The sequence below is a fragment of the Phascolarctos cinereus genome, unplaced genomic scaffold (assembly GCF_003287225.1).
Source record: "Phascolarctos cinereus isolate Bilbo 61053 unplaced genomic scaffold, phaCin_HiC Scaffold_4;HRSCAF=312, whole genome shotgun sequence".
NCBI classification, from domain to species: Eukaryota; Metazoa; Chordata; class Mammalia; order Diprotodontia; family Phascolarctidae; genus Phascolarctos; species Phascolarctos cinereus.
Window position 1 is genome coordinate 102309016 of NW_027555847.1, and position 144179 is coordinate 102453194.

Here is a 144179-nt window from a genome sequence, read left to right on the forward strand (position 1 = left end):
TATTGCTATCCTAATTAATACATTGATTATTAATTATTCAGAAACTCTGTCTCTCCAGTTTTTCATTCACCTCACTCCCCTATTAGATTGTGAACTCTCTGAGTTCTTTTGCCTTATTTGTTTTTTTGTGCTTAATAAATGTTTATTGACTGCCTGACAACCCTCTGAGGTAGGTGCTATCATTATCCCCATTTGACAGATGAGGAAATTGAGGATGAGAGGTATTAAGTGACTTGCCCAGGGTCACACAGCTAGTACCTAGATAGGGTTTAAATTGAGGTCTAACTCTAAAGTCCAGCACTGTGCTATACCATTCACCTGCAGTAACAACTGACATCCATACAGAGCTTCAAGGTTTGTGAAGTGTTTTTACATATATGACTTCACTTGATTCCCACATTTCCAAGAGAAATAGCACAGTAGATGTCATTTTCATTTTACAGATGATGCAACTGTGAGACAGTGATTAAACAAGTAGCTTAAGATCTTACAACCAGTCTCTAAGGCAGGATTCAAAACTCAGGTCTTTCTGAGGTGCTGTGATACAGTCAGCAGAAACGAACATTGGGTTTGGGGACAATGAAAGTGCTGATGCTGCCCCTTATGACTTATGTGACCATAGTCCTTTAATCTACCTGACCTCAGCTCCTTAATTTGTAAAATGAGAAAACGGAATCAGTTGACTTCTGAAGTTGTTTTTTAGCTCTAACTCCATGAATTATGACTTCAAATCCAACACAACCACACTTCTAAAACCTGAAGATGACTACCATATTCTACCCTCACAAGTCTCTATCAGACTAAACATTCCCAGTTCTTTCAACCGGTAATCAAGTGGCCTCATCTCAAGGTCCTTTAACATCCTGATTGCCTTCCTTCTAACGTGTGGATTATTATTTGTCATTTGTCAATATCATTTGAACCTAGCTTTATGTGGCTAAAAAAATTGTCTAGCCTAAAAAGCTTACGGCAGGCGTCAGACTGATCTGAGACACTCCAGAGCTGGATGTTTTAAGGAATGCTTAGATCCCAAGCATTACTTGTTTTAGTTCTACCCAAAGCTTGTTTTGGGTTCCCCAAATTAGATTGACTTACCTGCTGATATAAATCTCAAAGACTACTTCTGCCTTGTTGTTCAGTTGTTTCAGTCATATTTGACTCTTCATGACCCCTTTGAAGTTTTCTTGGCAAAGATACTGGAGTGGTTTGCCATTTCCTTCTCCAGCTGACTTTACAGATGAGGAAACTGAGGCAAACAAGGTAAAATGGCTTGCCCAGAGTCACAAAGCTAGTGTGTCAGGCAGATTTGAACCTTCTTCCTCAATGCAGGCCTGGTGCTCCACCCACTGTGCCACCTATTTGCTCCCACCTACTGCCTATATGAGGTCAAACAGGCAAATGTTACATCCTTGTTTGAACTCTAAATAATGTAACCTCACAAAGACTCATGGAGGGAGCACACCTTTCCAGTTCTCTCCCTACCAAATGACCTAATAAATTCCTTTCTAAAACTATTTCAAATTTTGGGATTCATTCTCATGACTAGAAGATGCTTTCCAACTTTTCAATGCTTTTCCTAAATGCATATAGAACTGAACAAAATATAAATGCCCAACCAAGAGAGGGTGATCATTGATCTCTCTTAGCAGGCTCTGCAATGTTTTGAGCCTTAATGCAATCAACACAATGGCATGTATAAACAGGAGCATCTGAAACACCACAATCCACTGGGAATACTTTCCCAACCTGGACTCTGCATCGGCTCTCCATCACAGCTGAATGCTTTTTGTTCAGCATCAATCTCCCTGTTTTATGCCCCAGTTGATGTTTAATATCAAAGGGTTGTTGAATAGGGTTTTTATTGTTATATTTGCCAAGAAATCTTGAATAGCCTTGATACAAGGATAGAAGACACCTTGTTTATATAATCACATAAACAAAGAGGAACTCCAAAGAACAGGAATAAATGGTATCATCAGAGAATTAGATAACAGAAATTGACTCATCCCATGGCATGATCAACAACATGACAAATGGACAGCCAGCGGACAGTTGAAGTGCTCCATCGGGAGGTTGAAAAAAAAAACAAAGAAACCTCCAGTATGCTGGTTGGATTCCCATATTGAATTTAACGGGGAGACCACAGACAAAAGTTGCACAGGATGGGTAGGAAATATTTGGGCCAGGGATGGGGAACTTTCCGCCTTGAGGCCACATGTGGCCCTCTAGGTCTTCAAGTGCAGCTCTTTGACTGAATCCAAACCTCGAAGAACAAATCCCCTTAACAAAAGGATTTGTTCTGTAAAACCTGGACTCAGTCAAAAGGCCATACCCAAGGACCTAGAAGGACAGGTGTCCTCAAGGCTGCAGGTTCACCACCCCGACTGTGGTTTGATCTAAATTGTTAGAGAAAATCAATAAGTTCTATTTAAGAGTAGGAATAAATTACCTGTCCTATAGTTGATTCGAATTATACAATGAGGACCTCTTTACTTCCTCACTTTAAGGGAAATAGACTTTGACTATACCTAAGTTACAAGTATGTTTATTCCTGGGCCCCAGGATGGGAGTTTGATAAGCCTGCGTGTGAGAACAAGGAGCCCACAGCTCCTCTCCCCCCTCCCCCTTTCTTTAGAGGCCAGGATCCCCCAGACTAAATCTATCTAGAGCACATGCTGGGTACAGAATAGGGATCCAACTTGGCACCCTATGCCCTGTGTGCCCAGCAGTGGTTCTCAATGTTAGAATAATATTACATGATGACTGCATTAGAGAACAACTTTATCTGGTATGAATAGTTAAGGAACCAACACACTGAAGTCCAAGCTTAAGGCAGCCTGATATTGGTCTACGCCATGGTGGAGGGGGAAGAATTGATTAGACCATTTAGGGCAGAATCAACCAAAACCTCTTTTCATCTCTTACCAGCCCATGTCACAGCTGAATAATCAAGAGAATAGAAAACTGACTCCTTTCAAGTTGCATGGATGCCAGCCATATGTTAGAAAATAAGTGAATAGAATACTCTTTGGAAGATGTACATAGCAATGCAAATGTCAGGCTGCCTTTGAGAATTAATTTAAATAACCACATATGTATACCCCATTAATTCTATTTTTTTTAAGGCAGCAGTAGCCACGTTTTTAGCCTAAATTCCAAACTCGAGTCAGAGGCTCCTTAATACTTACTGCAAATAATAGAAATTTTTGAAATCTACTGCAATGATTTGAAATGGCATTCAAATTATTCCATGGGAGCTGGCTTGGAGAGGCATGTGTAGATGATTACTTCACCCTTCTCCAAAATGACATCATATTTTTGACATGAAGCAAGTTGCACTGAATGTGTGATTAATCTTCACAAAAGACTTCTGACAACTCCATCCACTAAAACACTAAAAGTGATATGGATTTAGAATCAGAAAATCTAGACTCAAATCCCAGAAACTAGATTTTCTGATTCTAAATTAAGTTGGTGGCACTCAGATGTCACTACCTCCTCCTTCACCTGTTTCACATGAAGAGGTAGTCCTTCTTGCCAAGGCAAACCCTTCTACATGGCACACGTGATCCCCTTCCATCCTGTCACTCCTAGTAGCGTGTTCCTCTTATCATCTTGCCTCTCTTCACTATTCAATTGCTCACTTGCATACTGGCTACTTCCCAACTGCCTACAAACATGTATCTGTCAGTTTCTTGAAAAAATCCTCAATTGATCTGTCTATCCCCACTAGCTATTATCTTGTCTTGCCTCTTTTGTGGTTAAACTCCTTGAGAAGGCTGTCTACACTAGGTGCCTCCATATCCTAAGTACCTCCACATCCTTCCCTCAGTTTTCTTACCTTTTTGCAATGTCAGTTCGACCTCATCATTTAGCCAAAACTGCTCTCTTCAAAGTTAATAATGATCTCTTACTCAATCCTCATCATTCTTGAACTCTCTGTAGCCTCTGGCACCATCAATCACCCTCTTCTCAATACTCTGGTTCATTTCTCAAGGTCACACTTAGTTTTCCTTCAACCTGTCTGAGTGTTCTCAATTTCCTTTGCTTGACTTTCATCCAGATCATCCCTGCTGTGAGGTCTCCCAAAGCTCTATCGTGGAGGAGGGTCCTCTTCTCTTCTCCACTCACATGGTAATCTAATCACATGGTTTCAATGGACATCATTAGGCAGATAACTCTAAGATCTACTTGTTCAGCCCTAACCTCTCTCCTGACCAGTAACATATCTCCAGCTGCCAATCGGCCATCTCAAATTGTCTGTCCCATGGACATCTTATTCTCAACATGTCAGAAACTTATCTTTTCCTCTAAACCCTCCCTCTTCCTAACTTCCCTATCTACTGTCTAGGTACTATCACCTTCCCAGTCACCCAGGCCTGAAATCATGGCTTGAATCATTTTCACCTCCCATATGCAATCATTTTTATTTTAAACAAGTCCCATAATTTCTCCTAAATATACCTTCTTTCCTCTGACCACTACCTTGGTGCAGGCTCTCACCACTTCACACCTAGACTATTCAGTTGTTAAAGCCATCTTCCTAATGCGAAGGTTTGACCTTGCTAGCCTCCCATCCTCCCATTTAATAAACTTTAGTAGCTCCCTACTGACTTCAGGATCAAATATAAAATCCTCTGGCTTTTAAAACTTTATAATTTGGCCTCTTTCATTTTAAATGGCTTTCTTTCTTTTGCCCTTCTTTGCATTTCCAGAGCTTAGCATAGTCCCTGTCATATCATAGGTGCTTAATAAAGGCTTTGCAAACTTATATAACACTATATGAATGCTAGCTATTATTGTTATCCTGGTAGATCCCACAAAGCACAATCAGAAACCAAAGGTAAAAAAGTTGCTGAGACAAATTTGAGGCTTAATAAAAGGAAAGTTTCTTGTGATTAGAACCAACCCAAAGATGGAAGACCTTGTGAGGTTAACATATCTTCACTGGAGGTCTTCAAGTGAAGGCTAGATGCCTAGTCCCAAGTGACATTGTTTGATTCTTCAGATGCTTGTAGTCCTTCATCCTCTGGGAGATCATCTTTCAACATCAGAGTAAGGGATTCTAAGTTGTGGGCTGACGAGGCATTAGCTCCCTTCCCTGACCACCAATCCCGATCCCCTCACACCCACCCATGTCAGTCCCTACATTTCATTGTCTTTCTGAATTCCTATTCTTTTGTTATCCAAATTGCCCTTCATATTAGACATGTGCCCTCCCCCTGGAAATTACTTTGTATATATTTTATTTTCCATGAATGCTACTTTCAGTGAAGAAATGTTCCTTCTTGCCAAAGTCAACTTTTCTGTATGCACTATGACCTTGATCCCAAACCCTCCCAGTTTCCAGACTTTTGTCCCATTTCTTATCTTCATTCTCTCATCATCTACAAATATGTCCTCGATTAATGATGTTCTTTAAAAAAAAAAACCCACTTGATTCTACCAGACCCAGCTATAGTCTCATATCTCCTCTCCTTGGCTAAACTTGAAAAAGTTATCTGTCTACATTAGGTGCTGTTTCTTCGCCTTCTCTCTTAATAAATCTGTAACCTAGCTTTAAACCTCCATCATTCAACTGAAACTACCCTCCAAAATTACCAGTGATAAGCTAGGTGGCAGTGGATAAGAATGCTGGGCCTAGAGTCAGGAGGACCCGAGTTCAAATCCACCCTCAGACACAACAGTTTTCTCATCTGTAAAATGGGCTGAAGAAGGAAGCACTCCAGTATCTTTGCCAAGAAAACCCCTAAATGGGGTCATGTAAAGTTAGACACAACTGAAATTGCTTAAAAATCTAAATTGCTAAATTTGTCTAATCTCAATACTCAGTCTGACTTCTCTGAAGCATTTAACAGCTCTGATAACCTTATGGATACACCTTATGGATACACCCCTCTCCAAGTTTTTATGACACTACTCTTTTCTGTTTCTCTTGTTTCATACCTCCTCAGCCTCCTTCGCTGGACCTTCATCCAAATCATGTCTACCGTGGGTTTTCCCCAATACCCAGGCAAACTGGTCCTCCTTCTAAGCTTACAGTTTTAGACTACCACTTTTGATTATCTAGAAATAGATATCCCACAGGCATCTCAAACTCAGTTTATGCCCAAAACAGAATCATCTTCCTAAACCCTCCCCTCTTCAGAACTGAGTACTGCCTAGTACCATGCTAATAGTTATCCAACTTCACAATCTTGACTCTTCTCTCACCCTACATATTCAATGTTACCAAATTTTATTATCATACCTTCACATCTTACTTTTCCCACTAAAAAAAAAACCAAAAAACTTTACCCTTTTTCACATGGTACAATCCAGCAACATAGGACTACTTATTGTTCCTTGCCTATGCAAATGACATTTCATCTCCTGAGTGCATTTACGTTGGGTGTTCCCAAACCTACAATGTTCTCATTCTCCACCTTCATCTCATTTCTCTGGCTTTCTATAATTCCCATGTAAAAAACTCACTTTTAGCAAGATGCCTTCCCTTCTGAGGTTACCTCATTTACTCTGTATACATTTAATACCTATTTATGTCTGTCCCATTAGAATGTGAACTCTTTGAAGGCAGAGACAGCTTCTACTTTCCTTTGTATCACCAGCACTTAACAAACTGACTGATACACAGCAAGCTTTAAAATGCTTTTCCATTCCCTCCAACAGAATGCAAGCTTCTAGAGGACAAAGACTGCCCTCTATTTTTGTATTCCTATCCCCAGCACTTAGTTCACCATCTCAACCACATGAATGAAAAAGCAATTCACAAGCTTATTATGTGTCAAAGGCTGAATATCCAGAGATGAAACAGTTAAAATCTCCAAAGGCTGGTCCCAGGTCTGAAAGGCAATGAGGCTAGTGAGAAGATGGCTGAGGACCCGGTAGGGACATTTAAAAAATGCTGATTGGATCAGACTAATTCTGCCAAAAGGTAGTCATCACAGATACCAAAGACCAGAAAAGAAAGTTTCCCCTACTAAAGTTCTTGGCAATGTCCAATGGTTCAACAATAAAAACAGAATTAAAGAAGATGCATGTTGAATTTGACTTGTAGTTGAAACATTCTAAGTGGGTTGTGTCCTCCATTATAAAATGAATTTATTTCACGGACTGTAGCATCTACATTGACCCACTTTCCATACCCACACAAGTTCTATCTTCTGTCTCAGCGCCTTTGTACAAGCTGTCCCACATAACCAAAATGTATTTGCATCTTCATTTCACCATCACAGAATCCCTGCCTTTACTTCAATGCTCAAGTTAAGTAAGTTTTGGAAATATTTGGAAATATAAGTAAGCTTTAGAAATATTTCTATAAGGGTGTACATGTCTTTGCAGTCTTCTTTGATCCACTACCATAAAACAGAAAAAAGCATACATTTAGGTTAATAATGAAGCCAAAATGCATTAAGTATTTTGTGCTGTAGTTTTGATCTGATTGAGACCGTGTGCAGTTTTTGCAGGCTGATAATTAAACCTTCTTTGTCAAATATTTCAACCTTTTGGAACAAGAGGAAAAGGATTTTTGAGAGCTGACAAAAGTAGTCTGGTTTGTTCCACCAGGAATTATAAACTTGCTTAATTCTTCATTTTATTTTTTTGAGAAACCATGCATAAGCCATTACGGAAATTTGAACAGAGGGAAGGCTAAAGGAATAGTAGGGTTTTCTTGGTTTGTTTTTAAATCACAGAATCTCAAAATTACTAAAGGACATAAGAGGTGACTTAGGCCAGCCTACACTAAATAATACTTGCTACAACATACCCAATATGTAGTCTCAAAAGTCTTCGCTTGAAAACTTTCCAGCACGAGAGAATTTGCTACTATAGGAAGCAGTGTATTATTTCACTTGGGGATAGTTCAGGTTCAAATGCACTTCACTGGAGACTTCTCTCAAAGTTGGCATTGATTCATTAATGAATACTCTTTGGATCCAATCATTCAACCAGTTCTTAATCCATCTAACTGTACTATTATAACCTATCTCACCTCTCTCCACATTTCCCACAAGAATATCATGAAATATTTCATCAGTAAGTCATTGCAAGTGTATAGTTGCCAAAGCTCCTTTACCATTAACAATTAATTTGCTTGGAAAGAACTGCTTGTTAATCATGACTATATCAGCTGGAGCTCTGAAACATGTATCAGTAGTTATTATTAAGTTAAATCTTATCTTAATTCTTATGTGTTCTTAATTCAAATTATTCTAAAACATTTAAAAGACTCAATGAATTTTTCCATTTCCTCTTTGAGATGCCTTAAGTTTCCTTTTCATAGCTCAAATTCATTTTCTATTGGCATAATATCCTGTAACATTTTCTGTTACCTTTTTGACATAAATTCTTTGTCGTTGATCATTATGATGAAATCAACAATAAGTAGAACAATGAAGATCTGTTCCTATTCTACCTTTCAGCATCAGGTATCCTATTTCAAACAATGATTTTATTCACTTGTGGCATGCAACAAAACACACAAATTCTTAATGATAATGGACCTGAATTTCAGGTTTCTTCATTCTTTTAAACATATTAAGATGAGTATGGCTTGGATGTGATTAGACCAAGCATGGTTAACATACTTGCCAGTCTGCTATACTAAGAAACTGTCAAGATAAAAATATTTATATTTTCAGATAGACATTTAAAAATTAAACTACGTAATAGCATTGTGGGAAAAAATCAAAGTTTCGTTTATTTTCATAGGAGACAGAAGGTAACGAGTGCATGACATAGAAGCTCAAAAAAGCATCATCATCAAGCTGTGCTAAGGATATTGCAAGAGATTACTTCAGGGAAAAATCTGTGCAAACTTCATCTTCCTACTCAGCATCACAGAGTCAAAATAAATTCAAAATCAGTTTTTTAAATAGTTAAAGTTGATGTTAGGCCAAAATATCTTTGAGAAACAAGAGTGTAGATGCCTGCCCTCTCTTAGGATCAATTACCAAGATTTACAAAGGGAAATAAAAAGGGTAAAACAAAACAAAAGAAAGCCAACACTGCTATTAAGATTTTCCTTTTAATATGCCATGAATTACCTTGATTGTTTGTCTATTTTCCAAAGTTTCATATCTCACCAGCTTCCATTTCCCAACCCTCCCAATAGGTTTTTTGCCCTTTTCGTTCTAATGGAAGAAAAGTTGCTGGAGACAGTTCAATGCACTTTTTTTTTTTAAAAAGAAAGCAATACAATGCCAGTGGCTTGAGTTGGCCATATACTCCTGTATGAGAAAGGGGAAAAGTGTACAAGCATCAGAAAACTAGTTTTGAAATATTTCCTTCAATTTTATACTGGATCAGCTTTTTAATCAGTAAAAAAAGGTAGCAGTTGGAACTCAAAACATTTCTGCTGGGAGAGGGGAGAGAGATGGGAGAGTGAATGCTACATTTCTCCATTGGCCCCAAAAGTGCTCAGTTCACAATGGGATACATCAAAAGCAAACATGCAATGGTTATTTTAAAACTTTTACTGCAATATAACATTGAAGTAAACAGTAATTAGATTTCTACCATTTTTTCACCAAAAGAAAAAAAATCATCAACAGGAAAATAACTTTGCCTGTATGTGTACAGCTTCTTAAATCATGTTAGAAGGGGTCTCACATTCAATGATCAAGGAATTTTAAAATAGCAGTAATGATTTTCGTCAGAAAGGATTTCTCCCTGCCCCCCAGCAATTAACATGAAAGAATGGGCTTTCTTACATTAATTTCATACATATTTGAAGCAGCAAAAATAACCACCTATAATTTGGCATTTATGTTTACAGTTGCTCCAAAAATCTTTTGAATTTCACAAAGCCATTATCCAGTGTTGCCATGAAATAGAGATTGTAGATTCTAGGTAGCAAAGGCTCTCTCCAAAACCAATGTTAAGTCAAAAGAAACAAGAAGCAGGGCATTACACTAAATTTCTGGATCTAGTACACTAAAAAGAGTGAAAACCTAGGAAAAGTTACCTAAAGTTTTTAGAGAAGGAACTAAATACCTGCAAAAGCTGATTTTTGGTTGTATAGTATTTTACACTGTGTGGATTTTCTGCATCTGCTAATTTAAAGCAGACATGCACTGTATTTATTCCTGCCCTATTTCCTATATCCCCTCCCACCCCACCCCCAACCACCTACTACCTTATACCAAGTATTATGGATATGAGCCCAAATCATCCCAGACAATCCAGTGAACAAAGTTAGTGTAATGCACTGGTGTGAAGTATGAGATTAAAAAAAAAAAGTCCCTTTCAATCTTCATCAAAGTTCTGCTGTAGAAGAAAATTGGCAGCCAAATTTTCATTCTTCTCACAAGCAAAATAAGCCTGTATCACAAGTCCTTCAGGGAATCCTAATGCCTTTAACTGGAAAGAGAAAAAATATATTTAGAAATGAAATCCAACACATTTGTAGTAGCACATGAGTGGAGTATAAATTGCTACTGCACAAATTCAACTGTAACGGATCTTATCATTACCAAATCATTATTCAACAATAATGTGCTGAGGATAACCAAACACCCAAAACATTTTAAGCCTTATCAAAACTCAGTACATGGATTCATCACCTAAACCAGAGGCTAGCTACCCAGAGCACCACTCTCATCACTCCTCTACTTTTATTTATCCCATAACCAAAAGAACATATATTATGGCTCAGGACAGGGGGTGAACTAGAATCTCCCACATTCCCACAACATGAGCCAGGTCTATAGTGAGAAAAATTAGAGGTATAGAGCCAGAAAGGTTAGTTTAACTTTGATTCCCCTTGGATTGGCTCTTTAGGCAAGAAGAGTATAACAATATGAAGTTCATAAGTCCTGAAGGACCTCTTTGATGATTGCTTTATACCTTCTTGCCAGTAGCCTTTGTTTGTGTTTTATCCCTAGACTGGCTTCTTTTAAACTGTTTAGAGAACTGCTTCTGCCTCAGAGTACTAGAATATTATTTTAATAAAATCATTGTTTATTTGAACCTTAGTGCTCTAAGCTATCCATCGTATGAGACACAAATAGCCAAAATAGCAAGATTGCCTGGTTTTGTAACAAATGAGGGCAGAAGAAGGGCTATTAACCAGAAGAAAAAAATACTTGGGACTATTTCATGCAATTATTGTTGTTTTAAGAAATCATATCCTACTTTTTAAAAGTCTACTGTAATCTAATTTTAAAAAGTCTAAATAAAACATTGCTCTATGTATTAGATTTTACTATTAAAACTTATTCCAACCTAGCATTTTATACCAAAAAATGTCTAATATTTTATTACTAAGGAAAATTCTATTTAGCAGGGTAACTTAGAAATGATCTTCTAAGATTACTGTTAATAAGAAAATATTCTGTGATGTAAAGACACGGATAATGGCTCTTATTCTGCCTAATTTAGCAGATTTTGGATTAACAGTGCATGTTAATTTTTCTTAATAGTTATTAACATCAAAATGCCTAGCAAAAATGATCACTGATAACTTTTATGAATCTTCAAAAACTGAAATTCAGAAAGATAACTAGTTCATTTTCAGGTTATTATTGCAGCTTTTCACATAAATGCATTTATTATGGACCAATCCTACCATTTAACAAAACTGTCTACATGTCTACCCACAGCCAGATGTTATCCTTAACAGGAACGGGAAAAAGAGATGGATCAATGCTACTATCAGTATTTCTGTGATAGTTATGCCAACTGAAGAGAACTGCCAAAGTTGAACAGAATCAAAAGCTTACATCTGGGAAATCTCTTACACAAGAGCAGTGAAAGAATCAGACTGCAGAAAACCAAATTAGGACATTTTTGTTGAATTGCTATCATGAGAACAATTTTGAACAAAGAATATTTTCCTCAACAGAATAAGCTTGCAGCATAAATTAATCATTTCCAATGAAAACAAATTCCTTCGTTTCCCTACTAATGATATAAGTTTACAAAAGTCACTGAAAAATGATACCTTTAATACCAAAAATAGCTACAAAGTAGAGAAATGGTACTCTCACTATTAAAAGACATGACAATGACAATACAGAACTACAAACAAGGGCTAACTACCATGGTATGGAGGAATGAACATTGATTTGGAATCAGAAGATATGGGTTCAAATCATTGTTTTACTACTATGACTAGTCCTGCTAACTTACTATATGTACGGTGTTGGAAACAATCAATTAGTCAGTTGATAAGCATCTATTAAGTGTTCATGATGTGCCAGGCACTATGCTAAGCCCTGAAGACACAAAGAAAGGAAGCATAGTTCCTGCTCTCAAAGGCTCAAATTCTAATGAGGGAGACCATATACAAAGAACTGTGTACATTTAGGACATATACATTCATGGAAGGGAAGAACTGAGAAAAAGTATCTTCTTTATTTGCAGAGGTGGGGGACCATGGATGTAGAACATCCAATGTGCTGTCACACTAGGATGTAGTTATGTAAGACCACAGCTCCAGAGATGGAAGAGAGCTCAGAGGGTATGTAGTCCAACCTCTCATTTTATAGATGAAGAAGCAAATTGTTTTGTTGTTGTTACAGCTTGTTAAGTAGGGGGCAGGGTGGAGGGATGTATATACTAGGGAATGAAGGTGATGTAAACATAAAATATATTAGTTAAAACAAATAAATATGTTAAACATTCCACTTTGAATGTTTATGCTATTGATGTTTAGTAAATCCCCCTTTAAAATTATGCCAAGTTCTGCCACATCCAAATACAATTTTCAAGTTAGTGGAATATATTTTCATATTAGGCAGCTAGGTGGCACAGTGGATAGAATGTCAGGCCTGGAGTCAGGAAGACTTCATCTTCCTGAGTTCAAATCTGGCCTCAGATACTAACTGTGTGGCCCTGGGCAAGTCACCCAACCCAGTTCACCTCAATTTCCTCATCTGTAAAATGAGCTGGAGAAGGAAACAGCAAACTACTCTAGTATCTTTGTCACAAAAACTCCAAATGGGGTCACAAAGAGTCAGACACGACTGAAACAACTGAACAACATTTTCATGTTACTTTCAACAATGAGGATAAAGCTGCTTCCAATGTGACTAAACTCTATGAAGCGTCCTTAAAGTTGATTAACCTTCAGTAAGATGCACAAATTTACTTTCATAGCATTTTTTATGTTTCATGCACATATTGTTCTACTCTGTAATAAAAAATATTATTGACCAAACTATGATAATCTAGAGTATTGTCATACTTGATAGTTGTTTTGGTGCTGGGTTTTATTAATTATTGAGATTTTCAGCTTTTCAAGTACTGATAATTATATACTCTCATTCACTTGCCTATTGTATTCCTGACACACTATTATCAACCTTTTGGCGTCATAGCAGAGAGAAGTTGCCTTTATTACAGTCATCTCCTCCCCTCTACTGGACATCTCTCACCAATTAACTACCTAACCTCCTTCATCTAATTCTAAGAAACTGTTTTCCCTATACATACGAACACAAATTTTAAAGAAGACCAAAATATTTATGTGGTTGTTTGATACACTGTACATAACTCTTTTAGCATGGGATGGCGCATGTGATGCTAGTTTGGTACTAAGGAGATCTGAATTTAGTTCTGGCTCTACAGCCATGGGTAGGCAAGTCATACCAGTCCTCTGGCCCTAAATTTTCTCATCCATAAAATGTAGAAGTCAGGCTAAATGATCTCTTAATTCTCTACCAGTCCTTACATGATTCATAAGTAGTTACAATAAATTCATCAAGTCCTAGACCTATGCTACTATAGAACTTCTTTTACCAAAAGATAATTCAATTATATCGTATTGCATTGCATTATTTAGACAAAGCAAAAACTCCAGATAGCTGCTAATTTCATTTATATGAAGAATTTAAAATAGTAGACAGATTGTTGGAAAAAAACAACAACCTAAAGACAACTTACCCTTTCTATAGCTTCTTTTTCCTGAGGTGTTACTTGAATGTAGTTCATGTGACCGCTTCCAGCTTCAGCTATTCCTCCACTGCCACCCCCACCTCCTCCTTGACCACCAGATTCTTGAACTGGTTCATTTAGCATTTGAATAAAATGCTCTTGATGTTGGCTGATTTGCTGCGGTGCATTGGAGGACAGAAGGAAACAATACACTGAAATAAAGCATTGTTGGTCTTTCTGATTGGTTGTTAAGAACTATAAACAGTAATAGGAATAAATGGTATGAGTCATATAGAATTTTACTGGACCTACTTTATATGCATTAGCAAATCTATAAGTAGTTACAGTTTCTTAAAAAACAGTGCTTAACCTTATGTTTACATGTATATACTATACTAAAAGCTCATTAAAGACAGAGAGACCCTGTCTTCTATTACTCAATAATGAACGCTCTTTAACTCATTAATAACTGGGCAAGAGTTGTAGCTTACTGGGGGGTGGGTTGGGTGACCACGGAAAGGAGTCTTTTGCAGAGCAGAACAAATACCCTAAAGTTAATGATGACTGAAAGTACTGCTTAAAAAGTCACCTGCAGTAACTGCGGATTTTCTCGTCCTATTTGCTGTAACAAGGCTGGCAGAAGGGAAGGATTCTGTTGAATAATTTGTCTCATCTGCTGGAACTGAGGCTGGTTCCGTAAAAATTCAAGTGGATGTCCTGAAATTCACATAAAATTTTCCCATAAAAGAGAGTTGTAAATCAGAAAGGTAACATAAGGCATATAGATATCTAACAATGAAAACAGAGACAAATTCTGCAATAAGCTTAAAAGGAATAAATGAATTAAGTATCTTTTAAGTCTAAAAGTATAAGAAATAGTCTAAAAAGTAAAAGGCTACAAATTTATCATCAAATGGTTGTTATCCAAATAACACATATCCCATTTAATTAAAATAGATATAAAGGACTTCCACTGGTCCAAGATTCATGAGAACAAGTTATTTAACCCACCAATTACTAAATGGCACACAAAGCTAAATGCAATATAAATAACCTGTATCCTCCCCCTAGAGTAGTAAATAATGTAGATTTCAAAAACAGTTAAGACATTAAGTCTAAAGAAACTTTAATTAATGAAAGCAGGAAAGGGATGTTTAAAATACAGTGAACAGAGAAATGTCACAAAGATTTTTTTCCCTTAGCTGCGCTGGTTTTGTTTGTAAATCAAAAAAACTATGTAATCAAAATCACCCATTTTAATTTCCATAAGCCTTCTCTATCTTTTGTTTGGTTATGAACTATTCTTCTCTCCACAGATCTGATCGACAATTTCTTCTACATTCTACTAATTTGCTTATGATGTCATCTTTTATGTCTAATTCATGTACACATCTGAAGCAAATCTTGTTATACAGAGTAAGATGCTGATCTATACCTAGTTTCTTACAGACTATTTCCCAGTTTTCCCAATATTTGCTGTTGTTGAATAGTGAGTTCTTGCCCTAAAAGCTGGGATTTTGGATTTATCAAACACTAGGCTACTGTGCTCGGTCTGCTTCTGCATATTGTGAATCTAATCTGCTCCATTAATGAACCTCTATTTCTTGCCAAATGCCAAATTGTTATGATAATAACAACTTACAGTACAGTTCGAGATATGGTACTGCTAGGCCTTCTTCCTTTCCATTAACAAAAAAAAAAAAGATTTTCTTGATAATTCTTAACCCTTGTGTTCTACCACATGAATTTTTTTTAAGCTCTAAAAAAGGCAATTCTTTGGTAACTTGATTGGTATAGTACTGAATAAGTGAATTAATTTAGGTAATACAGCATTTTTATTATTTTGACTTGGCCTACCTATGAGCAATTAATATTTCTTTAATTATTTAAGTATATTCTTGTATGAAGAGTGTTTTGTAATTGTGTTCATATGGTTCCTCTGTGTGGCTTGGTAGATAGATTCCCAAGTAATTTATTCTGTTACAGTTATTTATTGTTATTTTAAATGTAATTTCTCTATCTCTTCCTTTTGGAGTTCATTGGTAATATACAGAAATGCTAATGATTTGTGTGGGTATGGTTTAAATACTGGAACTTTGTTAAAGTTAATTGTCTTTATTTTTTTTAGTTGTTTCTTTAGAGTTCTCTAAACCAGGGCCTTCTTAAACTTTTTCCACTCATGACCCCTGTAGCACTTCTTAAACTGCAACCCCCAGTTTAAGAAGCGCTGGGAGTCTAAGCCATCATATCACCTGGGAAAAAGATTGTTAATTTTGTTTTCTCTTGACTTATTCTTGTTCGTTCAACTTCTTTTTCTATTCTTATTGCTATAGCTAGCATTTCTAGTACAATATTTAATAGTAATGGTAATAATGGATATTCTCGCTTTGAAAAAACTTTTAGCTTATCCCCATTATAGGAATGCTTGCTCTTGATTCCATAGATAGATACTATGTATTTTAAAGAAACCTCAATTTATTCTTGTGCTTTCTAGTGTTTTAACAGGAATGGATGTTGTATTCTGCCTAAAGCTTTTTCTATATCTACTGAAATAATACAATTTTGTGGTTCTGTTATTAATAGTCAGTTATGTTTACAGTGTTCCTTATATTGAATCTTTGCAGTTACACTGATAAAGATCTCATTTCTAAGAAATATAAGAACTGAGTAAAATATATGAGAATAAGAGCCATTTCCCAAATGACAAATGGTCAAAGGATATGAGTGTTGTTGCTCATCCTTCATTTTCCAAGACCAATGGACATCATGAATGAGCAATGTCTTGGTCTGCCCATGAATTGGATTTAAGTGAGGCAGAGCAAAGATATGAATAGGCAGTTTTTAGAGGAAGAAATCTAAGCTATCAATGTCAATTGAAGAAAGGCTCTAAGTCACTAACAATTAGATAAATGAAAATTAAAAGAATTCTGAAGTACCTTCTCACACTCAGATCAACTAAGAGGGGCTGTGGGAAAATAGGCATGTTAATGCAAGGACAGTAGAAATACAAATTAGCTCAACCCTTCTGCAAACTTACTTGTAATTATGCCTCCAAAGGTATTAAACTGTGCAATCCCTTTGAGTCAGCAATATTGCTATTAGATCTATACCCCCAAAACAATCAAAGAAAGGACCCATATGTATAAAAATATTTACAGCAGCTCTTTTTGTGGTGGCAAAGACTTGGCCACTGGAAGAATACCCATTAAGTGCGGAATGGCTAAACAAATTATAGTATATGAATGAGATGGAATACTCTTGTATTTTAAGGAATGACGAAAGGGATGGTTTCAGAAAACCTTAGGAAGACTTGAATGAACTGATTCAAACTAAAGTGAGCAGAACCAGAGGAATTTAAAAAATAACAACAATACTGCAATAAACAATACTTTGCCTTAGTAACTCTGAACAACACAATGATGAACCACAATTACAAAGGACCCCTGATGAAACATGTTATCTGTCTCTACACAGAAATGTGAAAAATTCAAAAGTGCAGATTGATACATATGGTGTTTTTTCTTTTCCTCCCTCCTTCTCTTTTCTTTTTTTGGTCATGGTTGAAGCAGGAATTTCTTTTGTATAACTATATGTATCTAAAATTTGTTTTCTTTCTCTTACCTTCTCAATGGGTGGGGAAGGAAGAGAGGAGAAAGTGAATTCAGAACAGAAAATAAAATAAAAGTGAATTCTAAAATATATCCTGAAACCTAGCTAGGCATGAGCTCCACACACAAGTACAAACAATTTTACAAAGAACTAGGTGATTAAAAATAAATTAGAATTATAAGGCAGGTTTTTAATCATTGTAGCAAAATCTCTTTGTGTATGTGTGTTTGCATGTATAACTAAAAATTGAAAAAGAAATGAACTCTAAAGAAATCTTATACTAAAAACAGCCACTGAGATTAAAGTTAGCCCAACAGTACAAAGCTGACAAATTAACAATACAATTTCAAAAGTTGGGAAGATGGGAAGTTATAATTGATTAACTTAATTAAGAAATTTTAAAATCTGTACAAGAAAAGATTTACGTAAATTTGACGACACAGTATGACAAAGTTAGATTAATGTAGGTAGACTATCTTCAGCCCAACCAAAAATCTTCAAAGGATGCTAATGACCATTAATATTCATATTTCTTCCTAATATTCCTCAAAGAAAAAATAAGCTACTATAACTGTAAATTATAGTTAATGGTTTAATTCTTCAAACAAGACAAATACAATGATAAAATCTTATAACTGAAAATAAAAGTCAGTAATGTTTTGGGGTTGAAGTTTTACTCAATAAGTGCAATTACTAATACTTTCTTATAAGAGGAGACAGAAAAGAGAAGCAGGAAAGTATTGGCATGCAGATCAAGTTATTCCAACACTTCACAACAGATTTCATTTCTTTCTTAGGAGAGTGAAATTTACCAAGTTTCCTATTTCTATGAATAAGCATAGAAATAATCACTCATCTATAATAAACACTATTATAACAATGAAATATTATATAGACATTATTTACACCCATAGGACTTACACAGATTTCTTCAACATTTTTTTAAGTAAAAATGTATTAGGACTGTAAGTGCTTCTGGAATGACTCATTACTCCAAAGTGTTTTCATTTAAGTAAGAAGTGTATTCCCTCCTGAAACCCAAACACTTTCACTTTACCTCCAGAAGTAGTAGTAGTAGTAGTTGTTGCTGTTGTTGTGGCTGCCGCTGCTGCCACTGCTGAAGACTGAGCAGCCCCTGTGCTGGCAGCCTGGGGGGGATCCACCACAGCCTGACTCTCTCTATCTCCTGGGATACCCTAAAACACACATAATTTCTAAATTTCAATATGCCTTAACATTAAATTAGGAAAATACATAACTTAGGTAAACAGAACAAAAAATGTTAGAGATTTCTATAACACTCACCAAATTGTTATCCCTATTCATCAGTAAAGTAAGTCAAGGTTCTGTCTGTATGTTAGTTGTTACCCTGACAGTTCCACCTAACATCATTCCAATTAACTAGGAGATCAAAAAGTGGGATGTATATGACTGGGAGACAGTACTGGGAAATTAGACTTATAGATAATGCAAAAAAACCCTTCTACTTAACATCCAAAATGCTATTGTTGTTTAAGGTAAAGGCATATGCTCATTTCTTATTAAAAAATATTAGACTCATTTAAATTCTAAACTTAGAATATGATATAAAAATGAGGCACATTGCAATTTATCTATTAAATGTAATGCTGAAGTCAACAGAGATAATTTAAACAGCTCAAAGTATATAAAACTATTTGTGGGTTTGTTTTTTTTGGGGGGGAGTGTTATAGCTCACAAGTCTTTAACAAAACTTAAAAGTCAAATGAAGGTTATTTTTAGAGGGCTGGGGGAGGGAGAAGGTACAGATCTTTATCTAGTTGGAAGACTCATGGTGTGGAAATTCCCTCTATTTTTGAAGCCATTGGTAATTCATTTATAAATCATACTTTTGGTGGGGGAGAAGGGGGAGGAGAAGCTGTATGCATGACACACCTTTAAGGTTAATCTGAATTAACATTTTCCAACACTTTCTTACATCTAGATAATTAATAAAACAATAAATCAAGTCCTGATCTATGTTGACGTTTCTGACTGGCTTGCAACCATTAACTCCAACATATCCCTGAAGGAAAGCCATCCCATATAACAACGAAAATTTTCTTAAAGAAAAAAAAAAGAGGTGAGAAGAAACAACTGTCAAAATATTGGAAATCTGAAAATATTTGCAATGTTCTATCCTACCACCACCACAGCATCCTCCTACCTCTGCAAAGGAGTAGGGGGATGGGGACAGTCTCATATCTTTTCTTTAAGGCCATGCTTCTTCTTTGCAATTCTGTAACATTCACTTTTGATTACTTTACGATTGTTGTACTTTCCATTTACGTTATTATAATCCTTGTTTGTAATTTACTCTGCACTGGTCCATGTAAATCTTCCCATTTTCTCTGTAGTCACATGTTTCTTAGTAGTCATATTCTATTACACTCACGACTACAATCGGTTTAGTCATTCTGCGACTAATGGACACTCACTTTTTCCCTCCCATTTGGGGCTACCACAAAAATCAATACTATAAATATTTTGATACTTTTTTAAAAACAATGACGCCTTGGGGTATATGCCTATTAATGTACTCTGGGTTAAAAGGCATAGACATCTTAGGCACTTTATTTGCATAACTCAAAACTGCTTTTGAAAATAGTACCAATTCATGGCTCCACCAACAATGCACTAATAAGTGTCCATTTATTTGACTCTCCAACACAGACTATTCCCATCTTTTGACATCAATGCCAATTTGAACAACATTTTTTTCAACAAGAATGTGGACCCGTTCCTTAAGGAAAAAAAAAGTACAACAGACATTTATACAGGAAAGAAGGAAAGGAGGGAAAGAATAAAGTCTAATCTGAGCCTTTCAACAAAATGGAGGCTCCAAGAGGAACTCACTGATTGGAGAAGGTGATAGGCCATACAGAGAGATGTTCCACTGTGCCTAAAGGGTGTGGATACCCTTTGATCCAGCAATACCACTTGTAGGGCTGTATCCCACAAGAGATCATACAAATGGGAAAAGGACCCACAAGCACAAAAATATGTACAGCAGCTCTTTCTGTGGTGACACAGAATTGGGAATTGAGGGGATACCCATCAATTGGGGAATGGCTGAACATGTGGTATATGAATGTAATGGAATACTATTATGCTATAAGAAATGATGAGCAAGCACACTTCAGGAAAACCTGGAAAGATTTGTGTAGACTGATGCTGAGTGAAGGGAGCAGAACCAGGAGAACGTCGTACACAGTAATAGCCATGTTCTGTGATGACTTTAATAAACTTAGCTCTTCTCAGCAATGCAAGGATCTAAGACATCTCCAAAAGTCTCATGATGGAAAATGCTATCCACATCCAAAGAAAGAATTATGTAGTTTGAATACAGATAGAAGCACACTATTTGTTTTGTTTCTTCTTTCTTGTGTTTTTTCTATTGGTTTTAATACTTCTTTACAACATGACTAATATAAAAATGTTTAATAGGAATGTATATGTAGAGCCTATATCACATTGTATGCTGTCTTGGGGAGGGGGCAAAAATTTACAACTCAAAAGCTTATGGAAAGGATTGTTGAAAACCAAAAATAAATTAATTAGAGAGACAGAGAGAGAGATATGTTCCATGCTGAGAAAGGCTAGCAGGGTTCACTGGATGTTCCAGAGCAAGGAAGCCCTAAGCATTAAGGGGAGTTCTAGGATGACTATATACTACTTTAACTGTGGTGCTCCCTTCTGAGTCTATCCCTGAACCATTTCTTTACAATTTATGTTATATATATTAAAGGCCTACTCCAAAGCACTTATTTTCCAAATTATTTGTAACATTCATTGTATTTTAAAAGCTTTGAATTAGTGGTTAAAGCCATTTAATAATGGGAAAACCAACAATTTTTAAACCCCACTAAAAAAAACAAACAAGGCCTAAGTAAGTGTCACATAAGACTCGCCTACCTCTAAATTGATCTAGAATAAGAATAAACAAAAAGACAGATAATTTGTAATTGGTCCCAATCAGCAAGAGTATCTGAACTATTACAGGTTACAACATGACAAATCCATATCATCTGCCATTAAGGATGTCTGAATTTCACATATAGATAAATTAGTGAATTATCAGTTTTACACAAATCACAGCTGTTTATTATTTACTTACATAGCAAATAGGGGAAGATGGAGAGGTAGCTAGTATAGTGAAAAAGGCACTAGACTAAGATTTAGAAGTTCAGTTCAAAAAGCACTTAATAAGTGCATAATCTCTCTCTCTGTGTATGTGTGCATATATATGTGTATATGATGCTAGGAATACAAAGACAAAATGAAAAACCATCCCTACCCTCAAAAGTAACTTCATGGTTCTAATTTCAGTCTTTTAAAAAAAAAACTTTTTTGGAATTAGTATTTTATTTTTTCCAATTACACGTAAAGATAGTTTAACATTCATTTTTTATGAGATTTTGAGTTTCAAACTTTTTCTTCCTCCCTTCCATCCCCCCTCCCGAAGACAGCAAGCAATATAATATAGGTTACACATGTACAATCATGTAAACACATTTTCACATTAGTCATGTTGTGAAAGAAAAACAGAACAAAAAGGGAAAAGCCACAAAAAATAAAAGTGAAAATAGTATGCTTTGATCTGCATTCATAATCCATAGTTGTTTCTCTGGATGTGGATAGCACTGGAATTCTTGGGTCATTGTATTGCTGAGAAGAGATAAGTTAATTATAGATGATCACTGCACAATGTTGCTGTTACCGTGCACAACGTTCCCCTGGTTCTGCTCACTTCACGTAAGTCTTTCCAGGTTGTTCTGAAATCTGCTGGCTCATCATTTCTTATACCACAATAGTATTTCATTACATTCATACACCCCAAGTTGTTCAGCCATTCTCCAACTGATCGGCATTCCTTCAATTTCTAATTCTTTGTCACCACAAAAAAGTCTGCTATATTTTTGTACATGTGGTTCCTTATCCTTTTTTTTTTAATGACCTCTTTGGGATACGCACCTAGAAGTGGCATTGCTGCATCAAAAGGTATGCACAGTTTGAATCCCCTATAGGCATAGTTCCAAATTACTCTCCTGATCAGTTAGATCAGTTCACAACTCCACCAAAAAGGCATTAATGTTCCAATTTTCCCAAATTTCCAATATTTACCAATTTCCTTTTCTGTCATGTTAGCCAATCTGATAGATGTGAGGTAGTATATTTCAGAGTTGTTTTAATTTGCAGTTCTCTAATCAACAATGATTTAAAGCATTTTCTTATATGACTATACCTTTAATTTCTTCCTCTGAAAGCTGCCTGTTCATATCCTTTGACCACTTATCAATTGAAGAATGACTTATGTTCTTGTAAATTTGACTCAGTTCCCTATATATCTGAGAAATGAGACCTTTATCAGAAACACTGGCTGTAAAAATTGTTTCTAAGCTTTCTGCTTTCCTTCTAATTTTGGTTGCATTGGCTTTGTCTGTGCAAAACTCTTTAATTTAATGTAATCAAAATTATCCATTTTGTATTTCATACTGTTCTTTATCTCTTGTTTGGTTATAAATTCTTCCCTTCTCCATAGATCTGACAGGTAAACTATTCCTTGCTCTTTTAAATTGCTTATGGTATCACCCATTTTGACTTTATTTTGATATAGGTGTGAGATGCCGGTCTATGCCTAGTTTCTGCCATATTATTTTCGTCTTCCCAGCAGTTTTTGTCAAATAGTGAATTCTTATCTCAGAAGCTGAAGTTTTTCTATTTATCACACTGTAGATAAGTATAGTCATTTGCTACTATGTCTTATGTACCTAACCTATTCCACTGATCCACTCTATTTCTTAGCCAATATCAAATAGTTTTGACAACTGCTGCTTTATAATACAGTTTTAGATCTGGTAGAGCAAGGCCACCTTCCTTTGCATTTTTTTTTTCATTAATTCGCTTGATATTCTTTACCTTTTGTTCTTCCACATTGTTTTTTTCCCCCCCCAGCTCTATAAAATAATTTTTTGATAGTTTAATTGGTATGGCACTGAATAAGTAAATTCATTTAGGTAGAATTGTCATTTTTATTATATTAGCTCAGCCTACTCACGAACAATTGATATTTTGCCAACTGTTTAGATCTGACTTTGTGTGAAAAGTGTTTTGTAATTGTGTTCATATAGTTCTTGGGTTTGTCTTAACAGGTAGACTCCCAAATATTTCATATTGTCTATAGTTACTTTAAATGGAATTTCTCTTTCTATCTCTTGCTGCTGGGCTTTGTTAGTAATATATAGAAATGACAGTGATTATTTGGGTTTACTTTATATCCTGAAACTTTGCTGAAGTTTGTTAATTATTTCAAATAGTTTTTTAGCTGATTCTCTAAGACTCTCTAAGTATACCATCATATCATCTGCAAAGAGTTTTGCTTTCTCATTGCCTATTCTAATTCCTTCTATTTCTTTTTCTTATTACTAAAGATAACATTTCTAGTACAATATTGAATAACAGGGGTCATAATGGGCATCCATGTTTCAACCCTGATCTTACTGGAAAAGCCTCTAGCTCATCTCCATCACATATAATGTTTGCTGATGGTTTTAGATAGATACTACTTAACATTTTAAGGAAAACCCCACTGATTCCTATGTGTTTTTTAAATAGGAACGGGTGCTGTATTTTGTCAAAACCTTTTTCTGCATCTATTGAGATAATCATATGATTTGTTAGTTTTGTTATTGACGTGGTCAATTATGCTGATAGTTTTTTAAATACTAAACCAGCCCTGTATTCCTGGTATAAATCCCACTTGGCCATAGTGTATTATCCTGGTGATAAATTGCTATAATCTCTTTGCTAATATTTTATTCAAAATTTTTGCATCACTATTCATTAGGGAAATTGGTCTATAATTTTTCTGTTTTGGCTCTTCCTGGTTTAGGTATCAGCACCACATTTGTGTCATAAAAAATTTAGTAAGACTCCTTCACCTGTTTTTCCAAATAGTTTACATAGTATTGGAATTAATTATTCTTTAAATATTTGGTAGAAGTCACTTGTAAATCCATCTGGCCCTAGAGATCTTTGCTCAGGGAGTTCAGTGACCTGTTTAGTTTCTTTTTCTAAAATGGGGTGTTTTATTTCCTCTTCTGTTAATCCGGGCAACTTATATTTTTTAACTATTCATCCATTTCACTTATAATGTCAGATTTATTGGCATACAGTCGGGCAAAATAGCTCCTAATTATTGCTTTAATTTACTCTTCATGGTGCATTCACCCTTTTCATTTTTGATACTAGTTATTTGGTTTTCTTTTTAAATCAAATGAACCAATGGTTTATCAATTTTATTCCCCCCCAAATAAAACCAGCTCTTAGTTTTATTTACTAGTTCAATAGTTTCCTACTTTCAATTTTACTAATATCTCCTTTGATTCACACAATTTCTAATTCATTATATATGTGGGGATATTGAATTTGTTCTTTTTCTAGCTTGCACAATTCATTGATCTGTTCTTTCTCTATTTTATTCATGTAAGTGTTAAGTTCCCTTAAGTATTGCTCTGGCTGCATCCCATAAATTTTGCATGTTGTCTCATTATTGTCATTCTCCTTGATGAAATTATTGACAGCTTCTATGATTTGTTGTTTGACCCACTCATTCTCTAGTATCAGATTATTTAGTTTCCAATTAATTTTTAATCTATCTTTCCATGGTCTTTTATCACATGCAATTTTTATTGCATCATGATCTGAAAAGGATGCATTTAATATTCCTGCCTTTCTGCATTTGATTGAGAGGTTTTTATGCCCTAATACATGTGTCAATTTTTGTCTAGGTGCCATGTACTAATGAGAAAAAAGGTATATTCCTTTTTATCTCCATTCAATGTTCTCCAGATGTCTATCACAGCTAACTTTTCTAAAATTCTATTCACCTCCTTAACGTCTTTCTTACTTACTTTGTGGTTAATGTATCTAGTTCTGAAAGTGCGGAGATTGAAGTTCCCCACTAGTATAGTTTTGCTGCCTATTTCTTCATGTAACTCCCTGAACTTCTCCTCTAAGAACTTGGATGCCATACCACTTGGTGAATTAATGTTTAGTATTGATATTATTTCTCATCTATGGTACCTTTTAGCAAGGTATAGTTTCCTTCCTTATCTCTTTTAATTAGATCTATTTTTGCTTTTGCTTTATCTGAGATCAAGATTGCTATCCCTGCTTTTTTTACTTCAGCTAAAGCATAATACATTCTGATCCAGCCTTTTACCTTTACTCTACGTGTATCTCTCTGCTTCAAAAGTGTTTCTTGTAAACAACATATTGTAGGATTCTATTTTTTAATCCCCTCTGCTATCCGCTTCTGTTTTATGGGAGAGTTCATCCCATTCACAGTCAGCTATGATTACTAACTGTGTATTTCTCTCCATCCTATTTTCCCCCATTTATACTATTCTCTCTCCTTTCACCCTGTCCCTCCTCACCAGTGTTTTGTTTCTGCCCATTACCTCCCTCAATCTGCCCTCTTTTTCTATCAGCTTCCCTTTTTTGTCCCCTTATACTTCTGCCTTTCCTTCTACCTACCCCCTCCCTTTGCTTTCTCCTTCCCACTCCTTTTTTTTTGAAAAGTCAACAATTTTTATTTTTCCATTTCAGTTTTTAGCTGAGACAATACAAATCTATAGAAGGGTTTTAGATATGACTGATTGATATGGATAGAAACCATCCTATATGTTGTTTACAATGCACCCCACTTATAGTATATAGTTCCGCTGATTCTAAACTTTCAGAATATTTTAACAGCTATTTTCAGAAGCACACATCTTTTTTAAATTAATTTATTTTGATTTATCAACAATCACTTTCATAAGCTTGAGTTTTAAGTTTTTCTGGTGTCAACATTAGTTCTCATACCAATATCAATGAGGGAAGGACAGAAACACATTTAGGTTCACATATTAAAAAAAATTTTTTGGCACTTTTTCCATGCTCCAAGTCTTTCACAGATCACCAGCAGCAGCTTATCAAGCATATTAGTTAAGTTCTTTCAGCATGCTAGTTTGTCAAAATCTGGTGACTTGAACTCATCAAGGGCAGCCAGATTCTCTTTTATTAAATCCCTACTTACCCTGGATTTTAATTACCTATTACCATTTTTATTTGGTTCTTTCCAATACAAAATTATCCCAACAACAGCTTGTGATTTACCAAACCCAAGCATTTCATTTTTCTATGCTTGGCTTAAAAATATTTTTTTTTTGTTTATTCAGACAAAGTACTCTATAGTATATTCTCTTACAATGTCATTTCTTTTTCTCTGAAGATTTTCTCCTTACAGTTTCCCACTACACATCTTACTACACAATACTACTCACTACTTCATGTACCCCTCTTCCCCACCTCCTTTAATAGGATATATCATCCCACAGCCATATTCCCATTTAGGGGTCCCAAATTATTTCTCTATTTTGAACTATGTTTTTAGGAATCCAAGACTTAATTTTTAGATATCATCTTTTAAACCAGGACAAATAAGGAGCTATATCTACTATAATTTGTCTCTATTTTTTGATCCTCACTACCAGCTAAACTTTCTCCTAATGGCACTTATGGATTTCCATAGTCACTTCTTGAAACTCAAATAACTGTTTCCCCCACCAAAGTCAGCTACCTTTCCCAAAGGAAGAGCCTCATATAGCACCAAGTTTTCAGTTATCCTTTTTCCTTCCCCTTCTCTTTCATCTCATGGCATATTTTTTCCCCGTACACCTCCAATCTTCTGTCCAGAATCCCTACAACTACTCTTCTCTTTTCTTTGTTTCCACATTGAAGGTCTTCTTCTTTCTTTTTGTAAAGTATACTTTATTAATGAATAAATAGGAAAATAGAAAGGCATTCCTTGAAGCCCTTTATCTTCCCTTCTATGATACAGATCAATACAGACAGCAATTACCTGACTACTATTGCATACACTACTGTAGCTTATTGCAAAATTCTTCCTCTTCTCTAGACATGCACAAACTAGATGTTTAATCTGACCTCTATATTTTATAAATGAACAAACTGATCCTAGAGAATTTAAATGACTTAATCAAGATTACACAGACTGATGTGGTAGGGTACCAGTGGAATTAAATATGTTTGTGTGGGGTTGGGAGTGGGGTATAACAGTGAGAGGAGAACCCAGCTATTTCTAAACAAATAGAATCTTAGAAGGTATCTTAGACAACATCTATTCCAACTTTTTCCCAGATGTTGGAATTTCTTATACAACATTCCCACTGATCATTCAGTAAACAGGGAGCTCTCTATATTCAATGAAGCACTCACTCTATTCTATTTCCAGACAACTTCCATGGTTGGGAGGGCTTACTCATTTGCCTCTCAACAATATTCCATCTAGACTCTGCTGTTTAGCTGCCAAGGAGTCTAAGACAATGCTCATTTTCGTTGACTTAATGGAAATCCAGATAGATGAGATTCTGTTCAAATTTTGGAGGGAAAAGGGGAAATCTTTTCCACTAAAAACATAACTGGAAAGGTGTCTAGTCCCAACATACTGCAAAAGGCATTACAAGATTACAAGTCGGGTCAGCTAGGTGGCACAGTGGATAGAGCTCCAGCCTTCGAGTCAGAAGGAGCTGAGCTCAAATCTGATCTCAGACACATAACACTTACTAGCTGTGTGATTCTGGGCAAATCACTTACCCCAACTGCCTCATCAAAAAGAAAAAAAAAAGGCATTCAAGTCAACTCTACTACCCCCTTCTGCCTAAGGATTTGGCTAGTTCATTCAGGTAGAAACATTTAATACCACACTGGAAGAGTAAATTAGTATTAGTTATTCCAAAGAACAAATATGTAAGCTATAGCGTTGTAAAAGTTCTGTTTCCTAAACAGACAATAGAGAGATTTTCTGCCTTTTTGTGAACCTAGGTTCTACAGCTATTTAAGTGGGGAATACATTGAATAAGTCCTCATCATCTGCACTAATGAGGAGGGTGGTAGTACAGGTAAACTAAATAACAATTTTTATTTAGTTTTGAAATGATCTGTTTTCAGCTAGCAGCTATGATTTCCCAAAATATTCAAGACTACTATGAGTCTGCATTCCCTGAGTACCTGACTGATAAAACCTGTTAGACAGTAAGGGAAAGCTGGTCTGGGCTCAATATTTACCACAGATAATTAACAGAGGTTAACTGATGCTGAATCATAAAATTATCAGAACTATACAGCCTATTCCTTCAAAGGGGTGACCTGAGAACGATCAAGGTAGATTTTTAGATAATGACTTCCAAAACACTTAAGCAAAGGCTTGATAACTAACCACTTACCAGGGATGTTTTACTGCGCATTCCTAAACTCAGGCTGGACTAAATAAAGAAACTTGGGCTCAGAGGACACAAGTGACTTTCTCAAAGCCACCTGGGTAGTAAGTGACTAGCAGAGCTAGGCTGGAACTAAATCCAGAGCTTTTCCACTATATAGCAGGTTTCTTCCACATCTGATAGTGGAATGATCCTATACTATCAAGTGCCTCTGAGCTCCTCTAGGGAAATGGTGAAGCAGGAAACCTAAGTTCAATTCCCGTTCACCTTACAAAAAGCACCTGATACTTAGAACACTCATCACATCTCTTTCACATTAACTTCAGGTTACAAAGCACCTTTATATCATACAGACCAGGGTCTATTCCTGATAGTGTGAGGGATGGACAAAGAGCTTTGCCTGTCCATAAATGGGTTCCTTCTAATTCTCACTGGTTCTGAGGAGACATATTTATCTGTAAAAGACGACGCTGAGTCACAGTGAGAAATTTGGGGAACTACTCAAGGGAGACATAGATGCTAAAGGTAATTTGACACTAGACCACTTCCTTGATTCTGGCCTCTACATACTTAAAAAACCTTAGGAATGATAATGCTATTCATTATTTACACATCTGGATTATTTTTAGAAAGAAAGATAATGATTCTTGCAGAAAGAGGGGAAAGTGAGGAGGCAAGGACAGGAAAAAAAGAAGGGATTAAAAAAAAGGAAAAAGGGGCAGCTAGGTGGTACAGTGGATAGAGCACTGGTCCTGGAGTCAGAAGGACCTGAGTTCAAATTTGGCCTCAGACACCTGATACGTACTAGCTATGTGACCCTGGTCAAGTCACTTAATCCCATTGCCTAGCCAAAAAAAAAAAATTTGAAGTAGTAAGATGAAACAAACCACTCACCATTAAAAGATATTCCACTGCTCTATCAGGGTTGTTGAAACTGGCTCTCAGTGCTGCAATTACTTGCTCTCGCTCATAGCCCATTGACATGATCTCAGTTACCATATTTTCATAGGATTGGCCAGTCACTGAAAATGGGAAAAAAGGAGGATGCATGAAGATCACAATTAAAACATTAGTAAGTCTTGATGCATTCTATGACTTGATAAGACCTCCACTGAAACGACAGATTTGGCAATTTTTATTAAGAATTCTTACCTTTTATACTAAATTCATAGTAACAGAACAAATATGCTACGCTTGCCCAGATAAGGGGCTTATGCTGTATTCTAGATCAAATATTACATTTATTATGTACATGCTCTATGAAACTAACATTCTGTTTCATGCATGCCAACCAATAAGTTCATTTCAGCTAGTTTTCTAAAGGACTGAAATTTAATCCAAGGGTTACAAAATAAGTATAGCTAAAGACCTACTAACAAAATTCTATTAGTACTACCTTTTGGGGGGAAAAACATCAAACCACTGGGTCAGAGTAAAAGATCTGGCTTGGAAGCTCAGAAGTAAACATTTAAGGTAACCCTAACATTTTGATGAGAAGAGAAAAGAAAGTACCCTTGCTTTTCCTTACTAATATCCGGATTAAAAAAACACAAAAGAAAACTGACAAATGAAAGCCTGTGTTTATCTCTCTATAAATCTGGTAAGTGGGAGAGTGATACAGTCCATAATGATTTTATATATGTAAGGCAGAAGAATGGCAACAGGAACTAGTCATTTCACATAAATGTGAAAAAAGTGAATGTTTTTGAAGAGAATGAATGTTATTCAAGTATATATTCTATTTACTCTTTAAACTATTCAGAGGAAAGACTGTAACATAAGACAAAGTTGCTAATATTTCATTAGATGAAAGGTGATTCTGCCCAGGTCTCTTAGTTACGGTACAATGGAATAGGTGTATGTTTGGTATTATCAGCACATCCTTCAGCTGCAAGAGAAGGATCCCAGGAGCATGAACTCAGGGTCTAAATTTGGATCCTCTCTTATTTCAAGCCTCTTTGCTGCTCAAGGAAGTATTGGGGGGAGGGATATGGAGGTAACAGAAGATAATTAAGACAGTAACAGAAAAGTACAGTAAAATGTAGTTAGCTGAATCATGCTCTGATACAGCCTGATAAATATGTTCACAAATAAAGTCTGGCTTCATTAGAAAAAGTCAAACCAATAAGGATTTAGGTGCTTGCTATTGCCAGGTCCTATGCCAGGCCCGAACAACATACAGCCCGTGGGCAGCTTAAAACCTGCCAAAGTGGCCCATGGGTGGTATGTTGTGCAAGTCTGTTTTACATTCTCTACATTTTTCAAAGGCGGCCTAAAATCCCAGGCCACAAGTGGTGAGCGGCCCGAGGGACAAATGTGCAGTCCTGCTCTATGCTAAGTGCTGGGGCTTCAAAAAGCCTGCCTTTTCAAGTAGTTTCTAATCTAATGATTAAATAAAGGCCACACATCTCAGTAACAAAAAATCCCCAAACTATTTGTTTCTTCAAGACAAACAGAACATAATCTCTCTAGTCTCCTTCTCTTTTGGTGAGGGAATTGGGGTTAAGTGAGGGTCATACAACTAGTAAATGTCAAATGTCTGAGGCCAGACTCAGGTCCTCCGCCCTCCAGGGCCAGTGCTCTATCCATTGTGCCACCTAGATGCCCTAAGAATATAATCTCTCAAGGGTAAAGAATTATTTCATTTTTGGTATTTGTATTCCCAGGGGAGAGCACCAATGCTTTGCTATATAGTAGGTGTTTAGGAGGTAAGGAAATGCAGATTTATAAATGAGGAAGGAGCTAATTGGAACAATTTTAGTAAACAAAGAAAGTAAATAAATATCAATTAAAATTTTAAGGAAACCCCCAGTGAGAAACTCCTACCATTTCAGATTCTTTTGTTGTTATTAATGATAATGACTAGTATTTTACAAAAAGCTTTTAAGGTTTACAAAGCACTTTACAGATAAGTTATCTCATTTGCTGTAAGTTAGGTGCTATTATTATCCCTATTTGACAGACGAGGCTGATAAGTCAGGTGACTTGCTCAGGGTCACACACACACACACACACACACACACACACACACACACACACACACACACAGAGCTCATAAGCATTTGAGTGAGGCAGGATTCAAATTCAGGTCTTCCTGACTCCAAGTCCAATGAGCTATCCACTAAGCCAAATGGCCTCACTTAATCTAAACTAATTTGCAATTTTTGTCTGAGAACTGCTTGGGGCAAGAAATTAAGTGACTCGTCCAGGATCACAGAACATTTATCAGAGGTGGAACTGATCTATAAGGTCTTCCTGACTCACAGGGCTAGCTCTCTTCCCCTAAGCCAAGTCGCCTCTCAAGCACAATATTTAATAGTATATATTTTACTCTGGGAAGGTTGAGAAGCAAGATGAATCGGGGAGTTACAGAGTCAGGTAATGTTCCTTATCCCCTTCTTCCAGGATCAAATATAAAAGTCTCTGGCATTAAAAGCCCTTCATAACCTGCCTCCCAGTTGTCTTACACCTTATATAGTTCTGAACCCTACTGTTCCTCACATATTCTTTCATCCAGTTACACTGACCTTCTTGTTGTTCCTCAAACAAGACACTATCTCCTGATTCCAGGCATTTTCCTTGGCTTCCTTTCATGCATGGAATGCTCTCTTTATCTCTGCCTCTTGGCTTTCTTCAAATCCCAGCTAAAATCCTACCTTCTACAGGACCAGCCTTTCCAGATTTCCTCTTCTTTTTTGTTTTGTTGTTGTTTTTTTCTTTTTGGTGAGGCAATCTGGGTTAAGTGACCTGCCCAGGGTCACACAGCTAGTACGTGTCAAGTGTCTGAGGTACTGCAATGACTCCAAGGCCAGAACTCTATAATCCCTCTTGATTCTAAAGTCTTCCCTCTGTTGAGTATTTCCTATTTATTCTGTTTTCCTTCTACATTGTGAGCTCCTTAAAGGCAGGAACTATCTGTTGCCTTTCTTTGTATTCCTAGAACTTATCACAGTACCTGGCATATAGTAGGCATGTTTAATGAGTGATTGTTCCACTTGTTTCCTAAACAGTTCTAATGAAATAAACTCTAGAGACTTCACTGAAAGTACAGATGGAAAGTATAATGTATATTACTTTCTGCTCAAGAAAGAGACAAATTAGGATATAATTTTATTAGCTTGTCGTGCAGCATAAAACAAAATCATGGCACAGAGAAAATGCAACCATCTCCATTCTTATCTACCCTAGAAAAACTGAAAATAGATCTGCTAAGGAAAAAATAAGGATAAAAAACCCCAGAAGTTTATAAATATTCTTTACTTTGTACAGCAGGAAAATGAAGGTAGTATACTGTGGCAACAACAGGATTTTGATGCTAAGGAGGTGACAGTAAGAGTGTTTATTTATGCTCCATGGGTAAAATATCAATAGGGGTGAGTGGTAGAGATATAAGTACTGACTTCAATTTCTAACTATTGTTTTCTGGCTAGGAGATAACCAATCCTGGTATTTCATGCAGTTCCAAATGGTACAAAGTTCCTGAATGTTTTTCCTATGCTGTTTGAAGAAAACAATATATCAATCTCTTAGATTACTAACTTGTAGCAGCTTATTGTAGTACATTAAACACTGAATATGGAACCAGAGGACCTGGGGGCTGAGTCCTGGCTCCCAGAAATCTGAATGAATCTCAGCTTTCTCATCAGTGAAACAGGGACAAATATTATTTGGACTACTTCTTTCAAAAAGTTATACGGAATCTGTTCCATAAACTTTAAAAGCACTATGTAAACTGAAATATTACCATCACTAGCAACAGCAATATTTAAATACAAGGTCCTCTGGTAGACGCACTAATAAATTTAAACAAAGATAGTGTTTATCATGTAGGAAATTACAATTTAATCATAACCGTAATGATAAAATGGATATTTATATAGTGCTTGCAGGTTTACACAACTTTTTTCATTTGCACTGGGAGGCAAGTAGTGCAAGTACCACTATGCCCATTTTACATATTGCAGAAATAGGCTCAAAGGCAGTTTGCCAAGGTACCTGCATTGGGAAGAGGTAGTCTCAGGGACTCCAAAGCCAGTCTGATCATGCCAGATCTTTAACACAGATAATAAATCAGGGCAATAGTAGCTACCACTCATATGTCTTAAGGTTTGCAAAGTGCTTTACATGTTACCTTATTTAGTACCCACAAAAATTCTGTAGGATTAATGATATCATTACCACACCCCGCCCTCAACTCTGACCATTTTACAGATGAGGAAACTGAAGCTTAGAGGTTAAGTAAGAGTAAAGGTAAAGATCTGAGACCAAATATGAACCTAGGTCTTCCTCATTCTAAGTCCTCTTCTACTGCAATACCTAGCAGCTAATATTAATATAAAGATCAAACTGTGTTAAGCATAAGAGATACAAAAAAGAGCAAAAACATAGTTCCTGCTCACATTCTATGGAGTAGACAACATGCAAACAACTAGGTAACAACAACAGCAGCAGCTAACACATATATAGTGCTTACTATGTGCCAAGTACCATGCTTACAGCTTTGCAATTATCATCTCATTTGCTCCTAACAACAATCCTTGGAAGGTAGTGCTATTATTATCCCTATCATACAGTTGAGGAAACTTAAGTAAAAACAGATTAAGTAATTTGCTAGGGTCACATTGCTAGAAGAGCTCAGGTCTTCCTGACTCCTGACTAGCACTTTATTCATTATGTCACACCACTGCCCATATAATATGTGTGTGTGTGTGTGTATGTATATGTGTACACACACAGCGTAAATGGTAGGTAGTCACAGAAGTAACTACAGAAGATAGGATTTGGAAAGCCAGGGAAGCCTTGAGGAAAAAGCATTTGAAGACTAGGGAACAGTTACTGAAAAGACACAGAATTAGGAGATGGGAGTTTCATGTTTGAGGAACAGCAAACAGGTTCGTATAGCTAGACTGTAAAATATATAGGAGGAATGAAGCCAAAGAAGATGGAAAAGGTAAGAAAGGGTTAGGTTGTGAGAAGTTTTAAAAGCCAAAATAAAGAATTTTATATTTGATTCTGCAGATAATAGGGAGCCACTAAAGTTTAATGAGCATGAGATGATATGATCTGACATGTGCTTTAGGAAAATCACTTTGGTAGCAGAATAGAGAAGGGATTGAAGAAGTAAAGAGACCCGAGGTGAGGAAACCAGTCAAGTTCTTTCAATAGTCTAGGTGTGAGTTGATTAGAGTCAGAGGTGGGCAGCTGCCTGAGAAAAGGCAATGTATTTGGGAGATAATGACAAAGAATTTTCAGGTACTGGAGAGGGTCTCTACTTTATTATGAAGCCCACCTTAGTTAATTCTTCAGTATTAAAATTTAGTATTATTTATGGCATGTTAGAGGACTTCTTTTTCTGTGTAAATTTTACCTTTTATAAAATATACAGTCCTAAGCTCAAAAGTTCCAATAAGTTACCAATATACCCTGACACACAGGCTGGTTTGGGGTTAAAGGAAAAGCAGTTATTTTTGAACAATCTGTGTACCTGAAAAGAAGTACTTAAATTTAAAACTTTTTCCAGGCATTAGATTTTACTAAACTTTTGACATCCCATTTTTATTGATATCTATTATTTTTATGTCAGGCATCAGATTTTAGAAAGCAATCTAAACCACTCTATAAGTAAACAACTCTTCCTATCACGAAAATGTGATACCTTCATAAAATTTTATAAAGTGCTCATTTACAAAACACACAATTAGACAAAAGATATTTGTTTTAAAGTATTCATTCACAGGTTTCCTTTAAATGGAAGTCCTTTATAGTAAGTCAACATGATTTAATTTCAAAACTTATTTATTAAGTAAATAGGAGCAATACCTTCATTAACCAATACTATCATATGGAAGGCCCCTAAGAAGTCATCTATTTTCCCATAGTTAACAAAAAGAAAGGAAAGTAAGCAAAAACTCACCAAGTGCACTTGTTGCATCTTCAAAAAGGTTTGACCGAGAAGAATCACCCAGAGTACTATAACAAGAAAAATTACACTTAAAAATGTATAAAACTTACAAAAGCTCTGTTTAACACATGAAAGAGAAAAAAATTCCATTTCAATCACATAACAAATATTGTTTACAAATAATTAATAAATTCTCCTACAAAGTTAAAAAAATCTCATCCTCATTTTTGAGAGAGTTCTTTGAAATCCTTCTAAGAAAGGTAATCTAAGAAGCTATCACTCTTTCAGATGATCTAAGAAATTAACAAATACTTTCCATGTACATAGCAGATATTTATTAAATGTTTGTTGAACTACTATGTTAGATAAGGGCAAAAGGATAAGACAATCAAGTTTCCATGAGGGACTTAAAATACAGTTGGAAAAATAAGATGAGCCTGTAACAATTTATCCAAATACAACAAAACAAAGGTCCCTATTTTCAGGGAGTTTACATGATGAATTTTCCTCCCTCAACAGAATACAAACACAAACACACATACAAACAAACACACACACATACATACACACACACACACACACACACACACACACACACACACGCACGCACACACACGAGCGAGCCAAACTCAAGAATTTGCATTTTGTCCTAGAGGCAACAGAAGGCCACTGAAAGTCCTTCAGCAAGGAAGGGATGGGATGAGACTTCTGGCTAAGGTAGATTATTTTGTCACTATGTAGAGAATGGGTTACAGACACTTCAGGCTAGAAAGTGGAAGCCCAAATTAGAAGGCTGCTCCAAAAGACCAGGCAGGTCGTAATAGGTTGGTGGATGTGAAAATGGAGAGAAGGGGATGAACAAGAGACGTGTTGTGGAAGCAGAATTGAAAAGACATGGCAACTGACTGGATATGAGGACGACTCCACAATCATGGCTGTGAAGCCAGACATATGAAGGGATGGATAGAGTTACCCTTAACAGAAGCAGGGGATTAAAAAGGAAGAGGTTTAGGGAAAAAATTCAATGAATTGTTTTGGATATGGGTTTGGGTTTGAGATTCCTACAAAACCTGTAGCTTGAAATATACCAAAATATAGTTGGTGATAGAGGACTAGAACTTAGGAAAGATGAGGGCTAGATATAATCTGAATTTTGCTGTGTTTTAGGGTTTTCCCTTTATATTACTGTGTATATTATATTGCTCTTCTGATTCTATCACTTTGCTCAAATATTTAAACAAGTCTTTCCAAGCTACAAATTTCTTATGTTTGTTATTTCTTGCAACACAATAGTATTCTATTATAATCATACCATAACTTGTTCAGCCACCCCAACCCTCTATCAATGTTACAGTGGTTCTCTGTATAACTATTATTTTTACTTTTTAAACAATCTCTACTGGCCCAGGCTGCCTATAATATATAACTAAGGTAGCCCCTTAAAGTCAAAGCTTTTATTCACATCATCTCAAATTAATAGATGAAATCTTTCTCCTTTTCACTGAAATCCATCTCTTTCTTTGTGTAAATTGTTTATCAAGGGTCATCTCCAAAAATACCTCCTTCAGTACAGCTGTCCACTATATCTAGTATTCTATTTGACCTATTTCCTTACAGCAGTCATTATGAAAGTTTGTTTATCTGTACATATTTATGTCAATATAACTATACATACCTATTTATGTTGAGGCAGTGTGATGTGTGGATAGAATGCTTGCCTTGGAGTCAGGAAGACCTATGTTCAAGTGCTTCCACCATTAACTAGCTAGGCGAACATAAACAATTACTGAACTATTCAGTGCCCTAAGCAATTCTAGAAGACTAAAAGTTACAGATGAAGTGACAATCTGCATAGAAAGAGTTTCCACAGTGGGAATTCTCTGCACACAATGAAATCACAGGTCTAGAACAAATAAAATAAAAAATTCTACTTCATTAGAATAAATTATAAATCCCTTAGGGCATAAATAAGGGCAAAGGGCTTCTTCTTGTCATTGATTTGCCCCTTTTTGACCTCATATACTGAGGAGCCAAAGAGAACTGGATAGGAATGGAATGCTATTACTAACCAGTTATATGTTTTTATACCATCCCGCCCCCCCATTCAAATTCTCTGCTGACAGGTATGTTGAAGAATATCACTCTTAAGGAGACCGACTTTTTTCCTGCTATTTTCACCATGATGCTTTTTAAGTAACTTCAGTACATCAGACCCCAAGCTCCTTTAGAATCTCTAATCAAGCCACTGAATGTAAAATCAAAGTACTCATATCCCAAATCACTTCAAAATATTAATTAGGTTCACTAATACTGATATAGGCATATCAACCCAATCTACTTAAGGTGTTCATTATGAACACCTTGAATATGAAAACACTGAGATTCTTTATAGTAACCAAAACTAAAAAAGGACCATATCAAAATCCCCATCTTCAATAAGAACTAGATAAAGTATATTTAAGTACTTGGCAAATTCTTACACTTGATAAATAATAAAACACTTATTCTGGATATAATGCCCCTATTACTGAAGTCTAACTTTTTTGTCAAATTAGTCACACTAAATTTACAATCTGCTATATACTCCAGATCTCTTACACAAGAACAACAGTCTAACCAAGTCTTCTCTGTAATAGTGCCTATGACTATACAAAATACACCTGTCAAGACTCCTGAATCCTGAAGATGTCCATCAATGTGGATGCTCACCCCACCAAATGTGTTACATGTAAGCATAACATCTATGTTTTCATCTAGGACACAGACAAAAATGTCAAACTATAGAAGGCTTACAATCTAATGCAGGGACAACATGCAACCAAATATACACAAAGTAAGTTATATACAGGATAAACAGGAAATAATTAACAAACAACAACGACACTAGAATTAAGAAGGGCTGTGACTTCCTGCAGAAGATAGTTTAGTGGGGATATAATAGTAAAAGGGAGTTACATTATGAAGGGCTTTGAATTTCAAACAGAAGATTTTGTCTTTGATAGTAGGGGCAATAAGGAGCCACTGGAGTTTCCTGAGAAACTGAGGGGTGATATGATCAGACCTGTGCTTTGGGAAATCATTTTAGTGGCTGAATTGAACATGGACTACAGTAGAGAGAGACTTGAGGCAGGAAGGCAAATCCACCAGCAGGTTTTTACAACAGTCCAGGTGTGAAGTAATCAGGGCTTGCACAAGAGTGGTGGCAGTGTCAGAGAAGGGGACACAGGAGAGATGTTGCAAAGGTGAAATCAACAAGCCTTGACAACAGACTGGATATAGGGCTGGGGGTGGGGGTGAGACAGCGAGCAATCAAGGATGACTCTGAGGGACTGGCAGGATGGTGTCGTACTCAACAGTAAAAGGAAAGATAGGAGGTGGGGATGGTTTAGGGAGAAAGATAATGAGTTCTGTTTTTGACACATTAACTTTAAGAGGTCTACTGGACATCCAGTTGAGATGTCTGAAAGATAGCTGGAAATGTGATACTGGAGGTCAGCAAAGAGTTTAGTGCAGGAAAGTTAGACTTGGGAATTATTAGCATACAGATAGCAATTAAATCCATGGGAGCTGACGAAATCACCAAATGAAATAATATAGAGAAGGCCCAAGAAGAACACCTGTGGTAGGAGGGCATGATATGGTGGAGGATCTAGCAAAAGAGAAAGAGAAGGAGCAGCCAGATAGGTAGAAGTACCAGGAGAGCATGGAGCCTGAAAATCTAGAGAAAAGAATATCAAAGGAGGAAAGTGATCAATAGCATAAAAGCCCATAGAGGTCAAGGAGAATGAAAACTGAAAAAGGCCATTGGATTTGGCAACTAAGAGATCATTAAGAGTAGTTTCAGTGGAATAATGTCAGCAGGCACATTGTAAGGGGTTAAGAAAAGAGGAGAGTAAGGAAAGAAAGTGAAGGCACACCTATTATAGAGGCCCGAAGAGATTTAGGATGATTGGGGGGTGGGGTGGGGGTATGGAAAGATAAAATGGGGGGTTTGGCAGAAGAAAATTAGCCAATATAACAGGGAGAGACTGACAATGAATGCAACAGTAGGGATGACAGAGCACATGTTGGAGGAGACGGGTCAAAATGGGACTGAACAAATAGAGGGGTTGGTTTTTGTAAGGAGTAAGATGGGTGAGGGGGGAGACAGTAGCAGGAGGTATCTGACTGACAGAAGATGAGGAAGAGGGAGCTCAAAATGAAGGAGACAAGGTTCTTACCCAAGTGGGCCAAGGGAGACATGGGAAGTGTAAAGAAGGACATATTACCCCAAGAGTTAGGCATCAAATAAATGCAACTTGTGTCCCTATTTCCTGATTGATGGGGGTGTGTGTGGGGGCGGGTGTCCCTCAATCGTAGCTCTTGCTACAAGCAAGTAATAAAAGCTTTAATAGGACACAACAAAGTCTCCTAATCAAACTAGAATGAATACATTGTTGCAAATGGTTCTTGATTCCTTAGTTTTGGAAGCAAATTTGTAGTTGAATACTATCTTCCAGCCTGGAATATTTTCCACCTAAATATAATTTGAGACAGGAAAAATATGTTTTCCTCACCTAATGTTCTGTTACTTCCCTCCTAGATACATACTTTGAACCAGCAGCAGCTGTTGATACTAAAGATTTTTTGGTAAGAAATAAGAGCTATTGATTAGGATGAGGGAACTTAACCATATCTGAATCTGGAAAGATCCTCCCTACACCTGCTTGCTTACTCCCAGCTGCCTCTGCCTTCTTTACTGTATCTAGAGCGGAGAGATTTTCATCCAAAAACAGGATTCAAACCATGTGGGTAAGATTTAGAATACTCAGTATTAGCCAAAGTTTTCTATAGCTGCCTAACGCTAACCTCTGTTTAAGGATACTTAAGACCAAAATCAGAAAAAGTGCCCCACAATTTACCATTCAACAAATAGCATTGTACCTAAACTTAAGACGTAAATTAAGATAAAACTGAAAAACCAGAAAAGTAAAGCATTTAGACAATAACCACAATACAAAGACTCTTGTTTAAGAAGTTAACACCAAAATTACTATTCTCATGTAAAACTTGTTAAAATGGAAAGACACTGCTCCAGTGAATAGTCATAAAAGATTTCTCATAAAAAGTTGAGCCAGAAAGCCTCTTTTTCTGTTGAGGCTCATAAAATGTTGTATTTTTTTTTAAAATAAATAAAAAGAAATATGAAATGTTTAACTTAAAAAAGGGTGGGCAACACAATGTTATTCAATAAATAACACTCAAATTTATATTATCATCAATTAGAATTATAGGTATGGAAAAGGAAAGGTAGAAAAAAGTTGAGGAGAATCAAGAAGAAAAGCAGGTTCTGAACCCCTGACAAATCAAGTAATAGGCACGAAGCATTAGTTAATAGGAAATTACAGAGAAAACTGTAGAAAGATAAAGTTTGCTCTTCAAAGCAAAAGTTACTAGGATGGCAAATACTATTTTGCACATATACTATAACTGTATATAAATGCAGTAAGAGGTTAAATAACGTATTCCCAATCCGGCTGTGACAACCATATAATAATGAAGTTGCGAAGTCTGCTCAGAGTAGAGATAAAATCTAAGATTGTTTTTGATTTACAATATATCAGTTGCCTTTTTTTTCACTTCTTTCTTTTTTAGGCAATTGGGGTTAAGTGACTTGCCCAGGGGCACACAGCTAGTAAGTGTCAAGGGTTTGGGTCTGAGGCCACATTTGAACTCAGGTCCTCCTGATTTCAGGGGCGATGCTCTATCCACTGTGCCCACCTAGCTGCCCCAGGTAGTAGCTTTCTAAATGACCACATGTAAACTAAGTTAAACTTGAGATAAATGTGCTCTAATAATGTTCTAGGCAGAAAATCTTGAGAAAATTCTCAAAGTAATTAATTTACTCTGTTTCCACCCCAGGATAAAGGACTTCCTATCACTTTGCAGGCTGGTTGGCAATAGACAGGAAACACTTTCAATAAAACAATCAATGTTCCCAAACTATACCAATTCATAAAATCATAAACTATCAACACATTTTGAAAGAAATAAATTTTATTGGTATTCAATTTAACAGCTATTCAAAAACAAATGCTGAAATACCTCATCAAAAGGACTATCCTTGTTAAATGGACAAATGCAGTAAAAGATTTAAAATTTTTTAAAAATTAGGCTATGCACTTTACTTAGTCTCACAGAAATGAAGTTTTTCACGTGTTAATTTTCTGGATAATTGAAGCTCACCATGTAAAGCATCAATTTAAAAAATTAAACCATTTTAGAAAGAAGTCTTTTTATAACTGTATTCTGTATTTCCTCAACCTCTTAAACAGAGTATACTTAACCCTTTCTTTGACTTAGGGCAATAATGATGCACAATCAATTATTATTACTGGGACTAGAAGAAGAAATCAGCACAATCACTGAGGTTTGCAGGATTATTATCTTTAATTAAATGGTAATGCTTCTACCTCCCTCCCCCCAGTTATTCTGCCTGCTTTTTATATTATCTATGTTATACTTTGTTGTCACTTCTTGCCGCTGTCAGTGTTCCTATCAAAAGGAGCCCCTTTATAACCAGGGTGATTAAAACTGTGTCCCGAGTGAGAGTATGAGGAGTTTTCTAATGAGTAAAAGCCATGAGCCTTATGGTCCTTATGTCATCTATTTTGGCTGCTCAAAGGCCTCTTTTCTTTTTTGCTTACTGCCAGGTTCTTGGTGGTGTTCCGGATAGTTGAGGTTGCCGCATAGGCGGCCTCCGAATAAGTGAATTATTACTGTATCCACATCAGCAAAGCAATGTTAGTATGGACTGTTGGCCAGGATGTGGAAATATCCTCATTACAACATAATGGTATTCATTAAACTGAGATTCTGTGTGCCCATAAAGTCTGAAAGATAGTAAAGACAAATAAATAAATAAATAAAAACCATTCAGAGAAAACAGAAGAGGTGACCTATAATGAAAGCTCTCCCAAATGAAAATAATTCTATCATAATAGAAGATGCCAATTCTGAAAACATTTTTAAAGCAGCTATATTTTAAATAAAAAGAAAAATCAAAGAATGGACTTAAAGTTAGAAATCTGAGACTAATTCCAGTATTGCCTCACAAGAAATGCAGCTATTTCAAACTGGAAAGGTAAGTAAATAAAATGTCATCATAGAAAAGCAATTCATTTAATTAGGTTTAATTTAACTGAACAAATCTATTATATTAAGAGCCAACTACCTACACAGCACTGTTTGGAAATGAAGATACAATTTTGGATAAGACAAGGTCCCTGCCCTTTTGCAGTGTATTATTTAAGTAAGGGAATAATACCCATACAAAAGTAACTACAATATAAAATAACAAGAGGAAAAGTACAAAACAAAGTGTTACTGGTTGGTGGAGCATGGGATAATCATTAACTGGGGAAACAGAGAAGAATGAAGAAGGATTCGTGAAGATGTCATCTGAATTGGACTTTAAAAAATAGGGAATCAAAAGGCTGAGGGGACCAGGATAGAAAGGCAAACTAAGAATGTGAATAAAGGCATGAAGACAGGAAAATTATGAGTATGAAGAGAAGATTATGAATATTAAGTAATTTTGCCAGAATACACCATACATGGTGGGGAGCAAGATGAGGTAAGTCTGGAAAGAAGGCATATCACCAGACTGGGGGTTGGAGGAAGGGAATAAGCATTTATATAGTGCTACTATGTGCCATGCTTTGTGCTAATAAACATCTATAAATATGATCTTATTTGATCACCCAACAACTCTGATGTGTGCTCAAATTATGAATGACCTTCAATGTCAAACTAAGGAAAACAAACCTTAAAGACACTGACAGGCTTTAACATAAATGAATGACATAAGGAAGAACAGTCTATTTTTTTTTAAGGCAGTTGGGGTTAAGTGACTTGCCCAGGGTCACACAGCTAGTAAGTGTCAAGTGTTTGGTCTAAGGCCAGATTTGAACTCAGGTACTCCTGACCTCAGGGCCGGTGCTCTATCCACTTCGCCACCTAGCTGCCCCTAAGGGAGAATAGTTTAACAGTGTTATAAAGGATGGATTGGAGTGGGTATTTGTGGAGGCACAAAAACCATTAAGAAGCTAATACAAAACTCCAGTTATATAATATTTAGGTTCTGTACTAGGGTGGCCAAAGTGGGAATAAAACAAAGAGATACGAGAGATATTGTGGAAAATGAATTGACTGATCTTTGAAAATACTATAATGAGGTGTGGGAAAAAGTCAAATACCAAAGTTTCTAATGTGGGAGAACTAGGTGAAGATTGGTAACACTGACAGAAATAATGGGAGTAATAAGGGAAAAAAAGAAAAAAACAAATTTTAGAGAAAAGATCAGAGAGCAAGAAATAGTGGAAAAGACAGTGGGTATTTAAATCAAGTGGCCCTGGCTTCAAATATTGACTATTACTTTCTACCAGTGTGAGTGGACAATTCATTGAACTTTTCTGGCACTTAGTTTCATCTTTAAAATGAGAGGGTTAGCCTAGATAAACTTTGAGGTCCTTTCCAGCTCAACTGATCCCATACTAACCTAAATTTTAGATATGCAGAACTTGAGATGATTGTAAATTACCTAGGTAGAGATGTTCTATAAGCAGCTGGCTAATTGGGTCAGGAGCTAAGAAGATCAAGGCAGTAGATATAACAGATTTCAGAATAATCTGAATAGAAATGATAACAAACTATGGGAATTTGTACTTGAACTCAAAAAAGATAAATTTCTTGATGGTGTAAGAGTTTTGGTCTCTCCAAAAGACAAAAGCATAACTCTCATAAAGATGCTTAGACTACTGATCTGATACTGTTAATTATAGCCATACTTCACTAAAGTTGAGAATGAACATCATTTTACCTATCACACAATTATTACATTTTCCCTATGTGACTGCCAAGTAACCTTTTTCAATTAATGTGTTTACCTGGGGTGGGGTGGGGGGACAGGGGAGACAATACCTTTAAAAAGAAAAAAAAAAGCTCTACATAACTGCACTGTGGATTCAAACACTGGAACATAAGATTAGTTTCATGACAGCCATACCTACATACCATCTGGTAAAGCTGTGAAGTGGTCCCACCATTCTTTTAAAAAATTGGAAATGTATGAGAAAAGTTACAGAACTGTTCTCATGCCCTGGCCTAGAAAACTACAAAATATATCCCCTACAAGGAGATCAAAGATAGAAAAGTCTTGTATATACCAAAATACATGAAATAGCATTTTTTGTTGTAGCAAAAAAATTAGACCATAAAGTCGGCACACAAAAGTTAGTAAATGGATAAAAAACCAAACTGTGATATAGGAATATGGCAGACTATTACTGCAAGCTAAGAAACGGCAAATGAGAAATTCAAAGAAACAGTTAAGAATTGAAAGGATGCAGGGATGAGAAATTAATTAGAAGCAGAACAATATACACACGGACTACAATTTTGTAAATGCAAATAGAACCAAGACAGAGCTATACTCAGGTTCCCTTCCCTCCCTAGAGGGGTGTGTAAGAATACAGAACTTTGCATCAGGATATCAGACAGGGCTCTCTTTTGGTGAGCTACTTTTCTTTGTTACAAGGAAAAGTGGTGACATACATGGAAATTACTATGATGTGAAATAGAAAATATATTTTTATGGCTGTTAAACCGGAAAAGCAATAAAGATGTCTCCTCATTGAGCTTAGTTCTCCACTGTATACTTCAATGAAGGTCTCTAAGACTATTAAACATCAGAAGATCATAGGTTTAGAGCTGAAGAGACCCTAGAGATCATTAACTCTAACGCCTTCATTTTACAGATAAGGTCATCTGAAGTAGGCAGAGAGATGAAGTAATAAATGACAGAGGTAAGATCTGACTCCAAGTCCTGACCCAGAGCCAGTGCTCTTTCCAGGGCACCAAGCTATCAGAAGCATATAGTATGGCAGAAGAAAGCATTAACTAAGGAGAGAAAGAAAACCTTAATAAGCTTAACCCCGACGATAAATTTCACAAAACTTACTCTTCCTTACAATTATGAATTCTCCTCTTTTTTATGCTAATTAAATTTAAGGTACAAGAAACTGGATCCTATTCAAGTGATGTGAAAGTCTGGTGGTATTAAAACAATTTAAAGATAATAACACAACAGCTCTCAAAACATACAACCTGGCTGCATAATGATGATCACAAAAATACACAAGAAATTTAAAACAGTACAAGATAAGCCACAAACACTCTCATTCTAATACATATCAGAAAGTTAACATTAGGGGGAAAATTTAATAATTAGAATATTAAGTGTAAAAAAACCCAGATTACTGCAATTTAAAAACCAAGCATTATTTTTAAGGGGGAGAAAAAAAAAGAATTGCAATCCTCACTAATGCTCAATCTTTCTACTATGTCACTATCTCACTCTATAAAGATTGTTGATTTCTGCTTTTCAGGCCCCCAAACTCAAGTCTTACCTCCTTCTAATTACAACAAAATACTACTTAACATCCTCCTTCACTGAAGGAAATTTTTTAACTCCTTCCTTCAAACATCTAACCATGACCGCCACTCACTCCCCTTTTCGGTCATAGAACAAATATCCCTATTCTTCATTAAGACTAAGCTCTCTCTTGAATTCGGAGAAACTTGAAAAGATTATCATTGTATTACAGAATTTCAGAGTTGGAAGGATCTCAGAAGCCATCTAATCCAACCCATGCATGAAAAAAATCCTACTGTAATATACCCAACAAATGGTCCTCTAAAACAAAGCTCCACTAGCACTGTGGAAACTCATTTTTGTGAAGTTCATGAAATATGGAATCTGATTTACATGTAAAACAAAACAAAGCAAAACATTAAATACACTATGCTGTTCTAAGCCTAACTTGTGATCTTTACTTCCCCTAATCATAGCTCTGTAGAACAACTCACGAGGACTTAAGCATACATCAAGCCTCCTTCCATAATTAAAATTAATTAGTACTATTTATTTATATGGATTCAAATTTTATTAAAATTTTTTTTCATAAGTGAGCACGTTTTCAAGCTGTTTAAGTGCCATTCTTCTGTTTTCTGGCCCAAAAGAAGACAATGTGGAATAATCTTCTGAAGACTTTTTTACCCATATCAGTGTAGGATGGCTTACAGAATACAATATTTTCTAAAAAGATTACCTTTAGTATTAAAAAACTAAGTATAAAAAATTTTATGCTAAAATTATGTTAATATCTCTTAATTTTAATTAAAAATATAATTCCATCAACCAATCATTTGAGATAAAGGTATTTTGAAAATTTTTAAATCATCAATTAACAGAAATTATAGACTGATATCTAAAAACAAATATTGACAGGATTAACAAAAACACATTACTGTTTATAAACCTATAAACTAAAAATAAGAATTAGAAAGAAAAACGTTTAGAAGCAATCCTGAATTATAAAGGTCTCTCATATACAAAGAACCAGAGGTTTACTTTACTCTCCAAAAGAAGATTCTGTCCCTTTTTGGCCTTGCCTCTCCTGTACATACTTTTTAAGAAGTTGGAAGTTATATGCTGACTACTTTAGCATTACTGAATGTAGCTGTGTTAAGAGGGGGGAGGAAATGATGATGTATAGAAGACTAAATGAAAAATGGTGAAAATTTCCTCCACTCTAATGCAAATAAATGCTCACCTCCAACACTCACTGAACAAATGCAACTTTAGAAAACATTAATATTTAAACCTCAGGATACACAAACCAAGGGGTAAAATATACAGAAATTTTGTTTATATAATTAGGCTATTTCAAAGAGGAAATTCTAAAAAGTAAAACTTTTAAGTTTTCAAAGAGAAAGAATCTTTTGTACACTAAAGTCTGGGAAAAAAATGCTCAAGCAAATATAGGTTCTTTTGCTAATTAAACATCTAGGACAGTAACTGAAGAACCCCACAATCTCAGAGTTGGAAGGGCTTGCCAGCCTTTATGTGCACAAGACTATCCTTTCAAACTAGATAAGTGGCTGGTCAACTAGTCATTATCTTGAAAACCTCCAATAAAGGCAGAGTAAATCATAGTAAAACTTCAGTGGAGGAAGACTACAATAAAATAATGTGAAATAAATATTCCGTAGTTTTTGGTAAAAGACCATCTGATGGCTGGGTAATGATTTATGTTGTTCTTCCCCTTCTCATTTATAACTTAACCCAAGCCTCCTACGCTTCTGCAGGGTTTACCAATTCTGTACTTTGTATTTTCCCTATGTCAATACTTCCAGATTAATCTTTTCATCTGAACTCCAGATATATATACATATCTTCAGCTGCCTACTGGTTAGATCCATTTGCAGTTCATATCATTTCAAATTTAAGATTCACCATATCAAACATATCTCTTCCTAAATGGCACCACCACCCAAATTACCTAGACCTTATGCTCTCCTTATCTGAATCCATCCTTTATACTGTTGCCAGACTAAAACTAAATTTCCATAAGACTAATCACTTTACTCCTCAATTCAAAGTTTCAATATCTCTGTATTTTCTAAAATGAGAAGTCCGAATTCCTTCTAAGATGTTCCATTTCTAGTCAGAACAGGTCAATCTTCTAATAGTTTCATAATGTTGAATGAGAATTCTTTTAGCCTTAGTTTTCTCATGTAGAATGTAAATAATAACACTTCAACTCAAAACACATTTATTTAAAAAAAGAATGTGGAAGACACTGTGCTACACACCACAAAGTAAGGCTGTTGGGATCAAAGGAGCTAATGGATATAAAAATATACTTTATAAGTAAGGTTGCTACCTAAAACAAAAGCTATTAATATTTCATTACAATATATGAAAGTTTTTTCTAGTAAGTTCCAAATGTGTTGCATATTTTGAAATCTTAGTCAAAATATAGTAACACTATTATCTCATAAATTTCTATTTTTAAATCCTAAGTGAAATTAGTAATAACATGAAATGGATAGTAAACAAAAGTCTTCTGAATAGTCTTTCACTTACTATTCTCTATTTTAAGTGGAAATACATCAAATAATAGATTTAACCATTGAGTGATAGAATGTATGACCAAAGGGTACTAGGAAACTACAACCGATTCAGGCGCAATGATAGCTGTAGATCATTTTAAATGTGATGTTCCCATAATCTTATTTTTAGAAATCATTTTAGAGGAGTGAAGACCAGCTAACAATATATGAACCATATCATATGTTTTGATTAATTATAATAAAAACAAAACAAAATCCATAATCCTCCATCTCTTGGTGTTAGCAGTGGGGATTTGAGCCCAAACCTTTCTTCCAAAGACATCCTTGCAACAATTTTCCCAAGTCTTCACATCCCTCTACCTTGATGATGCCAAGCCCAATTAAGTGTATGGGTGATCATGAAAAAAAGAAATACAGATGACCAAATTTATAATGGACAGACTTCAGGTCAGAGGATGAGTGTGATAATAGGTTTCTAAGCAGACAGTTCATTGCAGTTTACAAAATTCTTCAACACATACATTTTGCTTGATCTGTCGAAAAATATTGTGAGAAGCTGTATTCGAATGTGAGGAATCCAGAATATATCTATTAGATAAGGCTTTCAGGCACTTCTTACAGGACAGTTTTCTCATCATGCTTCAGTTTTTTGAGGTTAAATGACTTATCCAGGATAACACAGCTAGTAAGCCTTGGAGCTGAGATTTTAACACAGATCTTTCTGATGCCAATTCTAGCACTGAACTATGCCATGCTACCTAAAAAGTTCAGTTTACTATTATTACTATTTCTATTTTATAATTTAGAAAGCAGGCTCAGAGTCTTATCTAAGGTCACACAGCACAAAACTTAATGATGGTAGTTAAAATAACTTCATTTTCTACATTATATACAAAGACATTTGGGGCCTCATATGAAAATGCAAATATGCAATGATACAGCTAGCTCTAAAATCCAAAAATTTTCTATCTTGGAGCTGTTTTCTTCCCTATCTTTAAAAGATTTCCTGAGATGCTGGTGTAAGATTGAATGTTCTCAATAGTTCTGGTGAAGATTTAATAAAACAGGATATACATCCTCTCTTGCTACTGCGGTTATGTTTAATCCCATCTAGTGAATTATCAGAAGCTCTAGTAAACTATTTAACGTTTACTTCCAACATATCAACAAATCAAAATTGAAATTAGATGTCAAAATAAACTTTCTCACATGGAAGAGTTTTGATCCACAATTTCCTAGAGGGTGATCATACCTGTCGGATGATGTTGGGCTAATACCAAGAGGAGCTTCTACTGGCTTCTCTGCTGGTTTCTCTTCCTTAGGAGCACTAGTAGGTACAGGTTCACAAGCTGCTGCAGCTGGTGTTGGAGTGACAGATGTAGGTGTAGGGGTGGGAGCCAAGGCAGGAGAAGGAGTTGGGGCTTGAGCCACAGATGCTGCTGTAGATGAACTAACTGTAGTAGTGGTAGCAGGATTTGACTGTTGAGTTGTAGAAGGTGATGGTGTTGAAGTAGCTGCTGCTTTCGGCTAAATGAATAAAAACAAAATCAAATCTTAAGACAAAGATACACCATTTTCTCCATTACACTATACTACTACAAGAACCACCACTTTAGGGGCAGCTAGGTGGCGCAGTGGATACAGCACCGGCCCTGGAGTCAGGAGGACCGAGTTCAAATCTGACCTCAGACACTTTAACACTTACTAGCTGTGTGACCTTGGGTAAGTCACTTAACCCCATTGCCTACCCACAAAACAACAACCAAAAAACCCAAAACCCACCACTTTACTTAGAAAACATCACACACTAAATAACTTCCTGCATACTTTAAACTTTTTTGGTGAGGCAATTGGGGTCACACAGCGAGTAAGTATCAACTGTCTGAGACCGGATTTGAACTCAGGTCCTCCTGACTCCAAGGCCAGAGCTCTATCCACTGAGCCATCTATATGCCCCTTAAAATTTAATTCTTAACTTTAACATTAGTTTTAGTTCTCCAAGGAATGCTATTGTGAAATAAGCTTACCTATAATTGGATAAAAACACAATTTAACCTCTACCCTTCTGGGATCCCACAGAAAGACCACTCTAATTTTGGACAATGAAAACACAATTTCATCTAGATAAGGTGTCAAACATTCTACTCATGTCACTCAAGGTTGATTAACATACAAGGAGAGTATATGAATATATATATATATATATACGAACAGTATACACATTTACTCAAACTGATTTGCATTAATTCTCCATGTCTATAGCATTCTGCTTCAGTGAGCCTTCATTTAAAAAAAAAATTTAGTTTTGATGTTACTAAATTAATTTAAAACAACAACAAAAAAAACAAGTTAAATCACTGCTTTATATTGTAAAATATATACTTCTAAAAAAATGAAGCCTATATTACTTAATTTGAAGACACTAAGGTTATAGCAAACAAAAGTTTCTGTAGGAAAATAATCTGACTTGGCTTTTATTTAAGCCAAATGCACCCAACTTATGGACAAGGATTTAGCCTCCATACCTGGCATTTCATTAGTAGTAGGGACTAACTGTTGTGGAAAATTCATCTCCCAGCCCACCCCTCAAACCCCACACAGAATATAATCCCTTTAACTTCCACTGTTACAGAGTTGCATGGGGGTACTGAGGGGTTAAGTGCCTTGCTCATATCACATAACTAGGTATTAGAAGGAAGCCTTAAAATCAGATCTTCCAGAATGTCATGCTGTCCTTTTAAAATATAAATATAAAAAAAATGATGTTTAATATCCTCACTAATTATCCTACATTACCACTCTTTTAAGGAGGAAAAAATACTAATATTTACTGCAAACTAACAGGTTTTACATATCCTTTTTGATATGTGATATAGAATATGTTTAATTCCATACTTTGAGACCCCATGATTACATTGGTATCAGTGTTCCCTCTCCCTGTCCTTGCCATCCCAAACTCTGGAATAACTTAGTGATCTTCACTGGTAGTCTAGTCCTAACCTGACAAGACTTGCCATAGCTGCACACCACTGCCCTAACTTTCAAAAATGAAGGGTGACTCAGCATCATGATGAGGAACAGGGTGGTGATAGGTTTAAACCTACCAAATGTGCCATTAAAAACAAATTTATAGTTGGCTTATCAAAATAAAGGTTTCAAACAATCATGCTCATAAGGTAAAGCACAGTTGATCTTCAACTAACTAGCATTTTTCTGAAGTGGAAACCAGAAGATATCATGGAGACTGGGGAAAGGAATAAAATAATCACACAAAGTTCTACCCTTCAGTAAGTACCAGGGACATGCATATCTCAAGATCCTTAAACGCCAAAGGTAATTAAATATTTTGAGGTAGAAGCAATACTTTAAAGTCATTAGCCTAAGGGGAGAGAAAGAATCATAAAATTTTTGTTTCTGTAAGCTATCTATGGAGGGGAAAACAGAACTGCTTTGACTCTTCTTTAATTCAGTTGGTAGACACAGAGTTGACTATATTTGTACTATCTCTCAGGTTCAACTATGTTGTAAATGTAGGGGAAAATAACATTTACATGATCTTCCCTTTCCTACCTCTGTACCTTTGCAGAGATTGTCTCCTACTCTTGGAATGGTTTCTCTCTTCAACGTCCTCTCATCAAATCATTATTGGCTTTCTCCAAAACATACCTCCCCCAGAAAGTCTTTACCAATATATCCTGTCTGCCTCCCCAAACCCCTGCTTTCCTCAAATTACTTTGTATTTACTTGGCATATGTCTTGTATAGATTTAATAATATACATATTACGGCCCACTTCCCATCAAAATGTAAATACCTTTAGAGTAGACACTGTTTTCTTTATCTTTATATAATCTAGCACAGACTAGTATCAGATGCTCAAATGCTTAATGAATTGACCTCCTTAAAGAAAGTTCTAGATAACTGCCCAAGTATCCAACACAATAATTTTACACATAGGAAAAACTTAATACACTAAAATCCTGAGTACATCTAGAGTCCTTCTGGATAGTTAATTATTCTAGAAAGCTGGGAGCGTTTTCTTTGAAGCAGCATAATTTAAACTTTAACCATGCTGGATAGAAATCTTCTTAAATTCATTTCATACATCAATGTATTCTTAAACAGTATAATGAATATAAATTAACCATTTCTTGACAACTTGAATTAGTATTGTGTACATTAATTATACTGTGTAATACCAAACAGTTTGCTTTTGCATTAAATTATCATCTAGATTTTTTGATCAGTTCTTTCATGTGTAGTAGAGAAAAGATCACAGGGTATCACAGACTTATAGCTGGAAGGTATCTTAGGATCACATGTAGATCTAAAACTGGAAGTGACCTCAAAGGCATCCAGTCTAATCTCTTCATTTTACAGATGTGGAACTTACAAGACTCATGTGCCACTCAAAGTCACGCAGTGGGATATGAACCTACAGCCTCCCTCCAAATTCTGTGTTCTTTCTTCTGTACCTTGCTCACTCCAGCCCTGGAGTGAAGTTGTTCAAGTGCTGCCTCATATATATGCTAGCTTTGTGACCGAGTGCAAGTTACTTAACTTTTTAATGTTTTAAGCCGATGAGTTACAGCGGGGTTGGCAACTTGCACAATAGAGGTAGAGTTTCCCTTTAAATCACAGATCCAGATGTCCCTCTCACTTCTCCCCAACCCCTCCAAATCTCTTTCCTTGGGATGTAGCTTCAGCTCTAAATTCCTCTGCTACTGGCAACTCCTTTCCTTTCCAATTGGTTGTTTTGCAAAACATATAACTAACTTTTATAGTGTATGTAAATTAAGAATTAAAAGTATATTCTCTCTTATGAACAAACCAAGCTTTTAGTAAGCAGCTTTTGTTTTTATTTTGCCATGTATCTGGATATTAAGAGAGATTTTTCATTTATTTCACAGTTCAAGGTGTCACACAGACGAGTGGAGTTGTAAATACCTGAATCCCAGACAGATGAGGAATTGTAATACAATACAAAACGGGAGGGAAAACCCAATATGCTACTAAATTAAAATGTTATGATGGCAGAAACTGTCTTATTTAAACTTTCTGTCTCTCAAAGCAGCCTACCACAGCACTCTGCACATAGTTGGCCTTTAAAAAAATCTTTGTGGAAATGAATACAGTAATTTAGGACATGCCTATAAAAAATGTTACTCCCACCTAAGAAGTCTGCCCCACAATATATTCTCTTTTCTTAAAACTTAATAGTATTTAATGGATATGTACATGAACACAACAAAATCAATTTGTTAATATGGTTCTGAACTAGATCCATAATTATGAACTACATTACATGGAAATGTTACACTGCACTCAAAACTGATGTTACAAGTATTCAATGACAAAATTTTCAGCTTAAACTCTGCTATATACCCTGCAAAACAATTTTAAATTTTAACCCATTTCCTCTCCCTTAAACAATTACATTTCTTTTACCCCAAAGACCTCCATCAATCTTTTTTTTTCCCCTCTGATTAGAGCGTTTGCCAGTGCTTTGGAGACCTATTTTCTCCAAATAAAGAGTATGAACACTATCTCCACATAAATTCCAATTTTTTGTTCATCCCTGAGAAAAGAGAAGTGTTGGGGGCCCTCTGTTTTATGGAAAATTTTTCTTTAAATGAATCTAGTTTTTCCTTGATGTTAAATCCATTAAATCATAATTTTCTCATCTAAGACTTAAATATCCTGTTTGCTAATTTCTTTTGTCTACTAGCTCTTAGTTCCCATTTTGGATGCAATTTGCTTTGTTGTTATTCTCACTGACTAGAGAACATGAAGCTTTTTGTCTTTAAGAATTAATGAGACAATTAAATATGATTTAAGCTGATTCTTTAATGTGACCTGCTAATTTCAAAATAAAGCACACGTGTCCCAATTTTTATAAGCTTACCCTTTTCATGGCTATACAGCAAATTCCTCTATTTTAGCAAAATCCATGACCTCAGAAGATTTGCCAAGGCAGTAACACTAACTGTAAATATGTAAAATCATTAACTGTATTATCACTCTGGTGTAAATTGTTATAATCTGTGACATATCTACGGCTTTATTATGCTCATTTATAATGAATAAAGGTGTAAGTAAGGTGAATTTTAGGATGTGTAAGTGGGATTGTTTATTCCTTTTTATATAATAGTTCCAGGATCTTAGATAATATTTCCCATGAATTATGGTTGAAAACTTCTCCACCACTCTTGCACAGTGAGACATAGGGATGATATGTGATATTTACTATGCTTGTGCTGAATGACAATATTGCTAAAGTTAACCTGGAAACTTAAGGTTGGCAAGATGCCTTCTTTGTCTGTTGCCTTACAAACAAAGTTGGCACTGGTCAGCGAGTGGAGAACCCATTTTGGGATTTGGGTAATGCACAGAGGAATGTACGTACCTGCCTTGATTGGCCCCCATCAAGGCTTGCGGGGAATCTCTGTTTGCCTCAACCAGCCCCCACTGAGGCTTAGGGGACTGGTAGTCGTAGCTCCAATCATTCGGGCCCTGCCACCCCCCCCCCCAAAGAGTGGTTAGGGAATGGTGTAGGAGTTGGAGCTCCTATTATCAGCAACTCCTTTTGAGAAGGCTAGATTAGAATAAAGTAAGCTTATTTAACCCCTCTGAAGCTGTCTTCCTGTCTGACCAGATCAAAAAGTGAACCTATGTTAGAGTGAACCTGTTAGTGTTAGAAGCCTTCCTGTGTTCTCCTGCCCAACAAATGGTGTCACCTGTATGTTTACCTGTGGAATAATACTGAAGGATTTAGATTAATTTTATACACATACGTAGCATACTCACACACAAAATAATAGGTCAAAACTTACTTTTGTCACCATAACCACCACAAAGTTCTTCTCATCAATTTTGTACTCTTTGAGAGCAGTATCATCATTGAGGATTTTGCCTAGTGAATTAAAAGAAATTCAATGAAGTAAATGAATAGTTTACCTTACTTATGTTAAAGCTGACTAAGCAGGTTAGTCCAAATGATTAAAAAGGCATATACAATACAAGCACAATTTATTGAAAAGTCTTTAAATATTGACTGACATGAATGATACCCAACAACCTCAAACATTTAAATTTTGGGCTCGGGTAGGGAATTCAAAGAGCATCTAACACTTGCTGCCCTAAACTATCCCTTAATCAAAATTTCATATACTTTTCTCTACATTACGGTTCTTAACTTCTTCTATCCCAGACTAACAAAAATAGAGGCACAGAAGAAACTATTCAATAATTTCTAACTTCCTAAGTGAACTATAGCATACAAAGGAGGGGGGGAAACTTCTACAAACTCTCCTTTTTAAGATGGACAAAACCACAAATATGGCATTAATGAATACTGTCAGATCCACAACTTCAATATAATTTATGTAAATTATTTATGTGCAAGTTTGCCATATAGACAAGAGATATAAATGTTGATTAATGATTAAGCTAATGATAGTTTCATTTTTGCTCCTGCACTGCCATTAAGCTACAACAGGGACAAGACCCCAAACTCAAATATCTCACCAAATGGTGCCAAGCAAAATGGTTTGGGCTAAAACTAATCTATGGGCTTTTTACCCTATTATATTTAAGATTACTGGGAACAGAGTGGCCAGCCTTATTATACCCAACCTTCCTCACTCCCTACAAAACACATTCCTATTTTAATATTAAAATAAATTAGATTCTTTGTGTTTTACTGATAATCTAATCCAATTTCTCTCTCCAATGCAAAGATATAATTACTATGTTAGTACAAATTAGTTTGGCTTTCTTCATGTAGCTGTATCCCTAACACTTGTCACCCACATCCTAAATGGAGGCTGTTAATACCAGTTCAAAAACTATGAAGGATCAATGCTCCTAAGGTAGCCAGAACTGAATTGACCTAAATGTTCTGTCTTTTATACAGAACTCTGTTATATTTCCTCTCATCAAATCATTATTGGCTTTCTCCAAAACATATCTTAGGTATTAGCTCCCCCAGAAAGTTTTTACCAATGTATCCTGTCTGCCTCCCCAAACCCCTGCTTTCCTCAAATTACTTTGGATTTACTGGCAAAAACAAAAAGATATTTTCAAGCAAAGTTTAAAATCTTAAAAAAAAAAAACACTTCATGGAAGGCATTAGGGTACAGAATGTGGAATTTGGAGCTGGAGAACCTGAGTCTGAATCCTAGCCCTGCTATTTACTACCTGTGGGATCTTAGGCAAGCCAGATAACTTCTCTTGACTCAGAGTTTCCTTCTCTATAAAGTTGGACTAGATGAGCACTAGGTCCTTCCCTCTTCCAAATCTATGGCAAATCTATGGCTATATGACCACAAAAAATATATACCTTAGAGGTGCAAAGCACTGTGTCAAAAATTTCATTTTAAATTAGCCTAACATGAACAGGTCAAATCAGAAACCATTTACACACTTCTAATTCAAGTAATCAGTTAGCAATGTAGTAGCTATAAAACCTCTGTAGAGGATCCGACCAACGTATTGGTGGCATCCTCTATAATTCTGTTTTTTATTTTTAATTTTTAAGATTTGATTGGTATCAGAACAGCACCCAGTAAGACAGTACAGTGTATAGAGTACTGGACTGGAATCAGTCAGAAGTCTTGGATTCAAAACTTGGCTATACCAGTTACTATCTTATAAACTTGAGCTACTCGGCTTCTCTGAGTCTTAGTTTCTTTACCTACAAAATAATGAAGTTCAACAAGATTTTGTTAACTTTATAGAATTTCAGAGATGGAAGAGGACCTATAAGCAAATTAGTCAAAATTCATACTTAATGTTATCATCCTTTCGATAATATGCATATGGTTTATGTCCAACACGATCTAATTATCTTTAAGGACCCTTCCAGACCTAATATTCTGTAATTCCATAAACTAATTTTTATATTATTTCCTACAATGCAATGTCCATTTTGGAGGATACAAGTTGAAACAATGCAACCAAATTAAAAACTCCCATGATAGTTTAGAGGCAAACTAACAGAAATGTTGATTTTAGGAAAGAATATCATGGCATAAAAGCAGTGTCTAATTTAAAAGCAGTACTATCTAGTTTGATTTTCTGAATGTATGCTTTTAAAAAAGAGAATCAAAGTCTTTTCTTTTGATATTTTATTATACTTGCTTATTTTGGCTTAATTAGTATAAAATTTGTTTTTTAAAAAGATACAAAATCACATTTACCATAAAAATAATGCATTTTTCAGTAATTTCACCCAAGGGAACTTGTTATTCTTCTGGTGAACTCTAATCAATGAGTAATACCAATTTAGAGCTTTTCACTTAGGTCTTAGCACTTTACAAATTTTGTTTTGTTTTTTTAAAGCAATACATAACCTACGACTTGCCAAAGCTTGGAAAATAAATTCCTTATTTGCTTAAAGACATGTAATTCTTTCTTTTTTTACTTTAACCATTACAAAACATGAATAAATTTAATTTTTACAAAGAATTAGGACAGAAGGAGAATTCTTTACACATAAAATTAAAGAGTTGGCCGAGAAGAACTTTAAGGTCCTTTCTAGGAGAATCTATAATCTAGAAAACGATGGGCTGGACATTATGAGCTTCTAAGGAAGGTCCTTTCTGGCTTTTAACATTCTGTGTCCTTTTTCCTTAATTATTTAATAATAGAAAATGCCTCAGTAAAAAATACATAGAAATCTTAAGGATTATTTAAATATTTTCTTCACAACTTTGACTTAGCGTTTCTGTTAAAAAAAAAAAAACAAACGGTAGGGGCATCTAGGTGGCTCGGTGGATAGAGCTCTGGCCTTGGAGTCAGGAGGACCTGAGTTTGAATCTGACCTCAGACACTTGACACTTACTAGCTGTGTGAACCTGGGCAAGTCACTTAACCCTGATTGCCTCACCAAAAAGCAAAAAGTAGATAAAAATAGGATCTTATTGTATTGTTATTAATAGCATATGAGAAAAGAAATGAAATACAATTCATTGACTTTATTGCTTCCTGATAGTGTGGTTAAGATGGTCTTAAGAATAAAAAGTCGAAACAGAAAGCTACAATAACACTTTATAAATATCTTCAAATTTCAGGCATATTGTTCCAGGCACATACCACCAAAAACAATTGAAAGTTGGCCATTAAACTATTCCAAATAATAGGGTAACTGACAATGTCTTAAATATTAATTTACTCCTGTTCTTTCATTTACTCAACAACGTGAATAAAAATATTCTGTGATATATCAGAACTTCAGGCAAGAGTGAAATGGACTAAAGAGTAAATAAACTTTTGCTAAAAAAAAAAAAACAAACCTTTAAGTTGTCCAACATATGTCCCCAAACACATAAAGAATCTGCCCAGTGCAATAGCCAAAGGTAGTATCAATAAAGGTTCTCTTTCTTCCCACTTAATTAGAAGCTAATGTTTCTCCTAAAATGAAAAGTTAAGCCAAAAGCAAAATCTATCACTTCCTAAGAAAAAGCGGTAGATGAATCTTTTCAAGTGGAGGAAGATTCTCTCCAAGCCTTTAATAGCAGAAAGTAAAAGAAGAATTAAGTTGAACTACTTTTCCTATTCTATTATTACCCTCATTATTGACTATTTCTCTAGTCTACTGATATAGCCCTATACTTCCAAGGTTCAACAACGAGATTAGGACGAAGCTCCTTTTTGCATATAATCACAGAAACTAAGAAAAGGGCTTCAGAAGCCATCGAGGGCAATCTACACTTAAAACAAGAATCCCCTCTTAACTGTGAGAAAGTGGAAAGAATAGATATTTTGTCTGAAGAAGAAAACACTAAAAGGTGGGGAAAAGGATAAAAGAGTTGTCCTTTGAAGGGCTCTCATACAGAATGGAATTAAATTTATTCTGCTTGAGATCAGTAAAGACCTAGGAACAAAGGACAAAAGCCACAAAAGGACAGATTTAGGTTTAATTTAAAGGGAAAACAAAAACCAAAAACCACTTCCCTGTTAGTGTATTCTTCAAGTGGAATGAGCTGCCCCATTGGAGGTTTTCAAAATAAAGTCTGGAAATTCAAATTTTTGGTGCTCTTTTTGTTTAGAAGTTTGAAACAAGTGGCCTTTTGGGGTTCCTAACAACCTTTGAAAGTAATTTAACACACACACACACACACACACACAAAGTTTAAAAAAAGGGGGAAAAATATGCAATTTAAGCTACATATTTATAAGAGATCTATAAATGAAGTATCCTTTGAACTACAATTTTTGTACAGATGGAGTGAAAAAGTTGATGTGTTTCAGAAAGCCAAAAGTTCAAAACACAGGAGTGACATCTATAAAAAACCCTTCAAAAGCACTGATGGACTGAATGATTTGTGCCGAAAATCTTGGGAAAACACCCAAGAGATCACCTAAAACCTCAGAGTACCTACAGAATAATTTCTTTTAAATGACTTTATACCATAGACCTTATTACTTTGAAAAGATACAAACTAGCACTATCAACAGATTCACAGATAAGATTATAGAAGCTTATTAGGAAAAAATAGGCATGTCTGGGGCATACTCAACTTCTTAGGGGCTACATTTAGAGGGAAAATATGCTTAAAAAAAAAAAAGACTTAACATGTACATAATTCCTTTAAGGTATATACCCAAATGCCAATTTATTTTTAGTAGCCATTAAAGTTCATAACACTTGAAAAAAATTTTTTTTATTTTTAAAATATTCTTCAGATCTTCACTTGCTTCCGTGTTTTATTTTTAAAATGAACAAGAAACTTTTTTGGACTTTCTGAAAGTTTTGCCTTCAATATTAGAAAGGTACAGATAATATTACGTTGATGCCAGTGAATCCATTATTCAACTCAAAATCCATTACCTATTTCTTTCAACTATATTCCAAAACAATCAACAAATGTTAGTGTTCCACTGAAAAAGATGTAATCATCGGTTTTAGACAGACATACTCAAATCTGCAATAGCAGAAGATCCAACAAACTAAAAATTCAAACTCCTGGAACTAAATAAGATCTAAACAGTAAAAACCAGCTCACATAAGAGAAGGAGACCTTCAGGATGAAAGACTAGATCTGAATTTATCACTGCAGTTTTGAAGAATAAGCTGTCATATTTCAAGTATAAGATCTTTAATTACAATGACCTTAGAGCTCCGCAAAAGTGAACAAAAGCACATGGAGACTGCTATAAGCAGAGTGCTTAAGGTCATTTAAAATGGATAAAACCAGTAATGATAAAACATACAGCACTCTTACCTCTAAGTTAAATGGTATTTAATATACTCACTATGTACAGTACAGATAATTTTACGTATACTACTTAATAGGTTTAAAGACAAGAAAAAGCAGAACCAGAAGTACAATAAAAATAATGTATACAGTGAAGTTTATACATTGATTTCTTCATAATGACTTTGTGAAGTTGATAATTTTATTTTTTTCATTTTATAGCTCGTACAAGTAAGATATCTTGTTCACACTCACACAATTAAGTTTCTAAGGTGAGAATCAGGGTTTCCTAACTACAAGTCCAAAATTCTATCTATTATGCCATGCTGCTACCTCTCAGAACTGGATGCTAATTCCAAATCTGCCGCTAGCTAGGCATGTAAGATGCGCAAGTTACTTAACTTTCTATGCCTCCGTTTCTCTACATGTATATCTTTCTACTTGTTACACATAGTTGTTTTTAGGGATAAAATAAAATAATATATATTTTTAAAATGATTTTGTGTAAACAAAGAGAAACACACAATGCTTGATACTACTGAATGTGAGCAGGAGACTGGTACAGTAGGGAGAACTAGCCTCACAGTCAGGAAGAACTAAGTTCAATTACCACCTCTGACATGCTGTGTAGCAAGGGGGTATCAAGTGCCCTGGGTAATTCTCTAAGACAAAGCTGCAGAGCAGTTACCAAATATTGACTGGCAGAGGGAATTTTCTACTGACAGAAATTTCTTACCCTAATGAAAGCATGGGTTTAGATTTTCTAAAAAATCTACTGAATATAGGTTGCTCCTAAATATAGGCCACATCTCTACAGTGAAAGTTCTTTGAAAGAAAAAAAGCATATAGGATAAGGGAAACTATAAGTATAACTTATTGAAAGGAATATTAAATATAAACAAAATAATTCTACTATGAAAGTTGGTCAGTTGAACTGGACAGGGTCTGCAGGTGCTGAAGAGACCTGTCTTGACAAAGGCAAGCAGGAAGGGAACTAGGAATAACATCTCACTTATTACTGAAGGCTAGAGGCAGGGTATACAAAACACATTAAAGCACAATCATACAAGAGCCTTCTCTTAATGTTTCCAAGTAGAATTGAGTGCATCAGAAGATAAGAGGTTCAACCAAATGAGTTAAGGTAATGTGAATTTAGCTGTGACATACAAAAAAAGATAAACAGGCTGCTGGCTTTTTTTTTTAATGATCTGACCTCTCTCATGTTTATAAATAAGCTTTAAAAAAGTTTTTCATCCTAAAAATTAGTCAACATGCTGATTTTTTTCCCAAAGGCCACATTTGGGTGTATTAAATATTTAGGCAATTCATAAGTGTTTTTTTATAACTAGTCTGCAAATTTTTTTTCTGGCTACAGTATTGCTGTTATGTTCAGGCCCATTTTAAAGTTAACAGTTTTAGTATTTTGTACCAAAGAATTCATTATATGATTTTGTTTCTTTTGTTGGTTCTTAGTCTTCATTGTCTCAGAAAGAAAAGAAAACTCCAGACAGAGATTCTCATGGCAAGGAACCATACAGCTAAAAAGAACAAAAGGAATAGAAAAAGGAGAATACAATTCGTGGTCTTGTACTTCTCTTAATGCAATCCTCCCTTGTTATCATCATCATTTGTCCACCAAGGTTCATGTTATATATTCTTACCAGATTCTGAGAAAAAGTCTTTGTTTCCCTCCTGGAGAACAGCAAAGGGAAAACCAAAAGCGGAGCTTACCTTGGGGGAGTCAAGAAATTTGGAAAAGGTAGCCTACAGGCCATCTGAGGGCTATTTAATCCTTTCAATGAAACCAAGTCCCAAAATTCTATAGAGTAGGCCACCATAATGATTAAGTGATATAAAGGGTGTCCCAAAAAACTCTTGAGAGCTTAAAGCCACACTAAGACTTTGGAGACATGCTATATTCTTTGCCATCCTTAAAATATTAAATCAGTATTTTCCAAAGTATCAACCAGGTAAAAGGATGGAAGACAAAAGTGGGAGAAAAAGGAAGTAGGCAAAGAAACTTCTGAGACAAAAAGTAAAATCAAATTAAAATTAAAGCTTCAATGTCAGTAGCAAATAACAGGAAAAGGCCTTCTAAAAGGAGGTAAATCCTAAAACGCCTGCAATCCAAAACTGTGTAATAGCAGGGATTAGAATGGTGTTTCAAAGTTTCTGAGTTGCACACTGAACCCTAATAAAGTATATCCATTTGTAAAAGCATTGCTTTTTGGTGTTAAAACTATTATTTCTATGTGCCAATTCTTATAAAGAAGATTATTTTAAGGATAACCATTCTTAATATAGACAACTTGTAGACTGTTTCTGTTGTAATCAATAATTCATAGGATGTAATTAATTACCTGCATAAATTAATTTTTGGCCTGCTACTGGAAAGGCATCCTTTCCCTTTTCAGATTCAATCTTCTCTTTCAGTGCCTTAACCTGTAGGAAAAACAAACGGTTAATTTCCTTGCATCTACCCAAACTGAGTACAGAATTGTGGCATTAGTTATAAGATACAAAAATTTACTTCACTTCATTTTTAATAATGTAACAGAAGACTGAATTTTTAAAGTGGTTTTATGGAAAAGTCATATTATTTTTAGTTACACAGCATACTTTACAAAAGTAGAATGTTTCTTTGACAACCGATTCCTACAACTTCCTAAAATTAGGTCTAAAAGCAATGCATTTGAGGTTTGATATGCAAGATTTTGACCAAAGACTAAACCCAAGTTATTAACCTTATACTTTTCCCTGAATATATCCAGTCTTTCTGTAGTGAAAGAACAAACAGAATTATGTGCTCCAGAATAAGAGGGGACAGAAAAGGACCTTGTATTTTCCAAACCTCATTCACAAGAACAATTTATGCATTAACAACAGTATCACAGAGACAATCAATTTTGATCAATACAACAATCAACCACGGTTCCAGAGTACTTATATGCCAATGTGGATTTTTCTGGTTTGACTACACATTTTATAAACAAGGGAAAACACTACTGTAGCCATATTGGAGATAAAGGAAAGGCTGGAGAGTGAGAAGGTAGATCTTCATAAAAAAAAAAAAGAAAATCAAAACTTCATTCACTTCTAACAACCACCTTTTGAGATATGATCACTGTCATTTTGGAGGAAAAGAAGCTGACTAGAGTTACACTACACATTTTTAGTAAAGTCTAGTATTAGGTTCAGTAATCTGAGGCCATCACTCTAAGCCAGTGGTGTCAAGCTCAAATGGAAACGGTATCCCACGAGCCAATATGGCAGAGTAAGAAGTAAGTCGTTCTTACCCTCCCTTATCAACCTCTGAAAGCCCAGAAAATATAGCCCTAGGAAAACCCTAGAACAGGTGAAGCAGAAGAAAGATGGGGTACAGCAGTCCAGTAGCCCAGGTAGCTTGAGGGATTAATGGAAAAGGCCCCCCTTACCCTGGAGGAAGGGGAGCAGTACTGAATGGGAGGCATCCCAGCAATCTAGTGGAAATCCCTATCTCAGCATGCCAGGAGGAGATCCTGAAACCCAGGTGGCAGAGCAGGCAAAAACCAACACCTGGACCCCTGAGTGCCTCAGTGAGGGAGGGGGAACTGGTGGAAACCAACTGAGAAAACCACCAGATGCCTCAGCATTCTACAGCAGTCTCCCAGTGCCTCAGCAAAACTCTATGAAGTGCTTCAAGGAGCCCTAAACATCCTGTAACATCCATCTGAAAGGAGCTGAAGAAAGTGAAAGGACAGGAAAAGCAGGCAATGTCCAGGACCCAGACAACCCAATCCAACCCCTGGAGTTCCAGTGTTGCTGATTCCAGCCAAACACCAGGTAAGCTGCCAGAACCCTACAGCCTCCAACTGCCAACATCTGAGGCCCCAGCACACAAAGCCAGTGACCAGGCCCTAGGCTCCCAACACAAGAAGCTTCAGTCAGTGCCCTCTGCTTCCCAGCAGGAGAGCTCAATCTCTTCAAAGGCCAGGAAATAAGCAAACACCATCAGCAAAAAGAAACACACCATAGATTCATATTATGAGAACAGTGAAGATCAAGGCAGAAATTCTAAAGAGCACAACATTATCAACAAACCCACATCTGGATCCTCAAATGGGAATATGAACTGGTCGGAAGCCCAAAAAGCCTTCTTAGAAGAACTCAAGAAGGACTTTAAAAGTCAAATGAGAGAGGTAGAAGAAAAATTGAATGCAAGAGAGTCAATAGTTTGGAAAAAGGACAAAAATTAACTGTAGAAAACAAGACCTTAAAAAATACAATTGACCAATGGGAAAAAAAAGTACACTGAAGAAAACAAGTCCCTAAAAAACACAATTGGCCAAATGGGGAAGGAGATACAAAATCTAATAGAAGAAAACAATGTGTTAAAAATTAGAATTGGGCAAATGGAAGCTAATGACTCTGAGATCAAGAATCTAACAAACAAAAGAATGAAAAAGTAGATGAAACCGTAAAATACCTCATTGGTAAAATAACTGACCTGGAAAATCGATCCAGGAGAGACAATTTTAAAATTACTGGTCTACCTGAAATATCACCATGAAAAAAAGAGTCTGGAAAGTATCTTTCAGGAACTCATAAAGGAAAACTGCCCTGAGGTCTTAGAACCAGAAGGTAAAATAGCCATAGAAAGAACCCACCCATCATCTCCTGAAAGAGATCCCAAATTGAAAATGCCAAGGGATATAGCAGCCAAATTCCAAAATTACCAGGTCAAAGAGAAAATACTGCAAGCAGGCAGAAAGAAACAATTTAAATATCATGGAACCACAGTCAGGATTACACAGGACCTTGCAGCTTCTATGTTAAAAGACCATAGGGCGTGGAACATGATATTCTGTAAGGCAAAGGAGCTTGAATTACAACCAAGGATCAGCTACCCAGCAAAAATGAGCATTATCTTTCAGGGGAGGAGATGGATATTCAATGAAATAGGGGACTTCCAAACCTTCCTGATAAAAAGAACAGAGCTCAACAGAAAATTTGATCTTCAAATACAAGACCCAAGAAAGACATAAAAAGGTACATGGGACAGAAAGATATAACATGTTGTTAATAAGGGCAACATTCCTACAAGGGACGATGACACTTGTAACTCTTGAAAACTATATTTAATAACAGCTACATTAAAGGGGTATACATAAAGGGGGTGAATACAAGTTGACTTTGATGTAATGATAAAAAAAAAATCTAATCAAGTGGGTTAAATGGATCCAAGTAAATGGATTAATCTGATCTAAGAAAATGTACTAAGAGAAAAGGAAAGGAGGAGGCAGACAAGGGTAAATTATATTACAGGAAAAGACATAAAAAAACCTATTATAGCAGAAGGAAGAAGGGAGGGAGATGAGCATTGTTTGAACCTTACTCTCATCAGATTTGGCTCAAGAAGGGAATAACATAATTAGTTAGGTATAGAAATCTAACTTGCCCTATAGGCAGTAAGAGGGAAAAGGGGAAAGAAAAGGGAGGGAAAAAGTAGTAAGGATAAAGGGGAAGAAAAGGGAAGGGGCTAACAGAAGGGAGGTGGGACTGAGGGAGGTGGTGGTCAAAAGCAAAACACTAGTGAGAAGGGAAAAGGAGAAAGGAGAAAGAAAAGCATAAACAGGGGGGAAAAAGGATAGGAAGAAATACACAGATTGTAATCATAACTGTGAATGTGAATGGGATGAACTCATTCCATAAAACGGAAGGGAATAGCAGAATGGATTAAAAACCATAATCCCACAATATGCTGTTTACAGGAAACACATCTGAAAAAGAGCAACACACAGGTTAAAAGGCTGGAGCAGAATGTATTATGATTCAGCTACAGAAAAAAAAAGTAGGGGTAGCAATCCCTATCTCAGAAAAAGTAAAAGCAAAAATAGATCTTATCAAAAGAGATAAGGAAGGAAACTACATCCTGTTAAAAGGCACCACAGACAATGAAGTAATATCATTACTAAACACATATGCACCAAATGGTATAGCATCCAAATTCTTAGAAGAGTTCAGGGAGTTACAGGAAGAAATAGACAGCAAAACTACACACTAGTGGGGGACCTCAACCTCTCCCTCTCTGAACCAGAGAAATCTAACCACAAAATAAGAAGTTAAGGAGGTGAACAGAATACTAGAAAAATTAGCTATGACAGACCTCTGGAGAAAACTGAATAGAGATACAAAGGAATATACTTTATTCTCAGTAGTACATGGCACGTAACACAAAAAATGACCATGTATTAGGGCATAAAAACCTCTCAATCAAATGCAGAAAGGCAGAAATATTAAAGCATCCTTTTTCAGACCACGATGCACTAAAAATACATGTAATAAAGGGCCATGGAAAGACAGACTAAAAAATAACTGGAAACTAAATAATCTAATCCTAAAAAATGATTGGATCAAACAACAAATCATAGAAACAATCAACAACTTCAATTCAAGAGAATGACAATAATGAGACAACATACCAAAACTTATGGGATGCAGTGAAAGCAGTTCTTAGGGGAAGTTTTATATCTCTAAATGCTTACATGAATAAAATAGAAAAAGAGGAGATCAATGAATGGGGCATGCAACTAAAAAACATAGAAAAAGACCAAATTAAAAATCCCCAATTAAACACCAAATTAGAAATATTGAAAACCAAAGGAGAAATTAAGAAAACTGAAATTAAGAAAACTATTGAACTAATGAAAAGGGTGAATCCACCATCAAGGAAGAGGAAATTAAAACAATTAGGAACTGTTTTGCCCAACTGTATGTCAATAAATATGACAATCGTAGTGAAATGGATACATATTTACAAAAATATAAATTGCCCAGATTAACAGAAGAGGAAGTAAAATACTTAAATAACACCATCTCAGAAAATGAAATTGAACAAGTCATTGATGAACTCCCTAGGAAAAAATCTCCAGGACCAGATGGATTGACAAGCAAATTCTATCAAACATTTAAAGAACAATTAATTCCAATGCCATATAAACCATTTGGGAAAATAGGTGAAGAAGGAATCTTACCAAATTCTTTTTATGATACAAATATAGTGCTGATACCTAAACTGGGAAGAGTCAAAACAGAGAAAGAAAATTATAGACCAATTTCCCTAATGAATATAGATGGAAAAATTTTAAATAAAATAGTAAAAGATTACAGCAACTTATCACAAGAATAATATATACTACGTGAGAAACAAGTAAAAGAAGTAGAGGAAAAACTGGGAAGAGAAATGAGAGTGATGCAAGAAAATCATGAAAAACAAGTCAACAGCTTGCTACAGTAGACTTCAAAAAAATACTGAAGAAAATAACACCTTAAAAAACAGCCTAACCCAAATGGCAAAAGAAGTCCAAAAAGCCAATGAGAAGAATGCCCTAAAAAGCAAAACTGGCTAAATGAAAAAGGAAGTTCAAAAGCTTACTGGAGAAAATACTTCCTTAAAAATTAGAATGGGGCAATTGTAAGCTAGTGACTTTATGAGAAATCAAGATACTGCAAAACAAATCCAAAGAATGAAAAATTAGAAAACGATGTGAACTATCGCATTGGAAAAACAACTGACCTGGAAAATAGATCCATGACAGATAATTTAAAAATTATTGGACTATCTGAAAGCCATGATCAAAAAAAGAGCCTAGACATCATCTTTCAAGAAATTATCAAGGAAAACTGCCCTGATGTTCTAGAACCAGAGGGCAAATAGAAATGGAAAAAAATCCACCAATCACCTCCTGAAAGAGATCCATAAAGGAAAACTATGAATATTGTAGCCAAAATCCACAGTTCTCAGGTCAAGGAGAAAATATTGCAAGTAGCCAGAAAGAAACAATTCAAGTATTGTGGAAAAACAATCATGATAACATAGAATTTAGCAGCTTCTACATTAAGGGACCACAGGGCTTGGAATATGATATTCTAGAAGGCAAAAGAGATAGGATTACAGCCAAGAATCACCTACCCAGCAAAACTGAGTATAATCCTTCAGGGTAAAAAAATGAACATTCAATGAAATAGAAGACTTTCCAGCATTCTTGATGAAAAGACCAGAGCTGAATAGAAAATCTGACTTTCTAATACAAGACTCAAGAAGAACATGGAGAGGTAAACAGAGAAGAAAAATCATAAGAGACTTATTAAGGCTGAACTGTTCACATTCCTGCATGGAAAGATGATGTTCATAACTCATGAGACCTTTGTCAGTATTAGGGTAGTTGGAGGGAAAAAAACCATATGTAGATAGATAGATAGACAGACAGACAGACAGACAGATAGATAGACAGACAGACAGATAAAGAGCACAGGGTGAGCTGAAAATGAAGGAGTGATATCTGCAGAATAAAATTAAGGAGTGAGAGAGGATTACACTGGGAGAAGGAGAAAGGGAGAGGTAGAATAGGGTAAATTATCTCACATAAAACAGACCAGAAAAGACTTTTACAGTAGATGGGAAATAGGGGAAGTGAGAGGGAATGAGTGAATCTTATTCTCATCAGATCTGACTTAAGGAGGAAATAGCATACACACTATTTTATGGAAATCTATCTTACCCTACAGGAAAATACGGGAGGAAGAAGGCAAAAGAGCAGGGGAATGATAGAGGGGAGGGCAGATTGGGGGAGGGGGTAATCAGAAGTAAACATTTCTGAGGAGCGACAGAGTTAAAAGAGAGAATAGAATAAATGGGGGATGGGACAGGATTGAGGGAAATATAATTTTTCACAACATGGCTACGATGGAAGTGTTTCACATAACTACACATGTATAATCTGTATCGAGTTGCTTGCCTTTTCAATGAGGGTAGGTGGGGAAGGAGGAAGGGAGAAAATCTGGAACCCAAAGTTTTAAAAACACATGTTTAAAAAAACTGTTTTCACATTAATTGGTAAATAAAAAATACAGGAAATGAGGTATAGAAATCTATCCTGCCCTACAGGAAAATAGAAGGGGATAAGAGAAGTGGGGGGGAGACACAGAAGGGAGGGCAGATTAGGGGAAGGGGTATTTAGAATGCATGCCATCCTGGGGTGGGGGGAGGGATGAGATGGGGAGAAAATTTCGAACTCAAAATCCTGTGGAAGTGAATGCTGAAAACTAAAAATAAATTAATAATAATAATAATAATAATAATAATAATAATAATAATAACAACAACACACTATGACCAAGTAGGATTTATACCAGGAATGCAGGGCTGGTTCAATATTAGGGAAAGTATCAGCATAATTGATCATATCAACAACAAAACAGAAACCACACGATCATCTCAATAGATGCAGAAAAGGCTTTTGACAAAATACAATACCCATTCCTATTAAAAACACTAGAGAGCGTAGGAGTAAATGGAGTCTTCCGTAAAATAATAAATAGTATCTACCTAAAACCTTCAGCAAGTATCATATGTAATTGGGACAAGCTAGAAGCATTTCCAGTAAGATCTGGGGTGAAACAAGGATGTCCATTATCATTACTGTTGTTCAATTTTGTATTAGAAACGTTACCTTTAGCAATAAGAGTAAAAGAAACTGAAGGTATTAGAATAAGCAAAGAAGAAACAAAGCTATCACTCTCTGCAGATAATATGATGATAGACTTGAAGAATACTTGATGAAGAATCCTAGTTGATCCTACTTGAAATAATAAACAACTTTAGCAATGTTGCAGGCTATAAAATAAACCCACATAAATCATCGGCATTTCTACATATTACCAACAAAGCCCAACAGCAAGAGGTAGAGCAATTCCATTTAAAGTTATTGTAGACATTATAAAATTATAAAAAGGCGTCTACCTCCAGAAACAAACCCAGAAACTACACAAACACAATTACAAAACAGTTTTCACACAAATAAAGTCAGATCTAAATAATTTGAAAAACATCATTTGCTTATGGGTAGGCTGAGCTAAAATAATAAAAATGACAATTCTACCTAAGCTAATTTACTTATTCAGTGCCATACCAATCAAATTACCAAAAAATTTAGAAAAAGCAATAAGATTCATTTAAATAACAAAAGGTCCAGAATATCAAGGAAACTAATGAAAAGAAATGCAGGGAAGGTGGCCTAGCCATTCCAGATCTTAAATTGTATTATGAAGCAAAACTGCTTGGTACTGGCTAAGAGACAGAGTGGTAGATCAGTGGAATAGGTTAGGTATAGAAGACACAGTAGTCAATGACTACAGTAATCTACTGTCTGATAAACCCAAAGACCCCAGCTTCTGGGATATGAACTATTTGACAAAAACTGCTAGGAAAACTGGAAAAGACTATGGCAGAAACTAGGCTTAGACCAAAATCTCACACCATATACCAAAATAAAGTCAAAATGGGCTCATAATTTAGATATAAAGGCTAATACTATAAGCAAACAGGGGAGAGCAAGGAATAGTTTACCCTGTGAGAGAAGAATTCATGACCAAACAGGAGATAGAGAACATTACAAAATGCAAAATGGATAACTTTGATTACATTAAACTGAAAAGTTTTTGTGCAAACAAAGCCAATGTAACCAAGATTAGAAGGAAGGTAGAAAACTGGGAAACAATTTTTTACAACTAGTCTTTCTGATAAAGGCTTCATTTCTAAAATATATAGAGAATTAAGTCAAATTTATAAGAATACAATCATGCCCCAATTGATAAATGGTCAAAGGATATGAACAGGCAGCCCTCAGATGAAGAAATTAAAGCCATCTAGTTATATGAAAAAATACTCTAAATCACTGTTGATTAGAGAAACGCAAATCAAAACACTTCTGAGGCACCACATCACACCTATGAAATTGGCCAACATGACAAAACAGGAAAATGATAAATGTTGGAGAAGATGTGGAAAAACTGGAACACTAACGCATTGTTGGTGGAGTTGTGAAATGATCCAGCCATTTGAGAGCAATTTGGAACTATGCCCAAAGAGCTATAAAAATGTGCATAGCCTTGGATCCATCAATAGCACATCTAGAGTTATATCCCAGAGAGATCATACAAATGGGAAAAGGACCCACATGTACAAAAATATTCATAGGAGCTCTTTTTGTGGTGGCAAAGAATTGGAAATTGAGAGGATGCCCATCAATTGGGGAATGGCTGAATAACTTGTGGTATATGAATGTAATGGAATACTATTGTGCTATAAGAAATGATGAAAAGGCTGACTTCAGAAAAACCTGGAAAGACTTGTATGGTTTGATGCTGAGTGAAGTGAGAAGAACCAGAAAAACATTGTACACAGTAACAGCCACATTGTGCGATGACTAACATTGATAGACTTAACCCTTCTCAGCAGTACAAGGATCTAAGACATCTCCAAAGGCCTCAGGATAGAAAATGCTATCCACAACCAGAAAAAGAACTATGGAGTTTGAAGGCAGATCAAAGCATATTATTAGCTATTATTTTTCTTCTGCTGTGTTTTGTTTCCTCTTTCTGCTGGTTCCTCCTATTCTAATTCTTACTTACAACATTATTAATGTGAAAATATGTTTAATAGGAATGTGTATGTATAGCCTATATCAGATTGCATGCCGTCTTGGGGAGGGAGGTGAAGAAAGAGGGGGAGAAAAATTTTAAACTCAAAAGCTTATGGAAATGATTGTTAATAATTCAATAAAATTAATTAAAATTTTTAAAAAAGCAAAGAAATGGGATCCCCTACATAAGGGGATTAAGATAGGATACTGGCAGTTTTAAAATACAGTATTATCTGTTTTATTGTATTATTTACTTTATTAAATACTCCCCAATTGCATTTTAATCTAGTTTAGGTGGCACTCAGAAGCATCACGGGCCTGAGTGATGTGGTCTACATTTTAGACACCTCTGCTCTAAGTCATACATGCAGCATAAAACTAAGATGTGTCAAACACTTAATGAACTAACAAAAACTACTCTCATAAAAATATTTTCTGATGTTATTTTATTCCATTTAACTTGCAAAGTATTTGATACCTTTTAAACACTTAGTACTTTACCTAAAACACTCAGTACTAGACGGGTACATACAATATGGGTATGAATAGAAAGTAGTTCAATCTGGTCAGGGCATACATACTTCAATTAAACTGAGAAGCCTAGAATATTATAGGGCTGGGAATAAGTGATGCCATTTTGAAACACTGATGTCCACATCTGCAAATATTCCTTAAGGGTTTCGTAAGTATTTGTAAAAGTAGGGAGAAGGCACACACAAGCGACTTGGTGCTGGAGGGGATCAGTTAGAAGAGACCTCAGAGATCATCTAGTCCAACCCCCTCATTTTACAGCTGAGGAGACTGAGGCCAGGAAGGCTAAGTGACTTGCCCACAGTCACATATGTAGCAAAACATAAGAAGCTGGATTCGGCCTTTGACTCCACTGTTTTTTCCACAGTCTCCATGCTACTTCTCATTTTGGACCTGAAAATGTAACTCACTCTAAAAATATATATATATTGTACGTGTGTGCGTGACTTCAACATCAGGTTGCAAGATAGCTAAGCATTTCTTCATTTTGTGGTAGGTGGTGAGAGTGAATATTGGGGAAAAGACCCAAAAGACTAGAAGGCAACGTGGTTAAATCCAGTCTAGCATTCCGTAGCTAAACTGTACAAGCATAGCATGCTATTCTAGAGAATATAACACACGTTCTTTATATAACATGTAAACTTCCATAACTTTTGGGTCTCTCCTACCTCTCATGCTTCCCTCTTTTACCTAGTTATCCTAATTATCTCATAATTACTTGTAATTATTTGTATATATGTGTCACCCATATATATTATATTGAAAGATATTTGAAGGGTTTTTCATCTGGGTAATTCCCAGTGGCTGTCATAAAGCCTTCTACTTAATACAGCTTCATGGTGGTGTATTTTTTGGTGCTTTATAGCACCCTTTTCTAAAAATGAGAAATCAAAATCGAGCTACGCTTTTACAATTCAGCTATGGATAGACCGGATCCAACCACAGTGCCTTCTAATCTGTTTCGGATCTTTTCCCCAATATTCACTCTCACTACCCACCACAAGATGAAAAACTTCTAGTCTACATTGGGTCTTATCCCCAATATTCATTCCCCATTACTTTTTCCAGGAAGAAAAGTGCTGGGCCCTAAAGGAAGTAAAGGATTTCAACAAGTAGAGATGTGGAGGAAATTCACAAAGGATTAGATTTAGAACTAGAAGTCAACTGTAAGGCCATCCAGTCCAATTCTCTCATTTACAGATAAGGAAACTGATGACCAGAAGGGCTAACTGACTTACCCAAAATTATACAGGTACTAAGTGGCAGAGATGGACTTCAAATTCAGGCTCTCTAACTCTAAATCTAGCACTTTTTCCCCTGAACTCCAGATATAAGAAATTGCTTGAGAGAATGTACATAGGCAGAATGAGATCAGGGAACAGTTAACTAGCAGTTCAGTTTCACTAAAACAGAATATGTAAAAAGGAGTAGCAATAAGAAATTAGGGTAGAAGCACTCTTTGTATGGTGAAACATTTTATTTTATCAAGTGGGCAACTGAAGAATAAGTGTTTAATGGCATACGGGCAGATTAGAGAAATGGTAATAAAGAGACCAGTTAAAAGGGTTTTATAATAATCCAGGTAGTAATAAGGGCCTAAAATAAAGCAGTATCAATGTAGAGAGATGAGACAGGTGAGATATCATAGCTATGATCATGGTTAGATGTGGGAGGAAAAGGAAGAAGGCAAAGTAGACTATTGATTTGAGAGTCTAGGGTAGTGGGAGAATCGCTGACGAGCAACAGAAAAAAAGGTTGTTCTGAGGAAGAACAAACAAGGTACATTAAATGCTACACTAAAGGGTATGGATTTGATTCAAGGGGCAGTGAAGATCCATTGTTTTTGACCAAGGGCGTGATAGTACAACTGCTGTGCCTGAAGATTATTCTGGCAGCAGTATACAGAATGGATAGGGGGAGGCTGTGCAGAGAGAGGAGATGAATCAAAGAAACTAGTTAAGAGACTACTGAACAGTCTGGATGATTTGTGAAGTACTGGTAACAGAAAACGGGGATGGTTTCATTTACTGTGGAGGTAGAATTGGTAGGAAGGACTTGGTCATTCATTTGTCATAGGATAATGGAGGGATAAGATTTAGGCAAAGTTGGAGTCTAATTGGTTTGGTCACCTTTAAATCTGAATTACCTATAGGAAATTCAGGTAAAAACAATCAGTAAGTAATTAACATTAATGTAAATATTTAGAATGTATTTTCATACCAACAACCCTAGCTAGGAGCAAACTCTATTACAGTCATTTAACAGATTAGGAAAGTGAGGTTCAGTGACATTAAGTGACTCGCTCATATAGTTAGCACATATAATTAGCAGGTCTCTCTATTTCAAGACCATAACTATTTCCACAAAACGATACTGTCTCTCCAAATAACAACTGTCATTTACATAAATACTTAAAGTTAATAAATAATTAAATTATAAAAACAAATAGACTAAAATGAATAAATAATTAAAGCAGCTGAGGCTGCTATGTATGCAGACTAGACTTTAGAAATTAGATGGTGAATGGAAAGTAATGGCAAAATTACATCTAACATCTAAAGTCATAATTGATTATTAGTACTGTCTACAATATTTTCTAGGTGTGTCAAGTTTAAGTTTGAAAAGAAAATAGTCACATGTTAATTGTATAAAAGCCTAAAAACTGAAGTTGTATATAAATTCCCCAGGCTACATAAAATATATGCAGAAAATTCCTTACTACATTTCCAAACGCTTTCAAAAAAATTTTTTGTATGGTTTTTGTAATGCTTTGATTGACTGGTTATTAGGTCAACTGTTTGCTGAATCATATATACACCCTTCCTTCTCTACAAAGGTGAAATTTCCTTTTTACTTCATCTGGCAAGCTCAAAGCTATGATGGTATCTTAATGAGTAGAAACTGGAAGGGTAGGCAGTAGGATTGGAACTACTTAAGGACCCAAGGGAAATAAGGAGATATGGGGAAGGAGTGAATTGTATAGTAAGTAGCCAGAAGGCAAAGGACAGAAAAGAAAGTGAGGAGAAACAGAAGACTGGTGCCCAATGGCTCAATCTATGTCATGAAACACCACATAAACCAACTAATTTAAGAATATGCTTTGAAGCTGGGTTTTTTTTTTATAGAAACCTGTTGCAAAAATACTAAGTTATCAAAAATATTATAAAAATGAACCATCTGTAGGATTCTAATCATAATTTGTTAAATGTTGAGCCAAAATAAGCCTATCAAAAATAGACTTATCAAATCCTGCCTGTCAGAATAGTTTCAAACATGCCTTTTCTTCTACATAACCTTTCTGCTACAGAGAAAAGGATTAGGATTGAAAAGGAAGGAAATGAGAGGGAAAAGAGGAAAGAAGGAAGATGGAAAAGAGGTAGAATGATAAGATATGATCTCAAATATCGGTGGAATTTGGCAGAGAGTTGGGCTTTTGAATACAGAAGAACTACTCAATGATAACCAAATTGTTCACTGACTAAGAAAACAAACTAAAATTAAATAGATCTCTCTTCAACTTGTTTGGATCTTTAATGCACTAAAACATGTTGAAAATACATCATAAACTTAATTAGTGATTACTAATTTGTTGTCCTTTAGCCACACACACACACACACACACACACACACACTCTCTCTCTCTCTCTCTCTGCCATCCACATGTTATCAATGTCCTGAATAAGAGACAATTCTGCAGGATTTCAAGGTAAGGTCTATCACCACGGGTGGGTAGGGTGGGGGGGGGGGGAGAATCGCATAGGCCCATCCATGCTGGATCAAAGCATGGACCTAGGCTACATCATAGTCATATAACAGTGAGCTAAGAAGACACCCAACAACTATTCAACCAATTTCAAAAGTACAGGAAGGAGGTGTGGCTAGACAACAGTTCATATAAATAACACACCTGAGTTTTGATGGCCAAATTCAAACAAAAAGTATGACATGCAGGCAAAAAAAAGTCAAAGCAAGATGATGGCATTTAGAGTTGGAAAGAACTAAAACTCTAGACTAGCCCTCTCATTTACAGATGAGAAAATTGAGACTCAAAGAGTTAAATGAGGTAACACTGACAGCAATTTTAGGTTAAACAGAACCACAGAAACCAGGTGCTGGAAGTGATCTCAGAAACCATTTAGTTCACTCCACACCTGAACAAGAATCATTTCTACATGCTCAACAAGTGTCTGAAGACTTCCAGTGAACGAGAATCCTATACATATCCTAAGATAGCCCACTACTTTTTTGAACAAGTATTAGGACGTTTTTCCTTACACTAATCCTAAATATGATTCTCCCTAACTTCTACCCATTCCTCCTAGCTCTGCCCTTTGGAGACAAGCAGAAAAGGGCTATTCTCTATTCTACATGCCAGCCTTTCAAATACTTACTATCCAGGTTACTCCCTTCAGGCTGTGTCTGAGGTTGTCTTTCCCAAAACATAGCACCAAAAAGGTGATGTAGTGGGCACCATCTATGGTTTGACCAGGATACAGTACAATACTCTTTCATCTTCTTTCTGTAATCCATGACTCCCTCAGTGTAACCCAGGATAGCACTAGATTTTTGGTCTGCCAAGTTAACAGTGCTGGCTTACAAAGACTTACTGTGTTGGCCCCGCATATATCTGTTATAGTCCAAAGGACCAGGCCACACAGTCCCATCTAATATTTTGAAATGTATTTTTGAATAGAAATGTAAAACTAGACATTTTTCCCTAGTAGGCACTCCATTAGAGAACTTCATCCATACTGACATGGTTCCATTGGTGACTACTATTTGAGTTTGGTTATTCCATTCCACCTGTTCCAAATCTACCTAACTGCACTACTCTTCCATCTTCTCCTGAAGGATAAGCATGAAAAATTCTGTCAAATGGTCTACTGAAATTTGAGTTTAAAGATGTTCAGCAACCTCCTAATCTACTAGTCTAGTTACCCTGTCAAAAAAGAAAATGACATTAGCTTGTTCTTGATAAAGCCATGTTGTTTTTAAATGAACACTACTTCCTCTTCTACATGCTCACAAAATCCTCTATTTAATATGTCCTAGAATTTTTCCAAGAATAGAAATCGAATTCACTGGCCTTGTAGTTTACAGACTCTGCCATATTTTTTTTTTCCAACTGGGTAACATCTGTCTTTCTACAGTCCTATGGAAATCCCCCATACTCCAAGCTCTTTAAAGGATCACCAGGGCTCAACGATCACTTCTGTTGGTTCTCCTGGAAGCCTAGGCTGAAGTCCATCTGGGTCTAGTGACCTGAACTCATTACAAGTGCTCTCCTGCCATCTCCTCACTTATCTGAGGTTTCAACTACCTGTTAAGCATTTTTGTTCTATCCTTCCTCCAAAGATCATCCTTTGAAGAGAAACAAATGTAAAATACGAGTTGAATAGTTTAGCCTTCTCACCATCATAATCTCACCCACTCTGAGCAGCAGGGATACCAATTTTTTGATCATCTTCTCATCCCAACATTAATTAAAGAACTCCTTTTGTTTCCCTTAGCTTCTATCACCAACCTCAGATCATTGGGGGTTCATCAATCCTGAAAGCATTTACTCTTATTCTCAAGTTATCTGCACTTGCTTCCACTTTTGATACATTTTGTTTAAAGGCTGAATCAGTCAATGGAGTTTCTTGTGCAGCCACACTGGTCTCTTTAGAGAATTTTTCCCTACCTCTCCACCCCCCACCTTCTTCTTCATCAAAACCATTTGTTCATGTTTTCATAATTTCATTCTTGAGAGTTTACCATCCTCTCCTGGCAGATTTCTCTGCAGAATATCCATACCTGGATTTCTACTAATCCTTTCTTTGGAAACAGGTCTCTGAAAAAAGTGTATATTTCAGAGTGTTTGGTTGTCACAAATTCTGTAACCATACACTCAGCTATCCCCTAGGTTCCCTTCATTTCTTCTTGAGAAACTAGCTCCCCTTTTAAAATGAGATCCAAAATAGTTTCCCTTTGTTGTCTACTCCACTTTTTGGACAATGACTTCAGTGATGGAGATGACAGTCCTTCTCTGTACATTGCCTTTGTAGCCTATATTTTGTGAAAGACCTTGCTTGACAAGATGAACTCCATCTACAACAGCAGTCAGGATAGTAAATGGGTGGAAAACCATTATATGTTAATACTGATGGAAAGAACTAAGCATGTTTAGCCTGTGGAAGAAACCTTAAAGGGAACCCAAGTTGCCATCAAGCCTTTTAAGAACTTTCTGATGAAAGAGGAGTCAGACTTTTCAGGTTGGCGCTCGAACTTCTTTTTAAAACCCAATGAAAGGAAAAACTTAAGAATTGGAGCTCTCTAAAAGTAGAGCAGGCTACTAAATGAGGTATTATTTGGCTATCACAATAGGCTTCCAAATGGAGCCTGGATGATCACTTGTCAGGTACATGACAGAGCTAGGCCCTGTTCAAACACAGACGGAACCAGAGTTCTGATCTAATATCAAGAATTTTGTATTTTTTAATAACAAGATTCATCTGTAAGAACAAAAGATCCAGAACATCAAGGAAACTAATGAAAACAAACGCTAGGGAAGGTGGCCTAGCCATACCAGATCTTAAATTGTATTATAAAGCAGCAATCATCAAAACTGCTTGGTACTGGCTAAGAAATAGTGGTGGATCAGTGGAATAGGTTAGGTATAGAAGACACAGTAGTCAATGACTATAGTAATCTACTGTTTGATAAACCCAAAGACCCCAGCTGCTGGGATATGAACTCACTGTTTAACAAAAACTGCTGGGAAAACTGGAAAAGAGTATGGCAGAAACTAGGCTTAGACCAAAATCTCACACCAGATACCAAAATAAAGTCAAAATGAGTACACGATTTAGATATAAAGGCTGATACTATCAGTAAACTGGGAGAGCAAGGAATAGTTTACCTTTCAGATCTATAGAGAACAGAATTCATGACCAAATAGGAGATAGAGAATATTACGACATGCAAAATGGATAACTTTTGATTACATTAAACTGAAGAGTTTTTGCACAAACAAAGCCAATGCAACCAAGATTAGAAGGAGGTAGAAAATTGGGAAAGAATTTTTACACCAGTCTTTCTGATAAGGGCCTCATTTCTAAAATATATAGAGAACTGAGTCAAATTTATAATACAAGTCAATCCCCAATTGATAAATGGTCAAAGGATATCAACAGGCAGCTCTCAGATGAAGAAATTAAAGCCATCTAGTCATATGAAAAAATGTTCTACATCACAAACTGATTACAGAAATGCAAATCAAAACAACTCTGAGGCACCAGTCACACCTATCAGACTGGCTTACATGATAAAACAGGAAAATGATAAATACTGGAGAAGATGCGGGAAAATTAGAACACTAATGCATTGTTGGTGGAGTTGTGAAATGATCCAACACTTCTGGAGAGCAATTAGGAACTATGTCCAAAGGGCTATAAAAATGTACATACCTTCTGACCCAGCAATAGCACTTCTAGGGCTGTATCCCAAAGAGAGCATAAAAATGGGAAAAGGACCCACATGTACAAAAATATTTATAGCAGCTCTTTTTGTGGTGGCAAAGAAATCAATTGGGGAATGGCTGGACAAGTAGTGGTATATGAATGTAATGGAATACTATTGTGCTATAAGAAATGCTGAACAGGCTGACTTCAGAAAAACCTGGAAAAACTTGTATGGTTTGATGTTGAGCGAAGTGAGCAGAACCAGGAGAACATTATACACAGTAAAAGCCACGTTGTGCAATGACTAATATTGATAGACTTAACCTTTCTAAGCAATACAAGGATCTAAGACATCTCCAAAGGCCTCATGATGGAAAATGCTATCCACAACCAGAGAAAGAACTATGGAGTTTGAAAGCAGATCAAAGCACACTATTTCCTCTTTTTTTTCCTTCTGCTGTGTTTTGCTTCCTCTTTCTGATGGCTCCTCTTATTGGTTCTAATTCTTCTGTAAAATACGACTAACATGTAAATATGTTTAATAGGAATGTATATGTAGAATCTATATCAGGTTGCACGCTGTCTTAGGGAAGGAGGGGGAAAAATTTAAAACTCAAAAGCTTATGGAAGTGAATGCTGAAAACTAAAAATAAATTAAATAATAATAAAAAGAATTTTGTATTTTTGTACTCTATATTCTGTTCTAAGTAGTTTTTCCCAGCAGATTCAATTCACCCACCTGTAAAATGGGAACAATCTTATATCAGAGATTCTGTGAAAAACCAACAAGTTTACTCTGCACAATCTGATGATCCTATGAGGTACAATACAAAGAATATTAGACTAAGAATTAGGAAACCTGGGTTCTGTTTTAGCTAGTTACTTAACCTCTCTTGAATTCAGTTGATTTGAATTTGTTGGACTGAATCAGATAAAGCATAGCTCTAAAAGTTTATAGTTGTGAACAAACCTAGTCTATCTTTCCCTTTAGCCTTTCCCAGGGCCTTCCAAAGGCCCAAGGAACCTGACCCAAAGTTGATGTCATTAAAATGATATAACAGAAGTAATAATTTTTTTTAAAATACAAGACCCCATGAATTTAACTGTATGAGTAATTAAATACAATTTGAATTAGAATAACTAATATTCTGAGGGTGGATCAACAATATCAACAGTGGAGAGGTGGCTAAACCTGCCTTTGTATTAGTTAATATTGGCTAGTAAATTAGGCTTAAAATAAATTAAATAGCTTCAATGTACCTTAACTTAGTGTCAACAAAAGCAAAGATTTGGAGAAGACTGTCAATATATCCAAGTAAAGATAATGCAACAGAATTAACACACTCAAGTCAATAGTGTTAAAGTCAACTTCCTTACACATGTCCTGAAAGAATCACTTGACAAAATACTAGCCCTTGTCTTTGATGGGATCTGTCATCTTATTTGAAGAAAACAGTATGATCTCTGCCAGTACAGAATAATCCCTACCTGTCCTCTACAATTTTTGCTCAAGGTTTTTTTTTTTGTTTTGTTTTGGTAAAAACTTAGTAGAACATAAAATAAATGTGTTGGTCATTTTAATAGCATTAATTTTGTAGATACCACTGTAGCACTAAGGCTATAATACCTCACTCTTAAATAAGCAGCCCATCTCCTTTTCCAATCGTGAGTACTTGATAATTTTTTTTAATAAATCTTTTCCTACTGAAATACTCATAAAGTGGTCAAAAAGAAAGTTTGAGTTTTGTTAAGAAATGTATCCTTATATTAAGTCCAAATCTGCCTTTTAACACTTTCCACCCACTGATCCAGGTCTGCCCTCTGGATCCAAAAAAGATATATCTTCTACATAGGGCCTGGAAGACAGCTGTGATGTTCCTCTTAAGATGACCGAATTGAGGCTCTGAGATCCCAAATGACTTGTCACAATTATTAGAGTCAGGATACAAACGCTAATTCCAAGTCAAGCACTTGCTCCATTCAGTCATGCAGCTACCTAGGCCAGTCATGCTCCTACTACTACTGCCATCTGATTTATCCGCAATTCTGATGTTTTCTGGAATCATGGTGTTCAATGACTCATAGCCTTATTCCTTATTCACTCAACAGTGGTGTTAAAAAGATGGGCTTTAAAAAGAAAGGTTATTTAAGTATTTTTAAAATGAACAGAAGAAAACAGAAATTAAAAAGAAACAGATAAGCTAGACAGCTCTGAAAGTATGTTGAATTTATTATGTACTTACAAGGAGTACATATTAGAAATTTGTGGTTTCACTTATAATATTCTTTTTATATACTCTTTACATATAGGAACAAATTACAAGATGGGCTTTTGACAAGCAGTTTATAATCACTGGAAGTACTATATGATTTTTGAAATGTGACCTAGGACTATGTTTTCTTCCTACTCAATTCTAGGGCCAACCAACTGTCCTTTACCTTTCAAAAAGCAGTAATCGAAAGAGGTTTTTTGTTTTTATGTCTAAACCGACTTTTGGAATAACTGTGAAATCCTAATTTCTATATAAAAAAGTGTCTGCTTAATGATAACACAGCACAGTACAGGTGATAGGTGGCTCTATTATTTTGTGGAAAGAAGAGGGCCCATGATTTCATTTAATTTTTCTAATGGGAATTATTACATGTGTGTAACTCACAAGAACATAAGTTTCTGTTATTTTTTAGTTTCATTTCTAGACCTCCATCTTTCCTTAGTCCCCTTAAGGGACTGAATTGAAAGCTACTAGGAAATAACAAGCCTATTGGCTGTCAACCTAAAAAGAAAAACAAACCAAAAAAAAAGGAACAATGAAGCTTTGGTAAATTAATAATTAGCACAGAGAAATAATACTACAAGTCTAAATGGGCTTGTAAAGAGTACTATGTGAAATGATGAGCAGGATGCTCTCAGAATAACCTGGAAAGACCTGCAGGGGCTGATGAACAGTGAAACGCATTGTGTACAAAGTAACAGCAATATTGTAAGATGATCAGCTGTGAATGACTTAGCTGATCAGCAACACAATGATCCAAGACAACTCTAAAGGACTTATAATTAAAAGTGTTATCCACCCTCAGAGAAAGAACTTACGGTGTCTGAATACAGATTGAAGCATACTTTTTTAAACTTTCTTTATTTTTCTCGAATTTAATTTTGTCTGTGTTTTCTTTCACAACAGACTATTATGGGTATGTTTTGCATGACTATACATGTATAACCTATATCAAAATGCTTGCCTTCTCAATGATGAGGGGCTGGGAAGTGAGGACGGGAGAGAATTTGTATCTCAAAGTTTTGTAAACAAATGTTAAAAAAAATTGTTTTTATATGTAACTGGGGGAAAATAAAATACTAAATAAAAAAGGGGAAAAAAGTATTCCATGGAGTGTTTTCTCCTGTGGCTATTCTAACTTTTGGTTCCTAAATACCATTTAAGACAATGAATGGCAACAATGGATAGTCTCTTGGTATGAAGAGCAGTAACTCCTATAACTTATTATTTTCCCATAACAACTTTAAAATGGCAGAGAAATTTTTTTAGTTGAAAGCAGAGATGTTTTTTCTTCTTTGGAAAAAATATTTAAGGAGTAATAAGACATCCTTCCACTCATTCAAGCTATTTATATTCTCCAATGTCATGGTAAGATTTGAGACTCAACTTCTTGTACATAACAAGAAGAAAGTGACCATGAACATATTCCTACCTTATGCATTTCTGACTTATTCTTTTAAATTTTTTGCTCTTCTTTTATTAAGTGACTGAGTTAATTTAACAAATCAATTTCTAGTGATAAAAATGCATGCCTTTAAAAAGTACATGGTTTTTAAAAGAAGTTTGCTTAACAAGAGTTAAGAAAACTTTCAAGTGGGGCAGACAGGCAGCGTGGTAGGTAGAGCACCAGCCCTGGAGTCAAAGATAAGAAGTGTACTTATTTAAAACCATAATGTACCATAGTACAAAACCTTAGTTGAACAAATATGAATATTTTCTATACAGTCTAGGACCAGAATTCTACTGTAAATACAAAAACAAAAAGTTTTGCTTTTTTTCCCTTTTGTAGTTCCTATATAGCCAGTTCAATTTCCTTTTCTGACAGGTTTAAGATCTCTATTTGGTTTTTATAATTTTGGGCATTTTTGCTGTTGATAATCCTACATTTCTTTTTCAATTTCCTCTGATTTAATGGTTTTATTTACCTTTTCCTCCCCCTTTAATCAAGTTAACTAAAGACTTATCAACTTTGTTAAGTTTTTTCAAAGTATCAGTTTTTAGTTTTATTAACTTTTGTTTTCTCACTTATCTATTCCTTCTTTAATTTTCCACAAATTTCCTCTCATATTTATTTTGGGTTTATCTGTTGGTTTTTAAACTTTTAAAAATTTCATATGAATGAAAGAAAAAGCATTTATTAAGTGCTTACTTTGTAACAAGCAGTGTAATAAGTTCCAGGGATACAAATATTAAAGTGAGTCAGTCCTTGGTCTCAAGGAACTGACATAACTGGGGGAAGCAATACATAAAAGAAAATTCAGCTGTGATCCAACAGGTTCAAGAGGGTGGGGTGGCAAAGCTAAAAGGTACCTGGGTTATATCATTAGGTGAGATGACAATGCTAGAGGTGTGGAGAGAATAGAGTTATATAGTGACGGTTCTCCATCTATTTTGGAAACTGAGCCCATGAATTCTGTGAAGACTATTAATACTACCCTCTTCTGGAAGCTGATCCAAGTAAAGGCACCATACTTGCCCCTGATTCCATATTCTATAATATTTTGCAAAATTTAACTTGAATGGTGGCTTCCCCATGCAGACATCTCTATCTCTCTGACAATTCCTCTATTTCCTAGTCACTGGAACGATTTCCCTTTGTGTCTTCATAATTTCCATTTTAAGTTTCTATTTTCTCCTGGGCTGATTTTTTTTTTTGCCTTACATCATTCAGAACTAGGCCTCAAATCTCACACACAGCCCACTAGTTCCAAACCATGCTGCCTGAACTACATATTCAGTTCATTAACCTTTTTTTCTATTTTGTTAATGTATTTATCTAGGATATGGTTTTTCCTCAAAGAACTGTTTTAAGGCATGCCAGAAATTTTCACATGTTGTCTTATAATTATCATTGTATTTCACAATTATTATTTCTACAATTTGTTTCTCTACCTTATCTGATATTCCAGATATAATTATTAAGTCTCTATTTAGGTATATGTATTTTTCTTGTGGTTTCCTGTATTGATTACTAATCATATTATGTATTATGATCCATTAAGGATGTTTGATATTTGGGCTTTTTCAAATTTATTTATAATTCCTGTGCTTTGCACAGGACTGACTCACAGGTATCATTTCATTCTGATTATAAGTATTAATGTTCCCATTTAGAAGATACCATAAGTCTTTCAGCTCTAAATTTTCTGACAATTTGTTCTGTTCAGTATTTTCCCCTTTTCTTATTTTTCTGCTAACACACCTGTAACCCAGAATATTAGTTTCCTAGTGTTACTATCTTTATCTTTTTGCAATACAATTAACTTTTCTTTTACAGGCTACTCCACTTGGTACATATACATCAGTATTAATATATAGTATAGTTTCTCTGTATGACTAACAGTGAAAATTTTCATTTTTCTTTGTCTCGATAGCATGATTGAAACTCCTGGGTGTTTTGTTTGTTTTAATTCACCTATCTGATATTGAATATATTTTGTTTGAGACTCTTATTAAAAAGGGAAAGCAATAGAGCGGGAGAAAATTTTGTATCAAGTTTCTCAGATCAGGGTTTGGAATTCAAGTTGTAAATAAGAGACACAGACACACACACACACACACACACACACACACACATACCCCCTCTTTAGATATATCTAGATACACACACACACATATATATATATATGTAATAGATAACCAAAAAACCAAAACAGATAAACCTCAATAGAAGTGGTCAAAGTTTATGAACAAATTTCTCAAAAGAAGTGCATACCTCATAATAACTATATCAAAGACTGCTCCAAATCACAGTAAGACAAATGCAAGGCAAAAATATTGCACTAATTGCAAAATGACAGACCACTATGAAGCTTTTCTCAGTGAAATCCATAATACCGTGAAAAGATCAAGCCTAACCAACCTTGTTAGAAAGTGGAGGAAAAGCTTATCAAGTTCATCCATTGACAAAAGTGTCTTGGGCACTACAGATTAGGTCCAGAAATGAGTGGGACACCATAGATCAAATACGGAAAAACACTCAAAGACATAAAAATCTATTTCTCCCACTTTTGCTATCTTTTTAAGGTTTAAAGTGTGAAACACTATGATCTTAGAAGAATCAAATTACTGAGTTCAGTGTATTTTTTTTTAAGATTCACTTCAGTATTTATATTATTTATTAAATGACTTCTGGACAAACACCAATGAACTAGATGCTGTGAGGAACTCAAAGAATATATGCAATGTAGAAATTCAAATACTTTAGGACACTTTCCCCTGGGGAATGACTATGGGTCCTCCTGGGTATTTTCTAACCTGTTGCAGTTGCTTCTACCTTTCAACCCTAGCCCTTCTCAACCACCCCATCTCCACTTCTTGCTCTGATAACCAAATTCAAATAAATTCTACCATTTTTTGCTCTGGAAAGAGAATGCCAACACACTTGTCCCACTATTTTATTTACTAATCCAGTGATTTCTAAAACCAAAACACTCTTCCCTGGACATCATTTTCTTTAATATGTTTTCTTCCCCTATTACAATGTAAACTCTTTGTCAACAAGGGCTCTCTTTTTGTATTTGTATCTCCAGTGTTTAGAACAGAGATTGGCACACAGTAAGCACTTAATCCTCCTATCCTCCCTTATTTTCATAAGACTATTGGTTTTTTAAGGAAAAGAAAGTAGTGGATTCAAGAAATCTAGGTTCCAATTCTACCTTTGACACTTATTAGACCATTAGCAAGTTGCTTAACCTCTCCACTCCAAGCCACCAATTCCTCACTTGAAAAATAGAGGTAATATCTGTAGTATCTGCTTTGGGAGTTTCTGTGAGGCTATGACAGATCACTATAAATTAGGGCTTCCACAGTAGCAAGAGAGTTGCAGTAAATGCTAATGAGAGTAGTTGTTACATGCTTATGCATATTTTTTAAAAATTTTGGGGGGGCATGGGGACTAGGGTGCATACCTTGAGAATGAGGAGGTCTCAATGGTTATACACAGGAAAAATTACAAATATAGCCATATTCTAGAAAACGATGGGCTTATAAAAACAAATCATATAATTTCCTCTCTTCTCTACTGTGTCCTTTTCTGGTGAAGAAAAACAGAATCACTATGCAGATTAAATAGAGTGCTGGAAGAACAGTTTTATTTTAAAATTATATCCTACTGGGACAAAGTACATATTCTAATAAAAAAATTCTGAGGCTTAAATAATCTGGATGATGGACTGTTAACAGAGCAACTACCAGAGGACCCCATTTATTCTTGCCTCCACAAGTCTTAAGATCAGCCTTAACATTTTCCCATTAATCCAAGGATGGATTTCCTGTTAAAATAAAGTACTGATTTAAATTAAGAGGAAGCATTACATATACTGAAGAAAAAGAATTTTTCTGTTAAATGGAGTTGATAAAAATCTGTCACCATTTCTATCTGGCATAGTTTTATAAATGTTAGCTACAGCAATAAGGCTGGAAAAAAGAAATTAAGAGAATAATCACAGGTAAAAATAAGATTTAACCTTTTCTTTTTCTGAGTCATAATATAGTTAGAAATTGTAAGGAACACCAAAAAATTTAAATCAACAGTTTCAGCATAGAACAGGATGAAAAACTCAGAAGAATGAGCATTTCAATATATATAAAAATTAATAACCTATTTGTTACCATTGTAGAAAGTTATTTAACAAAGATGAGACTATAGCCATACTACATTTCATAACAATTGTTTGTACATACAAAATACAATGAATCAAGAATAAAAATAAATCAAGTTTACAAGGTATTTTTTTTTTGGCTAGACAGTGGAGTTAAGTGACTTGCCCAGGGTCACAGAGCTATTAAGTGTCAGGCGCCGGAAGACACATTTGAACTCAGGTCCTCCTGACTCCACAGCTGGAGCTCTATTCATTGGCGCCACCTAGCTACCCCATACAAGTATTTCACTACCTTCAATATTTAAATGTATTAAAATATTTATTTTTATTCACTAAGTTTCGGATAATTATTTTGAAAAGTTTGATCCTTGATTGACTTTGGTTGGGTATAAGATTTTTAACAGACTACTTCAAAACCATGATAAAATAACAATAATAACAAAAAGGAAAAAAAAGGGGGCCTAAACATCATATTGCAAGAAATTACCAAGGAAAATTGTCCCAATATTCCAGAACTAGAGGTTAAAAAATAAATTGAAAGAATCCACTGATCACCACCTGAAAAAGATCCCAAAATGAAAACTTTCAGAAATATTACAGCCAAATATCAGTGCTCCCCATGTAAAGGAAAGAATACTACAAGTAGCCAAAAAGAAACTATTCAAATACTATGAAGCCATAGCCAAGATCACACAAGATTTAGCAGTTACCACATTACAAGAGTGAAGTGGGGGGATCTGGGGTGAGGGGCTTGGAATATGATACAGTAGAAGGCAAAGGAGCTAGGATTACAACCAAAAATAACATACCCAGCAAAACTGAGTACACTTTTTCAAGAGAAAAAAAAAGGGCATTTAATCATAAAGGACTTTCAAGCATTCTCCATGAAAATACCAGAGCTAATGAAATAGATGACATTCAAGCATTTCTGGTGAAAAGACCTGAGCCAAATAGAAAATCTGACGGTCAAATACAAGATTCAAGAGAAGCATAAAAAGTTAAAAGTGAAAGAGAAATCATCAAGTAGGTTAAAATGTGTATATGCTTATGTGGGAAAATGATACATATAACACCTAACAGAAACCAAAGGAAACATTTAAATATGAAAAACAAACAGGTATTATTATCATTAGGACAGTTAGAAGGGGTCTTTACAAATGGGGGAGATAAGGTGTGGGATTAGGTTGGGATGATCTACAAAAATGATGGATGAGAGATGAGGCAGAGGAGAAGGGGGAAAGGTAGAATGGGGGAAATTTTGTCACATTAAAAAAAGATGCAGAAGAGCTTTTACAGTGGAGAAGAGAAGGGGGGGGCCCTGCAATACTTGAGCCTCATTCTCATGTGAACTGGTTCAAAGAAGGAAGAATATATAAACTCATTCACTTTGTTATTAAAAAAATCTATCTTACCCAACAAGAAAGTAGGAGAGAAAGGGGATAAAAGAAAGGGGGAAGGTGAGGGTGGTAATAAGAGAGAGGGCAGATTATGGCAGTGGTCAGAAGTAAAAGACTTTTGAGAAAAGGCAGTTAAATAAAGAGAAGAAAACAGGATGGGGGAAAATACATAATAATCATAACTGTGAAAGTAAATGGGAAGAACCCACCATAAAATGTAAGTGAATAGCAAAATGGATTAGAAACCAGAATCCAGCAATAGGTTGTTTATAAGAAACACATATGAAACAGAAAGGCAAACATGAAATTAAAAATAAGAGGCTAGAACAGAATCCATTATACTCCAACTGAATTAAAAAAGTAGGAGTAGCAGTCATGATCTCAGATTAAGCAAAAGCAAAAATTGACCTAAATAAGAGCTAACTAGGGAAACTATATTTTGCTAAAAGACAGACAAAAAGAAATATTAATAACATATATATGCCAAATGACATAGCATAAAAATTCTTAAAGGAAAAGTTAAATGAGCTGCAGGAGGAAATATTAAAACTATTCTAGTGGGGGAACCTCAACTTTCTCCTCTCAGAATAAATCTAACCATAAAATAAATAAGAAAGAAATTAAGGAGATGGATAGAATTCTAGAAAAGTAAGCTACGATAGACCACAGTAGAAAACTGAATGGGAATTGAAAGGACTATACTTTTTTCTTAGCTATGGACGGCACCTTCACAAAAATTGATCATGCATTAGGGCATAAAAACCTCATCAACAAAGGCAGAAAAGCAGAAATATTAAATGCATCTTTTTGGGACCATAATGCAATAAGAATTACATTCAATACATTCAATTCAGAGATTAAAAATTAATTGGCAATTAAATAATCTAATCCTAAAGAAAAAGGTCAAAGAACAAATCATAAGAACAATCAATAATTTCATAAAAGATAATGACAACAGTGAGACACCATACCAAAATTTGTAAAATGTAACCAAAGCAGTACTTGGGGGGAAAATTCATATGTCTAAATGCTTACATCAATAAAAGAGAAAGAACAGATCAATGAACTGGGCATGCAACTAAATTATCAAGATAATTAGCTGCCACATCATCATCACTCAACTCTTTGGTAATTTTAACATTATGCAATTGAACTTGGTTTTTAAAGTAACTGAACCAATCAACGCATACAGCAAAAATTTCTTATCCACTTCAATTCTATTTCTTTCACTGCCTTAAATAAACTGAAGTTTTTGTTTGAATTACTGCTCTATTATGAGGAATGTGTTTTTGACTACAATCTTTAATTCATGCAGCTAAAAGATGCTTCAGTTCTAACACTGTAACAATTCTATTCCTTTTAGTTGTTTACAAACCACAAAAAGCTGATGCAACTTTGTCCTTTTATTTCACCTTTATATGTTTTATAATATTCCATACTATAGATTCAGGCTTTATAGCATTTCATCCTATTTTAGAGTTACTATGGCCATGCTCATTCTGTTCAATTACATCAAATTTTCATTCTAATGTAATAACAAGCTTTGTCTTTTTTTTGGGCTGACAATGTTTCCATCTGAACTATGTTTCCTTTTGTCTATTTCATTAAGCAATCTTTAAAAAAAAAATTGACAACTATTGGTAATATGGTACACAGCAGTATACCATATTCATACAGAATGATAAACAAGTACAACATGTATGGTCAGAAGTAAAAGACTTTGAGGAAAGACAGTTTAAAAAAGAGGATGAAGAGAAGAAAATAGGATGGTGAAAAATACATAATAATCATAACTGTGAAAGTAAATAGGAAGAACTATATATACACACGCATACACATATATATGTCACATTTAGTGAATTTTGATATGCATTAAATGTGACCTGGTATCATTTTATAATCTACACTAAATCAAAATTCATATTATTTGAACTCATGTTAATTATGATCTAGCTGTATTTCTGATTTGATATTCACAAAGATGGAGAGAATATAATATCCTACCTTTGTTTCTGGATTTTAAAAAGCCCTTGGCTCAGAAAAACAATGCCAATTTGGGGTCTCACTCCCACATATCTATTTTCTCCCACATATCTATTTTAAAAAATACAAGTTTATATGACAAATACAACTAACAATTGTGTTTACTAACTAGCTGGGTATTAGTATTAAGTGAGGTATAAAATGCAAGCACACGCTCACCTAAGATCATGGAGAATGTTCTGCTCAAAGCCCAAACAGAAAAGATGTCTTTAGATGGCAAGGTTCTCCAAATGCTCCTATTCACAGATGATACGGTACTAATTACATCTAGTCTTAGAACATTATAAATTGCCTCAGTAAAATCTATGATTATATTTAATCATCTACATTGGAAAAAAAAGTTGATGAAAAAGTGAAACAAAACATACTACCCAGACGATGACTTGCAGCCGGACCGACTGTATTGACTGGTTGGTTGTTGTCCTTTGTTCTCCAAGAGGACCAAAGGGACATTACTACGCTAGAGCCAAACTACAGCGTGCCTGGCTGTGGCTGATCAGACCAGTAAGAGCTTGGAATGCTCTACGACAGGTCAGGCACAAATAATCCATGTGAATTTTGGGGTGGATTCTCTAATTTTACACATCTTATGTTTCTTTTGAGCTATTTCATTTAGCTATATGCTAAGTGGTCCTGTGCCAGTGTCTCCCATGTCACAGAATCAATTCCAAAATTCTTTGGAGAGACCTTGAGAGTGTGCTCGTATTGCTTTTTCTGACCACCACATAAGCACCTGCCTGTGTGAGTTTTCCATAAAATAGCCTTTTTGGCAAGTGTTCGTTTTGCATTCTGCGATGTGGCCAGTCCATCGGAGTTGCTGCATTAGTGTGTATATATACACACACACACACACACACACACACACACACACACACACAGACTGTAGAACATTCAAGAGAAGAGCTTTCAGGACTGCTAAACTATTTCTATAAATCTCTTCTTTTACACTAATAAAAATATACTTATGTCTGCAAAATACAATACCCATGATCTTAGAATAAAAAATTGCATGTAACCAAAAAGACAATGGAAAATTCATAGTGGGTATAAGCAGGATTCCAAGTTGGCAACAACGACTTGAGGGCAAGAACTGTTGCAAAAGTCATCATTGAATATGTTGCTAGAAGAGAAGCAGCTGGAGGCCTGGGGGGTACATTGGGAACACTGACATTTTTTAAAGGAAGAAAGGGTGGGAGGGAAGAGGAAATAGAATTAGGGAGAGAGAGAAAAGGAGAAAGTGAATAAGAGAAAGCACACTTGTTTAGATAAATCCTTCATAAAGGATTCATGAAAAATTATCCACAAGAATCACACAAGATAAAGAGTAGAAAAGTTATTATTTTAGTAGTAAGAATATCCACGATGATGAAATTGTAGATCCATCAAAACATTAAAATTGCCTGTTAGGTTTCTTTCATTTTTTTTTTTTAAAGACTGGACCTCACCATCTCAATTAGACTGGAAGTGCAGCTACCACTAATGGGCCTAATTGCACTATTGAACAGTAACAGAAGTTTTGACTGGCCCCTTATTGACTTTGAATGGTTCTCCCCTCCTTAGGAAACCTGGGTCTCCCTGGTTCCCAGTGGCTCACCATACTGAACCTGAACTTAGTGCAGACACTCAATCTACATCAGCCACTGCAGTTCAAAATTCTCAAACTCAAGTGCTAAACTTTAGCTTCCCAGGAAGCTGGGGTCATAGGTATGTGCCTCTAATCCAATTACTTTTCAAGTACATTTAAACCAGCAGTGCCATTCCAAGACAAGGTAGCTATGCCTGAACATCATTAATCAGCCTCTCTATTTTTGTCTTAATTAACTCATTAACTAAAATTTCTTAAACTTTATATTCTCCCCTCCCCCACTGTATATAGGAAGTAAATTAATAAAGTAGTGCTATTAAAAATAAGTGTATCTTCTATAAGTAATGTAGTATGGGGGAAAATGCATTAAATCAGAAATCAGAAGACTTGAGTTCTAGTAGCTCGGCCCTAGGCAAGTTGCTCAATTACTTTGGGCCAATTTTTCCATCTATAAAATGAGAGGGTAGATTTAAACTATCTCCACAGTCACTTCTGGGTCTAAAATTATCTGAAATTAGATGCCAATATACAATGAAGTTCTATGAAAGTACAAGAACAAGCTTACAAAAAATTACTAAATCACATTTTGCTGACTAGCAATTTAAGGCATCCACATACTGCTATCTATTACTCATCCCAAATTATGCAACATGCCAGTTTCAATGTAAAACTAGTGACAGAATTCACTATGTCTGAATCAGAACTATTTTTTAACCAATATTCCTCAAATAACAGCACAGAAAAAAACCAAATTGCTTCTGTACTTTATATATATCAAAAACAGTAAGGTCGAGACTTTACTAAAAAAACAACCGGAAGCATTCTGTTGCCAGTTACTTTGTGCTGCTGAGAATAAATAAATGAAAAAGCATTTATTAGATGCTTAGTATGTGCTTGGCACCATACAAAGAGACAGGAATACAAATATAAACAAGACAATCCTTGCCAACAAATAGCTTACATTCTAACCAGGGAAGAGAGCACATATAGGAAATGATGGCCAAGAAGGAGTGTTTTGGATAGGAAACTGGAATCATAAGACAAATGACTAGCATGACCTCTCCAGGAATAGAAGTATAATGTGAATACTGTTCTCAGAGTTAAGTTGGAAAGTATGAGCAAGAAAAGCATGGAAATGAGTATTTATAGTGGCTCTTTCTGTGGTTACAAAGAAGTGGAAATTGAGGGGATGCCCATCAACTGGGGAATGACTGAACAAGTTGTGGTATATGAATGTAATGGAATACTATTGTATTATAAGAAATGATGAACAAGCAGACTTCAGAAAAACCTGGAAAGACCTGTATGGACTGATACTGAGTGAAGTGAGCAGAACCAGGAGAACGTTGTACACAGTAACAGCCACGTTGTGCTATGACTAATATTGATAGACTTAGCTCTTCTCAGTAACGCAAGGATCTAAGACATCTCCAAAAGTCTCATGATAAAAAATGCTATCCACATCCAGAGAAAGAACTATGGAGTTTGCATGCAGATCAAAGCATACTATTTGCTCTTTTTTTTTGCTTCTGTTTTGTTTTGTTTCTTCTTTCTTGTGGTTCCTACTATTGGTTCTCAGTTTTCTTTACAACATGACTAATATGAAAATATGTTATTAATAGGAATTATATATAGAGCCTATATCAGATTGCACGCCATCTTGGGGAGAAAATTTAAAACTCAAAAACTTATGGCCTAGAGTCAGGAGGACCTGAGTTCAAATCCAGCCTCAGACACTTCACCCTTACTAGCTGTGTGACCCTGGGCAAGTCACTTAATCCCACTGCCTAACCCCCCCCCAATAAAAAAAAGCTTATGGAAGTGATTGTTGAAAACTAAGAATTAATTTTTTTTGAAAAAGAAAAGCATGGAGATAATAAGGAAGTGACACAGTGGTTTTCAGACTGGACAAGACAAGGTAAATAGTCTAATCAGAAATCATGGCAGCATGGGTGCAGTAGGGAGATGGAGTCTGAACAGCAGGCAGCATGGAATGGAAATGAACTCAATATTCTAAAGGAGAATAAGTTGATGGTAACACTATAATATTTAGCTAAATTATAAAGCAAGACATGAGATGTGCTATTAGGTAGTCACTTTGAAATATAAGATTATACTGAATGAATATCCTTAGATGTTTTGGTCCAGATATGCAGAATCTAGTTCTGCCAAGAGAATAATTTAACTACAACAAAATGGCAAGGTCTTTACAGTGCAGTCTCTGACTGGTCTTGTTGGAAAGATTCCCTTCGATTTCCCCAACTCCATCCATCTCTCTAGCTCTACAGAAAATTAATCTACTTTTCAAGATTCACCTACCTCCATATGAAAAGTTTCCCTTGTCTAATCCCATTCTCATACCATACCTTGTGGGGATCACTCATTCCATGAAATGCCCCAGGGCTGACTTAACCCAGTGCTTTGTATGTAGTAAGCACTTAATAAATATTTTCTTCTATTTATTATTATTACAGTCATTTCAGGTACCATTCCAATTAAACTCTTAAGGTACACAAGGGCAAGAACTGTAGCTATATTCCTACAGTAACACATATATATGTGTGTGCGCATAAACACAGTACTTAAAGTTTTGTTGAACTGAATCAAATCTTTAAGCGCTTATAAAATAATTGGGTCTATTTTCAAAAATATATCAAATCAAGAAATAAACCAACATACCAAAGGGTAGAAGCCTGCCTTAATGTAGGCAAACATTTAGTTATCAGATGTCAGTGAAAATTGATGACAATAAAGTAGAATCTGTCATTACTGATAGAGTAAAAGATTAGAAGAAAAATTCAAGATAGCAAAAGTTGAATGTACCTATGGTTTTCACTACAGCTTCTCTTTTTTAAAATGAGTGTTTCTATATTTTGCCAGCTCACAGGAGGATAGACTTGAAATAGGGAAAACCTTGTGCCAAGAAGACCAGCCAGAAGGCTATTGTAATAGCCTTAAAGTACCATGTTAAATTATATATTTAAAAAGACATAAGCTATGTGTAATTGTTTTGTAGTTTCATATACAATCCTCATGCTTTTCAAAAAATCATGTTTGTTGATTAATGTCAAGTTCTTAAAAAATTTAAACTACACTAAAATTATGTCAGGAATTAAGGATTAAATGTTATAATCTACAGATTGTACTCTTACCATACTTTTTTGGGAAAACAATTAAATTGAGACATGTTTTTTCCTAGTCCTGCAGTATGCCTCTTTCATGATCTTTTAAAGATCAATAGTATCTCAGCAATCACATCTATAAGTCTTTTTAAGTACCCTAGGATGCATGCTTCCTGCTGTCTTAAACAAAAGTGGTCCATTTCCAAATTTCATGAACTTTGAAATTTCTTTATTTGATCTTTTAGAAGTCTCGATTTCCTTTTGCTGGATAGCTCCTAACCCTGATCTTCATTCTAATTGTGACTTGCAATCCCTCCACCCTTTAGTCCTTTTTTTCCCAGGCCATCGCCCTTGACTGGCTACATACACTCTCTCCCTTTCCTATCTCAACTCCTTGGTGAATCGGTTCAATTTTATTTATATATATATATATATATATATATATATATATATATATATATAAAAAATCATCCTCTATACCTGAGTCCCTTACCCATTTTCCCATCACTAATATGGTTTGCCAAGTCTGAGCCTTGGATTATCCTTGCCATATACTGTCTTTGCTCCTAAATCACATGATATCGAATAATATGGAGAAAAATCACAAAACCATGCTAACTGGGTCCAACACAAATCTATCTGAAATGGGTCCTCCATACAGCAAGGCATTATTTTATGCCTCCCTAATCTATGCACTATCCCACTCATCACAATGGCTATTTCCAATTTTTTTATCCTTCCTCAAATCTTCTCAGGTAAGAACCCTGCCTCATATTTCACAAAAAAAGTTAAGGACATGTGCTGAGCTCTCTTTACCCCAAATCACTTAAATATTTTTCCATACTATCTCTGCCTTCAACTCTTCACAAGAAGAAGTTGCCTCTCTAAATCTTTATTGAATAGAGAAATGCAAATCAAAACAACTCTGAGGTACCACATCTCACCTATCAGATTGGCCAACATGACAAAATAGGAAAATGATATATGTTGGAGAAGATGTGGGAAAATTGGAACACTAATACATTGTTGGTGCAGTTGTGAAATGATCCAACCATTTTGGAGAACAATTTGGGAACTATGCCCAAAGGGCTACAAAAATGTGCATACCCTTTGATCCAGCAATAGCACTTCTAGGGCTATATCCCAAAGAGATCAAACAAATGGGAAAAGGACCCACATGTACAAAAATATACATAGCAGCTCTTTTTGTGGTGGCAAAGAATTGGAAATTGAGAGGATGCCCATCAATTGGGGAATGGCTAAGCAAGTTGTGGTATATGAATGTAATGGAATACTATTGTGCTATAAGAAATGATGAACAGGCTGACTTCAGAAAAACCTGGAAAGACTTATATGGTCTGATGCTGAGTGAAGTGAGCAGAACTAAGAGGACTCTGTACACAATAACAGCCACATTACGCAATGACCAATATTGTTAAACTGAACCCTTCTCAGCATTACAAGGATCTAAGACATCTCCAGAGGCCTCGGGATGGAAAATGCTGTCCACATCCAAAGAAAGAACTATGGAAGTTGTATCGCTATCACTTATTTTTACCTTCTGTTGAGTTTTGTTTCATCTTTCTGATGGTTCCTCCTACTGGTATTAATTTTTACTTACAACTTCACTAATGTGAAAATATGTTTCATGGGTATGTAAATGTAAAGCCTATATTAGATTGTGAGCCATCTTGGGGAGGGTGGGGGGGGAAGAAGGGAGAGAAAAATTTTCAACTCAAAAGCATATGGAAGTGGTTGTTGATAAATCAAAATAAATTAATAAAATTAAAAGAGAAAAAAAGAGAAGTTGCCAAGGCAAACCACTCTATATTAATCTTTGATCCTATACCATCCTGTCTTCTCCAGCAGATTGCTTTATTATCCCCATTTTCTTACTCATCTTCAGTTTTTCCCTGTCCGCTGGCTGTTTTCCTGCTGCCTACAATCGTGGTCGTATCTCCTCCATTCTCCACCCCACCACAACCCCCCAAAAAAGTAACAGCAAAAAAATCTCAATTGACTTTACCACTCTCAATAACTATTATCTCTCCTTTTTGTAGCTAAATTACTAGAGAAATTCACTTTAAAATCGAGGCCATTACCTCTTATTTTCTTCCAAACCCTCTGAAAAGTTTGACTTCCAAAGGTACCAATGATCTCTTAATTGCCAAATTTATGAGGGGGTCTGTGGACCCCAGGTTAAGAAACCCTGTAACAGAACATTTTCTCACTTTTCTGAAAGTCTGTTCTCATCCTTGATAACTTCTACTTAATCATATATCTAGCACCAGGGTAAGGAAAGCTGATTTTGAAATTCCCTTTATAACCACTTATATTTATATTATTTTTAAATGTTTATAAAATTAATTTTTTCCTTAAAACATCTTTGTAAGGTAGGCAGTACAATTACCCTACACATTTTAAAGATTAGGAAACTTGAAATACAGAGCCTGAATCCAAATCTTTTACCCCCTTCTACTAGACTAATCAAGCAACACAATCATCTGTCCTACATGAATCTGATCTTCATCATCAATCTCAATCCTTGGACTTTTCCCCATTTCCCCACCCCTGCCCTAGTACATCATCTGATTTCCAGTTTTACTTTAAGCAATCAACAAATATTGTCCAATCCCCTCATTTATATTATAGAGTAAGAAACTGGGACCCAGAAAGGTTAAGTGACTTGCTCAAGGCCACATAGATGCCCTCAAGGAAGCCTATATTCTATTGGCAGGGACGGGTCACAGAGTGAGAGATAAATGACATTACATCAAGCTAACATTTATTAAATGCTTACATGTACTATGCTAAGTGCAGAGAATACAAATACAAGCAAAAACAAAAAGTTCCTGCAGTCAAGGTTCTTCTAAATGGAAGAAGACAACACATAAAAGGAAGCAGAAGGAGGCAGAGACGGAAAAGGGACCTGTGGGTATATAGATACAAATATACATATAAAACAAATACAATGTAACTTGGAGGGGTAGTGGTAAGGAGAGACACTAGCACCTGGGTTAATCACAAAAGGCCTGGAAAGAAATGAAAGAAATCACAGAGAATAGGGTAGCAAGGCAAACACATGAGAAATGTTACATTGTGGCAAGGCCAGTTTGGCTGGTATGAAAAATGTGTAGAAAAGTAATGTGTAATAAGCCCAAAAGGGAGGATATGAGAGTTTTAGATGAAAGGCAGAGGAATTTGTATTGGATTCTAGAGGTAGTGCTACTAGAGTTTACTAAACAGGGGAGTGATACACTGACCAGGACAATTATTTTGGCAGCCTTGTGGAGGGTTCTTTGGAGAGTTGAGAATTGAGGAACACAAGACAATTAGGAAGGCAACTAAGTAGTAAAGTGGATAGACCACTGGGCCTGGAGTCATGAGGACCTGAGTTCAAATGCTTACTTAGCTTAGCTTACCTTACACTTATTAAGCTGTGTGACCCTGGCCAAGTAATTTAACCCTATTTACCTCAGTTCTCATCTGAAAAATAAGCTGGAGAAGAAAATGGCAAACCACTCCAGTATCTTTGCCAAGAAATCCCAAATGGAGTCATAAAGAATTGAAAAGACTGAAACAAAGACAATTAGGAAGTTATTAAAATAGATGAGGCAAACAATGACGAGGACGTGAATTAGAACTATGTTGATATAAGTGGAGAAAGGGGGATAGATATAAGAGATATGGAGACAGAATCAAAAAACTTGGCAACTGATGGTTTATGTGAGGACAAAAGAGAATGAGTATGCCTGAAGTTGAAGACCTGGAGGACTGGAAGGATGGTGATACTCTTGACAGAAAATTCTGGAATTGGGGTGGGTTTAGGGAAAAAGTTGAGATGCCTATGGGACATTCTGTCTGCTAGACATTTATGTAATGAGACTGGAATTCAGCAGAAAAATAAGCTTAATATATAAATCGGTTAATAAACTTCATAGATGACAATTTTATCCATGGAAGTGATGAGATCGCCAAAAGAGACTATAGAGAGATAAAGAGACAGCCTAGGACAGTGTCTGGGAGGAACTCCCAGAGTTAGAGGGAAGGACTCAGATACAGACCAGCAAAGAAGGCTGAAAGATCAGACAGGTAGGAGGAAAACCAAGTTAAAATAATGTCACAAAATCGGCAAGAGGACAAAGTATACATAAGGAAAGGGTGGTCAAGTGTTAAATGCTGAAGAGAAATAAAGAATGATAAGGGCTAAGACCACTAGATTCAGGGAAAATGAGATCTCAGGTAAACTTGAAGAGATTTCAGTTGAGTGATCTGATCAGAAGCTACATCAGGAAGTGGAACTAGTGTAGAAAACTATTTCCAGGAGCAGCTAGAAGGTGCAGTGGATAGAGTAACTGCCCTGGAGTCCTGAGGACCTGAGTTCAAATTTGACCCCAGACACTTGACGCTTACCAGCTGTGTGACCCTGTGCAAGTTACTTAACCCCAATTGCCTCACCAAAAAAAGCAAAAACAAAGAAAAGAAAACTTTCCAGGAGGCAGGATATGCAATTAAGGAAAGATACACCAGGATAGCTTAAGGGAATGGTACAAAGTATAAGTGAATGCACTTGCTTCCTATTCAGCCTATTCTCAAATTAGATTAAAAGTCAGGCATTTGAGCAAAGCAATTACCACTTTTCACCCTCAATTACTACTGTCTTGACTCTCCAGGGGTTGCTAATTCTCAAGTTTAAGTAATTGCTACTACATGCTTTTCTTGGTCTGGTTACTTCAACTGATGATTTTATGACACCTCAGAACAGTTCTTGCCTTTTTTATGTTTATGTGTATATTTTTAAAATTATGTGCAACTTATTTCCTCTATTAAACTGTAAAACTCAGGACTGAGACTTTTGTATCTCCCTTAGCACCTAGCTGAGTTCTTCATTCACATAGGACAATGAGTAAAAGAAAGAAAAAGCATTTATCAAGCAATTACCATTTATATAACAGATTCTGGGTACTGGGAATATAAAGTCAGTCATCGGCCTCAAGAAGCTTATATTCTAACATGGGAAAACAATAAGTATGTCATAGAGGAATAGTGGCCAGGTTAGAAAGTTTTGATTTGAGAAATCAAAAAAATAGTTGTTCCTCCACAAAGGCCTGCCAATTGACCTGCTCTTTCTAGAAGTAAAAACAGTTAAGTTGTTGGTTTTGCTATCCTTTACTTCTTCGTTTGTTTTAAGTTGTTTTTATTTATTCTTTCATTTTGATAATTCAGTTTTCCACTTTCTTTTTAATCCAAACTTAGCTAATGGTTTCTCTTTTTAACCGGATTGTTTAAAAAAAAAAAGGAGCTATTAATTTTTTTTTGGTTTGCAATTTTGTTAATTTCTTCTTGAATTTTCAGGATTTCTATTTTGGTATTTAATTTGAGGTCCTGTCCATCTGTCCCTCCATCCTTTCTTCCTTCCTTCCTCCCCACCCCCCCTCCCAGGGCAGACAGAAGGTGCCATACACAGAATGACACGCCTGGAGTCATGAAGACTATCTTCTTGAGTTCAAATGTGACCTCAGACATGTACTAGCTGTGTGACCCTGGGCAAATCATTTCACCCTGTTTGCCTCAGTTTCCTCATCTGTTAAATGAGCTGGAGAAGGAAATGGGAAACCAGTCCAGTATCTCTGCCAAGAAAATCCCAAATGGGGTCACAAAGAGTCAGACACGACTGAAATGACTGAACAACCAAAAAAAATTTTTTAAGTATTTTTAGTGGCATTCTCAACTCATTAACCTGTTACTTGTCTTTTTTGTAAATAAAAGTAGGTAGAGATATACATTTTTTTCATAAGGACTCAACGTAATATAAATACAAAATGAATCAATAAACTTTTTTTTTAAACTAAGCAATGGCAGTATGTTGATTACTGTGCCTAGAGCAGGAAGTAACACTTCTTGTGGTAAGAAGGTTAATTCTATTACCTTACAACTTCAACTCAAAATTTCTGGAAAATGCAACACATGCACAAACTATACAACCATCACTTTTGTTCAAAAAGCTAATTTATCACTGTCGTGTACCAAAAACCTTTGTATAATTCAGAATACACATTATTAACATAGTGAAAAACACTAGTAACAAGTAAAATCATCTAAATCACGATCACAGATTTAGAGCCCTTAAGGAACTAGCGCAACAGCCTCATTTTAAAGATGAGATTAGGCCTAAAATAGCTAAGTGACTTGCTCAAGATCACACTGGAAGTAAGTGGTGGATCCACAGTTACAAGTTACATTTCTAAAATGCTAGGTTTAATAGAGGTGAGTAACCTTCATTTCTCATCCTGGATTAACAAGTTAAATGTTTCTTATCAAAAGGGCTACAGATAACCCTTTGCAATATTTAGATAAACTAGCTAAAAGAAAAATTTCACTTATTCTATTTTTGTTTTTTTGGAAATGAACTAAATTACTTTTATAATAACTTTTGTGTAACACAACTCTCAAAGCACTTTCCTCACAAAAACAGAGTCACTGAAAGTATCTCCTCCCATTTACAGATGAAGAAACTGAGGTTCAGAATGGTGAAGTGATTTTTCCCCAGGTCATACAACTAGTAAACACCTAAACCAAAATTTAAAAATTCGTCTCTCCTTAACTCCAAACTGAGTGCTCTTTCCTGCAAGCTAGGTGTGCTAAGAAAGGCTTTAAATAATATGTAGGTTTTGAACAATCAATCAGAGGATGCAGGGTGAGAGGACACTATATGGCACATTTTGAACAAAAGTGAAGCTCTCAGGATACAGGTAAGGGATACAGAAAAGGTATACTATTTCCCTTTGTAATATAAAGGCTAGAGCTAAAGTGGTTTAAGAAATACGAACCCTAAACCCCAAATTTTTATAATATTTAATGCCAAAAACTAGAGACAACATATTTAACTGGCTAAAGTCAACATTAAATATCTGGATCTACTAACACACTAAGTCATCACCAGGCAACCTGCAGCCATTTAGGTCCTTAGGTGCAGCCTCCTGAGTCCAAGTTTTACAGAAAAAATCCTTTTATTATGGGGATTTGTTCTGTGAAGTTTGGATTCAAAGGTCTGCACTTGAGGACTTAGAGGACCACAGGTTCCTCACCCCTGACTTAGCCTGTGTGAAATAATGTACATGAAAACATTTAAAGTTGACACAGATAAGGCAGGAAGAATTAGAGACATAAGCACGTGATACCAGCTGCATGGTATTAAGGGAAATAGTGTAACATGTCAAGATATTTCCAATCTTGGAATGTTCTCCTCCCTCCAACCACCCTCAACATACTGAATGACTATATATCCTTTACAGTAGTGTCAAACTCAAACAGAAACTGGCCATTGGGGCAGCGAGGTGGCACAGTGGATAGAGTGCTGGCCCTGGATTCAGGAGGACCTGAGTTCAAATTCGACCTCAGATACATAACACTAGCTGTGTGGCCCTGGGCAAGTCACTTAACCCCATGCCTAGCCCCACCCCCAAAAAAGAAACTGGCCATTACAAGATCTGCATCCCTAACTGGCTGTATACTGACTTTAAGAACTATATATTAACACTATCTATGTTCTATTGTACTTTTATTTATTTTATTAAGTATTTCCCAATACATTTTAATATGGTCCAGGTCCACTCCAAGTGCTGAAGGTCTGAGGCTTACATACTGCATTGGGAATTTGGGGTTAAATAAGTATATTGTACTATTAAAATTAACCAATCTGTTTGTTAAACAGATATGCATGGTAAACTCTAGAACTGATTTCCTTTCACAAAGAACAGAAACTCAAAAACACAATAAAATGTAGATAATGTTCATTTGTGGTTTTCTAAATCAACATACAGTTGCAGGAATGCCTTTCTATTTGAGTTTGACAGCACTGCTTTAAAGCATCTATCAGATACTGCATTCTCCATAAAATGTTACCAGCCTCCCATATTTCAAAAACAACTTTGCACCTCTTCACTTATATTACGAAGTTATTTTAACTTTTATCAAATCCCCTCTACTAAACTAGAACCTCTATGAGTACAGAGATCACATCTAAATTTTCTCACTGCAAGCTCCTAACCTAGTACTCTACATTCAAAACAGACTTAATAAAATATTTGAATTGGTTTTGTTCATATCAACACATAAAAAAAATAGTTTTTCTAACTGTTAGTAAGTAAAGAAACAATCCAAGGAGATTTTCTCAAGTGATTCTCAACTTTATAACACGGAGTCAGTGATTATTCCAATAGGGAACCAGGGAAAGGAACAAGCATTTATTAAGCACCTAGCACTATAGTAAGCACTTTACAAATACAGCCTCATTTACCCTCACAACCACCCTGAGAGCTGGGTGCTCCCATACCTCCCCATTTTTCAGCTGAGGAAACTGAAGCAGACTGAGGTTAAATGACTTGCCTAGGCTCACACAACCAGTAAGTGTCTGGGGTCTGATTTAAACTCAGCACTAAGCAAAGTGCTCTATCCATTGTATCCTAGCTACTAGAAAACACAAAATTTTTTACACAAAAATATTAATTTTTTAAACATAAAATTGCTATTCAACACTCATATTACATGTTGTCAAAATTCCAAGTTAGAAATTCCTAAACCAGACACTTTTATATGGGGTAGCTAGTGGAGCAATGGATAAAGTGCCAGGCCAGCAGTTTGGAAGACAAGTCTTCCTGAGTTCAATTCTGGCCTCAGATGCTTACTATTTGGGTGACCCTGGGCAAATCACTTAACCCTATTTGCCTCAGTTTCCTCATCTGAAAAATGAGCCAAGAAAATCCCAAACAGGATCACAGAAGAGTCAGACACAACTGAACATGGCTTTTATACACTTATTTAAGGGCTTAGATAGGATTTTAAAAATATGTAAAGCATGACTAAATGTCTTTACTTATGGATCAAGAAGGGTGGCTAATAAAAAGTACATATTACCAACTTTCTTCATTGGGGAAAAAATTACTTTTGTCATTAACATTAGGACTACCACAATTCATTGAGTCATTTATTAAGTTTATGTCAGATGTTAAGGGAGATTCAAAGATATAAAGATAAATAAGAGGCAATCTAAAAGATTAAGGAACTTACAATCAAGACGAGCAGAGATACGCATAAATACAAATTAGAATGTTAAGTACAAAAGTAAAAATTGCCATGCGATCAAATAGGAAGAAATCACTTCCATCTGGATGAATCAAGGGAGGCTTCACATTTGGCATAGACAATTCCAAAGCATGATTGGTAAATCTAGGTTCTTAGGACTTCCAGACACTTTGAATAAATTTGTGGTGACCTCAGCTTAGTGGATGCACCTTAACTGTCTTACCTGTCACAAGTACTGAAACTGAAATAAAAACTTATTGCAGTGAGTTTTGATAGTACTAAAGTGTGCAAATGCTAGACAGATTAGTTTGTATCTGGTTCAGAAAGGATACAGATTCACAAAGAGTCACATATTATACAAGGAACTGGACTAAGGTTCTCATCCCTCGGGTTTGTGGGTCCCAAGGAGTGTATTATTTGTCTACGGAACCTGGAGGGAGGTGGCAAAAACAGCAGCTGCATGGCCTAGGGCCTGGAAAGCTACCTTCATCACTTCTCTCCCAACTTCTGATTACCACCGCAACTCGATCCCAGTAAAACAGGTTCCTAAGTCTCCATTACCACTCTCCAATATCCCAGCTCCCAAACAGGTCCTCCCGCAGCAGCAGCAGTAACAGCTTTCTTCCCAATCCCACCCAGAGGACTCCCACAGCCTCCGGGCTCCACCCCCAAGCACTCGACTTCCCTAGGCTCCCCTCCCCCCAGAGCAGACCAAGGGCTCAGCCGACTCTCCACGCCCTCCCCCCCAGTCGCGGATTCCGCACTGCCATCTGCCCCCAGGTTCCATCCCGCGGTTGGTCAGCTCCTCCATCCCCACCCCCGACGCTCCTCTAGTCCTAAACCTGAGTCATTGGAGTCACTCTGGCACGGACTCCTGCCCCCCCGCAACCGCCCGCCCCCCCACGCAATGGCAATTCTGAGTCTTCTGCTCCTCCCCCCCCCAAGGCTCGGGCCGCATTGCCCACCGCCTGCTGCTCCCTCGGAGTCTCCATTTCCGCGCAGCCGCGGTTTTTTCTCCCGTCCGCCCCTCCTAAATCTCTCGTGGTGCTCTCCCCGCGCGTCTAACACCTCCCCGGGGGCTAAGACAAAGTTAGGGAAGCCCAACTTCCCCTCCCTCAAGTCCTTCCCGTCCCTCTAGGGACGACCACCCAGCTTCCAGCGGATCGAGCAGCTGGGGCCCCCTCCCATCCCCAGGGATATGGGTTGGGGGAGGAGGCAGATGGCCCAGGGTCTGCGCCCGCCAGCCCAGTCTCTACCGCCTCACAACTCTCGCTTCCCCCAGCGGGAGGTGGCGCGCACCCCTCTCCCCCCCCGCGCCCCAGCCCCCGCCCGAGCCCGCGCGCGCCCTGCCCCTCCCCCCGCTCGCGCGGGCGGCCCTCCCCTCCGTACCGTCGCCTCAGGGCTGATGTCGATCTTGAAGGTCTGTTGCTGGAGGGTCTTCAGAGTGATCTGCATGGTGTCGCCGCCGCCCCCGGACGCCATGGTTGCTGTGGGCTCGGTCGGCCTCTCGGGCCCGCTGGGAGGGAGGTCGAGGTGGCTGGTGGGGTTGGTCACATTCACCCTGCGGGGCGGCCTCTCCCCCGGGCCTGGGCCGCCGCCGCTCCCGCTGTCGCTTTCCGGCGTGATCGGCTGCGATCGCCTTCTCCCCAAGGCACGGGGCCAGCGGGGAGTCCGTCCTCAGAAGCTGTGGGCAGTTCTGGGAGGCAGGGAGTGAATCCGCTAGTTCATCAGGGCCTGGTCGCCACCATCATGACTCGCTTCGACATCCCCCCTCCCCCTCCCGTAGAAGTTGGGGGAGGGGTCAAGAGGGGGTGTCGGGAAGCGCGCAGGCGCAGGGGAGGCAGGCGGATTATGCGCACGCGCAGCACGTAGTCCCCGTTCACGCAGGTTCCGAGACTGGGGGTGGGGGCGGGAGGGAGTAGTGGCTCCTGGAATTCCGGCTGCCGGGCTGGCACCTCGTGCTTTGGATTCCCCGCGTCCGTAGTGGCTTGTGCTTTTAGCTGTTCCGCCGTCTTTTTCTACGAAATGGTGGAGTCGGGTGGGAGGGCGATCCTGGAGCAAGCGTGGTGCCTGAAGTCAGGATATTAAAGGAGTTTCAGATTCTTCCTTGTCACTTGCATTGCCTGTTTCGCCTCCTCCCCCCCCCCGTCTGGATTGCACAATTTACCTCCCCAGTGTGAGTGGTAGACGTGTTTGGAGCTAAAATTAATGTTGGTCTGGGCTAGCCTCGGTTCTTTACGCACTCCTCCATTTTACTGAAACTCACACAAGCCTTTCGAAATTAATCAACTAGCATTAATTAAGCTCCTGCTACATGCCAGATACTGGTTAATCGCTGGATATACAAAGAAAAGCTCACGGTCTCTCGGGGGAGAGAACTTGCAAACAAATATTTACAAAAACGGGAAACAACTATGTACAAACAAGGTAGAGATAGGCTAAATTAATAATTTGTACCTACATAGTATTTTAAAGCATTGACTAAAGGTTCTCATTGAATCTCACAATGATACTATTAAAGAGGTACAACTTCTAGCATTTTACAAATGAGGAAATTGAAGTCGGCAGAGGGGGTTAAGTGGCTTAACCAAGATCCCATAGCTATTAATGGCAAAGCCAGACTGGGCAGCTAGTTTTGTTTCTATTTTGTTGATAGCTGACTTCTCAGGAATTCCCCCTTACCCATTTCATTCTCTGTTTATTCATCTCAAAAATGAAGGGTTAGTTTAGATAATCAGTCAATCACCAAGCATTTATTAAGAACCTACTATATGCCAGCCACTGTCCTAGGTGCTGGAGATACAAATACAAAGAACTAAGTAGTCCTTATTCAAACAAGTATTAAACATATGCAATGTGCCAGGCATTGTGGTAGGCACTTGGGGATATAAATTTTAAAAAGGAACAAAATAATCCCTTCTCTTGAGGAGCCTACATTCTAATGGGGGAGACAAATACATGTAAGAATATATATGGCATAAATGTAAAATACATACAAAGTGGTTAAATATGACACAGCATTACCTAATTAAGCATGTACAAAATAAACGTACAGAGTGTAAACACAACTTATTTAGAGAGGAAGGGCACCAGCAAAGGAAAGGCTTGGTTTTGAAGGTGGTGCTTGATTTGAATCTTGAAGGAAGATAAAAAAAAATTCCTTGAGATAGAGGTGAGGAGGGAGTATATTTTAGGAGTGGGGGAGAGCCAGTAACAGAGTGTGGAGAGGAGAAATGGAGTGCCATGCATAAGGAACATAGAGGGCCAGTTTGACTGAACTACAGGGTGTAAGACAAAAGTGATGTATAGTGAAGCTAGAAAGATAGGTTGGGGCCAGGTTGTGAAGAACTTTAAAAGCCAAACAGGAGTTTATATTTGATCCTACAGCCTATAGGGAATCACTGAATTTCAGTAAGATCAGATCTGCTTAAGGAAAATCACTTTGGAAGCTCTATGGAAGACAAATTTGGAGTGGTAGACTTGAGTGAGGAGACCAATTAGGATACTATTGCAATAGTCTAGGCAACAGGTGATGAGGGAAAAAAAAAGAGGCGATGAGGATCTGATCTACGGTGGTGGCTATCTGAGTAGAGAAAAGGAGTTGTATAAGATGTGGAATTATAAATAAGATTTGGCAACTAAATGAATATGTGGGGTAGAGGAGAGTGAGCAAATCGGGGATAACACTGAGGTTAGGAACTTAGAAGACTGGAAGAATGATGGTATCTTTAACAGAAATATGAGAGTTTTAGAAGAGGGATAAAATTGTTTTTTAAAGAGAAAATAAGAGTTTTATTTTAGACATGTTAAATTTGAGATGCCTCTTGGACATCCAGTTTGTAATATGCAATAGTCAGTGGGTGATTTGGGATGGAAGCTCAGGAGAGAAATTGGGACTGGACTTATAGATCTGTGAGTCATTTGCATAAATATAATTAAACCCATGGGAACTGATATAGGTTAACAAGAGAGAGTCCAGAAAGAGAAGAGAAATGAGGCCAGGATAGAGCCAGTTAGGGGATGTAATATGAATGAGCTAGCAAAGGACACTGAAAGAGTAGTCAGGTAGGTAGAAGAACCAGGAGAGAATACTTTCTTGAAACCCAGAGGAGAGACTATTCAGGAGAAAAGAGTACTCAACAATTTCAAATGCAATGGAAAAAGACCAAGAAGAGATTGTCAGACTTGGTAGTTAAGAGATTGTTGACATTTTATGAGAGAACAGTTTCAACTGAGTGATGAGGTTAGAAGCCAGACTACAAAGGTTTAAGGAGAGAGTAAGACAAGAGGAAAGGGAGGAAACGAAGACTGACTTTTTCTAGAAGCTTGGCTGCATAGAAGGAAAGATTTAGGACAATAACTTGAGAGAATCTTAGAGTCTAATGAAGGTTTTTTTAAAAGGATCACATAGGGGCAGCTAAGTTGCTCAGTGGTTAGAGAACTGGCTCTGGAGTCAGGAGGACCTGAGTCCAAATCCAGCCTCAGTAGTTGTGTGACTCTGGGCAAGTCACTTAACCTCAATTGCCCTCACCAAAAACAAACAAGCAAAAAAAAAATGATGAAGATGGGTATGTTTGAAGACTGGTCAAAGAACCAATGGACAAGGAGAGGAAAGAGAAATAAGATTAGAGGAGTAGGTTGGTTGAGGGAGCAGTCTGCTTCTGAAGACAATCTCATCAGACTGGAGGAAAAGAGGCAAAAGTAAAGGTTTGTGAGATGAAGAGAGAAGGGAATTTATGATGATTGGTCTTAATTTTCTCAGTAAAGAGAGATAAGGTTTTCAGCCAAGAAGGTGGGGGTAGTGGAAAATATAAGATATGGGAAGCCAGAGGAAAGAAGAAAGTTTTGAATAGCTTCTATGGGTTATAGGATCAGGGATTAATTAGGGAGAATAAAAGTTTCACCAAGACCCTTTCTAGCTTTCAAATTCTCTTGTTCTTTGGTGGGGGTGGGGCTGGGGGGGGAACACATACTCTATGGAGTAAATTATTAACAACTTCAAATATAAATGGCAGTTTTGAGCAATGTTCATGGAATGCTTGCCTTTAATTTTTTCTTGTGGTTTGATCAGGCCAAGAGGCAGAAATTGAAGTGCTCTGCTGTTTAAAAATACTTGGTAACGAGACAGGTATTTCTGTGGACAAAAGTCCACAGGGCAGTTGATTGTTTGCAAGAGACAAAGTCATGTAAAATGAGTGGGTCAGACTAGACAATCTTTGAGGTCCCTTACAACTGTAAATCTCATGAACCTGATAAAAATTGGGAGCTATTTTTCTCTTGCAACTAAATTTACACACACACACACACACACACACACACCCAGAGCATAGATGAATGAATATACAAAGGTTACATATGCATAAACTGGCTAATACTGGGGTATCTAGCTCAGTGATCATAATAGCTGACATATATAAAGTGCTTTGACATTTGTAAAACCTTAGGGCACATTATGTCATTGGAGCCTTACAGTAGCCCTGTGAAATAGGTACTAAAGGTTATATTATCCCCATGAAGAATGAATGTTTAGAGAAGTTAAGTGATTTTGCCTATGGTGAGTCAGTAAGTATTTAAAGCAGGATTCAAAGCTAGGTCTTCCTGACCTCCATTCCCTAAGCTACACTGTTAAGTTCACTCACAACAGATTTTTCAGGGTTCTGAGATGGCAAGGATTTAACTGGTAGCTTATTCATGTAAAGTTTGTACTCTTCTCTTGAACCATAATCCTCCCCCTAAAATTTTTAAGTTTATAATTGTATCTGACATATGTGTGATTCTGAATTCTTACAGAATTCTTATATTTTTAGACTGGTGCTAAGTCTGTGAACAATATTTTTCTACTAAAATACGTATTAGATCCTTTTATTCAAATGAATAGCTTGATTCATTTCAAAAAATATTGATTGATTGCCTCCTGTGCTCTGTGTTAACAGTACCTCTTGTTTAAGACAGAGTTGGCAGTATGACCTAATAAAAAGAGGATTGAATTTGTAGTCAGAAGACCTGGAATTGATCCCAGGTTTACAACTTATTTTGTGTAACTCTGGGCATGTAACTTAACCTCTCTGGGCCTCATTTTCCTCACCTGTAAAATTTGAGAATTGGTTCTAAATTTGATGGTAAAAGTGCTCTTGTCAGGAATTAACCATTTCCTTTTTCTTCAGCAAGGTACGTGATGGGGCAGTCAGTATGTGATAGCTGAGTCAAAACATTTCTACCACCTTGACTAACCACCTCTTCTCAGACCCTAGTGGAGGCAGCTCAGGATCCGGAACCCAAAAGTCCCAGAAATAACAGTATTTCCTACACTTTCAGCCTTGTTCCTGCAGTCACCATAGAACAAAACATTCCATGAGAAGGGGCTCCAGTATTCTTGCCATCACCAACAATACTACCACTAACAAGCAAGTAAGCCCAGACACCCAAGAATAGCAGCTCTCCTTCCCTCCTCCTCATATTACCCCATCAAGAGCCCTTCTTCTAAAGTCCAGGCAAACAAGCCTATGGAGGTGACACCTGGCAATTCCTTTTGTAGATGCTGCTGCCCCAACCTCCTCAACAGCTATAACATCAAAACACCTGGGAGGGGGGAGAGGGGAAGTTCCCACCCCCTAAGTCCTTACCTTTGTCAAATGTTTCAACATCAGAAATCAAGATGATTTTATCAATGAAAATGACATTTAAAAAGATGCATTGCCTTCTGCTTTTTTCATCTGACTTGCAGCTGAGCCCTTCTCTATGTATTGTTTATCCTATTAGAATATGAACTCTTTGAGTTCAGGGACCATATTGCTTTTCTATTCGTATCTCCACCATTTAGCCCATGCTTTGGAAATAGCAAGCATTTAATAAATGCTTTGTAATTCATTTGTCCACTAAAAATTAAAGCAGTGTGGACTCACATAACCCAGTAATCCTCTTTCTCTCCTCACCTGGGCTCTACCACATTTTTACACATGTTTAGAATAACTTTTTTCTATGACTTGATTCATGTACTGTTTTTAAAAATGACTATTAAGAAGATGGTTTTTTAGTTATTCTAGTTTGCAGAGGGTTTTCTTTGCAATCCCTTCATAACAATATAAATCCCCAAAACAAATTAAAATCCAAATGTCTCCTTAAAAGGAAACAAAGCCTCTGAAAAGAGGCCTCAAATTTCTCCTGCTATTTTGCCTGAACCACTCCTTTGCACTTCTCACGTTCTTCTTTGTGTCATAATGATTTGTGCATGTGGCATTTCCACCACAATACTTGTAAGCTCCTTGAGAGCAGTTTGTAGACCAAGTGCTCAGCATAGTTTGTTGTTCATAGTTAATGCATAACTTTATTTGACAAAAATTTATCAGGCACATACAATGTGCAAGGTACTTTGTTGGTCTCTAGAGATTCAAAGGCAAAAACAACAGTCCTTGCCTTCAAGGAGTTTACATCCTATTAGAAGAAAAAAAAACATGTCGACACAGAAGTAAATTCAAAGGTCTGCCTAACTTCTATACCAGGTCCCCCCTACCTGCATCTAACAGCTGTATGACTTCGGACAAGTCAAACTCAGTCAGTCTCAGTTTCCTGATTTACAAAATAATGATAATAAGGATGATAGCTTATGATAACTTCCTCACAAAATTGTGAGGATCAAGTGAGATATGATACATGTAAATTGTTTCACAAGTCTTAAAGCCCTACAGAAATAAATACCATTTATTTAAAAGGTAAATTTTGGTTTTTAATTAGTAATTTTATGGGGGGGTGAAATTGAGGCATTCTCTATTAACAGAATATACTGATTCTCTTTCATTTGAATTGTCATAAATAATAGTAGACATGCCATTAGCAGTTCTAGTTCTTTGTTTAACATCACAGCTTATCTATAATATTGACTGATCAAAGTTTTCTAGCATTCAGTTTTGAGTGTGTATGTGTATATGTGTGTGTGTTTATATTATATGTTGGCATGACTGCCCATTAGAATAAGTGATACAGCTCTTGAGAGGAATGCTTGTGTTGCACAGGAAGGCCTGTGTGTTGCAAGTGAACCATTGAAGGACAATTATTCAGTATAATAATTGTAGTTCATATTAATGTATTAATAAATGGCTTTTGGTAGTCCTTAGTTAATAAATGGATATTGTACATAGTACTTGAGGTACATAGTATATGAATTACCTCCATTTTATAGGTGAAAAAACTAAGGCCTGTCATGATGGAAAATGCTATCCACATCCAGAGAAAGAACTATGGAGTTTGAATGCAAATTGAAGCATACTATTTGCTATTTTTTTGCTTCTGTTGTATTTTGTTTCCTCTTTCTGGTGGTTCCTCCTATTAGTTCTAATTCTTACTTACAGCATCACTAATGTGAAAATATGTTTAATAGGAATGTATATGTATAGCCTATATCAGATTTTGGCCTTCTTGGGGAGGAGGTGGGGAAGGAGGAGGAGAAAAATTTAAAAATCAAAAGCTTATGGAAGTGATTGTTGATAATTCAAAATAAATTAATTAAAATAAAAAAAAACTTCTGAAAAAAAAAACAACTAAGACCTGGATGGTGAGTATTTGCCCAAAGTCACACACAGCTCTAGTGCCTGAGGCTAAATCCCCTTTACCACCCTTTCTCTACACTGGATAAAGATATATCAAAAAGATTCTAAAATACAGACATCCTAGAGTTGTCAGTGATGGAACATTAACAGTACAGTGAAAGGTTAGGTTGTTTGTTTGTTTGTTTTTGATGGAAGGGTGGGAAAGTAGGGGCCTATGTTTTCATTGTTACAGGGAATATATTTTAATCTTTCCCTTTAATTGATAGCTAGCAAAAACAACTACAGAAAAACACTGGACATTTTCAAAGAGATAGTGGAATTTATATGGGACTCCTTTTTCCAACACTGTTAGCTGTAGTTAACACTGAATGCAGTGTGTAGGGTACTGCATTTAACTGAATTAGAAAAGAGATAGTCACTATGAAAATTTCTGATTATTAGAAAAGAGGCTTTATCAATGCAATAAAATTTCATGTTCATTTTTTATTTTCTTCTCAAATATATGAACTATAACTTGGTCTTTATATGCCTTATGCTGATGGTTTCTCTACTTTTTTCAAACAAGCCCAGACCATCTAAGCTCTGTGTCAGTACTAAAGTTCTGGTTCCAGCAGGCTAAAGACAAGGTGATCCTGAGAAAAGAATGGGGTTAGTAGTCAGTGAGGAAAACAACCCATTTATTACTGAGGGATCAGGTAGGGAACGTAATGCACAGGACTATTTCTGAAATTTTAATGAGGTTCAGGCCCAACACCCCATCGCAGCATTACTTCTCATCTGTGATATGTTGCCAGCTATTCATAATATGACAGGCATTCATTCCCATATCTGCCAGTGTAGAGCAATTGTTCGGAGTAGAATTGAGGGAGAAAATTGCTAGGTGTAAATTTTGAACTACAGTTTTTATTGAAATTTAGCAACTTGGTTTAAACAATTTCTCTTATGCAGTTGAATATTCTCATCTTCATTTTCTCATTTCAGGCTGTTTTGTTTGTATTCAAACATATCTTAATTTAGTTGTGTTTTATGCCTTTCTGATGTGCATTGAGCAATGAAAATTCTAACAGACATTTGTTAACCAGGAATGAATATCTCCTTTTTGGTTAGTTTGGATGATCTGTGAATTGATTTCTATAAAGCACTTCACGTGGCTATCTAACAAATTATTGGCAAATTATTCTGAAACTTTAACATTGTTTTCAGGTAAAGCAAGCTGAAAAAGCAATCAATAGGTTTCATATGAAAATATGCTAAAATACAGCTCCTCAATACAATGTGATAGAATGTAAACTCCTTGGGAGGAAGGACAGTTTCATTCATATTTTGGTTTTCTCAGTGCCCAAAACAGTACTTAGCAAGTACTTAGTATACTATCTTTTCATTGAATTGAATCCATTTGACAATAATGCATCCTTCAGGAGCCAGGTGTTGACCTTTAACTAGTCAACTAGTTAATCTCCATTTAACTTAATTTCTAACTAGTTTAGCCTTAAAAGTAGGAATGCACATCTTTGACCTTACATCTTTACCTTTAGTTAATTTTTTCTTTAACTTTTCTCATTATTGCTATTTACCATTTGCAGGTAAATGGTAAATAGATCAGGGACACTACTGATTTATCACATACTTAAGCCTTACACATAGTAAATGCTTCATATGCTTGTGAGATAGCATCATGTAGCTCATTACACCAAATATGATCACACATTATACCAAATATGTTAGATACAGTAGTTAGTGGGATATGTATTAAATATTAATGACTTTAAAAAAACCTTTGGAGTTTATATAACATCTGTCACCGTAGCACAACCTGTGTTATAGAGTTCATTACTTCCAAACCTCAGGTGCCCATGTGGTTTTCCAGTCTGTGGAGTCCTGGGATGTTTCACTGCAAGTTTCATGTAATTGAATAACTAGTAGATTTAGTCTACCCTTCCAGGTAGCAAGGAATTATCTGGAAAGGATTCCCGACCTCAGTGGTTGCTGTAGCTGTCAGTAGCACCTGTGGCTACCACAGAGCTACACTGGAAAGCCAGGGACTCCGTCAGGAAAAGAAAACTGCTGACTCTTTGTTGTGTATGAGAATCCAATGTACTTGGCAGAAGGTTGCATTGCATTTGGTGCCATTCAAATAACGATATTCAGTTGCTGGTCATTTTATACACAACATCGTTTAAAAGCTTCTTCAAAACACCTCTTGTCCTGTTATACTGTTTGTGCAGCTAATTTAAACCTAGTGGTTCATTTAGAAATTCTAAGTTAAATTATTTAATGGGACTTTCCCTAACAGCATAGATTTCAAACATTCTTTTTTACAGTTCCTGCCTATCTTTGTTAACTCTACCCTACTTAGGCTGGTTGAATTGTAAAAGTCCAGTGCCAGAATTGGAATATTGTCAAATTTAATAATTTGAGAGCAATGTATTGTTACAATGCAGCATTTCACTTTTGAGAGAAAGGGTTTAGCTTTCCAATTTAGGGATTTGAGTGGAAGAAATAACTAATTACTGCAAAACACAAGCTACTATTATATAAGTGTAAAATAATAGCAGAAGCAGCTAGATGGTTCAGTGGATAGAGAATTGGGCCTGGAGTCAGGAATATCTGAGTTCAAATCCGGCTTCAGACATTTACTAGCTGTGTGACCTTGGGCAAGTCAAACTTCGGTATGCCTAGGAGGCAGCTAGGTGGACCTGTAGATAAGAGCACTGGGCTTGAAGTCATGAAGACCTGAATTCAAATACAGACTCAGACACTAGCTATGTGACCCTGAGACCTGGCAAGTCACTTACCTACTTCACCAGAGAAAGAAATGGCAAATCATTCCAGTATATTTGCCAAGAAAACTCCAGGGACAGTATGGTCCACAAGAGACAGATGCTACTGAATGGCTGAATAACAACAAAATAACAATAAGAATGCTCCCCAAACCTCTTATTCACAACTTTCAATGCAGCTTTGACTTTGTATGTCTGCTTAATAAGGAAACAAATCAAATACATTATGAAGTTTTATAGCTTTTTGTTAAATACTTAAAGCCATGATAACAGTTCTTTGGGGAAGGAAAGAATGTAAGATTTTCAAGGCGGGGACCCCAAAACTCCATTATACATGGCTTCCCCAATTTGTTGGTTATACCTAAATAGCATGGAAAGGTCAGGTCAAACAGTATGGTACTTTAAAGATTCTATGCTCATTTTGCAAATTCGGACAAGTCTTCTGAGCAGTACTTTGCAAAAGCATTGATTGAAGATACTTACTAAAATATATAATAATGAATAGCTAATTTTAAGTGTCAAATTTGTTGAAAACATTCTTACTAATTGAAAAGAACTTTAATAATTAAACAAATAAAATCAAACAGCTATAAAATTAGATAGGCCTTATATCTAATAACTAGAAAATTGACTGATATGTAGTAGTAGAGAAGAATTGGCAAATCCATGATTAGGACTCTTTTTATGTTTGAAACATAAGGATGATAATTTCCTAGCTTAAATGTTGCTAGGACACATTGATGGATCCTAGGTCCCTGCTTTAAACATCAGTGTAAAATGCGTATGTAATTAGAAAATTCAAACACTTTAATTTGTTTCAACAAAGGTAGAACATTTCAATTAAGGGATTGTATTTTGCATTATGCATGTAAACAAGATGCCAGTAAATGAATTTACTAATTGGTCCTTCTTGCTTCATTAGGCATGTCCAACTTTAGACAAACTGATAGACAGAACTTCAGATTTATAGCACTTTGGAAGATGAGTATTTACTTCCATGATAGCACTAAATATGAATTCATTCTTTAACTCTACAAACCAGCTTCTCATCTCATTTACCATTTCTGTTAGGTACTCATCAGTCAAATCCATCACGTATCTTGAATCTTTTCCTTTTTACTAGCTCCTTTTTTCCTGCCTACAATACACTTGGTCTCCTTAGTCCTTTAAAAAAAAAGACCTACTTCTACCTTTCTCTTTCCCTCTACACTTTTAGTCCCATTATTTTCCTTTTCACCACTGAAATTCTTTAGAAGATGGCTGCATTTAAAACTCCCATTTTTTTCACAACTACTTGTCTTAAATTTGTTTGTCTTTAATATTCTATTAGACCTGTTTTCACAAAAGTAATCAGTGAAATGATAATTGCCAGATTTAATGGTCTTTTCTCAACCATTATCTTCCTTGACCTTTTAACAGCATTTGGCATTGTTGATTGAATTCTTAATATACTGTCTGGTTCTTCCCTTCCACGGCTCTTCTGCCTCTTCACCATTTCCTTCACTGACTCCGTTTCCTCTTCCCAAATATTTAAAGAACATATTTCTTTATGTTCTCCCTTAACAATCTCATCATGGGACAGTGAAAAGAATATTAAATCTATAGTTAGAAGACTTGGGTTTGAAAGTTGGCTCTGCTGCATATACAGCAGTGTGTCTGTGGCTATGAGCAAATCACTAATTAATCTTTCTGAGCCTGTTTACTCACCCGTGAAATGCAGATAATACCTGTACTGCTAACTTCCCAGGACTGTTGTGAGGAAACAGCTTTGTATTGGAAAACTGCTATCATGTCTCAGCAGTCTTTGGTTCCCTCCAGTTGGAGGGATGTTTAAGAAATTCAGAAATATTTCTCAACCATTCAACTCTATTAACTGAAAAAATTATAGTTACTCCTTCTTAGCAGATTTTAATTCACAAACCTATATGTAATTCATTATTTTGTTACTGTCCCCTAGCACAGTCTAACAAAAGATTATGCAATCATGTACCTTTATACTATTTTTTTTTAACCGGAGGATATAGATAAAAGTAGTATGATATGGGCAATGCTTAGATGGGCTGTAATTTGCACGACTGGAGCCAGAACAGACCTTGATAAGTTCACAAATCAATTTGCATATTCTCTTTTACTTATTCCTTAAATTTAGTAGTTTAAAGTGATTTTTCTAAAGCACAGGTGTGACCACATAACCCTTACTTAGTAAACTCCAGTGGCTCCCTGTTGCCTTCAGGATTAAGTAGAAAATCCTCTGCTTGGTGTTCACACACTTCATAACCTAGCCCTCTCCTGTCTTTCCAGACTTCTTACACCTTACCCCTACCATGTATTCTTCAATCTAGTGACAATGGCCTACTGGTTGTTCCTCACACAAGACACTATCTTCAGACTGCAGGCATTTCTGTTGGCCGTCTCTCAAGCCTAGAATGCCATCCTTATTTCCAACTATGGCCTTCCAGGCTTCCATTAAATCTCAACTAAAATCCTATCTTCTACTGGTAGCCTCTACTAACCTCTCTTAATTATGGTGCTTTCCCTTTCAATTATTTCCTGTTTATCCAGTGTATAGCTTGTTTATATGTATTTGTTTATTTGGTGTATCTCCCATTAGATTCTTAGCACCTTAAGGGCAGGGACTGTCTTTTGCCTCTTTTTGTCTCCTACAAAAAAAAAAAAGCACAAAGGCTTGTAGAGTTCAGAGGTGGGGAACCTGCAGCCTCCAGGCCATGTGTGACCTTCTAGGTCCTTGGGTGTAGCCTTTTGACTGAGTCCAAGTTTTACAGAACAAATTTTGTTCTGTGAAGTTTGGATTCAGTCAAAGAGCCACATTTGAGGACCAAGAGGTCCTCTTAATATTAATATTATACTCTTAACATTAAAAGATTTATTGATAGATTGATTAAAGGCAGAACTTAGATCTAAGTAATTCACAGTATTCTTTGTAGTTATATCAGAATTTCAGCCATGCAGGGTCTTGGTGTCTCTGGTATAGATAATATTATTCTAATGGAAAGAAAAATAGCTCATTAATGTTGACCTTAGTAGTTTACTATGCTTTCTCCCTCATCCAGTGATCCAGTTAAGACAAGCTAATGACTCTATGAGAGAGCAAGAATCAGTCAAACAAAAACAAAAGAATGAACAAATAGATGAAAGTGTAAAATATCTCATTGGTAAAACAACTGACCTGGAAAATGGATCCAGGAGAGACAATTTTAAAATCATTGGTCTACCTGAACATCATGGTGAAAAAAAGAGCCTGGACAGTATCTTTCAGGAAATCATAAAGGAAAACTGCCTGAGGTCCTAGAACCAGAGGGTAAAATAGCCATAGAAAGAATCTGCCCATCACCTCCTGACCGAGATCCCAAATTGAAAACACCAAGGAATATAGCAGCCAAATTCCAAAATTACCTGGTCAAAGAGAAAATACTGCAAGCAGCCAGAAAGAAACAATTTAAATATCATGGAGCCACAGTCAGGATTACACAGGACCTTGCAGCTTCTATGTTAAAAGACCATAGGGTGGAACATGATATTCTGAAGGCAAAGGAGCTTGGATTACAAGGAAGGATCAACTACCCAGCAAAAATGAGCATGATCTTTTAGGGGAAGAGATGGATATTCAGTGAAATAGGGGACTTCCATACCTTCCTGACCAGAGCTCAACAGAAAATTTGATCTTCAAATACAAGACTCAAGAGACACATAAAAAGATAAATGGAACAGAAAGATACAATATGTTGTTAATAAGGGCAAACTGTTTACATCCCTACAAGGGAAGATGACACTTGTAACTCTTCAGAACTGTATTGTTATTACACCATGTTAAAGGGGTATACATAAAGGGGTGGGTATAAATTGACTTTGATGTAATAATGAAAAAAATCTAATCAAGTGGGTTAAATGGATCCAAGTAAGTGGGATTAATCTGATCTAACTAAGAAAAGGTACTGAGAGAAAAGGAAAGGAGGAGGCAATTACATCACAGGAAAAGGAACAAAAACCTATTCCAACAGAGGGAAAGAAAGGAGGGAGATGAGCATTGTTTGAACCTTACTTTCATCAGATTTGGCTCAAGAAGGGAATAACATAATCAGTTAAGTATAGAAATCTAACATGCCCTATAGGCAGTAGGAGGGAAAAGGGGAAAGAAAAGGGAAGGGGCTAATAGAAGGGAGGTGGGACTGAAGGAGGTAGTGATCAAAAGCAAAACATTAGTGAGAAGGGAAAAGGAGAAAGAAAAGCATAAAGGGGGGGAAGGATGGAGAGAAAGGCATGGATAGTAATCATAATTGTGAATGTGATATATGAATGTAATGGAGTACTGTTGTGCTGTAAGAAATGATGGACAGGCAGACTTCAGATAAACCTGGAAAGACTTGTATGGTTTGATGCTGAGTGAAGTGAGCACAACCAGGGGAACATTGTACACTGTTAACAGCCATGTTGAGTGATGACTGACTTTGATAGACTTAACCCCTCTCAGTAATACAAGGATCTAAGACATCTCCAAAAACCCCATGATGGAAAATGCTATCCACATCCAAAGAAAGAACTATGGAATTTGAATGCAGATAGAAGCATACTATTTGCTTTTTTTTTCCTTCTTTTGTATTTTGTTTCCTCTTTCTGGTGGTTCCTCCTATTAGTTCTAATTCTTACTTACGATACCACTAATGTGAAAATATTTTTAATAGGAATGTATATGTATAGCCTATATTAGATTGTGTGCTGTCTTTGGGAGGGAGGTAGGGAGGGAGGGGGAGAAAAATTTAAAACTCAAAAGCTTGTGGAAGTGATTGTTGATAATTCAAAATAAATTAATAAAACATTTAAAAAAAACCTGAGGCTCAGAGAGATGAAATGTTACCCAAGTTCACGTACCAGGCCTACTCCTGAGGGCCAGATTTTTTATCTCCATTTCCCATTCTTGTTCCCTCTCTACTGTATGACTTCTCTCCACACTTTTCTTTCTAATAACTATTTTCTGTTCAACCACACCCCCAGCTTCAGCTATTCACAGCAGTGAGAAGATTAACTTTGGTTACTAGACCTCTTTCCGTGTGACTTTCTCTAACTACATTCTCAACTAGTAACAAAAAATCTTCCAACTTCATTTTCTCTGATTCAGTTAATAAAAAAGAGACATGAACCAGAAATAAAGAGTAGAAGAAGCTTACCAGTATATTCAGTTCAATGCAATTCCACAATTATTTGTTGAATACCCACCCTACTAAAAGGAATTCAGAGAGGAATAAGACATATCCTGTGACCTCATGGAACTAAGTTTTTATTTGGAGAGTTTAGATAAGGTAGCATGGATAAGATAGTGATAAATGTTGTAAGGTAAGGCTCAACATATTGCGGTAGAGGAGAAGCAAGAACAAATTTACCAAGAAGACTCTAGAAAGTCTTCAATAAGGAGATAGTTTAAGCTGGGCCTTAAAGGATGAGCAGAATTTCAAGAGGTGCAAATATAGGATTATGGGACTTCCAGTTGTTGGAAAATTGATGAACAAAGGCACAGAGGCATTAAAGTCCAGAACATAATTGGTTAACAGTGAATATTCTCCTGGTACTACGTAAGACATAAGTTAGGGTTGTGTTGCTTTGAGTACCATGGACTAGTGGAATGAGTGTTTGCTAAAAGATCTGAGTTCTAGTTCTGGCTTTGCCATAGCTATTTGTGTGATCTTGAGCAGAATCCTTAATCTGTCTCAGATTAGATAACTGTTCAGGTTTCTTCCAGATCTTAAAATTTATTTTGTAGCAAATGGGGTGACATTGGGTCCCCAGTAGAAGGATTTTGAGCAGAGGTTGCCCCTTCTCCTTCTTCCTTTTCATATATTTGAAACTGTGTTAGAAACTGCCTGGGCTCCCTCGCACTTCACTTCTATCCAAATGGGTCTACTTGACTTCATTTGTGAGCTTAGTTCCAACCAGGTACTAACCTCACTTCTTATCTTGAGGTGACAGTGTTAGCCTGTGGACTTTCCATCACCCCAAGATGTGAAGTAGAAGCCCCCCCAATTGTAATTAGGTTAATATATTATTGCCAGTATGTTATCTCAAGGATAAGATAGAAACCCCAGACTTTCCTTAATTGAAGCCAGAGAAATAGCAGTGACCATAGAATTATAGGATCATGGGATCATAGATTTAGATCTGGAGGTCATTGAGTCCAGCCCCCTAATTTTTAATATGAGGACCCTCAGGCCCAGAGAAGTTAATTGGCTGTCCCAACTAAAATTCTAACTGCCCTCCTGTCACTTTTAGTCACATGGGACTGTAAAGTGCTTGGCCAGATCAATGACAGTTGGGTTTCCCTTATTGTATTTGTTATACCTCTTACTGCTCTAGTAGAGTTGTATGATGGAGAATAGTATGAAAAGGCTTGCTTTCCCATAATGCCAGGAGTCCAAGCCACAGATGCTGATTTGAAGGAGGACAGTAGAGTGCTGCAAGCAAGAAGTCAGCACCCTGCAGGACAAGAGAAAGGTTTCCAAAGTTATGGAAGCAAGAAGAGATGTACTGGTGGGAGGGAGGCAGGTAGGTGCTAAAAGGCAAACATTGAACATGGAAACCAGCACAAGGAGGCCCAGGGCTGCAGGGGAGACAGACCACATGAAGAAATAAAGGTAGTGATTCCGCCAAAATTCTCCAACTCCATTTATGTTATTGAGACTTTCCCTTTTGATAGGGTGGATTATTTATACAAGACAGGGAGAGAAGAGTGGGAGAGGGGTGGAGAATTGAACCCTCTGAAAAGGGAAAAGAAAAATGGCCCTATTACCCTACTACTGCTTTGGGAGGTAGTCCCGTTTGTGTTTTTATATACTTGAAATAAAATTGTTGTATTCACAACGCTTATTGATTGTCATAAGTGAGCTTACTTAAATATCCATTGTGGAGTGCCAGAAACCAGCTAACTTCAGATATTTCACCCCAAATAAGGGTAAAATACAAGACATGTTGATAATATCAGAAGTTCCTTGTGATCTATCTAAAGCTAAGTCCAGAACTTTAGTTCTCAAAATTCAAGTTATTTGTAAAATGGTTTTGGGAAGTGTTAACAATAGATTGGCTTTAAGGAACTTGTCACAAAATTGTAACACTCTGCCCTGTGGACAACAGAAACAGTCTTGACCTTCTACCCTTCCGTGTATATAATGACCAAGATGTGAGCAGGGAGGGGAACAGAACATTCAGTGCGATGTCTCTGAGCAATGCCTTCCTTCACTGGGGAGGAGAGATTGAGTTTAATCAATTTAATCTCCTAGGATCAGAAGAGAAGGTGGCTTCTGGCTAGGCATGTGCCCCAGCGAGCTTATTGCCCATAGCCTTTATCTAGACCTATGCAGACCCAATGTTATATTATTTCAGGTATCTTTTATGACATTCAGTGACCTGGGAAGACCAGGCAGTGTCCATGAAGGAAGGGAAGGTTCAGGGTGGAACATGCATCATGAAGACCCCATCTCAGAAGAGGCTATCAGAGAAAATCTCGATGTTTGTTCCTCAGAACCTGTTACCAGCTTCTTGGGTTGGTTCTGCCCTAGTTGCTTTGTCTCTGTACCCCCTGGCCAATCACTCTGTGGTGGGTCCAGATCTACTGCTCCATCTCTACATGCCTAGATTCTTATACCTCTACCCCAGGCCATCCCCCCCTTCCATTTTTATAAATTCTGAATCAACAAACATCAGCTAAAACAAGCCTTTCCATATGCATAATAGAATAGAGAGAGGATATGCACAAAATTGCAAATCTCTCTTATTATTATTGTGCAGTTTGCTTTTCAGGTATAAAATAAATTCAACATTTTACTTTCAAAGCTGTCCTGGTTATCTGTGATTTCTTCTGGCTTTCTTTGAGTTCTCATCTATGCATTTCAAAAACATATTTCCATGACCTGCTTGTCTTTATTTTTTCTTTCTTTGGCAACCCTATTCCTGGCTTCCCTCTCCTTCTCCCACCCTACCCCCCAAAACAAACAAACAAACAAAAACTCTTTGTAATAAATATGCATAATTGATCAAGCAAACAAATGTCCACATTGGTTGTTTTTGAAAAAAAAAGTCTTATTCTGTAACTTAAGGCCATCTCTCTGTCAGGAGAATCCCTAGGTCTTTTACTCCAGGAAGAGAAATAATAAAAAGAATACCTGAGTCAAGAAACCTGGGTTTGCTATTACAATACCTAGTAAGCTGGGAACATCTATTTCCTTTTAAGATCTTCAGTTTCCCCATCTCTAAAATGATGGGATTGAACTCAATGATTGGAAAAGGCCCTTCTGGCTCTGACATTCTGTGGTGTCTGTGCAATATGGTTTTCTCTCAAGAGGGAAAAAAAACACGTTTAATTAAAGGAGGATGAGGAGGCAGATGGAAACTTGTTGGAATTCTGAAGGGGATTTCTGAGCTATTTCAAGGACTTTAGAAATTCTTTATTATAGTTAACTCCACAACAATACTCACTGCTTTTATTTTCCTTGATATAAGTATAGCTCTAGTCTGTTCACCCTTAGTTGGTTGTGTTGTGAGGTCACATATGGAATGAAGAGAGGAAGAAAGAAAAATTAAAAGAGAAAGATTTTTCTTGGATTAACTATGAAGAAAGAGAAGAAAAAGAAGGTCCATCTGAATATTAGAGTTGGAAGGAACATTAGAGATACTTACTCAGAAGTTCTTTATGAATAAAGTAGCAAACTCGAGTCATAAAATGACTTATCCAAAGGACTGTAGCTAGCTAGTGGAAAAGTTGGAACCCAGGTCTCCTGACTCTCATTCCAGTACTCATTTCACTATATTACAGCTCCTCTCAGTTAAGCACCATGAGGGAAGAGATTAGGTTTTGCTAACATTGTACTTCTTTCCCATGTCTTGCATATTATTCTTTATTCTATAAGTCTTTAGTGAATATTTGTTGAATTGCTTCTGTGTGATAAAAATTACATAAGATAGATTTTAAAATTTGTGATCAGCTAATAACAAAGGAAAAAAAGGAATAGGCATTGTCCCCTTGAGAGGAAACAAAGGGGGCAGTGGGAAAGTGATAGTGGATCAGATAGTTCTCCACTCCAACCACCAGAGAGCACTGTTGGCCCATGAGAAGACTGGTTGCTCTTTCAGAGTGGATGTCAGAGGAAGGAGAAGACAGTGCCACCAGGCATTCCTAGTAATGGATAATGGCAACTTGGATTATCTTTGTATTTATTCTGGAAGCTAAAGTCAAAGCAGAAGTTCTTACTTCTTACAAACTCCAAAATACGTAAACAAATATCTAACTTTGGGAATAGAAATGTAAACAGAAGCACAATTCACAGATTAACAAATTGCTATGTATTACAGATGTCTGTAGTTCCAACTTTAACAATAATATGCTATACTAATATTATATAGTACATACAATTTGAAAAGTCCCTTACATTTAGTGTATTCTTAATTGATATCATGTAGTCATTTGGAGGAGGGAATAATTAAGACTTGAATTTCTCTTTTAGTGAAGATGTAACATTGTGGTAACTAGTCTTTCCCTCACTCAAAGACATAAGGGGAGTCAAGCCAGTTTGATTCAACTATTAAGTCCTGGTTTTACCGCTTCCTATTTGTGACATTGGACAACTTATTTGACTTCTTTCCATCTTACTTTCCACTTGAATTACCTGTCTCACAATGTCTTATGAGAGGCTTTACAACCCTATATAAAGGTGAACCGTTTTTAGTAAGGCACCACATTTCTGGAATTATTTTTCTCTTTTGCTCATTGTACCTAAGTTTTCAGGCTTCCAGGGCACAGAATTAAAGTCCTCTCATGAGTGAAATATTTGCATCGTACTATTAGACAATCAATAAACTTAATTTTGAATACTACATTATTTTGTCTTTTATTGTGCTTTGTGCTAGTTTTGGAGTTCATTGTTATTTCCATAGCTATTAAGAATAATAGAACGATAGCAACAATTGGAGGTTAAGAAGCCACAGAAATTAGTCTGAGTGAAATATGATCATGTGATCATAGATTTAGAGATGAAAAAGATATTAGAAGTTATCTAATCTAACCCCCACATTTTACAGATTAAAAATTGAGACACAGAAAATTTAAGTCACTTGCCCAAAGTAACATTAGCAGTAAGTCATAGAGCTTTGTCCTTTGACCAAGATACACTTTTAATATATGTCAAGAGAAAGGAACAAAAATTTAAGTGTCTGCTATGTGCCAGGCATGTACTTTACACTTTATAGATATCTGATTATAGGTATCTCCTGACTCTGTGAGGTAGGTCCTATTATGAGCCACATTTTACAGTTGAGGAAACTGAGGCAGACAGTGGTTAAGTGACTTGCTAAGTATCTGAGACTGGATTTGAATTCAGTCTTCCTGACTCCAATTCTAGTGTTCTAGTGATTAGTCTGTATGCCTCCTCCCTGCCTGTGCCTTATACACAGTAGACTCTCAATGATGTTCATTGTATTGAAACAAAATATTTGCTTTGATAAAGAAACAAAATCTGTTTCACTATGGAAATATTAATATTTATAGAAACTTGGCCTTTATTGTTCATCATATCCCATACTTAATCAATTTCACAGTGCTCTTGGTATTATCTCCACAATATATATCACATTCTCCATTTGCACTTCCCTCACTCTGATTTGAACTCTTATCACCTCTCCCTTGGACAAAACTGGAGGGCATTTTACCTCCAGTCTCTCCTCTCTTCAATAATCTGTCACCCAACTGTTCAAATAATCTTCTTAATGCATAATCTGATATCATTCTCCTGACCAAAACCCTTTAATGGGTTACTTTTACAATAACATGCAAACTCATTAGCTTAGTATTTAAGGCCCTCAACAATCTGTGTCCAATCTACCATAACAGCCTTACTTCACACTATTCCCCTTCATGCATCCTCTCTTCCAGCCGAACTGTATGACTGGATATTTTTCCAGTGTTGCCTTATCCTCATGACTTCAAGGAAGGCCATGCATTACTCCCTTCTCAGCACTTCCTATTTACATCTTTCTTTTCCTTCAAGGCAAAGCTCAGTGATACCATCTCTATGATGTCTTCCCGGATCCTCTCAGCTGATAGTGATGCCTTTCTCTACAATTTTTCTATTGCACTTTGTCTTTATCAAGATAAGGTCAAAATGGATATATGACCTAGAATATAAAGGGAGATATCATAAGTAAATTAGAAGAATATGGAACGTATTACCTTTTAGACTTATGGATAGGAGAAGAATTGATGAATAAACAAGAGACGGCATTGTGAGATGCTTTGGTTTTGTACAAATAGAACTAATGTAGTCAAGATTAGAAGGAAAGCAGAAAATTGAGGGGAAATTTTTATAGACAGTTTCTTGGAGAAAGGTCTCATTTCGAATATATAGAGAACTTTTTCAAATTTATAAAAATATGAGTCATTCCCCAATTGATAAATGGTCAAAGGATGTAAACAGTTTTTGGATGAAGAAATCAAAGCTATATATAGTCATATGAAAAAAATTCTCTAAATCATTATTGATTAGAGAAATGCAAATTAAAACAACTTTGAGATATCTCACAGCTCTCAGATTGGCTAAAATGATAGAAGAGGAAAATGACAAATGGTGGGGATGTGGAAAAATTGGGACACTAATAATACACTGTTGGTGGAATTGTGAACTGATCCAATCATTTTGGAGAGCAATCTGGAATTATGTCATGTTTTTATCCTTTGACCCAGCAATGCCATTAGTAAGTGTGTTTCTCAAGGTGATCAGGGAAAAAGGAAAAAAAACACCCTATGTTCTAAAATATGTATAGCAGCTCTCTTTGTGGTCGCAAAAAACTGGAAATTGAGGGGATGCCCATCAATTGGGGGATAGCTGAACAAGTTGTGGTATATGGTCGTGATGGAATACTGCACTGTAAGAAATGATGAATAGGTTGATTTTAGAAAAATCATGGACTTTCATGAAATAATGAAGAGTGAAATGAGCAGAACCAAGAGAATGTTGTATACAGTAACAGCAATATTGTTAGAAGAATAACTAAGCTATTCTGAGTATTATAAATATTCAAATCAACTACAAAGGACCTATGAAGGAAGATGCTATCCACCTCCAGAGAAAAAGCTGATAAATAGAAATATGCATAGTATGGTTTTATATGTGTGTGTGTGTGTGTGTGTGTGTGTGTGTGTGTGTGTGTGTGTGTGAAATGGTGGTCTTCTCTAGTGTGGGGTTGGAAGGGAGGTAGGAAGGGAAGGAGACAGTTTGGAACTTAAAATACAACCAAAAAAAAGTCCTTAAAAAAAGTACTTTGTCAGGATCCCTTTGCTCTTATGCTGTTGTACTTTGTATTCTACTTGATAATGTTCTATGATATCCCTTTACTTGACCATAACCTTCTTGAGGACGGGAGTGGGTTCTTTTTCTTCTTTGTGTCTCCAGGGTCTAGCACTGAATATATGTTGAGAATTGACTTGAATCTATATAAATGTTACTACCACTTTTGAAGGCAAATCTTGCATAGAAAGCATTTCTAATTGGTTGTGATTAAGTATTGCTCATTTATGAAGAATTTATGCACCATTTTAAAGGGAAAAAATACTTTTCTGACCTGCTAATGATCATAACTCACTATTCTAAAAGGTTTATCATCCTGTAAATGCTGTGAGAGAATATTGATTAAATATTGAAATTGGACTTAATTTCAGCAAGTCTGTAAAGACTGAATAATTAGTTATCTTTAGAGAGATGAGATTATAGATGTAGAGCCGGAAATACCCCTAGTATCTAGTCCATGCTCCTCATGTTATAGATGAGGGAAGTAAGGCCCAGAGTGGGTAAGTGACCATGGTCCCACAGGTCTTGAGTGGCAGAGCTGGAATTGGAAACTAGGTTCTCTCACTTCCAGTCTAGCAATCTTTCTTCTGCATGAAACAGTGGAATACAGCCATTTTGTTAAGATTCTATTTTAAAAGGGAAGAAAAACAAGTTAAAAGTATTTGACTTCAGTAATTGCCTACAGCAAAAACTATTGGCTTCTTGGATAATGTCCACAAGAATAATCCAATTGGATACTCTATTTTGTTTTAGTGAAATATGTGGAAAATGATAGAAGGGGGAAATGACAAATATTGGAGGGCAAGTGGAAATACCACTATGGAGATAAAGAATTGGTAAGCACACATTCTTTCTTTATAGAGTTGTTATTTGATTGTTCATTGGGTCATCTCTATCTCAAACCTGTAGTTCTTCAGTGTGCCAGCTACTATTCTTTGTTGGGAAAGCTATTCCCTCACATGTGACAATGATTCAAATATGGAGACAAAGTGATATTCTTTAGCTCCTGTGGAGAAAAAGTCCCTGGCTTATGTATGCTTTGTATTTGTATATACCTTATAGAACTCACATTTGTATGATGTTTTATGATTGACAAAGCACTTTCTTCAATGACACTACATGTTGGGGATTGAAGTTACTCCCATTTTACAAATAGGAAAACTGAGGCTCAGAGAAGGAGAATGACTTATTCACCATCACACAGCTAATAAGTATGAACTTCTACTCTCTCCTCCCTCTTATTAATAGGGATTTCATGATTTCTGTTCTGCTTCACCTTAGTCACTGTAGACCTTGCTGCTCTCTGGAAATCCCTTTCCCCTGCCCCCTTCACCACACAAGCATACACACTGTCCCACAGCCTTCCTCACCACCCTGCCTCCCAACCCCTAGCCAGTCCAAGTTTTCTGTTTTTCAACTCATTCCAGTGCCAAAAAGGTATGGATCAAAGAAGAGCAATTTTCACTCTGCCCCTGCAGAGCCTCATCCAAACCCTATGCACTTTGTATATAGTAAGTGCTTAATAAATGTTTATTAAACTGACTGAGGATCCCATTCCTGTTGTGCGAGAGCCTCAGCTCTACTAGGAGCCTCCAACAGCAACTTGATGCGGAAGAGAATTTATAGTCCTAATTGTAACTGTGTAGTAAAAAGAGTACCTAAGGATTCCTTTTTTCCAGGGCTATAGGAGGAGGAGATGTATTTCTGGTTTCTCCATGTGGAATTCCAAGTACATTTTCCATACAAACATTTATACATAGTGGTTAGTTTTTTAAAATAGCATTATTAATAATATACTTCTGGTGAACTGTGGGTTAAATAGGCTTTCCAGGTTGGTCAGTTAACCTTGCCATTACGTATATCATTCCAAGTTCCAAACAATGCCTTTAAAATCAACTTTGAAACACATACCAAATTTATACCACTGTAAGTTGAGAACTATGTTTTTTCCTAAGACAAAAGAAGCCATGTATGATATCCAGAGTAAAGGTCACCTCCAATGTTATGTAAAGAAGTGAGCCAAGGAAACAAAACCATACTTTAATGTTTCTCAGAAAAAAGAAATAAAATGTTTACATATTGAGTCAGGCCCTTGGCCTAATTAGTATTTCACAGTGGCACCACAAGGGATTTTGTGTGAGAGCATGGTTTCAGATGCCAATTTCAAAGTTAGAAATGTACTCCTAAATAGTCAGTTTTCCCTCAAAAATCTACCATGGATCTAAATAGCAAATAGTTTCCTAAACCATGTACCCTAAGCCTTATCTGAGTGGATGATTATTCTGATATCAGTTTAGAACAGATTCTATTGGTCTGGACTAGTTCTTGGTCAATCTTAAGTAGCCAACATAGATTCAGAATTTGATTCCATTTGAAGGCTAAAATAATCTCTTACCCATGGCTCTCTAAATTTGTCTAATGATCTACCTTTACAAGGCGGTGGTAAATATGATGCTTGACAGAATGTGATTAAAAATGTGTGGACTGAGATGGAGTATGGTTTGCTGTAGAAAATAGTCTACAAAAGCCTGCCTCTTCTCATGTTTTAAACAAAGATATTCTCAATGTTAGAATACCACAAAATTCCAAATCTGATATCGCAATGTGGTGTGAAGGTTATGTTCCCCTTTAAAGAGAACATTAGCTCTGGCAAGTTTTACCAAACTAGAAAGGCTTTGAGTAAGGCCTTGGAGACAGACTGTCTGCTTCCTTTTTCCTGTCCCCAGTATGAACCTGAACAGATCTCAGTGGGATTTCTCCTTCCCTGCAAGCCTTCCTACCAATGTCTCCTTCCCTTTTCCTTCTTCCACTCTCACACCCCGATAAAGCACCTGCTCCACTGTGATCCTTGGGCTCATTTCCCTCCCCAGCACCCTGGTAATTGGGCAATTATGAACACTCACACTGATTCAGTGAGCTAGGTGTTACCAACCAGTCATTTTAATAAGATGGAAGGCCACTGCACCTGCCTTATCACTGACCCTGCAGATGCACCCTCGGATGCCCTGTTGATGTTTTATAAGAACCTTTGGGCTCTGCCATCTACCCTGCCTTACAGCTAACTTCTCCTATGTGTGATCTTTTCCAATTATAATATGTGCTTCTTGAGAACAGGGACTGTCTCATCTTTCCCCATGTATCCTCAATACTTAGCATAGGGATTTGAATAAAATAATTGCTTAATAAATGCTTTTTCATTAATATGTTAATTGCCAAAAACCAAGCCTAGCTAAATACAGAGAATTTCATTACTGGAATGTTAACCACTAGTCAGGTATTAGCCATCAAGCCCATTATTTTTTTTGAGTCTAGTCTAGGTCTTATTTTCTACTTTGTCCATGCAGGGTGGAGATTGAAGAGTAATGTAGAGACTGAAACTTTCAGAAACTTTCAGAGAGGCATCTAAGTCTTTTTGTCCTGAATGACTAGGATTGGTCAAGGGAATAGGGAATACCATGCACTCAACAATCTTACTTCACCTTCTAAAATCTATTGGGGCCTCACAGATATAAATAATGCTTGTAAGCATCACCCAATCCAGGCCCCAAATTTGACCGCACATCAATGGAAATCCTATATTAAACCTTTCTTTGGTTATCTTCTCTTTACATGGTTATCATTGCTCTTTCTCATTCAATCAAGAACAGTCTGTGTCTTCTTCCTTTGTCTTTGAGATAACATGAATGCAACAGTATATTCTTAAAACAAAATTAACATGATTATTACAAAAAAACCCTTTTAAGATATCTACTTTTCATCTTCTTTGAGGGTCACAGCTCAGGCTAACAGTGATAAAGTTTTTTTGGAGACAGCAATCCATGACATATGCAAAAACCAAAATGGCCCTCAGTCTTTCCAATTCACCCATGACTGTGAAGTTAGAAAAAGGGGCAGAAGTAGCTAAGAATCACATAGTTCTTAGTCTACAAGCTCTAATATAATTGTTGCTATTATTAACATTAATGGAGTGACATGAAAAGATCTGATCTATATTCATATTGGCATTCTTGCTATAAAATAAACCAGAATATTTGTCTTTGGATGACCTGATATACATGAAAGGCCAGAAATGGAGACAACTGAATACATACAGAAAAAAATCTATAATGGAAGCAAAATAATTATAAAAACACTCAAGTCAACTTTAAGGATATCTAAATTGTGGGAAAGAAAAAAATAACCGTTGACAATACTTTTACCCAAAAATCATGATCAAAAAAGCAACAGCAACTAGAAAACTATATGCCTATTTCCCTAATGTGTATAAACATTTTATATAGTTTATATGTGCATAAAGGGCATCTTTGCTGGAAAAATGAGAAGGAAACAGGTTTTTACAGATGATTATCTATGGAAAACCACAGCTTTACAGTTACATAATTGAAAAAGAGTAGTAAAGCATCCAAGACCCCTTATTATTTATTGAGTTTTTAAAAAGTCTTTGACTCAGTAGAACAAAATGCAGCCTTAGAGGAGCTTCTTCACCAATGTTTTTGCCTATTCATTAATATTATGCCAGACTAATAATAGATGCAAATAAAGAGATAATTTTGTGTAACAATGGATTGACTATTCAATCAATCAAGTATTAAGTGTCTACTATGTGGCAGGGGCTATGCTAGACACTGGGCATTCAAGTATATAAAATTGCAGTGAATTTACATTCTAATGGGGAGACAAGTTCATATAAAATATTTATACAGCATAAATAAAAACTGAATATGTATGATAGATATTAATACAGAAAATAATTAAATTCAAAGTACTGAGAGAAGGCTGTAGCAGTTGAGGGGATCAGAAAAGGCTTCTTGCAGAAATTAGTCTCTGAGTTGCTTTTAAAAGTTGATCTTAAAAGAAGAAAGGGACCTTTTAAGGCAGAGGTAAGGAGGTAATACATTCCAGGCATGAGGGACAGCTAGTACAACAGCATGGTGACAAGAGATAGAGTACTGTGAGCGAGGAACTGAGAGAAGGTCAATTTGGCTGGATTGCAGTGTGTGGGAATGGGGAATAATGTGCAGTGAGGCTGTAAAGGTAGGTTGGGACCAGGTTGTGAGAACTCTAAAACCTAAACAGAGGTGTTTCTATTTTATTACAGAAGCAATAGGAAGACACTGGAGTGGATTGGCATGCTTACCTAATGTGTTTACCAATATTCAGAAATGTCTTGTAAAATGCAAACAAAAGAATTCTGCATTGATGGTAAAGTTTTCCACAGATGAAATATTACCAATTGCATCAAGACCCAGAATACATCTGCAGTGAAATAGACATCAGTATGAAAAAGATAAGTGTAACCATTCACAATGCAAAGACAAATTGGAAGAAAAAATAGTGCCTAGACTATGACATTCAACTAATGTCAAATTCATCTACCAATAAGAATGCATTAGAAATGAAATGAAATGAGCTAGCCCCAGAATCAGGTAGGAGGAGATCATGCTAGATTGAATTTAGGACTAAGTGCAAGGCACTGTATTTGATACTATAGATATAAGTACAAAAAAAAAACCCAACAACACAGTAACTTTTCAAGCTTTCCACACTATAACTGCTTGCTACCTTTCCTGCCTTATTTCATATTATTCCCCTTCTTACACTACTCTCCATTCTAATCTACCTGGTCTAGCTGGTCTCCATTTATTTATATGCTCTTGTGTCTTCTCTCATTATCTTCAGCTCTTAAAACTTCTCTCTTCTTTCAAGGCTTAGCTGAGGTGCTGCCTCCGTTTTGAGATCTCCCTTAATTGCACCCCACCCCTGCCAGTTTTTAGCACTCTTAAAAGTAGTTCATAATACTTTGTGTTTCTTTATTTAGGTACATGTTATACATCTCTGCTGTCCCTCCTCCCTTTTTCCCCACCTGTAGAGTTCATTTGAACAGTTCAATTTTGATAGAAGTTTCACACTCCTTGTGTTCCAGCCAAATTGGCCTCATTCCCTGTCCATGACATTCCATCTCCCACCTCAGTGACTTTGTATAGGTTGTCCCTTATAGCTAGAATGCTGTCTCTTCTCACCTATGCCTCTTTAGAATACCTTGTTCATTTGAAGGCTCAGTTCAGAAACCAGGTCCTGTATGAGGTCTTTCCTGAAGCCCTTGATGGTAACAGCTCTTCCTTTCCTCTGAATTGATTTTGAATTTATATAACAAATAATACTTTGTATTACCTTGTATATATTTTTCCATGTATATTGTATCTCCTAATAGAATGTAAACTCCTTAATGATAGGGCAAACCAAAAAAATAGTCCTTATCCTTAAGAAGCATATAGTCTACTTATATGAACCGCTGTCTAGTCATAACTCAGGGGGAGTGGGAGAAAGTGCCCCCCTACCATATGCCAGACACTGTGCTAAGCATTTTACAAATATTATTTAATATCTACCATCACTTATTTGCTTTCTTAATCCAAGTGTATGACTTTACATTCATCTGTATTTTTCATCTCATTATATCTGACCCACTTTTCAGTTTTTCAAGATCTTTTTGCATCCTGACTCTGTCATCTAATGTGTGATTACCTTCATCTTTTAATAATGCCATCTATGCTTTCATCCAAATAATTTGATTTTTAAAAATATTGAATAGAACAGGGTCAAAGATTCCTTCCAGTTGACATCAATTCATTGATGACTACTCTTTGGTTTGGCCATTCAACCAGTTCCAAATTTACCTAATTGTACTATCATCTAATCCACATTTCTCCATCTTGTCCACAAGGATAGCATGGGAAACTTTATCAAATGCTCCATTGAAATCTACATATATTATTTCTACAGCACAAAGGAGCAACCTCCTGAGAAAAAGTGTATTTTTGTCTAAAATTTGTTGTGCAACAGTAGTTGTTGACGTAGACTCACTGTGTACTATAACTGGTTTGCATTCATCAAATATGTAATATCATTTATATCAATGAATGATTTGTTTTGCAGAAGGGGTGGCAAAGTGGGTGGCATAGACCAACAAGGAGGGAGGAACTAGGTTACAGTGAATCATCTCTTAAAAGGAATGAGTAAGTAGCTCTACATTATGGTTGAATACTTTGCTTTGTAAAATTCTCAAGAACAAACTGAAGCCTTATTGATGCCCAAAGTATTTAGCAGATGATCTTACAAGCAAGGCCTGATGAAAGGTCTATCCCTTAGGAAAATCAGGTTAATCCTTTACTGGCTCAAGATGTTTGCATATGTGATATGAGAAAATTACTCTACATCTCTGTTTTAAAACTGCTCTGTGCTGTGAAAATATGTTCTTTTTAAAAAGTTTTGGCATTGGTAAGGATTTTAGTGACTTCTAGACCTTTGATGATAAAACAGAAGCTAAGCTGTTACAAGTCTGTAAGATTTGCAAGTTTCTAAAAGTGTCTAATGAGTAAAGTTTATTAATTACATGCTTATTTCCAGAGAATTTATTGAAAGAGGGAACTAAGAGTACCTAGAGAAGCCAGCTGTCAAGTAAACAGCTGATTGGAAAAAATGTTTTAGGATTGTTTTGTCATAATGGGACATTTAAAAATTTTTTCTTATCCATGAGGCGGGGAAATTACTTCTCAGGAAGCAGAGCAGGACTGGCCAGAAACAGTGGCCAAGAATCCTCCATGGTTTTGGGGTCTATAGACCAAGCTGTCCTCATGAGGATTTGTAGAGACAAAGTTTGATTCCAGAAAGGGTCAATTACTAGTTGAAGGAGCACAAAATATAAAGCAAATCATGGCTAGAGACAAGAGATATTTCCAGAGCTCAGAAAAAAAGTGTGTAGGTCGGAAACAAGGTATCTACAATATGAAACAGTCTGAAACGAAGGTGAGGGTTCAAGTGTAAGGGTGGTTGATTAGGTGAGTCCTTGATCAATTTGATGAGTTCTCCAACTATTTTAATGAGATGACATGGGAGTGGCCTTTTTTTTTTTGGCGGCATCTGAAGAGCCAATCCCTGTCTTATTCAGAAAAGGCTAGGTATCCAACAAGGTCTGAATCTGGACAGAATCTCTGCATCCTTTAGGGTCTCTTGTGTGATCTTAAGGTCCACTTTTCTTGTTTCTCTGAACAGACTTCTGTGAATAATAATCATTCATGTTCATACAATACTTTAAGGAATTCAGAGCACTTTCCTCACACTCTGTGAGGCAGATAATACAAGTATTACTAGCCTATTTTACAGATGAGGAAACAAGTTCAGAAAGATTAAATCACGTGGGTCATAGAGCTGATGTGGGGTTGGAATCCAGGTCTCCTCCCTTCAGACCTAGTGTTTTGAGCTACTTCCAAAATGCCTTACATGAAAAGTAGAAAGATTTTTGAAGCCAACCTGCCTCCAAGCTTCAGCATCCTGCAAATCTTTTGATATAATAAAGGTTGTGGTGAGGTACCAGGTGGTGTCAACTCTAGCCTGAAGGAAAGCTAGGGTTACATTAAGGAATGATTGGAAATAGCTGCAATTTAGTGATAATTTCTGTCAAAAAGTGTTTCTAGAATCCCTATTATCTGCTGTGCTAAGCACTAAGCAAGATACGAGAATATCTTTGTTTTCAAGGAATTAAAGTCAAGTTGGGGAGCAGGAGAGGGAAACACAAAATAAATATAAATTCATAAGAAAAAGTACATCCAAAGTTCTATAAGAATTCAATGAAAGGCTGTAGTAGGTACTTAATAAGTATTTGTTAAATGGAATTGGATTGAAGGAGAAATTTTTTTTTTTTTAGCTGTGAAGGCTCCACTGAAGGGGCAGCATTTGAGTTAGATGAACAACTACTTGGATCTAAAAGTTTGCATTTTTTACAACTTTGCCCTGCCTTATTACCTTTTAAAGTATGGCAATTAGTAATTATGACATTTTATAGTTTTAAGGAAGGTTTGTATTTTGATAAAACGAGTGTACTTGAACATATTTGACAAGTTAAGCTGTTTAAATCATGAAGGCATAACCCAGGTGATGTGGTTTAGAATTGCTGGGAACCCTGAAATGTCAGGGTATGGGGTGGCATCTGCCTGGGATGAATTCATGCACTAAACTATCTTCCAGTCAAGTAGCAGTTTATTGTAATGCCAAAGAAGCAGGCAGAGTTCCTAGAGAAGCTGCAACTTAATGGGGGGGTGGGGGAGGGATGAGACTGTTGCTTATATATAAAAAGGGAGAGTGAAAGGATCTGGATGAGATTAAGGAGTGGTAAATAGTCTGGGGCAGAACTGGTGTAACAGTGAAAGGACTATCAAGTAGGTTAATTAGGTGTTCTAGATGAGATTAAAGAGTGATAGGTATATGTAAGTAGTCTGGGATGGGACAACAGAAACAGTAAAAGGAATGTCAAGTAAGCTAATTAGATGAGCTAGGTAGGCTGGGGTGGGCCAGGTGCCTTGGGTGGAGGTGCTGTTGAGGTTTAGGGGTGCTGGGACCCCAAAATCACAATTCATGGGTCCTGTCCAAAAGAATTCGGCTCAAGCCTTCTTTCAGCCAAAGACAAACTTTATTAAAGATTTGCCATATTGGCCAGACTCTTAAGAAATGTGAGCACCTGTGAGTTATTGGTTAGATTGTAAAAATCTGAGCAATGGCTAGATTGTAAGAATCAGAGCATCTTAATGGAGACAAGATGGACCTTATATACAGAAAGACTTTGGGAGGGATCTAGGAATGGCCAAGCAGTCTGTGAGTTAAGGGTAACAGAATTGGGAGATTGGCTGTAGCCACAATGAAAGGCCAGTTTATGGGATTATAGCCTCAGGCAAACACAGAGATTTGGTCATGTGGGAAAGTCCAGGGTTTTCCTTTATGGGGTCCAGATCTCAACCCCGTCAATAAGGTAAACAAAATCTGTTTAGAGTATTGTTTCTTGCCAAAGACTTTATAATCTCTGGAAATATTTTACATGCAATACAATTATGTTTTGTGGATGTCCCCTTTCTCATATTGGCATGTTCTTCCTACAAACTGTTTTGAAGGTTCCAAACCAGCCATTCTTGCTTCTCTGGACTTTGTCCCCATATCACCATGAGGATATCTTCCTTTCCTCTGTCTAGTTCTTCTGCCTTTTAGCTTCCTGTTATGTGTGGTCTTCTCTCATTAGAATGTAGGCTCCTTGAGACAAGGACTGTTTTTATTTTTGCTTGTATTTGCATCCTTAGAGCTTGCCATAGTGCTGGACTTCTAGTAAGCAGATTTGGCCATGTAAGAAAGTCAAGGGTTTTTCCTTTTTGGGGTCTAGATCCCATCCTCATCAGTGCCAGTGATCTGGGCTGCTGAAATGCATGGGGAAAATCAAGGACTGGGTTACTTTGGTATTTTCCTTTTAGGGATGCAGGTCCAATCACCCCATCATAGGCATCCCTCTCTGCTGGGAAGAAACCACATAAACTGTAGGTATCACCAAGGAGGAAAGAACAGCCTAAAAGGTAATGGCAAATGTGTGCTTTTCATCTATCCATACCAAAAAGACCACAATGAAGTAATCTAGGATGTGAAAGTCACAAACTTTTCCCCAGAGTCAATGGTTTTAATGAAGCTGACTGGTTAGGTCACCGGCGCTGCAAGGAGGGTGGAACTGGGTTATATGATTCATCTTTTAAAGGAATGAGTGCTGATTAAATATGTAGAGATTAGAGTTAAATTGTGTAATCAGAAGGCTTTGGATTCTCACTGTTCACTCCTACCTTTGCCATCTAACTTAAATTTACAAGAGGAAAAAGAAGCAAGTAATTCTGACTATTGAAGAAATAAAGGTTTTTCTGTAACTCTTTCTTTCTAAACAATATGAATGTATTCATTTAGGTCTGCTCTGAGAGGATTTCCAAAGTCACTACTTTTTTCTTTGGAGGGGTCCCAGGGAAAAGGGGCTAAATTGCTATGGAGGAAAAAAACAAAAGTTATGTCTTAGGACTTTTAAAAAATAAGTAGAGCTGTATGTTATAGATTAGCCTGAAAGCAAACATACTTAAGAATGTGATTCATTTTAAGGGGTTTCATTGCACTTAAGGTCAGTACTAGACATTGCTGTACCCCAAGGGTGATCTGGGTATTGCTGAAACACTACTATGTCCCTGTTATCCCCAGCTCTAGCTAGATGACTGACCTACTTCCTTTTCAAGTCATACATCACTTTGGTATACACACATACACACACAAGGGTATATATACATAGATAGTGTGTGTATGTTATCATAGGCATGCATATATATTGTTTATACATCTACACATCCATACATATGCACATAAAAATATACCATGTATACATACATATGTGTGTGTGTTTTGTATGTATGTATACACACATTTGATTCTGTCATGCAGTTAATCTTTTGTAAGAGTATCCAAGAGGAAAGGCTGGTCAATAGTGTTAAAATCTGCAGAAAGATCAAAGAGTGTGAAGCCTGAGAAAGCCCATCAAACTGCTAGTTAAGAGATCATTGATAACCTTTGTGAGTTTGTGAGAATAGTTTCAGTTGAGGAGGTTTAGGATTTGTTGAGGTTTAGGGGTGCTGGGACCCCGAGATAACAACACACAGGTCCTGCCTGAAAGAATTTGACCCAAGCCTTCTTTCAGCCAAAGACAAGGTTTATTAGAACCTTAAGGAGTCTAAATGTTAGTAAGCTCTTGGCTCGATTTTAAGAATCTAAGCAGTGGCTAGATTATAAGAATCAGAGCGTCTTAAGGGAGACAAGATAGACCTTATATACAGAAAGACTATGGGAGGGATCTAGGAGTGGCCAAGTAGTCTATGAGGTAATAGAACTCCAGGGGTGGTTTTTAAAGGAGATAGGAAGGTTGGGATCAAAGAAAGGGTCAGAGAGGGCTTAGTCTTGACCAGGAGTGATAAGTGATAGCCTATGCCCTCCCCCCCCACCGCCATTTCCCACACTTAATCCTAGCTAGGCTCCATTGTCCAGGTCCCAGGTGTTCTGTTCACCCCAGGTTACTGGCCACTCCCATCCAGATCTCCTTAGACCCCTCCTCCAGTCACCCCAAACAACTTGGCCATTCCTAGATCCCTTCCACAGTCTTTCCATCTTGTCTCCATTAAGATGCTCTGATTTTTACAGTCTAGCTGCTGCTGAGATTTTTACAATTTGGCCACTAGCTCACAGGTGTTCAGATTCCTTAAGAGTCTGGCCAATATGGTGGATCTTTAATAAACCTTGCCTTTGCCTGAAAGAAGACTTGGGTTGAATTCTTTTGGACAGGACCCATGTGTTGTAATCTTGGGGTTCCAGGACCCCTAACCTCTAGACCTCATCAAGAAGAGAGACTGAATCAGTTGGTAGGTAAAAACAAACAAACAAACCATGTAGAGAGGTTTTAAGGTGTGGACTAGTGGAAGAGAGGGAGCTCATATCAGGTGGCCTTAGTTTTCCTAAGCAGGTGATGTCACCTCCTGAGAGAGTGGCGACTGGAGTGTTCCTGGGGGGAAGGGGTGCTTAAAGAGAAAGCAAAAGGGTTAGAAAAATCTCTATAGAAATTTGTAAAGAATCAACCAGGAAAGACTAAAAGGGCTGTCATGCTGCTGTAAGGGCCTGGTTGAAATTAGATCAGATGAATTTGCAAATGATAGAGCTAACCCTGGATTGGAAATTGGAAGAACATGAACACTGGAAGAACAAAAAGACAAGGAATTCAAAAATTAAGGATAATGTATAGTTGAACTGGTTAACTTGAGCATCAAGCCTGAGAAGTAAGATAAGTGAAAGCAGAGCAGGGGCAATAGGCTGGAAATGTAGAGAGAGATGGAGGGAATGTAATTCATAGTGAGGCAGAATAGATTTGGGAGGAGGCAGAGGGGTGTAGAGTTTCATACTTCTAGAACGTGGCTTTTGGTTGATGGTGAGGTCTAAGTTGTGAACATTTATAGGTTGCTAAGATAGGATGGAGATGTAGGCTATGGGAGTTGAAGAGCTAGATAAACTTGGAGGCTAAGGTATTTGAAGGGCTGCTGAAATGTCCAAGGATGAGAGCAAGGGGTAGAGCGGAGATGAAAACTGTGAGTCAGTTTGAACTCCTTGAGAAAGAGGAGGAAGGGCCCCAGGGGCTGATAGAGCAACAAGGATCAATATACAGGGATGGATTAAACTTCTGTTTAAGGGAGGTTGCGGAGGGCTATAAGTAGAGGGAAAGTCCGCAAAGTGGCAATGGGGGCCAAGGAATATGGCAATGCCTCCTGTCAACTCTGGAATGGGTGGCTGAGAATAAGGTGTCTTTCAAAAAAAAGCTTTCTACAAAGATACAAGAAAGTTAAATAAATACATAGCTAACATTTATATGGTGCTCACTATATGCTAGTCAGTGTCCTAAGCGCTTTACAATTATGATCTCAATTGGTCCTCACTATAACACTGGGAGGTAGGTACTATTGTTATTCCCATTTTATAGATGAGGAAACTGAGACAGAGCTTAAGTGACTTGCCCAGGGTTGCACAGCTGGTAAGTGTCTAGAGGCCGAATTTGAACTAAAGTCTTCCTGCCACCAGGCCAGGTATTCTATCCACTGCACCACCTAATGAAGAGATCTACTATGAAGGGGAACTTGTTAATTATACTGTGGAGGTTACAGAAAGGGTCAAACTCAGCTGACTGAACCTAGACCCATGAATCGCCTGAGGATAATCAGACATCACTCTCAGACTCTGACTATTTTGTAAATGTCCCAAAGATTCCCTAGCTTTCTCTATGGACTTTCACTTGTTATGCAAAACAACTTAGCTTGCGAAACTGTTAGAGGCCCCTAACCCCTCTCACCTGTAGTCTGGTGGTTCCTTTTGCCTCAACCGACCTGCAGCCAGGCCATTCCCTCCGCCTTAGTACCCTATCTGAACCTCGTTCCCAGTCCCCTCCTCGGCTAGCCCAGCATTTGCTGTGTGGAACCCTGAGCTGTACCTAGCCTGCCCTAATTAAAGACCTCCATTTTGCTTTGGTGGCTGTTTTCTCTTGAATTCAGGTTGACAAGAGTATAAAGCCTGAGCAGGGAGAATCAAGATAGAGTGTGGGAAGGGTTTTACTGCATAAGGAAAACAGTGCAAGGAGAGGAAACAAGGGAAAGGAGTTTTCAAAGGCTCGACAAAGTGTTACTGCATCCCAGGGATTAGATGAGTAGCAGGGGAAGTTTGCTAGTCATAGCACAAAGGAGTACCGCTTGAACAGAGTACTCAATTGAGTAGAGCAAGGAAGGGAAGGACTGGTGGAAACAGATTGCAAGGAACATCATGCATAGAAGAAGACACTAATCTGGGGCAATGTGCAGCTGTAGATCTCTTCACAATCCTCCCATAGCCTGGCACCATGGTTAGGGAGTTAGGTGGCAGCGGCATCAGGGGACCTCTACTCCCAGGGAGTCCTGAAGCAGCCTGGGCTGAGGCCCAGAGAGTAGTGTAGGCGGTCTTGTTCCTCTTTGTTCAAGCCATTATCCATTTGCCCCCTGGTGGTGATGCAGGGCTGAGCAGGTGTGAGCATTTAGTATGGTAGTGATTGCTGCTTAAATAAAAGGTTGCTTAATCAGTTAATTAATTGACTAATTTGTGTAGGGGGAAAGTTGGCTAGTTCATCTCAGGCACTTTTGATTAGGAAGATTCAGGAAGCTGTAGTAAAGAGCTGGAGCCAAGGAGTCAGAGACCAAATTATATGGGAACTAGGTATGGGATAGGGCAGCTAGGTGGTGAAGTAGATAGAATACCAGGCCTGGAGTCAGGAAGACTCATCTTTGTGAGTTCAAATCTGTCCTCAGACACTTACTAGCTGTGTTGCCTTGGGCAAGTCACTTGACCCTGTTTGCCTCAGTTTCCTCATCTATAAAATGAGCTGGAAAAGGAAATGGCAAACCACTCCAGTATTTTTGCCAAGAACACCTCAGATGGAGTCACAGAGAGTCAGACCTGACTGAAAATGATTCAGTAACAACAAAAGATATGGAATGGCTGTAACTAGTGGAGAGGAATTGTGTCTTTGGTATCTTGTGGCCCCATGGGCTCTTGTTGTTACTGTTTGTTGTTGTTGTTTGTCCTTAGTTCTCAGAGGACTGTGGCATCAGGAAAGTGACGCCATGATTTTGCAAGTGAATTGGATTTAAGTGAGAGAGAGGGCTGGGCAAAGTCACCAGCCTCACTTTCTCCTCCAGAGACATCTAAGCCCAGTGGCAAGATATAGAT

At 36.6% G+C, this 144179-nt stretch overlaps 1 protein-coding gene across 2 annotated transcripts; it reads right to left on the reverse strand.

Moving 5' to 3' along the window:
- Window positions 1–8675: 8675 nt before the first annotated feature.
- Window positions 8676–107196, reverse strand: RAD23B (RAD23 nucleotide excision repair protein B). 2 transcript variants are annotated; one of them, XM_021002220.2, is made up of 10 exons: window positions 106779–107196; window positions 63208–63289; window positions 55481–55560; window positions 49901–50175; window positions 35704–35759; window positions 29685–29812; window positions 18545–18683; window positions 14468–14595; window positions 13888–14073; window positions 8676–10362 (listed from the first exon to the last, which is right to left on the reverse strand). In XM_021002220.2, the coding sequence occupies exons 1-10, from the start codon at window positions 106869–106871 to the stop codon at window positions 10249–10251; spliced, it is 1281 nt and encodes a 426-aa protein (XP_020857879.1). In that variant the 5' UTR covers window positions 106872–107196; the 3' UTR covers window positions 8676–10248. The 2 variants fall into 2 exon arrangements, with proteins under 2 accessions (XP_020857879.1, XP_020857880.1); XM_021002221.2 differs by having other exon boundaries at window positions 13888–14055; window positions 106779–107195.
- Window positions 107197–144179: the final 36983 nt, after the last annotated feature.

Excerpts from the sequence above, each read along its gene's own strand:
- RAD23B (XM_021002220.2), bottom strand. The coding sequence starts at position 106,871 with ATGGCGTCCGGGGGCGGCGGCGACACCATGCAGATCACTCTGAAGACC. Across the intron at positions 18,684-29,684 it reads CAGTGGAATATCTTTTAATG|GGTATCCCAGGAGATAGAGA; the intron begins GTGAGTGGTTTG and ends TGTGTGTTTTAG. Across the intron at positions 10,363-13,887 it reads AAAAAGAAGCTATAGAAAGG|TTAAAGGCATTAGGATTCCC; the intron begins GTAAGTTGTCTT and ends TTCTCTTTCCAG.